The 130,718-nt window shown below is 36.6% G+C and overlaps 1 protein-coding gene, 1 non-coding gene and 1 pseudogene across 2 annotated transcripts; 2 read left to right on the forward strand and 1 right to left on the reverse strand.

The window, feature by feature from the left end:
- Positions 1-42,241: 42,241 nt before the first annotated feature.
- Positions 42,242-45,752, forward strand: LOC114088204 (asparagine--tRNA ligase, cytoplasmic-like; annotated as a pseudogene).
- Positions 45,753-63,471: 17,719 nt separating this feature from the next.
- Trnaa-cgc (transfer RNA alanine (anticodon CGC)) lies at positions 63,472-63,545 on the forward strand. Its single transcript has one exon. It is a non-coding gene; the product is annotated as a tRNA-Ala (tRNA).
- A 2,181-nt stretch (positions 63,546-65,726) lies between these two features.
- Sec23a (SEC23 homolog A, COPII coat complex component) lies at positions 65,727-120,400 on the reverse strand. The gene is made up of 20 exons (XM_027929812.3): positions 120,240-120,400; positions 114,831-115,072; positions 113,654-113,711; positions 113,204-113,290; positions 111,357-111,593; positions 109,382-109,461; positions 108,001-108,145; positions 106,195-106,353; positions 104,284-104,399; positions 99,505-99,628; positions 97,577-97,657; positions 96,523-96,612; positions 94,737-94,843; positions 91,251-91,404; positions 83,347-83,424; positions 79,994-80,155; positions 77,617-77,703; positions 76,064-76,219; positions 74,200-74,265; positions 65,727-67,103 (listed from the first exon to the last, which is right to left on the reverse strand). Exons 2-20 carry the CDS (start codon positions 115,049-115,051, stop codon positions 67,014-67,016), a joined length of 2,298 nt encoding a protein of 765 aa, XP_027785613.2. The 5' UTR covers positions 115,052-115,072; positions 120,240-120,400; the 3' UTR covers positions 65,727-67,013.
- Between the last annotated feature and the right edge of the window lie 10,318 nt (positions 120,401-130,718).

Here is a 130,718-nt window from a genome sequence, read left to right on the forward strand (position 1 = left end):
ATAATTCTTAGTTCCCTTTGAAGGACCCATCATGGAATAAAGAAAGGAAAATCTATGTTAGTATTTCCCCTATTAGAATTCTTCTAGAACCATTTAACTAAGTGTGCTGTTTTAGAAAATAATAGTAAAAATTTTATAATGATGCCTAAGCATTACCCCTAACTCTGGCTGTTGATATATAAATTATATAACTAATGATGCATATTTTCAGTCTTTTAACAAGTCTTCTACATAAATATTAAAAAGATCAGGTACATGGTAGAAACTCTTATTAACATCCACATAAGATATTTCAGTTCCTATAAAATAATTGCATATCCTCAGAGAAACATCGTGTTTCTAATGCTACAGGTAATATTACTTCAGTGACACTAGCAAAATGAACTGTACTTTTTTTTATTACAGCAAGATATATGCCATTATCTGTTAGATTTAACATACATATCCCACTGAGGCACTTTTATATTTACTACTCCAGGGTAGACCACGCAGTAATAATGTATGTATGAAAGGAAAATTGTTTTGCCTTTCTTGTACATTATTCTTTCTTTCCTATTCTTGATGCTTAAGAGCCTTTTTTTCCCCAGTAACATTTTTTAATCACAGAGATGTGTATGACATTTGACCAAAGTTAGAGATAAAATTTTACTTTGTTAGCCAATTAGGAATAGAAATACAATACAAGCACTATAAACTATAAACACCGAAAGCAGAATCAAAGGATATTTACTGCAATATCAAGAGAGCTGCAAAAAACCACTTTTGGGTAAAGAATTTAAAAGCATGTGATATACTTATAAATTTGTTTATGTCTTTGTCTTTCTACTACTGGGAATTGAATCCAGGGGTGCTCTACCACTGAGCTATATCCTCAGCTCTTTTTATTTTTTATTTTGAGACAGGATCTCAATAAGTTACTGAGACTGACCTCAAACTTGTGATGCTTCTTTCTCAGACTCCCGAGTTGCTAGGATTACAGGTGTGTGCCACTGGAGTCAACTGCAAAGTATAAATTTGGACTCATAATTAAAATTTTTGATCTCATATAGAACTCCATCAATTATTTTCCTCAAATCAGAAAAACAAATCTTGAACTCCAGATGAAAATAAAAGCAACTTGAATAAAGAAAAATGGAACTAAAGTTTCTTAAAATTGAATCTGTGGTTTTGTTCTTACTGTACTGGAGCAGCTTTTATGAGACAGGATTTCTCCAAGAACAACAAATTGACATCTCAGGAATTGTTTCCCTTGGATTATAACTGACCTTAATAATTCTCTTGCTGACAATTTTTAGGACTAATTTAATTGTTCTTCTGTTTATAGGATAATTATACATACCTTCTATGACAGCAAACTAACTAATTTCATTCTTTCCTTTTCTTCCTAAGCATTAAAAATATCAAGAGTATACATGATCTTTTTAAATTCAATAGGCTTACAAATTAGGCTTTCCATACCAATCTTAATAACTGTCTTCTAAATAGAGTGAAAATTGAAAAATCTAGAAAGCTCCAAAATAACACCATAATTCTGCCTTCAAAAGTTAATCACTGGAACATTTTTGTGTGTTCATTTCTATTTAAGGCATTTCAAACAGTCATTCATGCAATTAATCAACAAATATATATTGATTGCCTGCATGCACTAGTCATTCTAGGGACTGGCACTACCATGAACAGAATGAAAATGCCTGCCCCCACAGAACTAGCATCTAGATAATAAATAATTGGATATATAATATTGGTGAATAAATACTCTGAAGTAAAGGTATTTAAGCTAAGTAGTATCATTTATAACAATGAGGGATACTGGGAAAGGAAACATTGAAGGGAGTCAAGAGTCTGGTTTTAGACACTTTCATTTTACAAGGACCCTTAGTAATCTGGATAATGATGGTACCATAGTGTTTCTAGTGATAGTGATTCACCATTTGACCTTTTATGTGTATTTTCCCTTTTCTAATTGCAATCACAAAAACGTATAGAAATCCACCAAAACTTAATTGATTACCATATTCATTTACTGATTACCATGTTCATTTGCATTTTTATAATTGTAAATAACAGTAGAAATTCTCTTGCATACACATTTATTAAAAATTCCTGGGGCGGGGGGTTGTGGTTTAGTGGTAGAGCGCTTGCTTAGCATGTGTAAGGCCCTGGGTTCGATCCTAAGCACCATATAAAAATAAATAAATAAAGATACTGTGTGCAACTACAACTAAAAGATAAATAAATATTTTTTTAAAAAGGGGCTGGGAATATAGCTCAGTTGGTAGAGTTCTTGCCTTGCATGGACAAGGCCCTGAGTTCAATCCTCAGCACACACACAAAAAAAGAAATTCCTGATTATTTTTTATAGTAATTCCTAAATATGGAAATACTTGATCAAGCATGTATGCATTTTAATGTTTTTGATCAATATGGACAAGTTTTTCCCCCAGAAAGACTATGCCAATTTTTACAACTGCTGACTTGCCACTCAATATTTTCTTATCCTTTCTTTAAAAAAATAAAAATAAGCATTGCTAGATGTGGTGGAAATTCCAGTGATGCAGGAGGCTGAGCCAAGAGGATCACGAGTTGGAGGCAAGCCTCAGCAATTTAGCAAGACCCTCAGCAACTTAAACACTAAAATTAAAAAGCTTAAAATTAGAATTAAAAATGTCTCAAATTTTAAAAATTTTTAAGAGGATGGGAATGTTGGTAATGGTAATAAACTGTTCCTATGTTCAAACCATGATACCTGATATAAAATAAAGCATTTCTTTGCTATTGTTAAATGTAATGCAAAGAGAGATTACTACTTGGCAAATGCTATGCTATATGTTTATGTAAAAGCTAGGAAATCTAAGGTTGTAAAGTGCTCAATAAATTGCCAAATGTCCTTCAGCTTTAAGTCAGAGCCAAGATTTGAATGCAAGTCATCCAGTTTCATAACCACTTTCAATTAAATCATGACATTATGTGGTTTAATTGATAACTGACTGGTGTTTGATAATTGTGTTATTAATATATTATCATATGTTTGCTTGTTACTTATAATTTTGAGACTGGCAGTTCATTCACATATTTATTTATTCTACACTCTATGATAGACTCTATGGACATGACTTTGAATGAAAACAGACATAGGCTTTCATCTCTTGAAGACACACTCCAGAACAGGAAGGGTAGCAAACTCAGGTTAGTGGAGGAGCTGCAGGAAAGGTCAAAGATTTGTTTTTTAATATCCACTGTTTTAGTCAGCTTTTTTGATGCTGTGACTAAAAGATCTGACCATAACAACTGTAGAGAAGGAGAAGTTTATTTGAGGGCTCACGGTTTCAGAGGTCTTAGTCCATAGAAGGTTGGCTTCATTCCTCAGGGCTCAAGGTGAGGCTGAGCATCATGGCAGAAAAGTGTGGCAGAGGGAAGCAGCTCATAAGATGATCAGAAAGCAGAGAGAGAGACTCTGCTCACCAGATACAAATACATACTCCCAAATAGCCACACCCCCAATGAACCGCTTCCTCCAGCCACCCCCCCACCTGCCTTCAGCTACCCCACCACCTGCCTCCAGCTACCACTCAGTTAATCCCATCAGGGATCAATTCACTGATTAGGTGAATTCACTAATTAGGTGAATCCACTAATTCACTGATTACAATCATTTCAAACCTTCTTGCATTGTCTCACACGTGAGCTTTTGGGGGACATCACATCTAAACTATAACATCAATTCCCAGTATTGGTAATTGTGGAAGGTCAAGGCCAGTACTGAAGCTTGGAAGGGACCACGGCTGGGCTTTACAATAAGTTAAGGAGCCCTGACCCCTGTGGCTCAACTAAATACCCCACTCCTATGACCCAGAAGTCAAGTGTGAGTTATGGGCAACCACAGGACAATGCACTGCTGTGAGGCAGAGATTAGGGATAAAATACAAATATAGGGTTTCCTGGTTAAAAGATCAAAATATAAGCATCAGAAGTCTCCTAGTTCCTCTGCCTCACAGAACGCCTACCCATGATAACCATATGAACCAATGGATCCACGGTGTACCTTCCTACGGGATGAAGAAGACACAGAATAGGTCAACCGTCTTACCAAGAGAACCTCTGACTTCAGCTGAGAGCCTCATTTCCACATACCCCTAACCTACAGGAATCTTGGGTTTCTGCCACCTATAAAAGCAGCATTTTACAGAGAAGAAAACAGAATCTCCAAATCAATAAGTTTATGAGCAAAGTGTCCTTTCATCAATCCCATTATCAAAGTCTGAATATAATGTAATTAATAAAGATTTATTGAAAAAAAAGAAATTGATAAATCTTAATCAGTCCTACCATGAATGGAACACAGAAAAGGTCAGTTGAACAAAAGCATCCACACCAGAATAGACCTGAGGGTGTGATCTCAAACTCACAGAGGAATTGCTCATATGGGCTGACAGGTATAAGAAACTAGAACTTTACCAAGACACAGTGTAGCCTACTATTTATAGTTAGTTAGCTATTGATCCCTGAACAATTCAACCAAGACTATGCCCCCAAGCACACACCTGTAATCTCAGGAGCAACTCAGGAGGCTGAAGCAGGAAGATTGAAAGTTCAAGACAGCCTCAGCAACTTAGTGAGGCCCAGAGCAACTCAGTGAGACCAAGTTTCAAAACAAAAAAAAATAAAAAGGGCCGAGGATTTTGCTCAGTGGCAAAGCACCCCTGGATTCAATTCCCAGTACCAAAAGAAAAAGAAAAGAATGAGGAAACAGATGTTTGTCCAAGGTCACACCACCAGTAAGTGCGGGCCTGGAACTCTGAATTCTGGCTCTTTTTCAAACACAAACCCTATTCTTTTTCATTTTCTCAGACTTTTGTACTTTGCCACAATTTTGAAGTATGTGTGTGTGTGTATGTAAATTCTTCAGTTTGATCAGCTTATCAGGAGACTTGCTTCTTAAACAAGAGGAAACATATTTGGTCATGGAGGCTATAAAAACTCTCCCCATGGCTTTGAGAGCCTTGTTTACTGCACATTGATCGCCATGACAATGCTACCATAAATAATCCCAGATTGATTGCTATGGATAATCACAGAAGACATCCATATGCATGAGTCACCTGTCAGCTCTCCAAACCCATCATTTCCAATACCTGTCAACATGTCATCAAGGACTCTCTGAGTTGTGACATGAACAAAACTTACTTTCCCAGTAAGTTGAAAATCATGCAGTGCTATACTGATTTGTGAAGAAAACAAACTAATGCCCACTCTTAAAGGAGAAGAATGTGTGTGGATTTGCCAGGTCATCTCGTGCTGTCCTTTCTCCCACCCAACCACACAAGGATACAGTCTCAACGTCAGGAATTCAAATCCATGGAGCTGAGCAATACTCACTTGCTCAGGCTACGTGAATCACAAGAGGCAAGGTGTAGAATTCTCTGCTGGAATCTTCTAAGACATACTTTCCAATAGCAACTTACCTGAGGTGTACATATCAAACACAGCAAGTTTTCAGAAAAGGCTCTGATCACCTGGGCAAGATTAGTTGTGGAGGGTCACGATGAGCAGGACGACATTCAGACTAAGGAGATTGCTGATAATATGAGGCCAGACAGCAATCAGAAGTTACGGCAGAATGGCCAGTCTCCAGGTTGGCAAGGTAAGCCATGTGTAATTACTCAAACCTAGAAATAGCAGAGGATCAAAGTCCAACAATCAAGAGCCAGCAATCAATTAACCTCAGTGAGAGGGAGGCAGGAAAGCAGTCGTCCCTGTGAACAATCCACAAGTAGGAGGAAGCAAGTCATAAAGGTCCTAGGAAGTAGAAGACCCAAAGCCTGGAGAGACAAATGAGTCAGTTCAATGCATCAATAGTCGGGGCACTTCGATGTAAATTTGACTCTGATACAAGCTTTGTCTCATCCAAGGAGCCTGTTAGATACTGCCTGCTAAGTCTTAGTGCACAGCTGCAAAGATAAAAGTGGATCCACCTGTCTCAGAGAAAGCTTCTGGTGGTTCTGAAAAACACAAGCCACAAATAAAAGCTCAAATAAGAGTAAGCTTGCATTTTTAATTGATCTTGTAAATAAATATGAATAAATGAGTGTGTCATTTAAATATCAGACTAATAATGCACAAATCTGTATTCCAAATCCATTTAATAATATCTACAGAATCTATGACCAATATGAGTAACAATAATAATAACACTACTCTGTGCCAGGCCCTTTTATGGATAACAAGAAAACACCAACAATAGCAACAGCTAATTTTTTTTTGCTATTAAACTCTTTTGTTGTTCTAATTAGTTATACATGACAGTAGAATGAATTGCGATTCATTGTACACAGATGGAGCACAACTTTTCATTTTTCTGGTTGTACATGATGTAGAGTCACATCATTTGCACATTCATACATGTGCCTAGGGTAATGATGTCGGTCTCATTCCACCATCTTTCCTTCTCCCCTGCCCACTACCCTACCCACACTCCCCTTTGCCCTATCCAAACTTCCTCCATTCTTCCCATGCCCCCCACCCCAGATTATGGATCAGCATCCACTTATCAGAAAAAAACATTTGACCTTTGGTTTTGGGGGGATTGGCTTACTTCATGTAGCATGATATTCTGCAACTCCACCCATTTACTTGCAGATGCCATAATTTTCTTCTCTTTTAATGGCAACAGCTAATTTTATTGAACACTTGATGGCCCCTTGTCTCTGTCTCTAGGTGCTTTATATGTGATTTATTTCACTGCTCTAACGGTGCTTAGTGAGAGTCTGTTATTACAGTAGCCCCTCCTTAGCTCCAGATTCCTTTTCAAATACATATATTTGAAAAACTCAGGAAACAAACAACTTTTAAGTGTTAGATTGTGTGCTTTTCTGAGTAGCATGAAACTTCACACTATCCCACGCCATCCTGCCTGGGATATGAATCATCCCATTGTCCAGCAGATCCACAGACCCACCCATTAGTCACTCAGCAGCCATCTGGGTTATCAGATCAACTCTGGTACTGCAGTGCTTGCGTTCAAGGAAGAAGGCTCACTAGTAGCCTAACATTACCTTGCAGCACCTAAGTTATCACGTTACTTCATCTCACCATGCAGGCACTCTATCATCTCACAACCCTACAAGAAGGGCAAGTATGATATTTCAAGAGAGAGAAACATCCACACAACTTATTAGTTATAATTGTTCTATTTTATTAATGCTGTTAATCTCTTACTATGTCTAACCCTTAAACTTTATCATAGATATATACATAAAAGAAAAAGCATAGTATACATAGGGTTCAGTACTATCCAAAGTTTCAGACATGCCCTACAGGTCTTGGAACATGTCCTTCCTAGATAAGGGGAACCTTTGTATCTCCATTTTATAGTCGAGACACTAAGACATTACATAATTTTTCTCAAGGCCACACAACTAGTGAGTCTGGAATTGAATTCGTATTTTCCACCTCGGCAACCATGCATAGAAGGAAGACCTAATATGATACCATATCTTATGATGAATTGAAAGAAAGAGAAAAATGCTTACTCCAGAGTCTAAAATTTCCCTTCTTTTTTGTCTCCATCTCGCCAAAGTGTGAATATCTTAATTTTCCTCCATTATCATCTTCTGATGTCTGAAAATGCTAAAAGTGAAAAAGTGGCAAGGAATTAACATTTACAAAGCTTAGTATGAAGCTTTATGCTCAATACTTTATATATGTGATCCCTTTGAGCAGCCCCTCAGGACACCTTTGGAATGTTCAGTTCTCCCATTCAGGTCCCTCCAGGACCAAGGCAGATGATCTGAGTGTCCCCTTATTCACAACTATAGTTGAACAAATTCAGCAGGTAAACACCAAATCATGCCCAATGATCATAGACAGAAAGATGTATTTCAGAGATTGGAATAGGTCAAAAAGGAAAAGTAAAAACAAGGAAGGAACTTGTGTGAGTTTCATTGAACACTACAGAAAATGAGCTCTGTGGTAAGTACCTATGCACTTATGTGTGCATGATAGCTTTCCTGAATAAAAGGTCTAGGATTACACAGACAAGTTCTTTGAACTTCTGAAGGCTGGGCTGAGTTCTCCTTCCCATAATTCTTGTGTTTGCACAATTCCTGCGTGATGAGTACCAAACTCACTCAACTCTAACTTTCCAACCAATGACAAATAATGGGGGCAGCAATTCCTTGTCCATAGTCAGACACTGAAAAATTATAAAACACAGAAAATATATTGAAAATAAAATGAGGAATGAATATCATTCTGGGGGCGAAAGCAAAGAATAGTTAAGTGGCTTTTTCCATTCAATCTGCCTACTCTAACCCTTCTCATGAGGGCGTCTCACACATTAAGGAAGGACAAGAAAGCAACCAATTAAGCATCTGTCACCACTTTCCCTTTAGTGTTTAATTTGAAACAACTTTCCATTTCCTTCCAAATGAGAGTTGATTATTCAAGGGAGCTGGCTGCATCGTACATGACTTTACTTGGCCCAGACGAGTATTAATCAGCATTGCATCAACAGTGAAGCTTGATGTTTCAACAAGATGGAAAAGGAACATTTTCACAATGGTTCTGAAAAGCTGCCTGTGTGAGCATTGCTCACTGAGGGTAACAAGATTAATGAACATAGCCAGCCGGATGGTTCTTTGAACATTACCCTCTAAGTGATTTCCAAATTCTGTTAACCAAGGAGCCAGAAATCACATCATGAAACATATCATATCTGATGTCCAACGAGCAATAGACCTTGTCTACCAAGCAATAGACCTTGTCTATCAGTGAATGTGGGAAATGCTTCATGTTTTATTTGAATATTAATTTTTAGATCATCCTTATAAGGGAGTGACTATCCCAATTGACTTTGTGATACAAATCTGTCTAAATCATTAGCTCTGACTTTTTTGAAGAAGCGCAAGTATTTTTCCGTTTTCATTTGCAGGAGTCTGTGGCCAGTATTTATAACCAAAGAGGTATTAGGCCAAGAAGCCACTTCCTTCATGTTCATCCACAGTTACTCAAAAGATGCACTTCGGTCTATTATCTCTCACTACATGCCTCACATACCCTTGTCTCCAGCCTCTTTAAGATGCTCATCTCTCCCTAAATACAAATCTGGACCTTTGCTCAGTGGATAAGTCTGCTGCGGCTTCCATAATGAAAGCGGCTTAAACAACAAAAATTTATTTTCTCATGGTTCTGCAAGCAAGAAGTCCAAGATCAAGGTGCTAGAAAATTGAGTTACTGGTAAGAGCTCTCTTCCTGGACAGCAGAATAAAATAGACATTATTATTGCTGTATGTATATACGTGACTGCATGACCAAAGTGATTCTGCAACCTGTACACTCAGAAAAATGAGAAATTATACCCCATCTGATTCAAATGTATGATATGTCAAGATCATTGTACTGTCATGTGTATCTAATTAAAAAAAATAAAATAGTGTTAATCCATTAAAAAGAGAGAGAGAGAGAGAGAGCTCTCTTCCTGGCTGCCACATGGCCACCTTCTCACTGTCTTCACATGACCTTTTCTCTGTGCATGCATGGGAACAGAGTAAGTTTCATGTCTTCTTTCTCTTCTTCTAATCCAATAAAGACATCAGTCTATTAGCGCTCACCCTTATGAGCTCACTTAACCTTAATTATCTCTTTAAAGCCCTATCTTCAAACACAGTCAAATTGGAAGTTAGGTCTTCAACGTATGAATTTGGCAGTAGCACAATTCAGTCCAAAACACATATGCACTATCATCAGTCCCAAAAGTGCTTCTCTCCTTTCTCCACTGAAACATGATCCACTCAGGATTCCAGATTCCATCCAAGTGTTTTCTTCTTCTCAAGAAAGACTTCTTCCCCAAGGCTGGGGATATAGCTCAGTTGCTAGACTGCTTGCGTAGCATGCACAAAGCCCTGGGTTCAATCCCCAGCACCACCAAAAGAAAAAAAAAAAAAGTCTTCCCCAATCCCAGTCAGAGATAGTCTATCCCAATTGTGGCACATTCTCCCCCATATAATTTCTTACTAACTACTTTCATGTTTCACTCCACTAACATACAGTGAGCTCCTTAGAAACAAGGACTCTGTCAGATTCACCTTGCATGGCTCTCAACACCTAGACAGTGGGTGTCACAGTCACTTGTTCATTCTGCAAGCTCTCCCTAACTGTACAGTTAGTTCACTCTCTCTTCCCTCACTTCTGCTCCTGTATTCTTGGCAAAGGAACACTGAGATCTTTTAAGTGTGAAGTTGTACCTGTATTCTAATAATCCCAAAGCCTGCCTGCTGCCCACACCTCCCTGCTGAGCTTCAGTCCTGAATGCCCAGATTGCTGAGAGCCACAGCCGAGTCGGAATGGCCCCTGGCATTTTGCCAACGGTATTGGTTGACAGGTGAGGCATTACTATCCGCCTCGGCTGCTACTTTGAAGTTCTCGCGCTACTTTGGAGTTCTCGTGGGGATTCCCGGGGATTCCCGGAGAGTTCCCATTGGTTGGGGAAGTGCAGGAGGAGGGATTTCCAGAGGATATTTCCGGCTGCTGGTTCCTGGACTAGCCGAGTGGTGTTCGGGAGGAGTTCCTGGGAGCGTGTGTGGAGCGTGCTGGTGGAATTCAGAAATAAAGTTTGTTCCTGCTTCAGTGGCTCGTGATTTGTGCCCAGCCAGACTGCGGCACCAATCCCAGCTTGATGTCTCTATTGGATGCCCCTCAGGCAGCCTTAACACAACCATACATCTAAATATAATTCACCCGGTATACTGGTCTCTAAATTCTAAATGTCAACCAATCTCAACATTTCCCTTTCTGCCACTTCTTTTACTAAGCCAGGATGCCACTTGCCAAGATGATGATAACATTGATGGCGGGTGTAAGGGTGAAGTTGAGGATGGTATGATGATGATGACGATAATGACAATAGCAGCAACTTAATTTTTTTCTCAATTGTGTGCTAAACTCATTCCCATCACTTCCTTACATCCTCTTTTCAATCTCACCATACCAAATCCAGTTGCCCCCAATCACGTGTGATGCTTCCTGCTGTTTCTTTCCATACAGTGCTCTCTCAGCCAACAGTATCATCCTGCAACTTCTGCACCCTGTTAATTCTTATTCATCCTTCAAAACTTAGGTTAAGCCACCACCCCCTGTAGGAAGACTTCCAGAATTACCTTTATGCCCCAGTAACACAACAAACAACCTCTCCCATTACATGTGTTAGGATCAAGTTTAGAAAGCTAAACTAAGGGTTTTCCTCACTGACTTTCTTGATTATTCTCTTTCACTGTCGGGTCAGTGGTCTTCCTTACCCCAGGGAAAGGAGCATACACACACACACACACACACAAACACACACACACACACACACCCCTCATCGCCATCACCATCACCATTCCTATGAACTAAGGACTTAATTTGACTTTATAAACAGAAATTGGATATCAGATTGCCTTCCCCAGTCACACATTTGATGATCAGAGTACATGAGAACTTAGGCCCAATTTTTAAAATATAGAACTACACATTCAGTCACATCAGGTGACTTAAATAGAATAAATAGAGATCATTCTATATCTTTTTCTAGGTAAAAACGAAGAAATAAATGGATCACACCTAAGCATTATATTCTACAGCCCGACATTCTTGAGACTATTATAGCTGCATTTAATCTCAAAATAAGTTTAAAAACAAACATTATCTAATAGAGTTGCAAGGTGCTCAGGCCTAGATTATATCCTTCAGACAAAACCAATTATGTATAAACTACTGTATGACGGGGAGATCTGCAGCTGCCACAGATGACTCTCGTGGCTCCTTAAATAGTGTCATCAATATTGCTAAACACTCAACGGGAGACAGATCACCAATATGCAGGGTCTGAAATGTAATCAATACTATAACATGGAAACTCGGTTTATTACATTTCAAAGTGGCTGGGCTTAAATGGATAACAGCAGAATACAAAAACAGCTCTTTATGTACTTTCATAAGAGGACACAAAAGAAACCCCAAACAAATGGGATAAAACATAACCTCACAAGTAGGCACAAATTTTGATTAAGCAGCCTCTCTCAGCTCAAGGACTGCTCTAGACCTAAGAGCTGAGATTGGCTGAAAAATGTCAGCACAGGCAGATCAGCCTACGCTGGTGAGGAAGGTGGGAGGTGGAAGTACTGTTTGATTAAGATCTCAAGCTGACCGCTCATCAATGCATACAACTGGCTTGATAAAAAATGTCCCTAAAAGAAAGCCATTCAATTTTTCAATGTTTTTGAGTTAGAATCTTTAGTTTTAGTTCTAATCATGAAAACAACTATTTATCAACTAATTTTGAAGACAAATATTTACCAACTGACTAATAGCTGCATTTTTAAGATTTAGTTCTACCACTACTTTCAAAAATGTTCAATTGCATTTACCCTACATTATCTTTTACAAACTGATTTTCTAAGGCAGAGGAAGACTAAGAGGCTGTATTGCAAAGAGCAACAGACCGCAATAGTGATGACTCAGGCAAGCCAGAAAATAACCCTTCTGGGAACAGAGTGTGGAAATGTTCTCACAGTCTGAGTTTTATGTGCAAAAAGTTATCAGAAGCCACACTCTCCTTCCCACTCAAAGGGTAAAGAGATCCATATACATATATAACAGAAATAAGTATAAAAGGACAAAACTAATTTCCTTATGCAAGTTAGAATAAGTCTCATTACATTGTGAATGTAATAGGTATACCTTGAATTACAAACCTTAATACCAAGTTACCTTTATTTGCATCATGAGTTATAGATTGCCAACAACTTTCATGTATATCATCTCAAATGATCCTTACAACATCACCCAGAGATATTATTTTCTCTAATTTCAGCTGAAGAAACTGAAGTTCAAAGAAACTAAGTGGCTTGTTCAAGGTCATTAAACTGCTACCGTCTGAGCCAGAGCTTTGCCACTAAATCTTCTAAATCCAGCATTTTTTTCCAACATTCCACAGTTTTATCCATATATGTAGATCTACCCAGCTACATCCCTCACCCATGAGCCTGCTTCTTCAATAAATATTTACTGAGCATCTACTGTGTACTTGACACTTTGATATATGTTAGATGGTCAAAGATGAATCAGATCACCTCACTGAGCTCCAGAAGCACACAATCTAATGGGAAGACAGTAACATTGTCAGCATTATCAAACAGGCTAACATTACTTTCCTGCCTTTACCACGTGCCAGATACTGTTCTAAGCACTCAAAGTATTAATTTAATCTCATAAAAACTCTGTTGGGTAGTATTAATATCACCACAGTAGGGACTATGAAACAAAAGCTAAATGAAACTTTAGCAAAGATTGAAAAGTAATGCTAAGGCAGCATTAAAGAAATTTCAACAGAGTCAGGTGGGAAGAAAGGTGAGAAGGAAGACAGACAAAATGTATAGCAAAGAAGCAAAATGTATAGCATGAAGAAAGTTAGCAAGGCTGAGGAACTACACTGTCTCCCCAAACCTGTCGTGCACTCTGGCCTCCCTACCCTTTCCCTTAGCTGCAATCCCCTCATTATCCAACCTACTACATCAATCAAGGCTTAGGAATTAATTAGATGTGACTGGAAAGAAGAAAGAAGTCAGAGGTGACTCCAAATACTTGAGTGGAGCAGAAAGGACGAAGCTACCACAAACTGAAATGGAAGATGGTGGGAGTTGCCATGTGAAGAGGCAGAGAAGCCACAAAGGGCTGTGCCCAGCCCAAGCTGTGCACTTGGCACAGGCAGCATTTGCCTGAAGGAAGAGCATTTTAAAAAACACTATGGCAACTCTTTAAAAAAAAATCAAGGGTTTGGTTTTAGGCATGTTAAGGGATTTAATAGACAGCCAAGTAATTTGTCAAGCAGTTGAATAAACAAATCTGGACATCCCTGAACAGATCCAGAAAGAAAATACAAGTGGGGAGTTGCCAGCTTCATTTTATTATTTAAAACCATGAGACAGGATGAATTCATCCACAGAGGGGGAACAAATAAAGGGGAGATTGAAAAACTGAGGTCTGGAGTATCCCATGTTAAGGGATCAGACTTGAGGAGGAGAAACCAGCAAAGGTAACCAAGAAAAAACAACCAGCAAATTAGGAGGAAATCCAGAAGGAAAATGTGGTCCAATGCTGGCCATAGATCATTAATGACTTAATTAATGACTCCTGGATTTACCAACCCAGCAAATGACTGATGATTTCAACAAGAGCAGTTCTGATGAAATAAATAAGGAGGAAAAATTAACTGGGTTGGATTTAAGAGTGAATAGGAGGTGAGGAATATGACACACAGAGAAAAGACAGCTCTGAACGTTTTTGTTGTAAAGGAAAGCAGAAAAATGGGGCACTTGACAGTAGTGGTTTTAACTACCACTTGCTACGTTTTAAGTTGAGAGAAATAACGGCATGCATTATGCTAGTGAAAAAGGTTCATCAGTGATGGGAAATGATGACAAGGAAGAAAGGAGAGAGGATTAGTGCAGTGGTGTCCCTGAGTCAATATTAAAGGATGGAATCTAGGACATAAGTGTGATGATTCACCTCTGCTAAGAGCACACACAGTCCGTCCTTCGTAATAGAAGCACAGGCAGAACAGAGGGGCATCGAGATGCAGGTGGGCAGGCAGAAGTAGTGACAGGAATCATGGCCTGTCTATTCCAACCTATCATATCAGAGCTATGGAAAGGTAAGCAGCACCTGAGAGTCAGGACTGCAAATTATAAGAATTATTGGTTTAAAAAATTAACATCTGATGCAAAAAATAAAAAGGAGTTGTCAAAGATTTGGAACAACAGAAGCACTCATACACAATGGGTGGTCATGAAAATGGGTAGGACCACTTGGAAAATAATGACATTATTAAATAAAGGCAAAGATGTGCATATACTAAGACCCAGTAATGTCATTCCTAAGTTTTATTCTATAGAATTCTGTGTGTATGTGATCATTGTCCTTCATAGGAATGATTTTGACACCATCGCTCTTATAGGAGGTGGTAAAAAAGATTTTAAAGGTACAATACAATGGTTACCATTAGAGTCACTGTGACCAAAAACCTGACAAGAACAATTTCAAGGCAGAAATGTTCATTTGAGAACTCATGGTTTCAGAAATCTCAGTCCATAGATAACCAGCTCCATTCCTCAGGCTCTAGGGGAGGCCGGACATCATGGCAGAAGGGCATGGCAGAGGAAGGCAACTCAGGACATCACACCAGAAAGCAGAAAGAGAATCCTCTCACCACGAACAAAATATATACCCCAAAGGCCTAATCCCAATGACTCACCTCCTCCAGCCACACTCTACCTGTCTATAGTTACCACTCAGTTAAACCCTATCAGGGGATTAATGCACTGATTACAAGGTGCTCGTAATCCAATCATTTCACCTCTAAACCTTCTTGCATGGTCTCTCACATGAGCTTTTGGAGGACCTCTCATACAAAACAATAGGTAGAGGAAGGGGACTATAATCATGAATGACCTTTCTGGAATATTCTGAGGTATTGTCTTGTCCCATTTCTTAAGTTGGATGGTTTTTCTAAACTTTACATGTAGCTTTTATGCATTTTTGCTTAAATATTTTTATATCTTCAATTTCAACATTAAGAAAATGTTTTTTAATTCCTTGGTCTTTCGGCTTAAATTTAACACAGTCACTTTTGATTTAGAACTGTATAATTGGATAAATATTCCATTAATTCAAGATTTTTTTCTCTCTCCTCCACCATCCTTCCCCTCTGAAGATGATATAATTTCCCAGGGGGGGTTACATGAAATCCTGCAGCTGGGGAAGAGTATCTGATCCACATGTAATAATCTGTGCACAGCTCACTAGCATCTATAAAGGTGTAGCTCACCCCGCCTGGTCACTAGTGTATGATATGCACATGTTCAGGTGATGCCCCAGCACCGTGCCAACCTTGAAGGCAGTGCACTCTGAATCCCCCTCATTCTCAGTCCTTGGCCCTACAGGCTCAGGAAATTTCAGCCACTTTTTGTATTGCCCTGCTGAGCATGAGGACCTAGAGAAGCTGCCCCAGCCTTATTAATATTTTGCTTTCCATCCTCCAGCACCAGGTCTTGGAAAACAAAAACAAATCTCAATGCTCTAGGATTTTTTGAAATCTGGCAGGTTTCTCTGGTTTCATTCCCTTCAAATGCATTCCCTACAAATATCCACATCCTGCATCTTCTCTATTTTCAGGTTCATCTTACAAATTTTGTTCTCTGATTCCATCAGATTCTAATATTTAACAAGTCTTTGAGATCTGGAAAATTCTAAAGTTCCTGGTATTTGCCAATAGCTTTAATTCTGTGGAGGTTTGCTTCACATATTTTGAAGTTCTGTTACCAGGCACATACTTATTTATGGTTGTCATGTCTTCTTGTGTATTGATCTTTTTAACACCATGGAATCTTCATAATAACCTTTGTCTCAAGGTTTTAACTGATATTGATACTCTTTACTCAACCTTCTAATGCTTATCATTTACATGGTATATTTTTTTCCAACACATTTGTTTTCAATTTATTTTGATATTGGCCATCAGGTTGCTGCAACTCTGTCCATTTTTTCCAATCTTTTTCTCTCTTACAGCCTGGATAATTTCTACTGATGTATCATAAAGTTCCCTAACTCCTACTCTGTTCTCTTCAATCTACTCTTTCGGTAGATTTTTATCTGAAGTATTATATTTATCAGTTCTAAAATTTCCATTTTGTTCTTTGTATAGTTTTCATTTAAATAGTCATATTTTCTTTCCTATCCTTGGATATAGTTGTAATTGTTGCTTTGAAATCCTTATCTGCTAAAGGCAAAATCTGGTTATCTTTGGGTCAGGCTTTTCTATGAAGTATAGGTCATATTTTCTTCTACCTTTATGTATAGCAATTTTGGATTCCATCCTAGATATTGTAAATGAAATGTTATAAAGACTACGAATTCTGTTTCTCCAATTTTATTTATTTTTTTTAAATAACTTTATTTTATTTGTTTATTCTTTTTTTTTTTTTTTTAATGTGGTGCTGAGGATCGAATCCAGGGCCTCACATGTGCTAGGCAAGTGGTCTGCCACTGAGCCACAATCCCTGCCACTGAGCCACAATCCCAGCCCCCTCCAATTTTATTTTTTTGGCTTGTTTGGTTTGGGCAACAAATGTTGAACTCAAATGCCAGTCTCTGAAATCTCAGTTCAATTCTTTTAGCATTAGCTGGGCAGATTGGAGTTTTCCTGTACATGTATAGGTCATGATCTTGCCAGAAATTTGGGCAGTTGACATACAGAATCTGGGGCTCTCTCTGTTTGTGGCTCTGTTTTCCAGGATTATCCTATTACTTTCAGCTGCTGTGGTTGATTGCCCCACACTCTGTCCTTGGTAAGTCTGTGGATTTTTTTATCCCTGTTTTAGCTTCGCAGTATATCTTCTGAGACTTCCCTTCAGGCTAAAATCTGTAAGATATTAGAAAGCCACAAGCACTACTTTTTTCCTACAAATGTCCATACAACACACTTACATAGTGCCTGTTTTGGTGAGCTCGCTAATGCCTTCAGCAGGTTAGGCTTTCTATTTTATGCTGTTCTAATTCAGTTCTAGTTATTTGATGGAGAGTTACTCTGATAGAGCATGTTATTCCATTACCAGAAGCAGAAATCAGCACTTGCCTTTAAAATCCAAGAATTTTCTATCTCTTGTCTCTAGTTTGTTGCTGTTGTTGTTGTTAATTCAATTAGAAACAAAATGTCCTTCTTTCTATCTTTCTTTGAATCCTTTCTTCCATGGGGCTGTAAGATTCAACCTCACTGTCTAATTTTAATGTTGAAAAGCTAAAAGGAAATAAAAAAGGGAAAAATGCATCAGTAAATATTTCAGAATATTCTCTGTAAATTTAGATGTATTGTGGAAGAGGTAAGAGGTAAAATATTAAAACAAGCATTTGAACAAACTACTAACATTGCTGGTCAAGAAGGCCCTGAAGAAGGAGCCACTAGAAGAGAAAACTCAAGGGAGTTTTTTTAAAAAACACCAAAACCTAGTTGACAGATCTAGGTGAAATCCTCCAAGAGTTGCAAATGGGGTAGAAAGGGAGACACCTTAGAAGTGAAGGAAGTTCCTCAAGGACTGCTTAGAGCCCAAAAAAATGGAGAATCCCTAAATTCTAGTGACATTGCTTCATGGCATTTTAACCAAAAAGATACTTACTAGACCACCTACATCCCAGGCTTTATTTTAGGTAAAAGAGAACTTGATCCCATAATCTTCATAATTTAGACACAGTACCCTGTCCCTTAAACACAGTATTGATGCTGCCATATTCTTGATTTTTTTTCTTTTCCCACAATTCTTTATCGATTCATTATAGCTGTACATAGTGATGGGATTTGTTGTTATGTATTCATACAGGCATAAAATGTAACAATATAATTTGGGCCTTATCATTCCCCTAGTAATTCTCCTCTCCCTCTTCACCTCTCACCCCTGGTCCCTTTCCTCTACTGATCCCCTTTGCTTTTCATAAGATTCCCCACCCTCCACCTTTCTCCTCTTGAGTTTCCACATACGAGAGAAAACATATGCCCCTTGACCTTCTGAGTATGGCCTATTTCACTTAACATAATGGTCTCAAGTTCCATCCATTTTCCTGAAAATTACATAATTTCATTTTTCTTGAGGGCTGAATAAAACTTCAATGTGTATATGTACCATGTGATGGACATCTAGGTTAGATTGGCCATTATGAATGAATGGAATTGTTTTCCTGATTTCTTTCTCAGCAGACTGATTGTTGGTTTAGGAGAAAGATTATAGGAAAGCTATTTTTTGTTATGTTGATTTTGTAATCTGCAACTTTATCAGATTTGTTTATTAGCTCTAGTAGTCATTTGGTGGAGTTTTCTGGATCTTGTAGGTATAGCATCATACCATCTGCAAACAGTGATAATTTGACTTCTTCCTTTCCTATTTTTATCCCTTTGATTTTCTTGCCTATTTGCTCTGGCTAAAATTTCTTACGCTATATTAAAAGGGCTGGTGAGAGTGGACATCCTTGTCTTGCCCCAGATTTTAAAGGAAATGCTTTCATTTATTTTTTTCCCATTTATTAGGAAGTTGGCTTTGGATTTTAGTTTTTCAGTTGGTTTTTGTTTGTTTGATACTGGGGATGAAACCCAGGGACAATTTACCACTAAGTTACATCCCAGCCCTTTCTATTTTTTATTTTGAGATAGGCTCTCACAAAGTCACTTAGGGCCTTGCTTACTTGCTGAGGCTGGCTTTGAACTTGTGATCCTCCTGCCTCAGCCCTCTGAGCCACTGGGATTACAGGCACACACCACTGCATCAGGCTTAGGTTTTTATTATACAGTCTTATTATGTTGAGGTAGATTCTTTCTATCCCTAGTTTCTTCAGTGTTTTTATCATTAACGGGAGCTGAATTTTGTCAAAGGCATCTGCATCTACTGAGATGACTAAAGTGATTTTTGTATTTAATTCTATTTATGTGGTGAATTACATTTATTGATTTGCACATGTTAAACCATCCTTGCATCTCCAGGGGGAGGAAGAAAACTTGGTGGTGATGTTTAATCTTCTGAATATGTTGTAGAACACAATTTGCTAAAGTTTTAAGAATCTTTGCATCTAAGTTCATCAGAAATATGAGTCTGAAGTTTTCTTTCCTTAATTTCTCCTTATCTGGTTTTGGTATGAGTGTGATACTGGCTTCATAGAATGAATTTGGAACTGTTTCATCCCTTTCTATTTCATGGAATAATTTGATGAGTATTGGTATTATTTCCTCTTCAGCTGAGAATCTATTTGGTCCTAGGCTGTTCTTTTACTTACTGCTTCTATCTCATTACATATTATTGATCGATTTAGGTTTTCTTTGTCTTTTTGATTCAATTTTGGCAGATTGTTTGTGTTGAAAGATGTATCTATTTCTTCTAGGTTTTCCAACTTATTGGAGTATAAGTTTTCAAATAGTCTCTAATGATCCACTGGATTTCTGTGATATCTATGGTTATTTCTCCTTTTTCATCTCTAATTTTATAAATTTGGATCTTCTCTCTTTTTTTCTTTGGTTAATTTAGCTAAAGGATTATCAATCTTGTTTATCTCTTCAAAGAACCAACTTTTTGTTTCATTGATCCTTTGTATCCTTTTATTCTCAGTTTCATTGATTAAGGCTCTAATCTTAATTATTTCCTTCCTTCAGCTGGTTTTGGAATTGCCTTGTTCTTATTTTTCAAGAGCCTTGAGATATATCCTTAGGTTATTTATTTGAGATCTTTCTGATTTTCTTATGTAGGCACTCATAGTTATAACCTTTCCTCTTAAAACTGCCATAATAGTGTATCAGGGGTCCTAGTATGTTGTATCATTATTCTCATTTTAGCCTAAGAATTTTTAAAATTTCTTCCCTGACTTATTCTATCACCCATTCATCATTTAAAAGCATATTGTTTAATCTACATGTGTTACATAGTTTTTGTAGGGTTTTGTCATATTGATTTCTAATTTAATTTCATTATGATTTAATAAGATACAAGAAATTATATCAATTTTTGTATTTGCTAAGAGTTGCTCTGTGGCTTAGCGTATGGTGTATTTTGGAGAAGTTTCAATGAGCCCCTGAGAAGAAAGTGTATTCAGCTCTTGATGGATGAAATATTCTGTATATGTTTGTTAAGTTCATTTGATTTAAAATATTTTTCAGATCCAAAGAGACTTTACTGAATTTATGTCTGGATGACCTATCTAAAGGTGAGAGATGGGGGCAGGGGCAGGGAGCCTATGTACTGAGAAAAGAGAGAGAGCAAGGGCTGGCTAGGTTGCTCACTAAGCTGCCAGTTGGAGTGATCTAAGACTGAAGCTGGTTAAAACAACTCTCGGCCTCCCTTCTCACTAGCCTAAGGTAGGGTGGGGTGGGCAATACTGTCATTTGGAGTGTTGTCTGCACAAACCAGATGGCTGCACTCCTAGGGTAGGGCTACTGTTGACTTCTGTGAGGGTAATTCTGGAAGCTGGGGCTTAGGTCTAATCAGTCCTCAAAGACTTTGTTGGGTGGTATCAGTTTGGGAGAGATTAGAACCACACAGCCCTAGGGCCTAGCAGATGCTAATCTCTGCCAGGAGTCTGGATCTCATGAGTCTCCCCAAGAATTCTACTCCTGGGGCAGGGGAGCCAATCCTCCACCCACTCTGCTGCCTACAGTCACAGCCTTCCTAGGGGATTCACATCCACCTGTTCAGATTCCCAACTTGCTTCAATTGATTACATGAGCTGACAAACTAAAGGGAAAGTGAGTCTGGCTCCCTTTCAATTTTCTGACTTGAATTCCCTGGGGCCCACTCTTTTCTATGCCTGTTTCACTCCCATTCTGCTAAGTACACCCTAGGTTGCACACTAGGTGCTTGCCAGGGCAGTATGACAAATGCTATGGTCTCCCAGCTCCCACAGCAATAGCTGCACTGTGGCCTCCTCAAGATGGCTCCCACCTCAGTTCTCGGCAGCCAGTTGGGAATACTGTGCACTTTTCAAACAACAGTTCATGCTGCAGCCTAAGTCCAGGCTGCTTTTCTCAGCTCAGGTTTTTCATACTAAATCTGTCTCTTGGGTTTCTGTGTTCTCCCTCCCTCTGTGCTTAACCAGGGCTACCACCGCTGTTGCTGCCACAACCAGCTTGGCTCCAATATTCTTTCTTCTTTGTATAATGTACCCAAATTTCTGAGTCTCTGAAACCTCTGACAGGCCAATACTAAATTATAGCAAAATTCCTTTTTCACCTACCCATTGAGAAGCAGTACTCTCACTGCTTTAAACCAAAGCCACCAAGCAACTAGGAATGCTGCCGTCCTCTACTCCACCATCTTGAATCTCTTGTATTCTTTTAAACAACAGCCTGAGGCCCCTTCACATTTCTTTTTTAACTAATCAACGTCATTTATTTGGTTTACTTGAGTCATTCTTAAACATGATGGAGAATTCTAATACATAACTTTTTGTTCTTTCTCTGTATATCTTGGAGCTTTAATCACAGCAGAATAAACTGAAGCTTTTTATGATTGTATAGAATACATGAGGTTCCAGCTCTCTTCTAATTATGAAAAAGTCACAGGGCCTCTCATGGATTGCTTGGCGTGGTGTCCAGGTGTTGATGGCTCACAGGATTTCACAAAGATTAATTCAGATTAATTCATAAATTTATTGAAGGAGATATGTAGTAGGTGTTCCCATCTGTGTGACTGCTATTGACAATAATAAAATGATATGAGCTTCAAACCTCTGTGTCCCATGCTGCTTTCAGATTTAATAATTAGTCAGAATCTGCATTCTTCCCTGAGGTGTCTTTGTATCGTGTCAAATAAGAATGACAAGCTAATATCAAAGGATTTAAGAAATTTTATTTTAAATTCTGCTTCTGTGTCTATGGGTTTATTACTTTCAATATGTGAATTATAACAAAAGTTAACATATACATCAAGGTAAGAATAATTGTCTTTTTATTCAAGAGATAGCTTATGCTTCTAATAATAGCAGTAGCCAAATGAAGAGAGAATAAACCATTCACAATCCAAGAATGGCTAGATTTTTTAATTTGTTTTTTTATTTTTTAATGATACACCGTATGTCAGGTACAGTGGCACATGGCTTGAGAAGCTGAAGCACGAGGATTGCAAGTTCCAGGCCAGCTTCAGCAATTTAGGGAGACCCTCAGCAACTTAGCAAGACCCCATCTCAAAATTAAAAAATAAGGACTGGGGATGTAGCTTAGTAGTAAATGGCCCCTGGGTTCAATCCCTAGCATATATACACATACACAGGTACATAAATAATTGAATAAATATATAAATTCTATTTTTAAAATGATTTTAAAATTGTGCACCAGGGACTTGGAGTCTAACTTAGTGAGAGAGTTGCATGACATATACAAGGCCCTGGCTTGATCTCTAGCACCACAAAAAAAAATAATAATAAAAATAAAATAAAGTAATGTACCATATCACTCTGCCCTCCTGCCAATCAGTATGAGTCCACTTAGACTACTCAAAAAATAATTAACAAATAGTCTCAAGATGCCCAGTATAATCAAAGGGCCACCTAACTTGAATGGAAAATAAACTTAAGTCTAGATGCCCTTCAGTAGATGAATGGATAAAGAAAATGTGGATATATACACAATGGAATATTATTCAGCATTAAAAGAGAATAAAATCAGCATTTATAGGTAAATGGATGGAGCTGGAGAATATAATGCTAAATGAAATTAGCCAATCCCAAAAAACCAAATGCCGAATGATTTCTCTGATTAAAGAATGCTGATTCATAATATGCTGGGGGGGGGGGGGAATTGAATGAACTCTAGATAGGGCAAAGGGGAAAAGGGGAGGGAGGGGAAAAGGGAAGGGAGGGAACATAGGGGTAGGAAAGATGGTGGAATGGGGTGGTCATCATTACCCTAAGTACATGTATGAAGACACGAATGGTGTGACTCTACTTTGTGTATAACCAGAGATGTGAAAAATTGTGCTCTATATGTGTACTATGAATTGTAATGCAATCTGTTGTCATATATAACAAATTAAAATTTAAAAAATTTTTAAAGACTTGTTTTCATTTCCTTCCCTTAAAAATGTTGATATTCCTTTAAAATCACAAATATTCACTATGTTATTTTTGAAGCTGCAATTATATAACCAAATATAATACAACATTTAGCATGTGGAAATAACAAAAACACCTGACATCTTTGGAGTAACTACTGTGCAACCAAGGAGCAGAAGTCATATCACATCTAACCCAGTGAGGATTTTAGGGCTTTTTTTAGTATCCTAATGATTATCTATCTTTTTTGTTTAGGTTTTTAAGTTTAATATTAGAGTTCTCACTAAGAATATTTTCTCCAGTCCTCAGATTACAGTTATGGTGACAAAGCCTGATGATCTCCCCAGTATATAATCAGAATTCACATATGCTATGAATAAAACACTGGGTCCTGATCATTCTTAAACAAAACATAAGTGATTTTGTCAATCTAAACTAAAAAGCAATCAGAGAAAGATTCTCCAAGGAATAATGATATTTATTGGGTATTAAGGCTGCCGTGGGGATCGCAGAGCACTGCAACGGGACAACCCATGCCTGTGGATGTATTAAAGAGTTGGAGGCAAGGGAAAGTTTGTCAAGACAAAAATGAGGAGGATTACATCAGATATGATGAAACAAGAGTCCTTGGCCACAATGATTAATAACAAGAATGGTGTCAGTCCCAGGTTGAACAGGCAATTGCTGGGCAGATGTCCCTGGCGAAGTACTCACTGTACACCATTGAGGTGGCCTCTGTGCCAACTTGTGGAGCCAGCAGTCTTTTGCAATAGTTACTATCAGGCAGTCATTCCTTCATGACCTCCTGCCTTTGTTATTTGGATTGATACAAGAGAATCCACTTTGATCTGACAACTTTCACATTTCACAATTTACTATATATATATATATATATATATATATATATATATATATATATATAAGTAAATATACTACAGAATAAATTACATTTGATTAAGCAGATTTAAAAAATCAATAACAACACCCACTAGGCTATGAGATTGCATCCAGACACTACCATCCAGATACTGTGCAGCAAACTTTACCAATATCAGTGGTCAGCACCAATGAGCAGGAGCAGGAAGGAGGTAAGAGACACATGTTTTTAACACTTCCTGACTTTTTGCTAATTTTTTTTTCCTTCCATGTCCCTGGCAGTTACTGGATGCTACCCCTCTTACCCTGAACAACACAAATAACCAGTGCTAACCCCCTTTGCCCTCCAAACAACTTTATCCTTTCTGAATATAGTTGATACATAACATTAATTGGACACACACCAACTTAATTTTGTTGCTGTTAGTGTCTTGAGGCTAAATTAGAAACTTTCTCTCCCACTAATTATTGAATGTACTCATTCAAAAAATAGTTACATGTCTGGTAGATGTCAGTCAGCAGGAAAAGCAAGGAAAAAACTAGACAAAGAAGGAGACAAGCATTCCAGATCCAGGAAGCCACATATGTGTTTTTCCTTATGCCAGCCCAGAGCATCTTTGGTGGCTCAATTTGCCCTCACACACTGAGCAACACCAACTCATCCAAGGGCTTGGGTATTTTATTTCTGTTGATCCTGATACAGTAAAGAGAGACTTTGAATCAAGAAAAAATAGATTCTTGCTTGTAACTACTTTTTATTTCAGTGGTATCTTATAATTTGGCCCAAATTATTAGAAATATTTGAAAATTAACCCATTAAGCTAATTTTTTAAAAAAAATGACAACCACAATTTGTGGTAGTGACTAGGGAAGCAAATCAGTGTCATAATCTATATTTTCTCAGGGAGGATACATTTTGTAAGCACCTATCAGTGGGGTTAATAGCATAAGTGACAAGTAAATGAAACGTTAAGTGACAAGCTTAACAGTAGTATCAATATGATCTTTAAGATAAATTATATTTTATTTCATTCTGAAATTTTCTTTCAAGACTAATACCCTCTGACTAAAATGCCTAAATAAATAAATTGTTTTCACTAAGACACATGTAATTCTTGGCTTTTTGGCTCTTTGGTAATAAAACAAAAATCTGATTTTCATATATCATAATTTCTTTGAGTCTTTGCTGAACAAATCCATCTTGAAATAAAATGAAAAGAGTAACTGAGAGCTACACTTGATTTGATTGGAAAAAAATACATTTACTTGTAGTTTTGCACTGTAATTAGATTTTTTTAAACACACAGTATGTCCCTGAGGATTTTACTGCAAAAATAATCCCTGAGAGTCTACCTCAACATACTAATACACATATAAACATGTGCATATTTGTTATCAGCATATACATGTTATGGCTTGCATTTTAAGCAAACTAAATTAATTAGTCCCCTTTTTCAAATGAAGCATTGGTTTTGTTCCACACGATGGCATTATAAGTGTAATATTCAATATTAAATTTGAAAAATAACCAAATGCAGTGGTACACACCTGTAATCCCAGCAAAGAGGGAGGCTGAAGCAGGAGAATGACAAGTTTGAAGCCAGTCTCAGCAACTTAGTGAGAACCTGACTCAAAATAAGGTTTTAAAAAAGAGTGGGGATATAGCTTAGTGGTAGAGCATCCCTAGGTTCAACCTCCAGTATCAACTAAGTAAATAAATAATAAAGCTGAAATAAAAATTAAATGCAAAACCACCTCAAACTCACTCTCTTAATGATAAATAAAAATCCAATCACTGAATGAAGATACTATCAAGAAAGATAATTAGTATCCTTTTGGAAAATAAAGAACACTACCTTATTTCAGACAAAAATATGTATACTGTTTAGCTGTTCCCACCATATTTTTCTAAAAACGTCTGAAAAGGAGACAGGAAGAAATGAACTTCCTGGGGACATAGGCAGGATCTGCTGGGCTCCAGAGATTCATTAGGGAACAAAGCCGATATGCTCCCTCTCCTCACAGAATTAGCGGAAAAGAGACAAGAATTAAGAAAATACCATCTTAGGAAAAGTGATGAAGCAACCAAGTGCCAGGGGAAGAAATAATGAATATCTCTGCTTTAGATCAGGACCCACTCACCACCAGTTCCCAGAGATGATGATGCCCAGAGCCACTTTGTTGTTTTTTTTAAAATGTTGTTATTAAATATGGAGGGCAATAAAAATAAGTGACATTATAAAAGTTTAAGGAAACTTACCCAGGTCTTACAAATACTGTCCCTGGGCCATAGCTCCTGACTCCTTTCTTTACTCAAGTCATAATGAAGTTATAGTTAGTGCTTACTTCATATTGAGAAAACTTTTGTGAATAATAACCCACTTCAGGGATGGCTTGGATACATATTTAACCCTGGTAATGGTACCACCCAGAATGTCTGACCCTAGCCAGCATGGAAAATATAAATGGACATAGGCAGCATGGTTGCAGTACTCAATCTGGTATTTTAAACTCCAGTGCCAGGCTCCGTAAAATCGATTCACCTGAGACAGATATTGATCATGAAGACAGTTAAAGCAAAGAGATCAGCTCTGACCAGTTCTTCTCATTTTCCAGCAGCTCCTCAAGGTCAAGGTACATGTCTGCTTCATTCTATAAATCTTCATTAACCCTAGGACAAGGTTGTGCACAAAGGGAGCCCTTCCAGGTGTCCTCGAGGGAAGAGATGGTATTAAAGGATACTGTGAGTTATTGTCACTGAAAGTAAACACAGCATCTCCAAACAACGAATAAATAAATATAACTAAGAAAAAGGTGCACGTGAGAAAAAGTGGCAGAAATGAAAATGGAATTGTAGGTTGAGGCTAATCTGAGAAAGTTCTGAAAAACCAGGTCAAAGAGCTGGAACTTTCTGTAGAAAAGGAAGCCACTAAAGGGATTTTGAATGCACTTCTCTTCCTTAAACTGAAAGAAACTATGGGAAGGTTGGTCAGGAAGGGCAATGAGATTCGGGGAACTATCTGGAAAGGGTTGAAGTCCACAGTAGAGTGGTAATGGATCCCTAAATAATTAATGATACAAAGGAATAGGGGGAAGGAGAGGGAACTAAGATAAACTCAAAGATCCCCCTGCCTGGACTACAAGAGTAGCAATGCCAGTGACAGAATGGAATCCCATGGAAACTCAGGAGGAGTCAGTCTGGAGAGCAGTCAGTGAGTTTGGTTTTAAACATATTGAGTTTGAGGTGAGACTGAAAATACTCAATTAGTTTTTTTTTAATTATTGTCTTATTACTAATCTGTCTTCTTTTTAAAGAGAGAGAGGAGATTGAATTAGCTTGATTAAATTCAGAATGACCCAAGGTACAATTGTTGGTTTTATGTTGTTGTTTTTAATGACAGCAATAAAAAGCTTACTAAAATAATTAGGAAAATAACCATTACCAGATATCAATGTGTTAATTAGAAAATAATTGGAAACTCAAAGTCTGTGTTATCTGCATATAGATATTATCTGCACACAGATATACAGTGCTCTGGGCACTGTGCTTGGAGCAGAGTATAAAGGAGCAATAATCAGAGGTCCTGGAATGCTGTTAAGAAGGCAACATGGGAAATATTGAAACCTAGGAGATTTCTCTTAAGATGACATTTGCAAAAAGATTACATTTACAAAAAGAGCACTGTTTCTATTTAGATGAAAATTTTATTGAAGCAACTTGGTGGAAGGGCAAAGAGAGGTAACAGGAGATATAAGCTCCCCCCCCTCCCCAAATCATCCCTTGGCCAATCATGCAAAACAAAAGAGGCCTCATGTCACATAACCTTCTGCCCTAGTGGAGCTTAGGTCTAGTCTAGAACAGATTGCATTGTTTTAAGAGAAAGAAAGGGATCAGGCATGCACACACCTGTAAGCCCAGTGACTCTGGAGACTGAGGCAGGAGGATCACAAGTTTGAGGCCAGCCTCAGCAATTTAGGGAGAACCTGGTCTCAAAATAAAAAATAAAAAGGCTGGGGGCATAGCTCAGTCATAAAGCACCCCTGGGTCATCCCCAGAACAAAAAGATAGAAAAAAAGAGGGGGGGGCAGGGAGAAGAAGGAAAAAGACAAGGCAAAGAAAGAAAAGAAATTATGTAAGAGAAAACTTAGGGGGAGGGACATAATTTAGATTATTAAAAAAAAAAAAAAAAGACCTGACTAAGTGACATTTGAGCTAAATCCTAAAGAAGGAGTTAGAAGAAGGTGGGGGAGAGGGGTTTGCAGACTGAGGGGAAAGCATAGGGGAGAGCCCTGAGGAAGAAAAAGACCTTGTCTCCACTGAGTGCCAGGAACATGAGGTCAGGAGGTCAGTTAAGAATAAGCAAAGGGGACAAGGCCAAAAAATTAGGTTGAAGTGGTAGGTGTCCTCCAGACAAGGAAACGAGCTCAGAGAGGTTAAGAAACACAGTCAGGCTTACCCCACTGGAAACTGAAGGTCAGTCCTTCAACCCAGATCAGTTTGACTTAATCTATACTCCTAACCCCCTATCCTTCCTCATCTTCCTGATCTTCCTGATCTTAAGGTGTTTGTTAACATACTATGTTACTCAACTCTTTTGTTGATGTGACCAAAACACCCAAAAAGAACAATTTAAAAGAGGGAAAATTTATTTGGGGCTCACGGTTTCAGAGGTTTCAGTCCATAGTCGGCTGACTCCATTGTTGCTCGGGGCCTAAGGTGACAACAACATTTCATGGCGGAAGGGCCCAGCACAGGAAAGCTATTCATCTCATGGTGAGTTCAGGAAACAGAGAAGGAAGTATAAAGACGTCACAGGGAAGATGCACCCTTCCAGGCCATGCCCCTAGTGACCCACCTCCTCCAGCCACACCCTACCTGACTATAGTTACCACCCAGTCAGTTCCTTCAAACTAGGATGGACTGATTAGGTTACAGCTCTCATAATGTTCCCATTTTACCTCCGAATATTCTTGTACTAACAGGAGTTTGGGGGGATACCTCATATCCAAACCATACACATGCAAATTCCCAGGCCATACTCCAAAACTTCAGAACCAGAATCCCATACAGAGGAGGATCAGAATCCAAAAACAACAACAAAAATAAAACAGAACAAAGAATGTTGTATTTTGCATACAAAAATATTTGTATGCAGATAACACAGGCTTTGAGTTTTCAATTGTTTCCTAATTAACTCATTGATATCTAGTAATGGCTATTTCCATAATTATTTTAGTGAGCTTTTGAATTGCTGTCAACATAAAATTGTCATATTCTACAAGAAATATGACATTCCGATCTGGTAATTCAAGAAGAGTTTAATAAAGGGACGTGATTAGGCCCTGATACAGGAAAGAAGCCCATCCATGAAATCATGTCTGTTTACCGATGTAAGAAGTACAAAACATGCACAAACTGAACCCAAGTTGGTGCCTGTGAGTTTAGCGCCCTCATTCTGTGAATTAATTTGGCTTTCACATATGGGTTGCTTTTCTACATTATGTGATTACTACATTATGAAATTCTAATTGTTTTTGCTCTCCTGCATGAACTGCCTGGAAGATGAGATGCAAATTAACACATAATGTAATTACTTCTGCTCTCAACCTATTCAGATGTATTTTTCTTCCCCAAAAGACTCAGGTAAGTGGCCCTTATTTTAATTTACAACATCCTCCTAGTCCCACCTTTTACAGCCCACAGCCTCTACCCTGGTGAAATGCCTAACATTAGCATAAAAGAGAAAGTTTTTGTTTTTAGCAAGTATATCAGAATATCTCCATCCAAATAAAGCTTATCTTTCTAAATAATCACCTTAGAAGGCCAAATTTTTATAATATATATGGCTGTATTTTGGCGGGGAGGGGGATAACTGGGGATTAAACTCAGGGACACTCAATCACTAAGCCACATCCCCATCCCTATTTTGTATTTTATTTAGAGACAGGGTCTCACTGAGTTGCTTGGCACCTCGCTGTTGCTGAGGCTGGCTTTGAAACCAACATCCTCCTGCCTCAGCCTCTCAAGCTGCTGGGATTACAGGCGTGCACCACCACGCCCAGCATGACTATATTTTTATACCATTAAATTCTCATTAAAATTTGAAGAGAAACCCTGAAAGGCAAGAGAGGTGTCATCAGTGAAGGATGACATACATTGAATTGGGAGGCAGGTGTAGAGCCTCAATGGCCGTGCAGAGCGTGCAGGTGTCTAGAAACTATTGTTCTTGCCAGCTGCCTGCCCTGATGCATCCACAACAAGAAAAAGAGAGAGAGGTGGAAGGGGAAAAGAAGGCAGGAAGGCAGGGAGGGAGGGAGGAAAAGATAGTATCAACCAGAAATGTCTTTTGATGAAGTACCAGGAAATGTGGTGTCAATGAAACATTAAGCATGTAAGAATGTTGCAGAGTGTAAATTGTTTTTACCTGTAGATACTTGAAGCAGCTGAAGTGTTCAACCACAGTGGATTGGTTGAATAATTGATGGACTATCCACATGATGAAATGGTTTGCTGTGATTCAAAGTTATGGTATATAGACCCATTTTCATTGATATGGAAAACTGTTAGGTGAGAAAAGCAAGTTTCAGAACTATATGTACAATGAGATCTCACTTTTTAATTCTGTACACAAATAGATGTGAGTGTGTGTGTGTGTGTGTGTGTGTGTGTGTGTGTGGTGTGTACAGAGAGATGGGGAGAGTAATACAAGGAGAAAGAGACAGGGAAGGAAAGATTCTTATTAAACATCAAAAATGAATATTTTTGAGAGAGAAAATTATGGGAGATTTCTTTCTTTTTGCTTAGTTCTATTTTCTAACTTTTCTAAAAAGAGTGACTTACTAGTGCAAAAAGGTGAAGAAGGCTGTCAAAAAACTGAGTAGCTGTGACTGAAGATTATCACTCAAGTAGTTACACAACATTTACTATTCCATGTCATTTTTTAAAGCAGGCAATATCTTGCCACAGATATGGTGATAAGATTTGTATCCAATTCTCTGGAGTCCATCTCTAGTGCTCCTTTGAAATCATCAGACTTTGCGTCTCCAACATGTATTATTAATGGGAAAATATGAGCAGAAAATGTACAGAGTTTGCAACCAATTGTTTACAAAAGAAAGGAAAATAAAAGATGACATATCTGATTGGCTTAGCAGTGCATAAAAATGATCTGGAAGAATAAATTTTAAAAAGTATAACAGTAATTATGGGCAAGAAATGGGAACTGAGCAAAAGGGAACAGAGATATAGCATTTTATATTTCTTGATATTTGAAATTTGTGAATGTATTGCATACTACAAAAAAAAAAGTGTTTGTTGTTTTTTGTTTTTGTTTCTGATTCTGTTTTGTTTCTGAGATGGGATCTTGCTATGTTGCCCACTTTGCCCTGAATCTCTTAAGCTCAAGTGATCCTTCCACCTCAGTTTCCCAAGAAGCTAGGACTACAGATATGATCCACCATATCATCAACAGAGTTTTTAATCTTTTAGACATCTCATTATCTTTTTTAAATCATGTTTTCCTGGGATTATACATAACTGTGAGATTGATTTCATTGGTTTAGTCTTGAGTTAATACTAATAATATTCCAATGTCCACATGCATGATCTTTATGTGTTAATTTATTTTTACATTTCTTCTAGGTCTCTTCAAATGTTAATGGTAAGACAGGTTGGGTAGAAGAGGACCATCTCGGCCCCTAAGCAGCTGAATGGGTGAATATTTTCATCCCATTCTTCTTAAGGAGAGGTTACCCAAGAAGGTCAAACAGAAAATTAACCACCATGGAGGGTTTGTTAACAGGCATGTAGAAGGCACATGTTCTCATTCATTATTCTATTTTGCATACAATATTAACTTTCTCGAATCCTACTACTGCCTCTATTGTTTCCCTATTAACACGGTGTACTCAGTGGGAACATCTACCCAACACTAATGAGCTATTCACAGGAGAAACAAGAACAGGGTACCAGGAGCCAAGATAAAACAATTAGAGGGAAAGGGAGATGGTTGGCTCCTGACCTAAATCGAATTGCTTTTAAAAGGCAGAAACAGATTTTTAATTATGTAATCCCTTTGTTTCTCATTTCCTTTAAAATGTAAAGGTCAAATCCCTTTGTGAATGCTAAGAGCCAAATCTGATATTTATTGCCTGTGATGATCAGCTAGACTAAAACCAGAAGAGGTGACCTGTTCAACCCAGATGAAGCAAATCATTCTTTTTTTTTTTTTCCTTTTTGTTACCATACAAAGTGCTATTTGGAATAATTAATTAATAATTACCATCCTTCTGCTTTTGCAACTCATTTTTCTTTTTTAACAACTATTCTCAGAGAAATTTAGTCTGCCCTTATAAAGAAAGTGTTTGAAAGCATCAAGATTTGGGATATGCAGGAGTCTAGTTAACTTATACTTTTTCAAGACTTCACTTGGCACTGAGATTACTTTAAGCCACTTTTTCTCATGTACTGTTCTTTGCATTTCAATAAAATAAGAGAGATTTTTCTTCTCACACTTTCCCTCTGCCCTTCATTCCATCCCACACCCCGACCCCACCCCAGCCCATACCTCCAACCTTCCAAGTGTCCTAAATCCATGTCTCCAGTTTTCCCACTGTATTGAGATATAGAAAATCCCGGTGGTCCATTTTCAAAACTCAGTATTTAGTTTTAAATGTAAAATGACTTGGGATATAAAAAAGGCAGCTAGAGGGAGAGCAGAATGGAAAGTCACCAGCAGTTAACACTACAGTGTAAAAACCCACAGCCCCCTGATAAACAGGAGGTGACAAGGAAGGGGCCTGACCTGATCATCAGAGATTAAACTGTGTATTAGCCAAAAGGCACTCAGTCCAAGGGAAGAACAAAGGGAGGTAGGGATGAGTAAATGTATATCTTTTTAAATAACCCAACAGGACACAGTAAAACCTGGGTGATATTCTGGAAAACTGTGCACCCCGTGGTATTTGGCCAATGAGGAACTGGGACAGGGGTCTTGGGCTCTAGAAGATAAAATATCAGTTGTACATGAACTTGGGGTCCCTGAACACCAGGCACCCAAGCTTGCAAACAATCATTAAAGTAAAGCCTCGTTTTTTGCTGTTCCTTGAGTGCATTCTTTGGGCTTGAACACGTGAGTGTGTTTTTCACGGTATCAGACTTGCTGTTCTCTTGCTGATTTCCTGTGTATTTCTGTTCATACCATCTACCTTAGCACTTAAGCCAGCATTGTCTCATCTTTTATTGGCAAGAAATCTAAATAAAGGGACTGCATCAGTTCACATGACAGTACATAGAAGGAAAGAAGGCACAGCTGTGCCTAGATTTAAGTCACTGTCATCAAATTCCCTCCCTCCCTCTCCATCTCTGGGTTCTGCTCTCCTGCTGCACAGTTTCTTTCTCAGGCAAGCTCTCCTGGTAAGGTGACTTATATAATCCTAAGGTTAGGGGACAGACAAATGAGGACAGTGGAAACATGAGGTTAAGGGGAAAATTCTATAACATGGGCCCACTGTGCTGACCCCAACATGCTTCCTTTCCTAAGATGCAATTTACCTGCAGCCCTGCCTAGCCTAAGTGGACAGGATTTGTCACATTAATTACTTAGCAAAATACCTGTTAACTGCAGGAGAAATGCAGGCCCCAAATAATGTTGGTAAGAGGAAAGCAAGTTACCCTGAAGGGGGAGACTTTTATGACCACATCCTGAAACTCTAGGAGAGAAGGATAATTCCTCCTAACCATAAAATTTGTGAGAATGTATGGTTAAGAATCCAATTAGAGCTAGGCACAGTGGTGCACACTCATAATCCCAGCAGCTCAGGAGGCAGAGACAGGAGAATCGTGAGTTCAAAGCCAGCTTCAGCAAAAAGCAAGGGGCTAAGCAATTCAGTGAAACCCTATCTCTAAATAAAATACAAAATAGGACTGGGAATATGGTTGAATACTCCTGAGTTCAATCCCCAGTATGAAAAAAGAGGGAATAAAAATCCAATTAGAGGGTTGGGGCTGGGGCTGGGGCTATGGCTCAGTGGTAAATCGCTTGCCTAACATGTATGAGACACTGAGTTTCTCAGCACCATGTATAAATATATAAACAAAATAAAGGTCCATCGACAACTAAAAAATATTCAAAAAAAAAAAAAAAAAGAATCCAATTAGAACCGGTCAGCATGGGCCAAGGTGACCTAGAGACGCCATGGCAGTGGGGACTTAAAAGTCTGATGTCCTCTTGCTGTCAGTCAAAAGTCAAGAAGTGGGTTGGGGTTATGGCTCAGTGGTAGAGTGCTCGCCTAGCATGCATGAGGCACTGGGTTCCATCTTCAGCACCACATAAATATAAAATAAAGACATAGTGTCCACCTAAAACTAAAAGATAAGTATTTTTTTTTTAATTCAGGAAGTGACTTAAAAAGAGCATACTACAGGGACACAGCCACATCATGTTTGTAACAGCACAATTCACAGTAGCTATATGGTAGAACCAACCTAGATGCCCTTCAGTAGATGAATGGATAAAGAAAATGAGGTATATATACACAATAGAATATTATTCAGCATTAAAAGAGAATAAAATCATGGCATTTGCAGGTAAATGGATGAAGCTGGAGAATATAATGCTAAGTGAAATTAGCCTATCCCCAAAAACCAAATGCCAAAAGATTTCTCTGATTTAAGGATGCTTATCCATAATATGCTGGGAGGGGGGAATGGGAGGATTAAATGAACTCTAGATAGTGGCAAAAAGGGAAAAAGGAAGGGAGAGGGCATAGGGGTAGGAAAGACGGTAGAATGCAATGGTCATCATTACCCTAAGTACATGTAAGAAAACAAGAAGGATGTGACTCTACTTTGTATATAACTGGAGATATGAAAAAATGTGCTCTATATGTGTAATATGAATTGTAATGCATTCTGTTGTCATATATAACAAATCAAATTTTTTTTAAAAAAGTCAAGAAGTGGACCTGACAGGGACTCTCTGGAAACTTCCCTGGGATCTCCAATAAAACGATAGTTCAAGAGAGGCATATTGTCCATCTCCTCTCTGGGAGGACTTACTTTTTCCCTTAAAAGTGTCCCTTTTGCTTTTCCTATCCCTTCAATAAACTCATGCCTGTTACTCGGAGTGACATGTCTGAAATCTTTCTGACTTGACCGCAAGAATCAGGGTTTGAAGGGGGATTTTCACACTGCCTCAGTTTCTTGAAAGACCCTAGCTCTGAAACACTAGCATTTGGAGACCTCAGGAAAAGAAGACCTTCTTTCCCCAAGTCCTAGCAGAAGTCCCAGGTCTGATGGTAAGAAGGTCAGCCCTCAGTTATGGTGAGCCCTGCTCACCTCTGGAGATCAGCTCCACCCAAAATCCATGTGCTGAAAGGGGGATCAGAATGGACCCTGCCCCCCCGCAAAAAAAGAGGAATTCTAGTACCAAAAGGAACAATGCTGGACAGACACACACACACAACCACCCCCCAAAACAAAAATTCCCCCAACTCAGCACTTGTCCTGCCCCAAGATATGTGTGTATATCTTGCTTCACCTGCCTAGACAACAAGGTTCTAAATTTCAGTCCCACAATGAATCACATCACTAGTGAATGCATGTATTTAGTAAATAAAAAAATTCCTCTTGCCAAAAAAAATAGGAAGCACAGTGAAAACCTCAGTATCTATGAGGCTGAACACCGCCACAAACACAGCAAAGGAAGTCCCATCTTAGAGGACGATAGACAGTAATAGATGGTGACAGGCCTCAGCTGCTCTCAATTCCCTATCTGGAAATCCCAAAATGCCAGCCTTGTCTTATACTGTGAGGGAAGTTTCAGATGTTCTGTTTTCCTTTTTGAAGAGTCTATAGCAGAAATCAGTGAATGTTTTCCAGGCCTGATAATACATATTTTAGGCCTTGTCGGCCATGTGGTCTCTGTTGCTGCATTCAACTCTGCTGTCACAATGTGAAAATAGCTCTAGACAATACATAAGTCAATGAGCATGGCTGAGTCTCAATAAAACTTTATGTATGGACACTGAAACTTGAATTTCACATATTTTTCAAGTGTCATAAAATATTGCCTTGTTTGGATTTTTTTTTCAATGATTTCAAATCGAGACATTCTACATACAAACCATATGCAGTGGACTAGAATTGGTTCATGAGCCATAGTTTGCCAACCCGTCTCCTATAGAGGTTTCAGTATTTTCTAACACTTTATGACTTTATTGTAATAATATGGAAACAAAGACTAAATTAGGCCAGGTGTGGTGGCGCACACCTGTTATCCCAGCCTTCTCTAGAGGCTAAGGCATGAGGATCGAAAGTTTGAGGCCAGCCTAGGCAACTTAGCAAGACCCTGCCTCAAAATAAAAATGGGGGGCTGGGGATGTGGCTCAAGCAGTAGCGCGCTCGCCTGGCATGCGTGCGGCCGGGGTTCGATCCTCAGCACCACATATAAACAAAGATGTTGTGTCTGCCGAGAACTAAAAAAAAATAAATAAATGTTAAAGATTCTCTCTCTCTCTCTCTCTCTCTCTCTCAAAAAGAAAGAAAGTGAACAATTCAGTGGCATTTAGTACCATATCAATGTTCTCAACCTAAAATAAATAAATAAATAAAATAAAAATGGGTGGAAATGTAGCTCAGTGGTAGAGTAACTCTGGACCCAAGCCCCAGTACTGCAAAAAATAAAACACACACATAAAAACATCAGGTAAGTTTAATGCTTTCAGTTGTAGGTGAACTTTCTCTTTTTAGATTGAAGTAATAATATGTGTGATACAGTGCATTGAAGTCTTTAAAATCTTTCTGTTCTTAGTCTAAGGGCCTATGAAAACCATTTATCCATGTTCACTAGAGTTTTCTAGAACTGACACCATAGAGGCTTGATAGTATGAAAGAAACCTTCAGATTTAAAAGTCATATTAGGTCACCAGTAAAACATATGCATAGCTTAATTACATTACATTTATCCTACTAATGTACTAATATAATTAGTACAACTACATTACCACTTATTCAGCCCCAAATTGATCAAAATATCTGGTTAATGGGAGGAGGACTCTTCTAAATTCATGTATAAATTCAATCAATATTTACTGAATTCTCCAGATATTGGATAACAACAGCAATGAATGTTTTACTTTATTCCACAAAGTAATTGAGGTAGCTAAACAACATTTACGTGGTGTTCTAAAATTGTCAGATTGTTGAGAATTACTGTATTGTTTATGTATCATTTAATTATTTAATTCTCCTAACTCAGTGAATCAATCGTGTAAACCTACTTTATAGACAGAGAGCCAGAGAAGTTCAGGGATTTGAAGACTCAGAACTTGAACCTAGGTATTTTGGCTCTAAGAGCTTTTCCTTTCCAGGATACTTGCTCATTAATAAAGATTTTTGCATGTAAAGTCAAGTCCTTTGTGAATTTCAAGTATGCCTGAAATTTTACCATCCGAACATGAAGACAGATATAGAACGGTAAGCTCTCTGTGACTTTCCAGAAGAGGAATTAAAATGGAAATCCTATCTCATGAGGCAAGCAATTTCAGGAACAGAAGATGCTCCCATTTCCTGTGCCTTTAGAAAACCATGACAATTGAAACACAACCTGGTTCCTCCAGAAGATACAAGTACATTCCCCCTAAAGGTAACCAGCCCAAAAATAACAGCCTCAGCCTTGCCCCGGGTGTGCCAAGCTTTTTCCTCTCTGCACTCACTGCACATGCCCCTATTTTTTTTCCTCCTGAATTAACCTCTGCCTAACACATCAGATGCCATCAAGGGAATGGTGGTAACCTAGAAAGACCCTAAAATGAAGTGGCTGTTCAAAGGCACATCAATCATCCCAGGTGTGGGGCATAAAATACTACAGAGCTTTAAGACCCTGGAGGCACACAACTGACCACTTCCCTCCTAGGGAGACTCTGATCATTCTCTCAAGAATCAGCCTCATCCAGAATGCATCATGACCTTGCCTGAGCATTCTAGCCCCAAACAGAACTCTTAGCTGAGATTTGGCACTTTGATGAGGCCTGATAGCCTCCACTACTACTTACCAGTACCTGTATGTTCACAGTGTGTCCTACTAGAATGCAACCTTTAGACATCAGTTTTACTCCCTTGTATGCCCGCCCCTTTGTCAGTATCTACCACAGCAGGAATTGTTGCGACAGTCTATTACATCAGTGACCAATGACCCCAAATTCCCAATATTCACACTGTGCTTGCCTCTGGTTTCATTGAGGGTTCACCACATAACTAGTTTAAACATGGAATGCAGCAGAAAGGACACTGTGACCTGGAACTTCTGCTTTTGAGCCCATGGGAATTTGGAGGTACTGAGAGAGAAGCCTTACCGTCCCAACCCCCAGCTGACCCACAAGCTGACAAGCCAGAGGAGTGGCCATCAGTGAAATTAGCAGAACTATCCATTTGGGCCCATATTGCAGAGCCACAAGAAAATAAAGTTTTACTGCTTTAAACCCATTAAGTTTTGGGTTTGATAGGCAACAACAAATAACTCAAACAGATTCTCAGAAAATTTCAATTTCTCAACAACAACCCAATGACATTATTAATATTTTCCTACATTCTTTGTTAAGAGAACTGAAGCTCTAGAAAGTAAACTTGGTCAAGGTCCATCCGTTTTAAGGTATAAAAACTTGACTTTAAATACAAGTCTTTGTGCATTACTTGCAATGCCCATATTGCTGTCCCCTCCCCATTATATAGCCTTCATAGACATTGTAGCCCGAGGTACAACCATTATCCCCAGCCCTTGGAATCAGAAGACCAGACCTGAGATCAGATTCAGTGATGCCTCTTGCCCAGGTGCATCTATCCTGGTAGTGTCCCAGAAGCCTAGAAAGAGAAGAGAGAGTACCCCAGTCCTCTTTAAAATGCACACCCATATCCCAGCACACCCATGTATATGCTGGCTCAGTAAATCTGGGCATGACAGCAAATAAGTATGCACTTTGACAAGATCCCCAATTAATTCTGATACACAGTCAGATTTGAAAACCACTATGCCAGTCCATTTAAAAATACAACTATTCCAGAAAAACATAATGTCTTTACTGTTCAGAGAACCTATCATGCTGATGGTATGTGAAAGATGGTACATTTTTAATTATGTGGATTGTCTATCTTGACATCTTCAGTTCACTACATGTCATCAATGATATTCTTTAATGCTGACTTTTATAAAACTAGTTTAATATCTCAAAAGGTGAGATAAAATCTCAGTGCCATTACTCCATAAAATGACAAAATGGATTTAGTCTTTGAAGAGACTAATGCATCTTTACTATGATGTTTCCAGCTGAAACAGTTTTTATATGCCCTATAATAACATTTTGGTCAATGTTGCTCCATATACAAAATTATATGAACCACATAGCCTAGGTGCATAGTAGGCTAGACCATGTATGTGTGTGTAAGTAAACTCTAGGATATTCACACAACTACAGAATGAACACATTTCTCAGAATGTATTCCTCTCTCAACCCATCATTAAGCCCAGCAACATGCAACTGTAATTCAGTAAATTTAGAAATATATATACCCTGCCTTCACATTTCTCTACTTTGCTAATTAAATGTAATATGTTATGACTGTCAGAGCAAGGTGTAATCTGGTGAACACCTTCCCATAAAACTGCTTCCAGGGCTGGGGATGTGGCTCAAGCAGTAGCGCGCTCACCTGGCATGCGTGTGGCCCAGGTTCAATCCTCAGCACCACATACAAACAAAGATGTTGTGTCCGCCAAAAACTAAAAAATAAATATTAAAAAATTCTCTCTCTCTCTCTCTCTCTCTCTCTCTCTCTCTTTAAAAAAAAAAACTGCTTCCATGTTTTCACTAAGGGATCCATTAAAATACACAACAAAGCTGGTCATTATGGGCACTCCTGTAATCCCAGTGGCTCCAGAGGCTGACGCAGGAGGATCATGAGTTTATAAACCAACCTCAGCAAAAGCATGGTGCTAAGCAACTCAGTGAGACTCTGTCTCTAAATAAAATACAAAATAGGACTGAGGATGTGGCTCAGTGGTTGAGTGCCCCTGAGTTCAATCCTCAGTACCAAAAAAAAAAAAACAAAATACACAGCAAAGCTGACCACACCATTGGTCCCCTGACTCAGAGCAGAACAGTGAAGCAACTAGGGAATAAGGCAGCTGTGCTTCTGTGGGTTTTTCTCAACGACTCTGTCCTTCCCCAGCCCACTCCTCCAAATCTCTTCATCTGGGCAGAGATGACAAATTCAAGAAAATAGTGGGGCAATAAGTATGCACACAGAGGCAGAAGGAGACGCAAGGAGGGACAGAAGAAAATTTTCACAGTTGCCCTTCTCAGTAAGTACAGTATAAAAAGACCTAGGCTGTAACAAAGAGAAGCAGGACCTGAAAGTGAGAGAGTAAAATGATGAGTGATTTTAAGGGAATTAAAAACACGATAGCACACAGCGCAGTTTTGGTGACTGTTTGGCAAACTGATTGTATGGATGCTTTATTACCCAAGAAACTCTTTCGTGGATATGAAATTTACCCTAAGAAATGTCACAGGGCATCAGGATTCAAAGTTCAGGACATTTATAGCAGTGTTGTTTGTAGTAGCCAAAAAACATACAACGCCCAACCACCCAGCTGTAGAGGGGATGATACAGTGCTACCCACTAATGATGGAAGACTGCACAGAAATGAAGGCAAGAAGCCTACAACATAGATGAAGCTCACAAATAGAGTGACTTGTGGAAGGAGCTAGATCATGGTAAAAAACCAAGGAGCCATGGTCTGGTCCTTGGTCGATTCCTTGTATATAAAGTTTAAAGACTAACCTACAAGGTTTAGGAATGCCTACTTAGGTTACCCAATATTAAAAAAGAAAAGGTATGGCAGTGATTACCAACAAAGCCAGAAGAATGCTACCTTGAGGAGGAGACTGGGGTTTGTGTTTGGCTTCATGTGGGAGCCTCTGGAATGCATTCTGTTTTTTAACCTGAAACGTGATACACGGATTGTTCTCTTGCAATTTCTCAGGATACACATTTAGGATTATACTTTCCTTCCTGTGCATTATATGTTATTATTTTTTAAAGTTTTATAAGCTTATTAGCAGAAATACAATCTAGGTTGAAGAAAAGGGCAGGTTTGACAAAAGAAAAATTTAGGAGATATTTATATTTTCTTACATAATATAAAGGAAAAGACTAAGGACAAAAACAATGAGAGATAAGAAGATGACCAGGAAGGAAAAATAATGGACAGATTGAAATTTAGACAACTGATATTCCCAGAAAAAAGTCCAAAATGAAACAGAAGTCTATCTTAGGTAGTAGGCCAAGTACTTTGTATAAATTGACCCACTGAATTTTCACAGTTACCCTGTGAGGTTAAATACCATTGTTAGTTTCCTTAAAATAGTAGGAAAGGTCTAACTTCCCCAAGGCCTTGTGACTAACTAATAAGAAGGTAAGTGATAGAGAGAAGCCAAGAGTCACTGTTAGCAAGCTACTAAATTCAGCCCTCTTAGACACTACACCACACTGCCCCTAATTTTTCCTGCTTTGGATTAAAATATAATATGCTGTAACACTCAAAGGAGAATATAAAAAACATTTTTAAAGATTTCAAGAAAAACTTACATTTTGCTTCCAGAATTGTACATGCCCCTGCTAGAGACAGGTGTCACCCAAAAGCTCATGTGTGAGACAACACAAGAAAGTTCAGAGGTGAGCTTTTCTCACATATTGGGATGACTGGGCGGCGGCGGTGTTGGGACCATGTCCTTGGAGGTGACCAGGGCGACTGCAGGGATGGTGCTAGCAGAGCTGTATGTCTCAGATCGAGAGGGAAATGGTGCCACGGGAGATGGAACCAAAGAGAAACTATTTAAAACAGGCCTAAAAGATTTGATGACAGTAGGAAAAGATCCATTTCCTACCATTTATGAAGATTCACAAAAAGAAAATGAGAGGTAGAACATTATGTCTGAATCACAGATGAAGAACATTAGGAAAATGTGGCATAGGGAGCAAATGAAGAGTGAATCCCGAGAGAAGAAAGAGGCAGAAGATAATTTGCGAAGAGAAAAGAACCTCGAAGAAGCAAAGAAGATTACCATTAAAAATGTTCCAAGTCTGCCAGAGCCACAATGTGTGAAGATTCATGTATTAGAAGGATATAGAGGCCAGAGAGTAAAGGTTTTTGGCTGGGTCCATGTTAGAGTCTGTAAACAAGTCTGGATGGCGCCTGGCAAAATGCCAGAGGGAGTGGTTTGTGAAGTAATGCCAGCGAGCCATTAAGTGTGGAGATTCCTTATTGGTTGACTGCTGTATCTAGTTTATGTTAATTAAGATAAGCTGTGTGGAATGTATAAATACCGCTCCTGTCCTACAATAAACGGCTCCTACTCCTGCTGTATCAACGTACACGAGTTGTTCGTCACCCCCCGGTTATTTTGCTGCAGCCGGACTGCGGCAGATGGTGGCCCGTTATGGGGAGCCCCGGGACACTCGGGGGTAAGTGACGAAAAAAAAAGCTGCCCGTCCATAGATAGGACGGGAGCAAATTTGCTCATCCCTAGGCAGATAGGGTGAGAGGAAAAATGGCCATTTCGAGAAAATGGAGAAGATTGATAGAGTATGTTTGTGTCTTGTTTTGTCTAAGTGTACTGTATTGTCTTTGTGACGAAAATATGGAAGGGGTGTTAAGTAAATTACTAAGGGAAAGAGGCACCCCAGTGGAACCAAGAGCAATTAGGGCATGTGTTGATAAGAGCCCAGGAACTCTAGTCAGAAAGAAGAAAAAAGTTCAGAGGAAGGATTATCAGGAAAAAAGTTGCAACAAAAGGCTATTACTGAATACTTTCGTTACCGGAGGGTGCGTGAATCGGAGTGGTGGCTGCCACGTGCGCAAAACGCTCATGGTGCAGCAAGGTTTTTCCAAGCGGCGGGCAGTGGGCTCTTCCCCGCCCCCCGCCCGGGGAGCGGGACGCCACTGCAAGAGCCCAAATCCAAACCTGACCTGGAGGCACAGTCTTGCAGGCTCTTTGAGTCCAGGACACTCCCCAGGGCCATCTGGGGCTGCCCAGGATGCTACAGCCGGCAGAAGACGCTACTGGCGTCCCTGATGTTTGGTCATTTTCAGTGCCAATAACTAAGCTACAATGGTTCTCCCACACCTGGAAGCTGATGAGTAATGAGCACTATTAATGCTTATTTCAAATGCAGAAAAACCTTGAGATAAACTACTAAATTGTTCAGAAGGTTGTTTTCTTAGTAGAATGCTACAGGATTTTCTTTAGCCATCCGGAGTTCCTGCCTTTCGTCCCAGTACCGGTGAGGACAAAGGTAGAAGAATTTCCAGTGTTGCTGAAAACCGGACGAGACTTCGGCTGAGAAACGGACGAGACTTCGGATCAAGCTAGTTGCCTGCAGAACTTACCTGGACTGTGATTTAAGCTAGCTGCCTGCAGAACTTACCTGGACTGTGATTTACCTGGACTGTGAGTTAATCTATTGAGACACTGCTTTACCTGGACTGAGACAACAAACTGTAATCTACAACAAATTGTAACTGGATATCTTTGCAAACAATGTCATTGCTGGTATAATTTTTCCAAGGGCTTCTTGCATGGAGCCATCAATTGGCTTGGTATTGTGGCATTTTGCATCCTCCCCTTCTGCTTGTAGCAGATTATTTATGGTGTTTATGTAAAAACCACTATGGTCGTTATTTAAATTAACCAAAAGGGGGAAATGTTAGAGTCCGTAAACAAGTCTGGATGGCGCCTGGCAAAATGCCAGAGGGAGTGGTTTGTGAAGTAATGCCAGCGAGCCATTAAGTGTGGAGATTCCTTATTGGTTGACTGCTGTATCTAGTTTATGTTAATTAAGGTAAGCTGTGTGGAATGTATAAATACCGCTCCTGTCCTACAATAAACGGCTCCCACTCCTGCTGTATCAATGTACACAAGTTGTTCGTCACCCCCCGGTTATTTTGCTGCAGCCAGACTGTGGCAGGTCCATAGGCTGCATAGGCAAGGAAAGAATTTAATGTTCCTGGGGTTGCGGGATGGTACGGGTTATCTTCAGTATGTCTTGTCGGATGAGTTGTGTCAGTGTTACCATGGAGTAGTTTTGTCTACTGAGAGTAGTGTTGCTGTATATGGAATGCTAAATCTTACTCCAGAGGGCAAGCAGGCTCCAGGGGGCCACGAGCTGAGTTGTGACTTCTGGGAACTTATGGGGTTGGCCCCTGCTGGAGGAGCAGATAACTTAATAAAGAATCTGATGTTGATGTCCAGCTGAACAATAGGCACATGATGATCCGAGGAGAAAATATGTCCACAATCCTAAAACCACGTTCCATGATCACCAGGTGCTCCAGAGATCACTTCTTTGATATGGGGTACTGTGAAGTTACTCCTCCAACGTTGGTGCAGACACAGGTAGAAGGTGGTGCCACGCTCTTCAAGCTTGACTATTTCGGGGAAGAGGCATTTTTGACTCAGTCCTCTCAGTTGTACCTGGAGACCTGCCTTCCATCCTTGGGAGATGTTTTTTTGTATTGCACAGTCATACAGAGCAGAACAATCCAGAACATGAAGGCACCTGGCTGAGTACACTCACGTGGAAGCTGAGTGCCCTTTCCTGGCCTTTTGAGGATCTCCTGAACAGACTGGAGGACTTGGTTTGTGACATGGTAGATAGAGTCTTAAAATCACCGGCAGCAAGTATAGTGTATGACCTCAACCCGAATTTTAAACCCCCTAAACGGCCTTTCAAACGGATGAACTATTCCAATGCTATTGTGTGGCTAAAAGAACACAATGTAAAGAAAGAAAATGGGACTTTCTATGAATTTGGAGAAGATATCCCAGAAGCTCCTGAGAGACTGATGACAGACACCATTAATGAACCAATCTTTCTGTGTCGATTTCCTGTGGAGATCAAGTCCTTCTACATGCAGCAATATCCTGAGGATTCCCGCCTTAGTGAATCTGTTGACGTGTTGATGCCCAATGTTGGTGAGATTGTGGGAGGCTCAATGCGTATCTGGGATAGTGAAGAAATGCTGGCAGGTTATAAAAGGGAAGGGATTGACCCCACTCCTTATTACTGGTACACAGATCAGAGAAAATATGGTACATGTCCTCATGGAGGATTCAGCTTGGGCTTAGAACGATTCCTGACTTGGATTCTGAATAGATATCACATCCGAGATATATGCTTGTACCCTCGATTTGTCCAGCGCTGTAAGCCATAACTGATTCCTTCCTAAATCATGAAGAAAAGATGGTCATGAAAGGAACAGACTGCCTCATTAAAAAGGAACAAAATGGGGGGCTGGGGATGTGGCTCAAGCGGTAGCGCACTTGCCTGGCATGCGTGCGGCCCGGGTTGGATCCTCAGCACCACATACAAAGATGCTGTGTCCGCCGAAAACTAAAAAATAAATATTAAAAAAATTCTCTCTCTCTCTCTCTCTCTCAAAAAAAAAAAAAAAGGAACAAAATGCCAAATTGTCCCATGTTTATTCCATTGGAGTATAGCTTTCTGTTTTTTATTCCCAGATACCATAAAACCATAAAAAGCAGTCCACATTATTTGAACATCAGGGGACATTGATATCATTTTAAGAAAAACTATCCACTACAAAGTCTGGGGAAAATATGTGGCATGTAACTCTGTAGTTATGGATACATTTCAGCATTTTATCCAGTTATAGCAATTGTGTTAAATATGCCATACATAATTAAACAGTTTTTAATTATTGTGTAAGGTATCCTAAAAAATATTTTTAAAGCTTAATCTTTCTGTACTTTTAAATGTAACTGGAATTCTTTAATTTGTATCATTTTATTGTATCAGTGATTTAAAACACATCTGTGGGGGCAGTTTGCAGTGTGGGCATAAAGATTTGCTAGTGTTGGAGTACCTCAGCAGTAGATTCTGGAATCTAATGAGTACATTGTTTGACATCAGTTAATCTTTTCTGAATCCACATAGCTGCTTTTAATTTTGAGGCATATGATTTGATATGGAAGAATTTGTAAAAGTGGAATTGCCTTAAAATTTAAAGTGAGCATAATTGTTGGGGAGCGGCATGGTATTTAAATGATTGACAACATCCTTCATAGCATTAGTTTAAGATAAAGGGGAAGACCGAGCTTCCTTCTTTCCCGGCGATTTTTAAAATTAAAAATATGTATACCCTTTTCCCCACATCCTCGCCAGCACTTGTTGTTGTTTGACTTCATAATGGCTGCCAATCTTACTGGAGTGAGATGGTATCTTAGGGTGGTTTTGATTTGCATTTCTCTGACTGCTAGAGATGGTGAGCATTTTTTCATGTACTTGTTGATTGATTGTATGTCCTCCTCTGAGAAGTGTCTGTTCAGGTCCTTGGCCCATTTGTTGATTGGGTTATTTGTTATCTTATTGTCTAATTTTTTGAGCTCTTTGTATACTCTGGATATTAGGGCTCTATCTGAAGTGTGAGGAGTAAAGATTTGTTCCCAGGATGTAGGCTCCCTATTTACCTCTCTTATTGTTTCTTTTGCTGAGAAAAAACTTTTTAGTTTGAGTAAGTCCCATTTGTTGATTCTAGTTATTAACTTTTGTGCTATGGGTGTCCTATTGAGGAATTTGGAGCCCGACCCCACAGTATGTAGATCGTAGCCCATTGCTGGTGGGACTGCAAATTGGTGCAGCCAATGTGGAAAGCAGTATGGAGATTTCTTGGAAAGCTGGGAATGGAACCACCATTTGACCCAGCTATTCCCCTTTTAGGCCTATTCCCTAAAGACCTAAAAAGAGCATGCTACAGGGACACTGCTACATCGATGTTCATAGCAGCACAATTCACAATAGCAAGACTGTGGAACCAACCTAGATGCCCTTCAATAGACGAATGGATAAAAAAAAATGTGGCATTTATACACAATGGAGTAATACTCTGCATTAAAAAATGACAAAATCATAGAATTTGCAGGGAAATGGATGGCATTAGAGCAGATTATGCTAAGTGAAGCTAGCCAATCCCTAAAAAACAAATGCCAAATGTCTTCTTTGATATAAGGAGAGTAACTAAGAACAGAGTAGGGACGAAGAGCATGAGAAGAAGATTAACATTAAACTGGGATGAGAGGTGGGAGGGAAAGGGAGAGAGAAGGGAAATTGCATGGAAATGGAAGGAGACCCTCAGGGTTATACAAAATTTCATACAAGAGGAAGTGAGGGGAAAGGGGAAAATAATACAAGGGGGAGAAATGAATGACAGTAGAGGGGGTAGAGAGAGAAGAGGGGAGGGAAGGGGAGGGGGGATAGTAGAGGATAGGAAAGGCAGCAGAATACAACAGACACTAGTATGGCAATATGTAAATCAGTGGATGTGTAATTGATGTGATTCTGCAATTTGTATACGGGGTAAAAATGGGAGTTCATAACCCACTTGAATCAAAGTGTGAAATATGATATATCAAGAACTATGTAATGTTTTGAACAACCAACAATAAAAAATTTTAAAAAAAGAATGGGAAAAAAATAAAATTAAAAATATGTTCCAAAAGAATTTGGCAGTTTGAATCTTAACAAAACTGACTGGCTGGTTGAGTCATCCCTCCCATGTCCTTAGAGCTGGTCTGTGCTACCTTACATACTTCATAGCAGGATTATTGAATGGCTTCAGAGCAGATTTAGTTAATTTCTCCCTCAAATGCATGCCATGTATTCTCAGTAGGCTTTATTTTCTTAGTGATCAATAAATGAACACTCATTTAAAAAAAAAAGAAAGAAAGTTCAGAGGTGAAATAATTGGGTTATGAGAGCCTTAACCTAATCAGTGCATCGATCACCTGTTAACTGGGTCATAACTGTGGGAAGGTAGGGAGTGGCTGGGAAAGCTGGGTTGATAGGTGTGTGCCATTGGGGTTTATATTTTGTCTATGGTGAAGGGAATTTTTTCTCTCTCTGCTTCCTGGTACCATGTCCTGAGACATTTTCCTCCACCACACTCTTCTGCCATGATGTTCAAACTCATCTCTAAGCCAGCTGTCAATGGACTGAGACCTCTGAAACCATGAGCCACCAAATACACTTTTCCTCCTCTAAAATTTTTCTTGTCAGATCTTTTGGTCCCAGAGATGGAAAGCTGACTAAAACACCTGCCTTAGTCCATTTGGACTGTGAGGGTAAAAATGCCATAGACTGGGTACCTGACAAATAACAGAAAAGTTTCTCCAATTCACAGGAGAACTGGAGCTCAAGATAAAGAAATAAACTCAGATATTTCAGAAAATATACCCACTTAATTTTTTTCCAAAAAAAATTGGAGTCATATTTCAATTGAACAAGAGAAAAAACCTGAGATGAAAATAAAGAAGTAATGACATAGAAGTATTGTCCCAGAGCTCCAAAAATGACTGGAATAAAGATAGATTTAAATATTATAGGAACAGTTAGAAAAGAAAGTTGAATCAATATCAAAACATTCTTTCTTTAAAAATATTTTTAGTTGTAGATAGACACAATACCTTTATTTTTATTTATTTATATTTATGTGATGCTGAGGATTGAACCCAGTACCTCACACATGTTAGGCAAGCGCTCTACCACTGAGTCACAATCCCAGCCCAGTATCAAAACATCCTTGATGGAGATAATTTTTAAAATTTTTTACAATAATCTATATTTTAAAACCAAGATTATGGGTTGGGGTTGTGGCTCAGTGGTACAGCACTTGCCTAGCATGTGTGAGGCACTGGATTCCGTCCTCAGCACCACATAAAAATATAAATAAATAAAATAAAGTTATTGTATTCATCTACAGCTAAAAAATATTTTTTTAAAAAAAAACAAGATTACATTTACAAGGGCTGGAGTTGTGGCTCAGTGGTAGAGTGCTCACCTAGCACATGTGAGGCACTGGGTTCTATTCTCAGCACCACATAAAAATGAAATAAAGATATTGTGTGTCCACTTACAACTAAAAAATAAATATTAAAAAATTACATTAACAAAAATTGGGTGGGGAGGAACAATAAGCAATAAGAAAATGAAAGGTTAGTCAATCTGCTCAAACATGATGAAGATATGGTTTTTCATCTTGACAGAGAAATACAAGTTAAGGAATGCTTTTGGGAAACTTTGAAAACTAAGTACTACTAGAAAAATTTAAGTGTGTGTGTATGTGTTTATCTCCAAAGGAAGATGAAAGCAAAGAAAATGAGATCCATATTTCAAAACAATGGAAATGCAAAGAAATATGAAAACACCACATGAAACAAAATGACAAGTAAATCCACACATATTAAAGTCCAAGAACTGCAGATTGAGTGCAAAGCTGGTGTTTTTGAGATCCATGGAATATAAAATGACATGAATGAGAAAAAAGTAAGAGGAAAATACAGGAAGAAAACAAACAATGAAAATACAATCAGATTAAGAGAAATTAAAGGCCAGAAGCATCATGTATTAGCAAAAAGGACCATTTCTATTACATTAATGAGTGGCATTCTCCTTAGTACCACAATAGCAGTCATATCTCTGTATGCTGATGATAATTATAATGAAATACAGGCAGGCATTTTTTTTAAATACCAGGGTACATTTTCAGTAATGCAACAGTAGTGGAATCTTTGACATAGTCTCTTTCAACAAATCAAGTAGGCAAAAAGTAAACAAGGGGAATGTTTTAAGAAATATATAACAGCCAGGCATAGTGGTGCATGCCTATAATTCCAACATTTTGGGAGACTAAGGCAGGTCAGACTCAGCATCTCAGTGAGACCCCATCTCAAAATGAAAAATAGAAGAAGGGTAAGGATGTAACTCAGTGAAAGTAAGCCCAGGTTCAATCCCAGTATGGAAAAGAAAGAGAGAGAAAATGATCAAACTAATAGTAATCTAGCTTTTTTTTTTTTTTTTTTTTTTTGGCAGGGGCGGGGTATAGGGGATTGAACTCAGGAGCATTTGGCCACTGAGCCACATCCCCAACCCTATTTTCAATTTTAGAGAAAGGGTCTAGCTTTTTTTTTTTTTTTTGTAGATGGACACAATGTCTTTATTTTATTTACTTATTTTTATGTGGTGCTGAGGATTGAACCTAGAGCCTCATGCATGTGAGCCAAGTGTTTTACTACTGAGTTACAACCCCAGCCCCGAGAGTCTAGCTTTTGCTGAGGCTGGCTTTGAACTCAAGATTCTCCTGCCTCAGCCTTAAATTATTATAAATATCTAATGGTAATCTAATTATGTATCCCATGAACCAAAAAACAATTCCTAAATTCTTCTAATAAAAGGGGGGAAAATCAAAACTACTATTAGGATCAATTTAGAAATAATCAATGAAAAAAAGAAATAACCAAGTTTGAACCCTAATTGTAAAAGAACATGAAATCAATAAGACACTCAGAGAAAAACATTCACAAATACTTTAAATATTAAACAAGAAAGTATCAAAATAAATGAACTAAGCATTTGTAAAAAATGCAATAAAGCAAGTTAAGGGTAAGCACAAGGAAGAAATTAATAAAAGAATAAGAAAACAAACAAAAAAATACTAGAATTGATAAATAACTCCAGCAGATGATTCTCTGAAAGAATTGATAAAACAGGCAAATTTCTGCTGAATCTAATCAGGAAGCAAAAGAAGTATTCATAGAGAAACAGGAATTCAGATATGAAAACATTTTTTAAAATATTTGAAAAATCTGGGCCAAACAATGAAATACAATTTCACACAAATTAGTCTAACAAAAATCACTAAAATCTAGCCAATAGCAAGTGCTACACATATGTAATTGGATGCGCTAGGCTAGACTATAGAAAACTGCTTTGGTTTTGAGGACAGGCAAGTAGAGAAACTTACGTCATTAAACAATGCTCTATCAAGGCAGCAAACAGGTAGTACCGAGGATGTCCACCTGAGATGCAGGTGTGTACATGACTGTCCATTGCTTGGTTTGCATTTCATGGCAGCACACCAGGTGAGAGGAGCATACAATGAAAGGCTCCCTGATTTTTATCCCCCAAATACATTAAAATTCAGAAACAACTTTTGCTGCTCAAGAAGCCCAGTTGCTCATGCCTAATGTTCAGATTCTGGGACTTGACATTCTTATTGTACCAACCCTGGAGCAATGTCCCTTGCTGCAGTGCAGGCTCTAGGAGCTCTCTATTTATGTCTACCCAGGGGAGTTTTGTACAAAGACTTGGCCATAATCTTTCACAGGTTAACACCCACAACTCTCCTCACTTTTTTTAAAATTAATCCTCTCACTTCATTCAATAAATTTTTGACAGCATTTTATGTGCCACACAATGTAATAAACCTGGGAATATAAAAACTCTGGGCAAAAATAATAGCCTTCAAACGTATTAAGTCCCAAGTTTTCAATTCCATGAATATTTTAACAAAATTGATACAGATGCATTAAATGGATTGGGAATCATAATCCAGAGCTTATATGTCCTTTATTAACATTAAGAATGAAAATACAGATTGTCCTACAAATAGGAAACTGGGAAAACACACTACCTTTTACATATATAAGCCATCCAATAAGTCAGACATTGAGCAAATATGATATCCTGACACTGGGACAAAATGGGTCTCAGTGGAAAGACATGGGAAAGGAAGATATAGTGAAAAAGAGATTTCTAATATTGACTATGCAAAAGCAGGTAGGAAAGCATTACCAATCAGCACAGGGGTCTTTTGCTCAACTGGAAACAAAAATCACCAAGAGGCTTTCCATGGTCAGCTGCATGTCTGGAAGGCATAGCAGCTTCTGTTGGTGCAAAACCTCTTAGCAGCCCCAGGTTTTAGGTGATGGCCTTCCTCTGTCATCTGCAGAGATGAGAAGCACATCTTAAACTGTGTAGACCACAGTTTAAAAGTAATAGATGGAACCCCAAAATTAGTAAAGATGGATGAGAGCAGGATCTGGGTAGTCACCATAAATGAGAAAGCAGAGATAGTGTAATGCCCTGTCAAATCCACCTCATACCTTTTTCTGAAGTTAAATTCAACTGTGAGCGCACGTTGACAATCGAAGGTGTTGGCTGTGGACTTAGAAGAAAGTCATGTGAAACCCATCATCTCAAAATATTGAGCTTAAGGACCTCTGTGATGAAATTTTTATAAATGGTGCATCTCAACCTCAGTTTCTATAGCTGAAAAAAGGTTCTTTCGCAGTCACATTGTGGCAGCCACCATGAACCTGAACCCCAAGGAACTCTCTCTCATGTGTCTTCTGAGTGACGATCTGTAAACTGCTTTGCCAGAAGCCTTGAAGTAGACACAGATTTCCTTTCTCTTCTGTGGAAACTGGGAGGTTCTCTTCCAGTGCTTCCAGATGGGATCCACACAGCCCTGCTTCTGCTAATGCCTATGAGTTAATCTCCCCCAAATAGAATCATTTAAGAATTCTTTGGGTTTCATCTTCAAAAAATAGGCAAGGAATTTGAATCTGAGATCATCCAAAAAAAATTTTTGGCAGCTAGTAAATATGGGGTATAACTAAGAACATTTGAACTTCAGCTTAGGTGGTCTGGGTATAATGTCATGTATAGATGGGACTGTAGTGATTGTAAATTGAAATTGTTATTAATGTATATGTACATAGTTGTAGAAAGTTAAGGAGAAACAGATGCTTGGCCTCAAAAAGCACTTACCAGTGGATTTCCTTGAAGTCAGTATTTTGAGTTTAAAATTTGAAGCACAATTAGAGGTTCTTTTTGTTTTAAAGAAAGAAAGAAAATAAATCACCATGAGGCAAGCACTACCAACCCAACAAGGCTTTATTGGGGCTTATGCTTCAGCAAAAGGGAGACAGCACGCAGGAGGGGGTTCTGGACTGGCTCTCTGAGGAGGCATTCGTGAAGCTTTCACAGCCTGGCCACCACCTTGCATAGGCACACTGGTGGTTGTTGCACATGATCTGGGATTTCCTCACACATTCCATCGTCTTTTGCTCCTGGCACCATTTGCACTTGACCTGGTGTTCTGTACATGTGCATTGGGTTATCTAGGCTCGGCCTCCCACCCTAGCGAGGTTATATAGGGGCATTCTGTACTAACAGAAGTCGGGTGTTGGAAGAGAACCTTTGCTGAGGATCAGGGTCTCCCCAATCTATCTTAGAAGCAAGCCCTGGGAAAACAGAGTAGTCATCACTGGGAAGGTATCCCTAAGAGTAAGTAAGAGAAGAAAAGAGAAAGTAAGAGAGTTTTCTAAGAAAAGTTTTCTAAGTAAAGTGAGATGACCCCAAGAAGACCAGCCTCTCTCTTCCACCTTCCCAACCAATCTCCAGATCCTTTCTCTTCCACTTATCTCCCCTAAACATCATCCCTCTTGCCTAAATAACCCAGTGTATTAATTGGGAGAAGCAAAAATTAACCAATTGGAATGAGCTCCTAGACTCCTGCTAGTTAATTGTTTTAGATTTTTCTTCCAAGTACTAACATTCTTCCTGCAATGTACACCTAATACAGTCCAGAGCCTGTGAACTTTCAGTGACAGTGATGATGCTGATGGGAACCAGGCACTGTGAATGGACTGTGCCTCCACTAAAAAGGAAGGGATTTGGAGCCTGAGGAGAAGAAGAGGCGGAAGAAGCAGGTAATGGTAAGAGACTTGGGACATGAGTATGAGACCTAAAGTCTCAATCCTACATCAAGAGGCGACGAGGGGGAGAGAAGTCATAGAGATTCTGGGTAAATATGAAATTCCCAATCAAAAGGAGTGTGGATCCTTCTTCCTGTCTGAAGCTCTATTGCACCCACAGGTAGCTATAGCAAAGGAGACAGCAGAAACCTGTGAGGGCCAAATGCCAGTGGGGAACCACATGCAAGAGTTTTGGTGGCCCTCCAGAAAAACCTCCATGGTTTCTGGAGCAAACACCTGGGCTTACAGCTAGAGTCTACTGCTCAACAGCTCTGTGATCTTGAGTTACTTACGCACTCTGTATCTTAACTTCGTCATTGATGAAATGGGAGTAATAATGGTGCCTCTCTCAGAGGTTATCCTGAGCACATAGAACAGCACCCAGGACAGACTGAGTACTCAATTCATGTTATCAGTTACTATTAAAGACATTGTGAGTTTACACTTCACAATGCATTTGTATACAATCTGCATAGTGTTATCTGTGGGCCTAACTACCTTCCAAGTGTGCAAACTTTCATAAGGTGTTCTAGCCTTTGTTTCTTTCTCTGTAAAAGGCACCTAATAATCTGGAGTACCCAAAAGGCAATTAAGAATCAGAGCAAGGACTCCCATAACAGCGGTGGCAGTCAACTTTTTTTTTTTTTTTTTTTTTTTTGTATCAAGGATTAAACTCAGGGGCACTTAAACACTGAGCCGCATCCCCAGACCTTTTTTTTCAGAGACAGAGTTTCACTAAGTTGCTTAGGGCCTCACTAAATTGCTGAAGCTGGCTTTGAACTGGTGATCCTCTTGCCTCAGCCTCCAGAGTTGCTGGGATTTACAGCCATGTGCTACCTTGCCTAGCAGCAAGGGGGCATTTTTTAAGTGCCAGACAGTGCCATACGCATATTACAGGCACTCAGTCATTCAGTCCTCACACACCTCCTTGAGATAGGTGCCATGAAGCTGAGGAAACAGAACCCAAAGAGGTTAGAAAACATGCCCAGAAGTAACTCATCAGGGGGTGACCAACCTGGGCCTTGAACCCATGCGCTTCATTTTACACTCCTTTGCTCTTTGTGCTTGTGTTTAAAATCAGTATCGATGGATTTTTTCTTCCTTGAAAGATATGGACTAACTGCATGACCAATGTGATTCTGCAACCTGTACACTCAGAATAATGAGAAATTATATCCCATCTGATTCAAATGTATGATATGTCAAGGTCATTGTACTGCCATGTGTAACTAATTAAAACAAATTAAAAAATAAAAAAAAAGAAAGATATGGACTATATTTACTTTTCCATCCTTGCTGAACGAAAATAGATTTAAAAAAAAAAAAAATCTCTGAATCCAACTACAGGATTACCCCTACTGAGTAAGCAAATACGCAGAACTTGATGGTTAGAAAAATCTGAGACAACCAGTATTTCTAAATTTTACCAAAACAGTTCATCTGCACAGATGATCAATGATAAGTAATTCACTCAAGCATGGAAAGTGAGTAAGAGTGAGAATTTTTAACTCTTTAGAATCTTCCACAAAATATAATTTTTGGAAATAAATTCCCCTGGGTTTGGCAGTTGCATTTTTGCTGAATAAAGAGTATCGCCACATCTTAAATCTATACTTAGGTTGTAAAGACAATATTAAATATTTTATAAGAAATTATGAGTCAAAAATATGTTTACATCTGGAGATAAGATGATGTAACCCTCAAATCCCACCCAGCCTTTCTTGTACAATGGAGCCCACAATTGCTACTTTTAAAAGAATTGACTCACACAGCAAATTTTAAAATTCATGAATTTTTATTTTTTTCAGGAAACTCAGACTTTGAAAGCTTTAAATGCATGATGTGGAATTAAGAGTATTTTCCCATTTTGTACCCTTTCAGCAAACTATTTCTTACTTTCGGGATCCAATTATTTCACACAGAAACAGGGATTAGCTTTCAAAAATCAAAGACTATCAAAGCATGGGTGTTGATAGGAAAAAAATAACATATAGAATTAGAAAAGAGGAGAATTTCAAGTGAAGAAGAAAGAGATTAAGGAGTCCGGGTTCCTGTTATGTAGTAGCTACTGTCACCCAGTGGTGAAAATGTGTCAGTGCCTTCAAATTGTGTTCAACTTGATTGAAGTTTGATTTACCCTCAGCATGCATTGATATGTTACTCTTAAGTGGTTTCATCTTTGTGTTCAGTGGGTTATTCTTCATTTTCTTTAGTAATTCTATCTTGTGTTCAACGAAGGCTTAATAATATTTTTTAAAAGGAGTGAATTAAAGCATTCACTATATTCAAGAGCTATTTCAAAGAAGTAGTCATTGAAAATATAGGAAAATGTAATGACGTATCTCCCAACAGAAGAAAAGAAACATAGAATAATTTGTGTTTTGTCAAGTTTTATTTCATAACCCTTCTAAATTTAATAGTAAAGAAGACTTGACTAGGAATAAAATTGCAGCATTAATTTGATTAAATCAAAGGATGGGGGGGGGGCAATGCACTCTAATGCATGAGTCACCTAAGAAAAAAAATCTTGCATTGATTATTTGAAATAAAATTATGATTTTTCTTTCCAGAGAGTTTTTTTGGGGAGGATAAATGATTAAATACCTTATGCCTCTGTCCTTGCAAATATCTGACTGGTAAGTTAGTTCTATTTCTAACTTTCTAGAATCATCAGCAACTGATATTTTTAGCACAAGGCACTGCTCTACAAGTCATTTTTATCTCTAGTCTATCAGCACTATCTAACCTACACAGTATTGCATATAAAATGATTAAATGATAATATCCCTGAGCTATTTTTTAGCTAGAACTGCCAAAGAAACACTGAACTGATGTTACACAGAGTTGTGCAATGGAGGATCTGTTCTTGGCTCAGACTCCAAGCAAGAAGGGACTTAAATACCCTTCCTGTAGCTACAGCCCACAAGAATCCCACACTGCAAAGCAGCTCAGTGGGCAAAAGAAATGAACACACCACATTCCACAGAAAGCTGCAGCATCATGTCACCCCATCATGTCACGTTCTTCATTAAAAAGAGCAGATGGCCTGACCAATATTTTAGAGGGAGGCATTGCCTTTCATTAAAATTAGTTGATAAAGATTCAGCCCTTGTATGTTGTACACATGATCAAAATAGCACACTGTATTCCACAAATATGCACAATAATGTCGATTTTTTTAGAAGATTCAACTCTTAAAGGTTATTTTGAGCAGTTTATAAGCAAATTCTGTGATTAGGAATAAAAGTTCTGAAGAACCAGATATCCCAGGCAAGAGCTGAGTGGGTGAGTCCCAAGAGAAAATCCCTAAGTCCTTGGTGAAGAACATATGGGAAAAAGGAACCCTGAGAAACACTGAGTCTCCATAAGAACCAGAGAATGACAATGGAATTCTTTGTGTATCATTTGTACTCTTCTGGTGGATAAACATACAACAAATGGCTTAAACTAAGATGTGGAGATAACAGATAGCAGATTCCAAGTGAGCTATGAGATAAACACCATGTGCAAATGTGGATGAGGTATTTCCCACCTAGCGCAAGACAAGGCCATTGTTAAAGTGGGGTTCTGTCTATGACAGAGAGGCCTTTAAGTGACCCCTAAATCATCAAGGGATTGTTAGAATTGACAAGCTACACATATTATGCTAGTTTAAAAGGGAATTTGTAGAGAGAAATGTAATAGCTTTCATACAGGCTCAGTGAGTGCGAATCTGGCAAGCACAAGGCCCAGCACGCATGCGCGCACACACACACAGAATCACTTTCATAATTATAGCCACAGTTCTTGCTCATTCAGTGGACTAGTCACAAAGGTGTAGTGAATCATGTGTAACTCCCCGTACTCGATAAGGTCTTCTGTTGTTTTTAGAAAGCTGTAAATTAGAAATCCTGCTGGATATTTTTAGAAAGACACCTAGACCTGGTGAATCTTACCTACTTTGAGTAAACAGGTAAAAGAAACTCTATCCCAGTGTGCTGCCTATTTCATTTCTGACTTGCTCTCTGAATACTGGATCTATATTCTTCACAATATAGACAAGTCAAAGGGTAACTGTAACCTTTGTTTTGCATGTAAATTGAACTTTTAGAATGGGGAGTTATGTTTGGGATTAAGAGTGAAATGATCCCAGAAATAGCCATGTTTCGGCATTCAAGGCAACCCATTCCAGCAGCAGAAGCCGTGGACCTGCACCCTAATGTTCCACCATCAGTTCACCTCTTCAGCTCCTGTTTCTTCATTTTGTCTTTTTTCTTCTCATTAAAGAATGACCGCCAGGCGCAGTGGTTCATGCCTGTAACCCCAGGGGCTCTGGAGGCTGAGGCAGAAGGATCACAGTTCAAAACCAGCCTAAGTAAAAGTGAGGCACTAAGCAACTCAGTAAGACCCTGTCTCTAAATACAAAATAGGGTTGTTGAAGTGGCTCAATGGTTGAGTGCCCCTGAGTTCAATCCCCAGTACTCCCCATTTAAAAAAAAAAAAGAGATTGGCTGGTGCTTTCTGAATGTTCCTATCTCTCAATTATATAATTAGTCAATTACCATTATCCTTATTACAGAAACTTGTTTTTGTTTTGTTTTGATTTTTGTACAACCCAGTTTTGGCAGCGGGGGGGGGGGGTGGTTAGGAGGGTAGGTTTGTTTTGTTTTGGTTTGTTTTGGTTTTGAGACAGGGTCTCACTGAATTGCCCAGGCTGGCCTTAAACTTGGTGATCCTTACCCTCCCGAGTAGCTGGGATTATAGGCACATGCTACTGTACCTGGCTCAGAAATTTTCCATGTCAAGTTGTTTCATGGACAGCAGCCAGTCTGTGGATTAGACTGCCCCTGGGAAACTTGACTCCACTCCTTTGCTTTAGGAAGAGACTGAGTGAGGTTGGCTGTTCAGCTCAGCAGAGCAACAAGTGGGAGAACATAAGCATCATGACTGAACTGTTTAGTATCCTATGTTTGAAATGTTGGGCTTTTTACTCTGAACAGATAATTTTAGGTTTTATTCATTAACAGACTTTATCTATTACAGGAAAAGAGTGGTATATAACATAGCATAGCTACACCATATATTGTAATTATATCCTTAATAAATAAAAGTAGGTTCTGCACATATTTAAACATCTCTATTTGACAATCAGTTTCAATAGTCTATTTAATCCTCACGTCAATGCACATAACTGTTATTTTGTCTTGCAGAAAGGTGGACATTTTTCAATCCAGTTAGTTCTCTTCAGCAGATACAGGCAGATTCTTAAGCATTACAGACAGCTAATGATATAAACTTAGATCTGAAAGGTGCAGATGGAGAAGCAGATGTAGCTGTTGCCATATAGGCTGAGTAAGCACAGCAGGCGTGCTGAAATGTTCCTGCCAGAGAGCCCACAATAATAAAATATTAGCTCTCTGAAACCATGCTGGACTTTAGACTCCAAATGGAAACTAATCATTAAAGTCATTTACTGTGAGCCATGTCAGGAGGGTATACAGCACTCAATAAATTAATATAATTGAAAAGACCCACTGTGAATATATAAGAAAATGAGAAGAGCCACCGTACAGCAAACATAAAACAGAAGTGTATGGTCCAAAGTTTGCTCAGAAACTGTCAAATTTATTTCTCTAACTACAGGTGGAGCCATGTCTATCTATTCTGTAATGATCATCGAATCAACTAATAAACATACCTAATTAGAAACAATTCATAATATGCCTTGGCAAACTTTTTCACAGCCCCCCAAATGGGAGGTAGTTCTTAAAGAAACTAAAGATAGTTTTGGGGCCATTTCACAGTTTATTACTCAGGGTCTTTTTTTTCTCAATATCTATTAAAATACAGAACCTAATTCTGGGCATTATCAAATCCCAGAATTCAACAAAAACATTCTCTTCCGTTACAGGATATTGTATTACCATTAATATTTCAGCAACTTGATAGCCTTTTTTATAGAAATACTTCCTTGCTGAAAAAGATATATCTGATAAATTAGTAGGCTTAATGTTCTCATTAAAAATAGAATTTTAGAATTAAACATTGCAAGAGCCCACATATGATGGCATAATCCATGCTCAATGGAGAAAGGCTGTGTCTAACCCTGTGATCCATATTTATCTCGTTAGTACTTAGTAAATAATTAAAGAGTGATTTCTGCTAGTCCCATAACTTCATCTATCAATTCCATGCTTATTGTTCCCAAACCTGAGACTCCCAACTCCAAAATGCATATTTTCCACTCACTGCTGGACTTCCTCCTATGAAAGTCCCCAAACATAGCAATATTGTTCTTAGCTGACATTATCATTTAAGTCGTGGTCCACAGCACCGACACTGGTATCACCTGAGTTTGTTAGAAATGCAAAAATATCAGGCCTTGTGACCCAAATAATTTAATCACTATCCCTCACTGTTCCTATTCTTGTTCAGGTTTGAAAATCACTGCCCTTGGATTCCCTCATCTCTGTTGAATTTTACTTCTTCACAAATGTTTTCAAACCTACAGAATACTTAACCTCACAAGGATTTCATGAAGATTAATTTTTAAACCTCTGCAGATTAAGTTATTTTTAAATTGCCTTGAAGAAAGGGCACTAAGCCACTAAATAGAGCAAAATGTGATCCTTCCTTATTGGAGGTTCTTTAATCAGCAGACTTATCACTTCAAAGTGACATCTTTACTCATAAGTAATCTTTATTCATCAGTAATCTCCAGATTTGTTATTCTTAGAAAAATTTCTAATCCCTTAGAAAATTATTGATTTTATGGATTTCTCTATTTTGCCAAAACAAACAGTGCCATCCCCAGAATAGGTTAAATGTATACACAGGATCTTTGTGTGGATGGATGCTTCTGCCTGTTAAGGCAGCTGAGCAGTATCTTCTCATAGATCAGAAATAGCATCTCCTCCAGCAGAGCAGGCCACATTCCCCACAGGAAACAGATTATTAACACCAGGCCCTACAGTATAATTTTCCCTGCCTAAATTCCCTAGTTAGGAAAAATACAGTTCTGTGGACAGTGGGTATAAGATGTCCCAGTTGGAGGCATTTTTCTAACCAGCAAACACCTGCCCAACAGGCTGCCCTGATTTCTTTTAATGACAATATCAGAGTACCAGACATCTTTGTAGGCTAATAGTTATGGTCCCTCAGTATGTTTTCTGTAAAACAAATTTAAATATTTCTCCATAAAACCCTGGTCAGAGCTTGCTTTGATGTCATATGAATCCTTCCCAATTCAGTATGTTTTCTTGAAAAGCGAAAGATACTCTAGCATTCAGCAACCTACAGCTGTCTTGTTTAACAGTTAAAGCCATCTACAGCAATTAGATAACCATCAATGACATAGTTGGGGGATTCATGAACTGGGTTAAGAAGATAGGACTTTATGACCTCAATGGATCCTTTAAGCTTCAAAATTCCTTAATTTCTCAACTCTGTAACTACTTTTATTTCACATGTATGACTGTAATACTATCAAGTCTTCCCTGAAGTTCATTAAAGGTGAAGTTTTAGATGAGTTAGACATTAAACAACTAAATAATTATGATTCTTAACTAGCTTAGACAAAAAAAAAGTATTCATTTAATGCTTCTATTTACTTTTTTTAAAAAAAATTTTTTAGTTGTTGATGGACCCTTTATTTATTTATATGTGGTGCTGAGAATTGAACCCAGTGCCTCCTCACAACATGCCAGGCAAGTGCGCTACCGCTGAGCCACGGCCCCAGCCTGTTCTGTTATTTTTTAAGGCACTTATTTTACCATTAACAGAAGAACCAATATCTATTTCCTTCTTAGCTTTAAAAATTCATTTACAAAAACTTTCAAACTTTGGACTTTGGGGTTTTACAAAATATTTCCCTTGAATGATTTTGTTTTCCATCTCCTTAAAATTCTAATTTTATCATTATTTCTTTTCCTTTTATTTCTTTCTTTTAAAAAGAGAGAGGGAGAGAGAATTTTTTAATATTTTTCAGTGGATACAACATCATTTTTTATTTTTATGTGGTGCTAAAGATCAAAGCCAGCGCCCCGCGCATGTCAGGCAAGCGTGTTACCGCTTGAGCCACATCCCCAGCCCTCTCTTTATTTCTTTAGGTTCATTTGTAGTCCTGTTATTTTCTAAGGTTGAATAAAAATGTCTTTTCTACCCTTTCCTCCAGCTGCATTTAAAATAACATGTCTATACAATAATCCTTTTTCTCATACTACAAGTTTTCACATATAATACGTTCATTGTTCAATTATAAATATAAATTTCATTGATTTATGATCTTAATGGTACATGGACATTTATACATACTCATTTTTTTTTCTCATTTCTAGCATTTTTGAAGCCAGTTATTTTTCAGGGATCAGTTTTTTTAGGACTAGGACGATTGATAAGTATATTTTAGTTTTGTATTCTTTTTGTTTTTAATTTTTTATACATTTATTTTTATGTGGTGCAGAGGATCAAACCCAGCACCTCACACATGCTAGGTGAGCGCTCTACCACTGAGCCACAACTCCAGCCTGTTTTTAATTTTTAATTTTTACTTTATATATATTTTTTCTCTTACCTGTTTCCCTTATTCTTCTTCTTTTCTTCCACTAACAGCCAATCTATATTGGCACCAAAACAGTCATGAAGACCAAAATAGAAGACACAGAGGTAAACCCACATAAATACAGTTATCTCATACTAGACAAAGGCACCATACCATAAACATACATTGGAGAAAAGATAGCCTCTTTAACAAATGGTGCTGGGAAAACTGGAAATCCACATATAACAAAATGAAATTAGACCCTTATCTCTCACCCTGCACAAAACTTAACTCAAAGTAGATCAAGGACCTAGGCATTAGACCAGAGACCCTGCACATAATAGAAGAAAAAGTCGGCCCATGACATCAGCTCAGGAACCGACTTCCTCAACAAGACTCCTAAAGCACAACAACTAAAATCAAGAATCAATATATGGGATAATATCAAACTACAAAGCTTCTTCATAGCAAAGGAAACAATCAAGAATGTAAGCAGAGAGCCTACAGAATGGGAGAAAATCTTTGTCACCTACACTTCAAATAGAGCATTAATTTCCAGGATATATAAAGAACTCAGAAAACTTAATATCAAAAAAAAAAAAAAACAGCCCAATCAATAAATGGGCAAAGAAACTGAACAGACATTTCATAGAAGAAATACAATCGGTCAACAAATATAAGAAAAAACGTTCAACATCTCAACATCACAGGCAATTAGAGAAATGCAAATTAAAACTACACTGAGATTTCATCTGACTCCAGTCAGAATGGCAAATATCAACAATACAAGTAACAGGGTTGGGGATATAGCTCAGTTGGTAAGAGTGCTTGCCTCGCATGCACAAGACCCTGGGTTCAATCCCCAGCACCACCAAAAAAAAAAAAAAAAAAGAGAGAGAGAGAATATAAGTAACAATAAATGTTGGCAAGGATGTTGGGGAAAAGGCACACTCATACATTGCTGGTGGGACTGCAAATTGTGCAATCACTTCAGAAAGCAGTATGGAGATTTCTCAGAAAACTTGGAATAAAACCACCATTTGGCCCAGTTATCCCACTCCTTAGCATATACCCAAAGGACTTAAAATCAGAGTCCTCTAGTGATACGTTCATATCAATGTTCATAGCAACCCAATTCATAATAGCTAAGCTATGGAACCAAACTGGTACCCTTCACCAAATTAATGGATAAAGAAAACAAGGTACATATACACAATGGAATATTACTCAGCCATAAAGAATGAAAGTATGGCATTTGTTGGAAAATGGATGGAACTGGAAACTATCATGTTAAATGAAATAAGCCCAATCCCAAGAAATCCAAAGGCCGAATGTTCTCTCTGATATGCAGATACTGACTCACAAATGGGCAGGGGGAAGTGAGGAGTGGAGGCTCATTGGTTTGGATGGAGGGGAGTGGGGAGAAGAGAAAGAAAATTGGAAATGAGAAAGACAGTAAAATCAGACATAACTTTCCTATGTTCATATATGAAACTATAAAGTTACCAGTGTAACTATAAAGTTACCAGTGTAACTACACACGTACATCCACAAAAATGGTTATACTCCATGTATGTATGTCAAAGTACATTCTACTGTCATGTATAACTAAAAGGAACACATAAATTTTTTTAAAAATTTTTTTAAATAAAAATATAAACAAATGTGTGCTTTGGTCTGAATGTTGGGAACCCCCTCAAAACTCCTATTTGAGACTTAATCTCCAATGTGGTTAAGAGGTAGGGTTTTATAAGTTGATTAGTGCATAAGGGCTGTACCCTTCTCAATGGATTAGTGGCCTTATAAAAAGAGGCCTGAGAGAGCTGGATAGCCCCTTGCCTCATTAGGACACAGCAAAAAGGTGTATCATCTAGCGTCTAAACTCCCCAAACTCTAATAAATACATTTCTGTTGTTTATTATATATAGTCTACTGTACTTTGTTAAAACAGACCAAACAAAAACAAAGGATTAAACATTTTTTCAACCATCCATTTGAATATCTAGTAATTTACTAATAGCTTAAATATACACAAAAATGATTTCTTTTAAATAGCAAGCTAAATGGGTATGATGATATATCTGTTCATCATTTATCCTTAAATACAGAGGCACTTTAGCATTTAACCTGTACTTGATTTAGACATTAAGAACCACTTAGGGCTAAAATACCATCTTTTCACTAAGACAAAATACAAGAGCATTCTTAACGAACAGAAGTTGAAGGTACAAGCAAAAAAGCAGCTGTTTTTATTACAACATCTTTCCTCAGTCTAAAAAAACACTGAAGCATACTTGTCTTACATAAAGAATGAATAACTATTTTTGGCATGATGAAAATGCTCTAAAATTGATTGTGTTAATGGTTATAGAATTCCATGAAACTATTTAAAATTACTGAATTGTATAATTCAAATGAGTTAATTGTATGATATGTGAAATATATCAACAAAGTTATTTTTGAAATGAGTAATATTTTACTCTACTAGCAGAAGATTTTAAATGCTCTCATTTTGTTTTGTGTGTGTATAGAGAAATATTATTGAGTCCTTAAAAAATAATGAAGTCCTATCATTTATAGCAACATGGATGAAACTGGAGGACATTTTAAGCAAAATAAAGCAGGCAAGATGGACAAATACCACACATTCTTACTCACATGTGGAAACCTAAAGAGTAGTCACTAGTAGTTAGGAAGTTAGGAAGAGGGGATGGAGGGAGATTGGATAATAGTCATCAAAATGCAGTTAAATAGGAAGAACACATTCCAGTGTTCCACAGCACAGTTGAGTGCCTGTAGTTTACAACCATTTACTATATATTTTATTAAGAACTAAAAGAGAGTTCAAAGTGTCCCAACACAAATCATAAATTTTAAGGGGATGAAAATGCTAATTACCTTAATTTGATTATTACATATTATATTCATGTATCAAATTATCACACTGTACCCCATAAATACACACAATTACTAAGTGTAAGTCAAAATATCTTTTAAGTGTTCTAATGTTACAACAGGCTTCTTAGGCTTTACTAGATTTCAAGATAACCAGAAACACAGAGAAAAGTATATTTTATTGGCATTTTGGTCTAGCACAGTTCAATTCAAATAAAATGGAACTTACTTAAGCAAACTGAATATAACAATTATAAGTTTTCTGTTTTACCATCATATGATTGTGTTCATGCAAGTAACAATCATCAGAACTGTCTTTCTAAGCATATATCAGCGCACCACCTTTCATTTGCAGTACTTGATATGTAAATTTCATTGTCAAAACATATCTGCTTTAGCAATGTAAACATCTGCTATAAGTAAACTTTAAAAGGTAAAAGCGAACGTTACTGATGAATAAATCAAAACAGAACTAAGTATCATCACGTGACATAATTAAACATTATATAATACTGTTTCAATAAGAGCCACAACTTAATAAAGTTCACACAAAGGAAGCAGAAATAAGAAATGTAAACTCCCAAAATAGTGTTAAAATACTGAAGGATATAATGTAAAATTTACCACAGAAAAAGAAGGGAAAACAACAAAATGAGTAGTGAAAACCAAATTTGGTTTAGTAGTTACAATAGTCATTTTACTGCAAAGGCTTTCTTTATGTACTCTAACCAAATGCTTTATTTTCTGTATCCTTTTTAAAAAGAAATTATTGTGGTTAGTCACATAAGTTAGGTACTTTGTAGGAATTTCACATTTATTGTCATTTGTGGGAATGTTACCCCCACCAAAATTTTTCATCTCTAAATAATTTTTCCAAATAATCAAAAACATTAAATTATCTTCATGAAAATTGCCATTATAAAGTCAGATAATTTCTAAATAAATCTGCCTTTCCAGAAAAACTACAGGAAAAAGTGTATGCGTAAGTGCTGAAAATCACTAAAAAAAAAATTCAACAAATAAGAAAAAATGTTCACATTTATCATAACTATTGATTTGTTCCTTTCTGGCTAAAATTAAATAAGTTTTTAAAAGGTCAGTGAGGATATTCAGTGCCACTTTGGATTTGTCTGCAATATACAAATAAGTTATATCTGTTGTACAAGGCAGACTCTATTTTTACTCTTAAACATAATTAAGTTATAAAGACTTTGAAATTCTAAAACCAGTTATAATACTGTGGCAAGCAAAACAAATTTGTTCTCAATGCTCTCATTATATTCCAGCTTTATCTACAAACGTGAACATTTTTATGTTTTCTCAAACCATACTGATACAAAAAAAAAGTTTAGAGAGATCTGTTGGTTTCCACAGACAAACTGAAAAAGGGAAAAAAATGAAACTGAAATATTTCATCTTCTTAAGTGTCTTTAACATGTTTCATATGTCAAGCAGCACTTGACACAGCAAGTTTCTTCAAGTGATCCATAAACACTTGTAAACTAACATCATCTGTGAGGATGGGTGCTCCAGACTCCTAGAGGAAAAGAGAAGTATTCGCTATAATTAAAACACAGGGTGATACCTTGGACTGTATAAGAAAATGTTTAAAATAGACAAGGGAATCATTTTAAGCAGAAGAATGCCTATGCTCCTGGTTTCTGAGAGGGAAATTCTTATCTAAGTCCTCAAAATTTCCTAATTGTCTTTGTGATGGGCTATTCCCATCACATCTGAGTTTATGCTAGAAAATGAGAGGTCTCAGGATGGAGACTGGTTATCAAGAGGACTGAGAGGTGATTAGAGGATTAGGGCTTTAAAACAGCCTGACCTCCAGAACCCCTCTCCCTGGCATTTTAACAGAAACACTAGTTAGAAGGAAACAAATTCACGGCATCATTTTTAAAATAAACTATGCTTACTAAGTTTTCAAGTCATTGAATTGATTTCTGTAAGTTTCAAGAAATTAACCAGAATTACCAAAATTCTTTTATTTATTTATTTGTTTCTTTCTTTATTTATTTTTGGTATTTGTTTATTTTTATGTGGTGCTGAGGATCGAACTCAGTGCCTCACACGTGCAAGGCAAGCGCTCTGCCACTGAGCCACAACCCCAGCCCCCAAAATTCTTAATATCTATTTTAACAAAAACTGTACTGACAAAATGACCTTGAAAACCTAATCCATTAACAATGAAATTTTACTGTAAGAGAAAGTATTTGTGGATTTTATATCTGAATTTTTAGAAATATTCTTCTCATACTCAAATTCCATTTATTAATAAATGGAAAGAGTCTAACACAAAGTAATTTCAGAGGAGATCAGCAAGATAGTGGCAAATGTTAGATATGAATTTATAGCTCCTGTGGGTCTAGCCTGGCAAAGCCGCAGACATGTTATTACCTCTTCTGAATAAGTCATGTTAATTTATAAGAACTTGAAAAACTTGGCAATGAAGGGAGGGATTAAAGTGCTGAGCTTATGGGCAAAGAACTTGGAGCCAGGATGCCTGAGCTCAAATTCTGGTTCTGCCACTTAGTATTCATGTGACTTTGAGGAAGTGATTTGACCTGTCTTAGTTTCCACATTTATCAAATAAGAATAACAGGGTCTATCTCGAGCAGCTCTTGAAAAGATTCAATGAGTGAAGTAGTATAAAGCAAACAGAAAAATCTGTGCCATACAATATACAAAAGTGTTTTAGCTATTTTCACCATTACTTCATTTGAAAAAGCTGTTACTTCGTATCCACAAAAACATTTTTCCTTCTACATTCAGAGTTATCAGAAGCCCCTAAAATGTGACCCAAACTAATAATCACCTGGTGGCTCTTGCTTGTTCTCTTCCTATGATTTTTTTTTAAATGTTTTTCACCTCAATTCACCCAATTCTAGATCTATTTCTTCCATTCAAGATAAAAGATACAGATTGCCTAATTTATACACTGCAGAGATCCTATTTGAAATTATAAAAACTAAGGCTAAATTCAAATTATATCAAAAATCAGTAGTTAGCTCATTTTTCAAATGGGTCTTTTTTCCTCTTTAAAATTACAAAAAGATCCAAGCTTTACAACATTTAGCATATGAAGCATTATACCAATAGAGGTCCCGAATGCCACAGAAAGCAGTATTGCAGTGGTGCCCTCTTCAGGACATTCACATATAATACTTATCACTAGGTTCTCGATTTCTGACAAAAAGAAAACTATGATATTTCAATTTCCTCTTCTGAAAAGTTTTTCATAATTCAAACGGGGTAAAGGAGATGAAAACCTAAAGCACTGTGACTAAAACATACTACTGCTCAACTTATGATTATTAAAATACTAACAATTTCTCTTATAAAAATTATAGGTCAAGGAAGACGTGAAGGCTCTTGTTTATGCTTCTAAATGCCCTACTTTCAGATAGCATTAATTAAACTTCAAAGTTGAAATTAGGCTTTCTTTCCTATGTTAAATATCTTTAGGGAAAGACTTTTTCCCAATGATTAACACTGAAAACTAATAGCTAATATTTACAGAGTACAGCAAGCAAGAGCTATTATTAAAACTCTGTAGACAAGAAATTGCAGACAAAGAAAACTTGGGCAACTGGCAAAATCTACATTCTCATTACGATTTCAGAATGATGCTTTTCCATGTTTAATTGGACAAGTTCTTTCCTTTATTAAGAGTTTACCAAAACAGCGCATGCATGTAATCCCAGCAACTCTGGATTTCACTTAGGGATCATGAATTCAAAGCCAGCCTCAGCAACTTCACGAGGCCCTAAGCAACTTGGCAAGACCCTGGCTCAAGAGAAAAAATAAAAAGGGCTGGGGATGTAGCTCAGTGGTTAAGAACCCCTAGGTTCAATCTCTAGTACAAAAAAAAAAAGTCTACCAAAAGTATATCTCCATGTTGTAATTTAACTCAGAAAAAAATAGAAATGAGAAGTCATCATTTTCATGAATTATTTAGTTCCATGGACTAAACCATACTTTTGTATGAAAAATCCAGCTATATAGAGTATATTTTATTTGGTCTGCAAAGTGTAGACTCCCACTTTTTTTTTTTAACTGAATTATGTGAATGATAATAAGGATGGGAGAAAGCAGCTACCTCCTTTAAAGAAAAAATGTGTATTCTTTCCACAAACCTTAGTTTGCCATAGACCACCCCACTCCTAAGTATTGCTTCTTAACACTGAGCATCAGGGTTTTGTTTTTTTTTTTTTTTTTTTACATCCAGCCACTTTGTTACTCACCTGGCTCTTGTGGACATTAGATGTGCGAACCCTCACAAATACTGTTTTAAAGTTTCCTTAACCTCTCTTTCTCCATACTGATCAACTGTTATTTCCTTGGACTTTATTTATTGGTGCTACTTTTCCGTCCTCTTGGAATTTTCTTCTTTGGACTATATCTGAATTCCCCTTATGAAACTCAGAACTAAAACCAAAACTCAGTTGCCAAAGTTAAGTATAATGGAAAAGCTGATTCGTGGCATACTGTGTACTCCAAATTTCTATACCATATTATTACATCTGGCTTTTTGTTCCCCCAGCAAAGAAGCAGAGTGAAGTGATACTGAGGTTATATACGTATATGCATTATTTGGGCATAAATTTTTTTTTTCATATGTGATCCGACCCTTTCCATACTTCCAAGATTATGGTCCTTCGCCTGTTATACAAATCTCCCCCAAATTTCAAGACCTTTAGACCTTAAATTTAACTTATTCATCTATACTACAAAATCTCATTAACTGCTAACCATCTCCTCAGATCTCCCACACTCCCATCTCTACTCTTCTGTACAAATCTATCATATTCAATATGTACTATGTTTAAGGTACCAGAGGAAGTTAAAAATGAAAATAACAGAATTGTTGCCCTTGAGTAATTTATACTCTACCATGTTTTGAAATAAGTGCAATAGGAAACAAATGGGAAAAAGGGATGATGGGGCAAGGATATTACACAAATCCAGTTATACAATCATATAAAAGGTTTCATGGAGTGAACTATGAACTGAGCTTGGAGGAATGAATGTGATGTGTCTAAATGGTGATGAGGACAAAAATCACAAAGAGATAAGAACATGTTCATTGTATTCAAAGTAGAGTCAAAATTCAGGCATAGTGCTGGCACGCCTATAATACAACTCAGAACTAAGGCAGGAGGATTACAAATTCAAGCCAGCCTTGGCAAGTTAGTAAGACCCTGTTCTCTAAATAAAAAATTAAAAGTGCTGGGGATGTAGCTTGTAAAACACCACTGAGTATAATCCCCAGTACTGCCAAAAAAAAAAAAAAAAGTAGAAGTCTGGCTAACAGACCTCAGTGGTGGTGGCTAACAGTGGAAAAAGATAATGTGGGTAATACCAGAAAGGCTCTCAGTGACAATACAAAGGGTTCTTATGTAATTTAATATGGAATTATTGAGAATTTTAGAGCTAATGTTCAGAACTACTACATTAAGGAGACTAACTGGCCACTGACAAAATGGAGGAAAAAAGCTGAAGCACTAAAACCAGTTAGTAGGGAATTCCAACAGTCCATGTGAAAAGTAACCACTACCTGACTTTGGATAATGATATGGAGATTGAAAATGGATAGAAGAAATAGGGCAAAGCCAGGCCAGGTGGCACACACTTATAATCCTAGTGATTAGGGGCAGAAAGGATAAATGACTAAAGTTTGAAGCCTTGGGAATTCAGGGAATAGTGAGGCCTTCTGTTAAAAACAGGAAATCAGGAAGAACAAGATAGTTTAAAAAGAAAGGTAAAGTTGGGACATTCTGCTTGTGAAATATCTACAGGAAATTCAAGTAGGCAGTTCAAAAAATTAAAGTCTACAGCTCAGTGTGAAGCTAAACAAAAGATGGAAATTGGCAAGTAAGCCTTCACGTAAAAGCTGAGAGTAGAAAATGAGACAAATGATTGCTTCCACTGTAAGAGTGCAAGCAATCACCAAAAGAAACAGTGAACGTAGACAAATCAAGGAAAAATTTTTGAGACAACTCTATACTCAAAGGGCCCTAACCCAATTATGGCATCATTTGTCTTCTACCCAGATGGGACCCTATTGTTACTCAATTAACATTGCTCTAAAAATTCTACCTCCTTTTCTCTTCTTCATCCTCAAACACCCAAAATCTTTCATCTTTAATACACTGCCTAAACTACAAAGTATGGTTAAAGAACATGATGGGAGCTTGTTAGAAATTATTAGTAAATAAAATGGGCCCTCGCCACTGCTGTAAAAGACCTTTTTTATCCTGTTGTCTTCTATTCTTCACAATTGTTTTTAATCTTTCCTTTTTTCTAGTCCTTAACCCCATCTGTCTCACTTTAGCAAATAATCTGAAAAGAAACAGGAAGTTATGTGAATTTTCTCTCCACTTCAAAAATCTATCTTCACCCTTCCTCTCACCTTTTTCTTTGGCAAAAATAAATGTCCTGCCTCCTTACCAATGCTTAACCAGCCTATAGTGCTTGTGATTATATCTTAAATCTGTCTTTTTTTTTTTCATCCCCAGATTGTCACCTTCATCTACAAATAAATTCTGTGTTCTTACACTAATAACAATAATCCTTCCATTTACCCTCAGGCTAAATATATGAAAGGATCATTTATACTTATAATTTCTACCTTTTTACCACCCACTCTAATCTGTTTTGTAATCTATTTTCCTTATGATTTCTTTTCTATCCAAACACTATATTAAAACTGTCTACTGAAGGCTACAAATGACTTCCTTATCAAACCCTTGTATTTTCCTTCAATTGCCTGTAGCATTTCAGTGCCCATTACATTACCCTCTTCTTCTTCCTTAAAGTTCTTCCCTTTATGACAAAGGATTCTTTTCAATCTCCTTCTACCTCTGATTATTTATAAATACTCCTATCACATATACTTGCTCCAGGTTTTGTCTCATTGTGCTTTGTCTCATTTTCTACTCTCAGATAAGCATTTACTATAATGACTTTAAGTATCACCTGTCCAGAATCAGCCTTCATATCCTTGCCTAGCCACAAATCAAAATTTCCAACAACTTACCCAATATGGTCATCTGGATGACATCTCAAACTCAGTGTCTAGAATCAAACATTTTCTCTCCATCCAACTCCCACTTACTAGTACACGTTTTCCTAGATACCTAGGCTCAAAACCCCTTGTTTTCCCTTAATTTCTTATATTTTAAAAATTCAAACCTACAGAAAAGTTGAGAAGGATGTATATAGTATACCTAATTTCACTGATTAGCATTTTGCCACATTTGCTTTGTTTCTATATATTTTAGACATTTTTCCTTTTCTTTTTACTTCTTTTTGTTGACTCATTTCTGCAAGTTGAAGACATCATGACGTTTGACTCCTTAATAAGTCAGCATGTATCTCCCAAGATCATCAACAAACTCCTATATACCACAACACTATTATCATACTCAAAAAAATTAATAATATTGTCTAATTATCTGATATAGTCTATATTCCAATATCAAAAATCCTCCCAATTATATTCCTTATAATTGTTATCGCCCTAGCTCAAGATCCAATCAGAATTTAGATTTTTGTGTATAGCTACTTTCCTACAATTTCCAATCGAGTTCCATTGAGTCCATCTTTGAAATGTCATCTTTATGCCCCATCACTTGAATTATTTCAATAAATACAGTTTCAACTGACAGACTGCTCCCATTTTTTAAGTTTCAACCACAATAGGACTCAAATTTGCCCCTTTGTCCAAAAACTTCAACAACTTTCTACTGCTTACCAAACAAGGTCTTCAACCTGGCATTCAAGATCCTCTACAATTTGGTCACACAATACATTTCCAATTTTGTGTTCTACTATTCATCTCTACACATACTCTATTATTTTAGTCCATACTATCTTTAAATAGAATTCCCTTCCTCATAGTTTCCACATATTGAAATTATAATTATTCTCTAAATTAAACATCCCTTTTCCCTGAACTGTTTTCTGATCACCCACCCTTTCCTGCTGCCACCACATGACTTCTTCTCCTCTTCCTCTTCTACCCATTGTATTACTTTATATTTTTCTAAAGGCACATTTACCATATTCTGCCTGTACTTTAATGAGGCATGTGTCTTATCTCTAATACCTGACTACAAAAACTCTTTTAAGGCAGACAGAGATAGCAATCACATACCCTGAAGTACCAATACAGAGTCCTGCCCTTATTGGACACTGAATAAATACTGACATATTATGTCAAGAGATAGACTTCTACAAAGTTAAAATATGTCAAGAATAGTTCCTAGGCTTCCTGACTCTCCTACTCAAGTATAATCCCTGGCCTCTCCTGGCTTAGGGTGGCTTTTTGTGGTTCATGGCTTCACATTAAGCTTCAATTATTACTTCCTAGCTTTCGTACTTTATTGCTTTTTGGCTTGTTGGTGTGATATTGAATTGAAATATGAAAGGATTCTGTCTATTAGATAGGATCATTTATTTATTTTTTTATTGTGTCATCAAATACTAATTCTAGTTTTTTATTACTTTTTCAACAGAAATCATCACTAAATACACAGAGGAAAAAAATGAAGCTTTCATCAAACTAAAATAACAAACTATGACTACATAAAGAAATAATTTCCAAGACTGCCATTTATACTTACCTGCCCCCAGGCATACATATTATTATGAGTCTGTGAAGGGTTGACTTTTGAAAGCAGGAAACGAGCCTTAAAAACAAAGAATAATATTATCCATCAGAAATAGCTTAAGTAAATATAAGCTGAATAAATACATTATGCCATCTAAAGCCAATTTTATTTAATATGTTGGTAAAATTAACTTTATTAAAATGTAACATTTAAAAAGATTAACTAAATTTTAAAATGTGTAGGCTACTATGTTATATATAAATAATAAATATATCCACTTCTCTAAATCATACATTTATAATCTCTATAACAAATTGTTGTGTCTAAAACTCAGCATATAAAAATTGTGTGTACAACATTTATGATAAGGTTAGTATAAAATCACCAAATGCTTGCTCTGTAACAGTTTCGGAAATTCAAAATCCCAAATAATAATACAAATTAAAAACAAGAAAATCTTGTATTCTTTAAAAAATGATTTTCAAACTTTTTTAAATCACAGGTGATTCTATGAGACAACTTACCCAACGTTTTACCCATCTTCCCACTATGGTTTACATCATGAAAAAAATCAGAACAGAAGAGGAAAGTAGTAATATGCATAGTGAGATATCAATGAGACTAGAACATGGGCAGTCATATCTTTTAAATTTCAAAAATCTCTTTCTATTCTTTAAGTATTCACATATTACAGTCAAGAGCATTGGCCCTTAAACTGGCCCAGAACTCCAGAATTCAAACCCCAGATCCTCCATTTACCATTTCCTTGACCACAAGTAACCAAAGTCTCCTATAAAAATGGATATTACAACAGAATTCTTATGAAGATCTTATAAGGAGTGTAAATTGCTTTGCAAATTCTCAATACCTGATAATTCCTACTATAAATTCAGTAAAACACTAACAATAATTGTTATCATCTCTGATAATAATTGTTACTGATATCTGCTACCTTTTTTGTAATACTTGCTACATGCTGGGGTTACAGCGATAAACAAAGCATAATCCCTGCCTTTAAGGAGTAATGAAACAAACTTATAATAACTTAAAATTAATTTATCATAACTCTTCTTTTCTTTAGTAATGGGGATTGAATTCAGAGTGCTTTACCATTGGGATACATTCTCAGTCCTTTTTATTTTATTTTGAAATAGGATTTAAGTTGCCACAGTTGGCCTTGAACTTGTCTCATGGAATCACCTGCCTCAACCTCCCTGAAGCTGGAATTATCAGCACCATGCACCACCATGCCCAGCAATTTATTATAACTCAAAACAGAATCACAAGAAAGAAATAAGAACTGTTTTATAAATGTAGGTATGCTAAGGCATCTAATCTAGCCTTCTGAAGGGATCAAATGAGACAGGCATATGCATATATATTTTATTTAATCCTCACAGTTCAAAAAACCACAGTTTCTTTTAATACCACAAAACTTTCCTTTAAATTGACAATTTATTTTCTAGAAACTGGAATGACAGAATGAGAAAAATGAAAAAGTAAGTTAACACAAACTTCATATTCATAGACTTTATCAGTAAAATTACAGTTTTTAGAAAGGTACACTAAATTATTTCCCCAGCTGTTCATATATTGTTCACATATGTCAGCTCAACTAAAGCTGACATAACCACTGCAATGCCATCCTAACTTTGTTATGAGAGCTGAACTGGAAACAGAAGATGGAGAAAACTGGTAGCTTTAGGCAACTGGTCAATCATCTTAATGCTTTGCTCTCAAAGTTACTGCAAAAGCATTCCTGTCTTCTCCCCTTTCTGTCTTGTAAAGCAATCTATTCAAACTGAAGTCATAAAACAAGTAAGTATACCTCATTGCAAACCTATCAACAACCACACAAAAAAATTACACTACTTACCTGGCTGCCCCCATGTTCAGTGTCAATATATCTTGGCATTGGAAATCTGGAGTGAAGGATCTCCTGTGCATCATCTACTGGGGCTTGCAGAAGGTGACGGAAATTTTCGTATTCTGGCATGTCTTGGTATCCTGACTTCCGCCACTGTGCTATAGTCTAGTTTTAAAACAATTGAAGGAATTACTTTAAATTTCTTGCCCATCTAAAAATCTTATGATTTTTTTTCAAAGGAAATAATATTCAGAAAGTGACAGAAAAGTATTCCATTTATCTCAATTTTTTAAAGTTAAAAATACTAATTTCAGTAGATAAAATATTCTTAGGTAAACAAAAAATTAGGAGATTTCTTCTCCTTTAAAAGAAAAACAAAATAAAAGTTTATGAGATGTGAGTGGAATCAATTAAAAATAATCAAATAATAATAATGAATAAAATTTTTAAAGTTCTAGAGTATTACTTAAAAGGATATTTTTAGTAACATCTTTACTATTCCAATGCAAATCTAAAATAATTTACAATTAAAGAAAATTTAAAGATAAATCTGTATAAGTTACTAAAATACTAGACTATAAGCTTGAGCGCAGGTCTGTGAAAAATCGATCTCTTCTAAACATCCAGAGTATGCTACTTTTTTATACAGTGGATGTACTTAAATATTGGCTGGATAAATTCAGTAAGAATAGAGTTCTGCTAAATACCTGAGTTAAAGCTTAATGGTTTCTCAAATATTCTACTCTTTTCAATCATTTACCATTCCAATTAAGTTATAAATTTTAATTCATTTATGCCTTAAATGAACTTTTCAAGATCATGTGAGACACTTTTTAAAATAACTTATAATGATCACATGAAATAATGAAAAAAAAAAAATTTGTCTCCTGACAAAGGCTGGCTTTTATCCTCTCTTCAAGGTACAACCCAAAAATCTCATATATCTATGCACATGTCAATGTTTTTACATTCACAGCACTTGATTTGTATAAAATCTATTTGTACAAACATGTATAGACAAATGAGAACAACAAAAAAACAGAGGAGGGTCAATTGTGATTGAAACCTAAAAACCTAAATTAAGAAGAATCACATTATATACACACAGGTTGAGCATTCCTTATTTGAGATCCTTGGAACCAGAAGTGTTATGGACTTCAGATTTTTTTTCAGATTTTTAAATACATTTAAATGCATACACATAATGAAATATCTTGGGGATGGAAGCCCAATCTAAACAAAAATTCATTATGTATTATATAGTTATTACAGATACAATCTGAAGGTAGTTTTTCCATAATATTTTTAATAACTTTGAGCATGACACAAAGTTTCATAGTGGAATTTTCTACTTGACTCATGTCAGTGTGCAAAGTATCAGATTTTGGAGTATTTCAGATTTGGAGTTTTGGATTAGGCATGCTCAACCTGTATTTTATAAACAGGGAAATCAAAGTTTATTATCAGAGATGAACACTAGCTATATTAATACAGGAGTTAAAAACCTTCCTTGAGTAAAAAAGACTTTACATGCATAGCCTTAAATGGCTACAGGATCTTACCTCACCATGATAAATCAAAATCTGGAAGAATGTGTCCATGAGAAGAATACGATCTGCAAGAATGCTGCTGCTATCAAGAAGAACCGGCTAACATGGAGAAAACAATCAGAGTTACAAAAAAATTAACTACTTAAAGATACAAAATGGATCTTTCCAGGATTTTCTTTTTAATTGTGGAACTGGTGGTTTAATCCAGGAGCATTCTACCACTGATCTACACCTCCAGCCCTGCTTAAAATTTTTTATTTTGAGGAAGGGTCTCACTAAGTTGCCCAAGTTGGCCTCGAACTTGCTATTCTCCTGCCTCAGCATCCCAAGTTGCTGGTATTACAGGCATGTAGCACTATACTCAGCTCCAGAATAGTTTTTGATTCTGAAATTTTTATTACTTAAAATCTCTTAGTATTAAAAAAAAATTCTTGCAGTGTATTTTAATTTAATTTTCTAAGATATCTTTACAAACTGAGGTAACAAAAAATAGAGTCAAGAAGAAATCAAGGATAACTCTTAAGCTTAATAGTGGCAGCAATAAATGAAATGAGAAAGGCTTGGGATAGAGCAAATTTCCATATATGAATAAAAAGGAGTGGACCAAACTGATGATATAAATTTGGGTATCATATGCCCAAAGATGGTAATTAAAACCATGGGATTAGAATGCATCACCTAGAGAGGGGAGAAGATAAGGAACACAAAAGATTGAGCCTATAAGCATGCCAATATTTACAAGTCTTAAAGGGACCTTCATGAGTAGGGGAATACCAGGTGAGAACAGTAGGAGTCAGAAAAGACTAAAGCATAAGGTTTTTGAGAAGAGAGTCCTTATTAGCAAATACTGTGAATAGCTTGTTGAAACAAGTTGTGGAATAATGGTGGTCTTGATAAGAGCCATTTTAATATAATGTTAGGGACAAAAACAGATGTTCAACCCGTATATTATAAAGTGGGAAATGTATGACATGTGATGAATGTCAAGTGAGAAAGTGTAGACAATAAATAACTTTTTTGAATTTAATTGTGAGCAGAGAAATTGATGATAATTAAAGAAAATGTAAGGAAAGGATGAGGATTTTGATAGTTTTCTTTTTCAACCTGACTGCTGTTAAAGTTTCTAGGTTAATGAGAATGATACAGATGGACACAAAAGTGGTGATGCAGGAGAGAAAGAAATAATTTCAAAAGCAAAGCCTTAGGAAAATGAGGCTAATGGGATTAATGTATTAAATGAAATGGTTGGAATTTGATAGGAGCAGGGACTAGGGATGGTGGGATTCAATTTTCTTCTAGACACTATTCTACATTTTTCCCAGTGTCTACAGTTTATATACATTACTCTGAAATAAGAAGTTACTTATAAAACTTATTTTTTTGATTCAAAGAGTTACAAAATTAAAATACATAGCCAAACCAACGTATTTTAAAAATGTATTTTCCTAGTAGAAACTATTTGACAAATTATTTAAAAATTACACTAACAAAATAAAACATTTCCTACTATTTTATAAGACATGAGGTATCATGAAGGATCACTAACAAATAGAAATCACAAATATTCTCTATATACTGATCCTTCTTCAAGTATTACTTTCAAATACAGTCATTACAAATTTTTATAAGTGGTAAAACAGACAATTCAGAATATAGAACAGAAAAACTGTTCACTGATAACAGGTTAAAGTAAATGGAACAGTTTGATAAGGAAGTTAAGCCATCATTCTTCTAAGTATGTCTTAAATATAGCAACTGTATCTTATGTTCTCAAAGGACCAAAGGAAAATGAGACTATGTTTAGACAGAATACTGTAACTATCTGACACTAATTTTGAAATCAGCTGAGTACTACAGAATCACAATCACATCTGAACATTGTTAAAGATATGAAGTATAATCATAGGCCAGGAATGGTTACACACACCTAAATCCCAGCAGCTCGGGAGGCTGAGGAAGGAGGATCACAAGTTCAAAGCTAGCCTCAGCAACTTAGCATGGCCCTAAGCAACTTAGCAAGACCCTTTCTCAAAATAAAACACAATACAGGTTGGAGATGTGGCTCAGTAGTTAAACACCCATGGGTTCAATTCCTGGTACCAAAAAAAAGAATAATCATAGGTGTTACAGGATTTGATCAACCAAATGGTCAGACAAAATCATCTAAAAGTCTCTTCTACAATATTTTTATATTATTTTTAATGATCTCTCACTATACTTACCAAGATATCTAGTATAAAAAAAGCTCTCATAAATATTTTTAAGTGAATAAGTGATTCAATTCTTGTATATAATAATTATATATATACTTTTAAATTAACTGTTCTATTTTAATGCCAAACATCACAGTAGTAAGACCAATGAACATTTGTGTGTGTGTTCCTCCTACCTCTGGTGGTCCACTAAAAGAATATGCATACAGAATAGGCTGAATCATGATTAGAGACTGGGTCAGATCTTGACGCATAAAATGATGACGATAATACGAACTTTCATCGGGACTATTGTTAAAAACTTGCAAGAAAGGAGATCGTCTTAAATGAAACATAAACTGTAAAATAAAATATGAGATATTGTTACTGATTTTAATATCAGGACAGCAGTTTACAATCAAGAAAAGCATTTGTTTACAACTATAAACAATATAATAAACAATTTATGTTGAGAACATTCTAAACAATATTCCTCAGAAATTCATGCTATTTATCAGCTGCTTGAAAATATAATTCTATGAAAAGAAAAAAAATTAAATGAGAGGTAACTCCAAAATATAAAAGTAGGAAAAAAACTTCTTGTTCAAATCTATTCTTCTGAAGCTGATGCCAGGTAGTGTTTTATCAGCTTCTCTGTTGTTATTTTTTTGTTTTTTTAATATATATATACATATTTTTAGCTGTCAATGGATGTTATTTTATTTATTTATATGCAGTGCTAAGAATCGAATACAGTGCCTCACACATGCTAGGCAAGTGTTCTACCATTGAGCCACAACCCTAGTCCCAGCATTCTCTGTTTTTATCCCTCATCCCTCTGACCACAACTCTGGGTTTTTTCATTACTACATCAAAAGGCTCTCAAAAAAAACAAAAGTAGATTAAAATACTTTTTATTTTTGACATGCATCTAAAAATTTGGGCTAGGAAGAGTCTGCATTAGTTTCAAAAAGAGAAAAAAACTTTATCTATACCCATAGTGTTATCTAATATTTAGGTCTTCCCCATGCCTAGGAAACATCCTCCAAACTTTGTTTTACAGCTTCTTTCTTCTTTTACTTCCTCCTCCTCAAATAAAACAGATTTTTTTAAAAAAGGAGAGAGGCAGGCCTAAATAAAGAACAGCTATCTCTACTAGATCTTTCCTAAAATCAGCAGGATCAGCCCCAAAGTACTCCCACTTGTCTTTCATCATGTCTCTTAAATTCTTTCAGTCCTGAGGTCCTAAGTGCCTGCATGTTCCTCCTGCTTGGAACTTACTTCACAGTTCTCTCCCAACACATAGCACTCAGTGAAATTCTCCTTCCTTTTCCTTTCTTTCTTTTTTTATTGGTTGTTCAAAACATTACAAAGCTCATGATATATCATCTTTTTCAGTGATCCATAATACAATAGAGAGGTTCTCTCACCCCTTATCATTTGAATCATTCCTATTTACTTACAAGAATGTCTAATTACTAAATTCTTAGGTAAATATTTTGGGGATAAAGACTTCCCTTGAATTTAATGTATGCCACTTTTATCTATCTATCTTTTTTATTTATTTATTTATTTATTCTTGGTACCGGGGTTTGAACCCAGGGGCACTTAACTGAGCTACATCCTACTTCCTTTGAATTTTTACTTTGAGACAAGATCTCACTAAATCCCTCTGCCTGAGTCTACTAAGTCACTGGATTCCCAGAGTGTGCCTATGCATGTGCCTCTGGCACCTTTATATAAGATCCTCAGGTTTTGAAAAACCTAAGGAAAAAATATTTCTGAGTTTTCTGCTTCCTACTTCCAGCAGAAGGGAAAAAAGGAGATTGGTGGGATCTAAAATTCCAAAGAGAAGTCTTAGAGTAAGGACAAAAGAGGAAGAAAGGAAACTGAAAAACTCAGTCTAACATATAGTATGCTAATACCCACATTCATTTTGCTTTTTTTTTTCAATCACAAAGATAAGGCCTCAGAAAGGACTTTGCATGCCTTAAGACAAATAGATCCTGTTTTTTTCCTTAATTCTCTAAAACCTCATTAGTTTAGAAAAGTCTCCCTTTATTTAAAAAAAAAAAAAATGGGGTTTCTGGATCACAAATCAACAAAGGATCTAGCTTTTTTTTTTCTTTTTAATTAGTTTTATTTTGACTAGAACATTATTAACACAATTAGGCATAGCAATGGATTGTTGCTCTGTTATTTTTATGTGGTGCTGAGGATTGAATCCAGTACCTCACATATGTGAGGCAAGCACTCTACCACTGAGCCACAACCCCAGCCCCAGGATCTAGCTTTTACACAAAGTTTTTAAGGGCAAAAACTTGAATTTCTGTATCTCAATATCTATCATCCCTCTAAGTTGAGCTGAAATGTCACCCTCTATAAAAATGTATCAAACCATTCATTTGAAAGAGTTTCTTTAGGTTTTCTTTAAATTCTATATGCCTTTCATAGCATTTCTCACTTTTTCTTCTGTGTTGTTTGGGTGTACATCCCCAATTTTACCCTTCAGACTGAGACTCCTTCAAGTGGGATCCAGGTCATCATCATTATAGTACTCAGTTGAATAAATGTTCTCTCTGTTATTTATTATATAAACAACTATAATATCTATAGAGTTTATAGATAAGGGGACAGATTCCACTATGCCCAGTGGAAAAGGTTCATAAGGTAAATCAAGTTAGTTTCTTTACCTGGTATAGCCCACAAAACTGTTCTGAGGTGATGATAACATGCTGTAAGTCTAAGTAATTGGTAAAATTACCTCACAAAAAGTTCTTGGGGGGGGTGGGGGTGGGGATATAGCTCAGTTGGTAGAGTGTTTGCCTTGCACGCACAAGGCCCTGGGTTCAACCCCAAGCAACACAAAAAGAAAAAAAAAAAAGTCTTTGTGGTATCACTGCAATTAGAACCTGTTATATCAGATGGAAAGCTAATCACTTACACCCAACTGAAGTAACAGTAGGGTTTCATTATAAATCTGTATTCCACAAATAAATGACTATTTGTAAGAGCAAAATATAAAAACACTATAGACTTTTCATTCGATACTCACAGCATAGTATTAATTACTTAGCTATCCCAAAAGTTACCTAATCAAAAGAATAACTCAATAAAAATAGGTCCTATGGGGCTGGGGTTGTAGCTCAGTGGCAGATCACTTGCCTAGTATGTGTGAGGCACTGGGTTCCATTCTCAGCACCATGTATCAATAAAGGTCCATTGACAACTAAAAAAATATTTCAAAAAAAATAGATCTTATGAGATGAGTAATAAAAGATAAATAATAGCTGGGCATGGTGACACACGCCTTTAATCCTAGCAGCTCAGAAGGCTGAAGTAGGAAAATTGCAAGTTCAAAGCCAGCCTAAGCAACTTCAGAAGGCCCTAAGCAACTTAGTGAGACCCTGTTTCAAAATAAAAAAAAGCTAGGGATATGGCTTAGAGATTAAGCACCCATGGGTTCAATCCCTGGTATTTAAAAAAAAAAAAAAAAAAAAGTAAGACAAAATGCTACTGGCAACGCAAGAGAAGAATTTTATCTACTTACCTGTGGATAAAGAGAGAAAGTTTCTGAAAATCTGAAGGAACTTGGATCATCTTTGTGATACTCTCCAAATTTCTGACACTAAATAAAATAAAATAAAATGTGTTAGTAATGAATTTCTGCTATCAGAGCCAAAACTTGTTGCCTCTATATATTCTATTTATAAGAAGTTACTACATTTTAGGAGGTAGACACTTGATATAGGATAAAACTGGAATATTACATATACATTTAGCAAGAGATTGATTACAACAAAAAGAAAACATTCGAATTTCAGAAACAATAATAGTATAGTAACAACTCACCCTAGAATATTTGGATTTGTTTAACTAAGTATCTTTGTTAATAAATAAAGAACTCCTAGACACTGGCCAAAAAAATTCCCTAACACTTTACCAAGAAAGATATTAGCCAACTAAAGGAAAGATGCCTATCAAAATGCCAGAGTAGCTATAAAAGTACATTGCTGGTACAAAATTTCATATATCAGAAATACCATAAAGAAAGAAGAGGTGAGGAAAAGAAAATCAGAAAGACCAACAGGAAATCTGATAAAGAAAGGCAGAAATTAGAAGATGTAAAGAGGGACATACATTGGCAACAGAGAAGTAGGCTATGATAACATGACAAAAGGCATCTAGGGAATTAAGTAAGATTATCTACAAGAAAAACTGCCTAGCACAATGACTGGCACTTACTAAAGCACTCAATAAATCATAACTTTTCTTATTCTTGAGTAAAAAGTCTCTGCCCTGAAAAGGTTTTTTTTTTTTTTTTTTTTTTGGGGGGGGTGGTGTTATAATATATTCATACATGCACACAATAAAACAGTATAATTTGATCAATTTCATTCCCCAGTACCTCCCCTTTCCCATCCCTCCCTCCCTCCCTCCTCCTGATCCCCTTCTTCTATTCTACTGGTCTCCCTTCTACTTTTTTTTAAATTTGTTCTAATTATTTATACATGAGAATAGAATGTATTTTGACACATTGTTCACAAATGGAGCATAACTTCTCATTCCTCTGGCTGTACCTGGTGCAGAATCACACCAATTATACATGTATATAGGGTAATAATGTCTGTCTTATTCTACCATCCTTCTAATCCCCATTGCCCCACCCTTCCCCTCTGCACAATCCAAAGTTCCTTCATTCTTCCCTACCACCCCACCCCACCCTTCGCCCCATTCATGGATCAACATTCTCTTATCAGAGAAAACATTTGGCCTTTGGTTTTTTGGAACTGGCTTATTTCACTTATGATGTTCTCTAGTTCCATCCATTCACATGCAAATCCCATAACTGAAAAGTTTTTAAGACTTATGTAACTGTTCTATCTTCTGGAAATGTTTACCATAGTAGTTGCATATGAGTTAAGGACAAAAACAACAGGCAAAATGTAATAAACAAAAAGTAACAAAAGGTTCACTGCTAGAAGTTGTGCAGGACTCTTGCTACCTGGAATGTTCAGCTCTATCATTTATTTGTGCCCTACAAAGAAAGTAAAAGGTATATATGGCTTAATCTAATTTTAGCTTCCAGGAAAAACCATTTCAGAATCAGAGTTATCCAAGGATAGAAAAGTCATAGATGGAGGCTCAGTTACAGAGCACTTGCCTATCATGTTTTTGTTCTGCTTTGTTTGGCATTAGGAATTAAACCCAAGGCCCCTTTACCACTGAGGAAACCAGTCCTTTTTTTATTTTGAGAGGGTTTCTCTAAGTTGCTGAGGGTCTTGCTAAATTGCTGAGGCTGATCTCAAACATGTGTTCTTCCTGCCTTAGCATCCAGAGTCACTGGGATTCCAGACATGCAACACCACACCCAGCTACTTGCCTATCATATGAGAGGCCCTGGGTTCAATCCCAAGCAGGCAAGCAGGAAGGAAATAAGTCATTATAATAGAGTTAATCCTTGGAAAAAAAAAAAAAAAAAACCCAGATCTGAGAATAAGAGCATTGCTATCTTAATTTTCCCTCATAATGCTTCACTGGCAAATTAATAAACTCGTCGTTGTCCAATGATAGCCACTAGCTACATGTGACAATTTAAATTAATTAAAATCAAATAAAAATTAGAAAGTCAGTTCCTCAATTGCACTAGCCAAATTTCAAGTGTTGATTAGCTACATGTGGGTGCCAGTTCTGTAATAGTGCATTTCTAACATTGCATAAACTTCTGGATAGTGATGACAGAATATCATATATACTTGAGAAGATCTAGAATACCAAATATATTGAATAGATTTTGTGAAAAAGTCAGTATGTCAGGCATTATTCAGAACTATCAGCCACATTATATTAACTATACACCTGTCAAAATGTGTCCCAAATTCTGTTAAAATAATGTATTAGGCAAACCTGATGTTATAATAATGAAGGAAACAAAGGATTATTGAGCTGGGCAGAGTGGGAACATGCCTGTAATCCCAGCTACTCAGGAGGCTGAGGAAGGAGGATTACAAATTTAAGGCCAGCCTCAGCAATTTAGCAAGACCCTGTCTCAAAATAAAAAAAAGAAGGGCTAGGACAATAGCTTAGTGATAGAACACCTCTGAGTTCAATCCCCAGTACCAAAAAAAAAAAAAAAAAAAAATCCCAGAGTTGGAAGTATCTGATACTTATGCCAAAAATTTCTGCTTTAATTGTGAGCATTTCTTTCATGTCATTAAATACTCTTATTACTACTTCAATTTTAATGCCTGACTAGCATTTCAATACTGACATACACCATAACTATCTTAACCAATCAATCCCTCATTATTGGCATCTTCATTTATCCTATTGTAATTTTAGAATAAATTCTGAGAGATTTCTAAGTAAAATATAGTTTTTAAGTTTTTGATGTAGTCAACAACTTCCTTGACACACGTGGTTATAAAGATGTTTATAAAGGCTACACAGATTCATATACCAAAACTATAAACTATGAAGTTTTCCATTTCCCTGACTACAGGGCAACTCTAGCAATTATCCCATTTTTCTCAGTCTTACAAGAATTGGTAAGAACCTAGCAATGCCAACATGTAAAAGAATAGTAAATAAAATGTTAGGACAAACTGCAATCTGGGAAATCAAAAAATTCCATTTTAGAGAGTTGGGAGAGTAGCTCAGTGGTATAACACATACTTAGTGTTCAAAAGGCCTTGGGTTCAATATTCAGCACTCCAAAACACAGGTTTCATTATAAAACAGTATTAGCCAAAGAACTGATGACATTTCACATAATGCTAAAGAAGTTTGTGTAATAAGGTAAAAAATAACAATATCCCTATTCAGAATGACAAGTTCACAGGTTTCACCAATGTCATGGCAGGTTTTTAAATGATAGTAAAATTCCAGAAAATTTTGCTACTGCAAAGATAATCTTCTCTATTGCCCAAAACAAATAAAGGTCAAAATATATTTAATGATTTATCTTCCTATCTGGAATGAAAGGTCCATCTCTGAGGAACTGTGTTGGCATTTGTACTGATAGTGTCCCATCAATGGCTGACTCTGTGAGAAGTTAAATCTCTGTTTTTTAGACAACCTAAACAGACCAATATCAATTGAGGAAATAGAAGAAACCATCAAAAGACTACCAACTAAGAAAAGCCCAGGACCGGATGGGTATACAGCAGAGTTTTACAAAACCTTTAAAGAGGAACTAATACCAATACTTTTCAAGCTACTTCGGGAAATAGAAAAAGAGGGAGAACTTCCAAATTCATTCTACGAGGCCAACATCACCCTGATACCTAAACCAGACAAAGACACTTCAAAGAAAACTACACACCAATATCTCTAATGAACCTAGATGCAAAAATCCTCAATAAAATTCTGGCGAATCGGATACAAAAACATATCAAAAAAATTGTGCACCATGATCAAGTAGGATTCATCCCTGGGATGCAAGGCTGGTTCAATATACGGAAATCAATAAATGTTATTCACCACGTCAATAGACTTAAAAATAAGAACCATATGATCATCTCGATAGATGCGGAAAAAGCATTCGACAAAGTACAGCATCCCTTTATGTTCAAAACTCTAGAAAAACTAGGGATAATAGGAACATACCTCAATATTGTAAAAGCAATCTATGCTAAGCCTCAGGCTAGCATCATTCTGAATGGAGAAAAATCGAAGGCATTCCCTCTAAAATCTGGAACAAGACAGGGATGCCCTCTCTCACCACTTCTGTTCAACATAGTTCTCGAAACACTGGCCAGAGCAATTAGACAGACGAAAGAAATTAAAGGCATCAAAATAGGAAAAGAAGAACTTAAATTATCACTATTTGCAGATGATATGATTCTATACCTAGCAGACCCAAAAGGCTCTACAAAGAAACTATTAGAGCTAATAAATGAATTCAGCAAAGTGGCAGGATATAAAATCAACACGCATAAATCAAAGGCATTCCTGTATATCAGCGACAAATCCTCTGAAATGGAAATGAGGACAACCACTCCATTCACAATATCTTCAAAAAAAATAAAATACTTGGGAATCAACCTAACAAAAGAGGTGAAAGACTTATACAATGAAAACTACAGAACCCTAAAGAGAGAAATAGAAGAAGATCTTAGAAGATGGAAAAATATACCCTGTTCATGGATAGGCAGAACTAACATCATCAAAATGGCGATATTACCAAAAGTTCTCTATAGGTTTAATGCAATGCCAATCAAAATCCCAACGGCATTTCTTGTAGGAATAGAGAAAGCAATCATGAAATTCATATGGAAAAATAAAAGACCCAGAATAGCAAAAACAATGCTAAGCAGGAAATGTGAATCAGGCGGTATAGCGATACCAGACTTCAAACTATATTACAGAGCAATAGTAACAAAAACAGCATGGTACCGGTACCAAAACAGGCGGGTGGACCAATGGTACAGAATAGAGGACACAGAAACCAATCCACAAAACTACAACTATCTTATATTTGATAAAGGGTCTAAAAGCATGCAATGGAGGAAGGATAGCATCTTCAACAAATGGTGCTGGGAAAACTGGAAATCCATATGCAACAAAATGAAACTGAATCCCTTTCTCTCGCCATGCACAAAAGTTAATTCAAAATGGATCAAGGAGCTTGATATCAAATCAGAGACACGCCGTCTGATAGAAGAAAAAGTTGGCTACGAACTACATACGGTGGGGTCGGGCTCCAAATTCCTCAATAGGACACCCATAGCACAAAAGTTAATAACTAGAATCAACAAATGGGACTTACTCAAACTAAAAAGTTTTTTCTCAGCAAAAGATACAATAAGAGAGGTAAATAGAGAGCCTACATCCTGGGAACAAATCTTTACTCCTCACACTTCAGATAGAGCCCTAATATCCAGAGTATACAAAGAACTCAAAAAATTAGACAATAAGAGAACAAACAACCCAATCAACAAATGGGCCAAGGACCTGAACAGACACTTCTCAGAGGAGGACATACAATCAATCAACAAGTACATGAAAAAATGCTCACCATCTCTAGCAGTCAGAGAAATGCAAATCAAAACCACCCTAAGATACCATCTCACTCCAGTTAGATTGGCAGCCATTATGAAGTCAAACAACAACAAGTGCTGGCGAGGATGTGGGGAAAAGGGTACACTTGTACATTGCTGGTGGGACTGCAAATTGGTGCGGCCAATTTGGAAAGCAGTATGGAGATTTCTTGGAAAGCTGGGAATGGAGCCACCATTTGACCCAGCTATTCCCCTTCTCGGTCTATTCCCTAAAGACCTAAAAAGAGCATGCTACAGGGACACTGCTACATCGATGTTCATAGCAGCACAATTCACAATAGCTAGACTGTGGAACCAACCTAGATGCCCTTCAATGGATGAATGGATAAAAAAAAATGTGGCATTTATACACAATGGAGTATTACTCTGCATTAAAAAATGACAAAATCATAGAATTTACAGGGAAATGGATGGCATTAGAGCAGATTATGCTAAGTGAAGCTAGCCAATCCCTAAAAAACAAATGCCAAATGTCTTCTTTGATATAAGGAGAGTAACTAAGAACAGAGTAGGGTCGAAGAGCATGAGAAGAAGATTAACATTAAACAGGGATGAGAGGTGGGAGGGAAAGGGAGAGAGAAGGGAAAAAGCATGGAAACGGAAGGAGACCCTCAGAGTTATACAAAAGTACATACAAGAGGAAGTGAGGGGAAGGGGAAAAATAATACAAGGGGGACAAACGAATGTCAGTAGAGGGCACAGAGAGAGAAGAGGGGAGGGGAGGGGAGGGGAGGGGTGATAGTAGAGGATAGGAAAGGCAGCAGAATACAACAGACACTAGTATGGCAATATGTAAATCAATGGATGTGTAACTGATGTGATTCTGCAATCTGTATATGGGGTAAAAATGGGAGCTCATAACCCACTTGAATCAAATTGTGAAATATGATATATCAAGAACTATGTAATGTTTTGAACAGCCAACAATAAAAAATTTAAAAAAAAAAAATACACTAATACTGTCATAACACTGTTTTCTACAGAGAGATGCTTCACAGAATTTTTTTCTCCTTGGTCTTTAATTCAACCTTAGTTGTAAAAATCACATAATTAAAATTACTTTGTGTTCTTTTCTCTCTACACTAATATATTGACTAAAACCAAAAGTTGAGTGAGAATTTCAGTCTGAGGGATTAATCTGATATTTTGCATAAAATAATTTATTAAATTCACATGTTTTATAAATAAAGATGAAAGTGGAAAAAAAATAGCTAATGCTAGATGTGGTAGCATACATCCACAATTCTAGCTATTCAGGAGGCTGAAGCAGGAGAACAAGGCCAGCCTGGGCAACCCAGCCAAACTCTGTATCAAAAATAAAAAATAAAAAAGAGCTGGGATGTAGCTCAGTGGTAGAGCACAAGCCTAGTTCACTCAAGACTATTTTTAAAACATGAAATAAAGCACAACCTATTTGATAGTTTAAAAGCAAATTAGTTGTCTCTTGTACTCAATAGCTTAACAGAGCTCTCTCCATAGGGTATTCAAGCTGAAGAGTGAATGCAGAAGTACTTTCAAGGAAATGACAGGCCAGAGGAGTAAAAGTAGAACATTAATAAAGTCTTCTAGGGGGCTGGGATTGTGGCTCAGCAGTAGAGCACTCCCCTAGCACGGGTGGGATCCGGGTTCGATCCTCAGCAACACATAAAAATAAAGGCATTGTGTTGTGTCCATTTACACTTAAAAAATAAATATATATATTTATATATATTAATAAACATATTAAATATAATGTATATAATATATAAATATATTTTATATTTATTTTATATATATATATATATATATATATATATATATATATATATATATATATAAAGTTAAAATTAATTAATTAATTAAATAAAGCCTTCTAGGTCACAATGTGAGAAATGGGTTCCTGGTATGTTTACAAAATCAAGTAAATCAACACCAATCATTTTTCTAGCATATATTTGTAATCTATGTAATTTGTAATTGATACTTGTCTATATTTCTATATTTAATATGTATAATTTATATATACCTCACTTACTTTTAAAATATGTATTTACAATATGAAGTTCCATTCAATATTAAACAGAAATAAAACTAACAATGAATATACAAAAAAAGTAGTAAGAGCAGTTACTTACCTAACTAAATTTCAAACTAATTTCATACCAACTAAAATCAATAGAAAAATATAGGTTACATACTTGCCATTCTTTCATGTTAAGGAAAAAAAGGAATTCACTTTTACTGGAAGTTACTACTGAATTTTACTATCATTACTATGGTATTGTCTCAGTAATTTAAATAGGAATCCCTCATATAGTACTTCAGGGTCACTGTTAAGTACTTTTAAGGAGATACAGCAAACATATTACAAATGAAAACATATGTTTATTAGAGAAGCACAATGTTTATTTACCAGTCGAATGAGCTGTCTGTCCAGCCATCTGAGCACATCTGGTCCTTCCTCTGTTTCTGCTCTATATATTGCTAGCCGGGCCATAAGAATGGCAGCTGCCTCCTGGTCAAAAGATGCAGCGATGTTTTGGATTTGAGTTTGAGCATCTGCCCAGCTAAAGAAATAAGAAAGTACAGAAATGTTGCTGAATTATATTCACATCATCATAGTTGGCCACCACACAGATTTAAATTTGAAAAAATGAAGAAAACTACTTCAATATTTCAAATTCCAACACTACATAGACAAATTAGCTTTGGGGAGGGGGGGTAGAAGCTTTTTTTGGTTGTTTGAATTGTTTTGTTTCAGTGATACCAGGGATTGAATGCAGGACTTCATACAAGCTAGGCAAGCACACAATCACTGAACTACATCCCCAGACCTACCACATTTTTTAAAAAGAAATCACTAATACTTGTTTCACTGCAGCATTGTTTTCACAAAAATATAACCAAACCTAAAAAAATTCTCTAAAGTAAACCGTAAATGCATATATCCACAATCCTGAAAACAGTAAGATTTTTACAAGTAAACATAATAGTATACACATGTGTGTATATATATATATATATACATATACACATAGATACACGAATCTCTTTATCAGATGTTAGGACTTTATTTCTTCAATTTTATAAAAGCAGAAAAGGGGCTTAGGAAATAGCTCAGTGGTAAAACATTTTCACAGCATGTGTCAGGCCCTGGTTTACTCCCTAGTACCACCAAAGGGGGAATTAAGCAGAAAAATGGAAATATAAAAATAAAGATTTTCTCTAAGCCTAAACTGGAAAACAATAGAATTTTTTCTCATTAGCCTTTGATCATTAGTGCTAAAAAAATCACATAATTAAAATTACTTCATATTCTTTTCTCTCCACTTTAGTATACTGACTAAAATCAAAAGTTACATGAGAATTTCAACCTGAGGGATTAATTTGATATTATGCATAAAATAGCAGTAATTTATTAAATTCACATGTTCTATAAATCCAATTCAGTAAAACTATTGCTGGGCTATCTTTGTTTATATTTGTTTATTCGATATTTCAAAGGTGCAGTTTTTTGTTTTTTTTTTTTTTTTAAGAGAGAATTTTTTAATATTTATTTTTCAGTTTTCGGTGGACACAACATCTTTATTTTATTTTTATGTGGTGCTGAGGATTGAACCCAGCGCCCCATGCATGCCAGGCGAGCACGTTACTGCTTGAGCCACATCCCCAGCCCAAAGGTGCAGTTTTATATTACTTCAGATGATCCTAGTTCCAAAGTATCTCACTTTGAGCAAGACTGGCAATATTTATGAACTTTCTGAAAATAAATGTTGAACCAATTTTACAGATAAGACCAATCCCAAGGGAATTTGGGTAGTAAAATCTTTAAAGTTCTTCTCCCTTCTTCTTCTATTGTTAGTTTTCTGAGAATAAATAAAAAAGGGCACTGAAAATTTTGAAAATTATTTTTAATGAAATTTATGTACAGTGACTACATGAATAGTTTAGCTTAAATACTAATTATTTATTTTCAAATAATCAAAGAATTAAAAACAAAATCGTTTAAATCAAGACTTTCCCAACTGATAACCATAAAAGTGACATTTTTTCTTGTAAAAATATAATGGTTCAACAACAGAAATATATTAGAGCAAGTAAACACAATGAAAACATGCTAATTATAACATGTTAATTATAAGAAAAATTTCACCCAGAAAACCCAAGATTTCTGACACTGTAAAAATCTCCTGTTTTGTCAATATCCCTTCACAATGATTCTTACTAGTCTCAAGCCAAATTTCCAGATCCAAGTTATTTTCTAGGAAAAAATAGGATAACTATGATTATTTTCTCAGGCCTCTAAAGTCATGTTTCTAGTAAATGAAGAAAAGACTCCACCCCTGAAACCTTATCCCTGCCTTTGATGTACCACCTTAAATAAACCACAGGAGCCTTTTTCTAATTGTCTAACTCCAGGTCCTGTGTGGACTGAACCTACAGGGCTCCACCTTTTCCAACTTTTTCTTTTGTTCTTGATTAAATATTCTAGACCAATTTCTTAGGTAGCTTACACCCTCCTTAAGCTAGGAAGGAGAACCCCCTTGAGCTTAAGTTGGCACTGGCCACCTCCCCATATGTTATGCCTAACTATTCCCCTCTGAAGATTCTGCCTACATCAATACAATCAGACAAAACCATGTTACACAAAACACTATCCTATAATCTTAACTACTAGAGACTTTACCTTGTGTGGTCTTAACGGGTGCTAGTCAAAGTGTGGTATATGAACCAGGTCTCATTTCCCATGAGATAAGAATACAAACTAAAAATTTCAGAAAATTTTGAGCAACTCAACAAAATAATTTTATGTCTAATGAATCTACTAATAAAAAATAGGAACTGTGTTTTGAGTGGCTTTTTAAAATCTAATTTTCCTAGTAATTCAATTTTTTATATTTAATAAAAGCATTCATTCCCAAAGAATTCGAAGAAAAAAAAACACAATTGGCCTTTTAGCATAGATTATTTAAAGATGGACCCATATGATGGTGAGCCTCCACCATCATATAAAGACCAAGTATGTTCAAGTCTCTTGCATTCACACTCTCCTCTAACAGTACCACAAAACAGAAGCTGAACAAAGATCTGAAAAATGAATTAAATAACTAATAACACTTGAAAAGAAACATAGTTAAGAATTTTATCATCCACTGAAAAATAATGCTACTAATCAGTACATTACATATAAGGTATATACATACTTATATATGTATATATATATGTATGTACTGATTTATATATGTATATAGCTACACAGAAAGATATAGATTTTATATAAAGATATAGATATTACTGCCTATTAAAGAAAAATGTTTGATTCTTCCCTCTCCTCTTTCATTGTTATGAGGTAAATAAAAATATTTTGAAGAATGAGTCTCAGGACTTTTTAAAAATTGCTCTTACAGTTCTTATCAATCATTGTGGCTCAGTGGTTGTCTGCCCCTACAATAAACAAAGTGGGTTTGAAAAAAATAAAATGCTGTTAATTGTAAATGTTCGCTTTCTACTTGTGTCTCCCAAAATGGGAATCCAATTTGGAATTATGACCTATAATAGTTTTTTTTTTTTTTTTAGAGAGAGAGAGAATTTTTTTAATATTTATTTTTTTAGTTCTTGGTGGACACAACATCTTTTTATTTTTTTATTTTTATGTGGTGCTGAGGATCGAACCCAGCGCCCCGCGCGTGCCAGGCGAGCGCGCTACCGCTTGAGCCACATCCCCAGCCCAATAGTTTGGATATGTAAATTAAGTCTCTAACAAATAAAATTTATAGGCTAGGAATACAGCTCAGTGGTAGAGCACTTGCTTAGCATGCCCGAGACCCTAGGCTTGATCCTAGCACCACAAAAAACAAACAAACAAACAACAAAAAATATATATATATATATAACTTACTTCCTAGCAATGGTGGTCACTCTGATGCGCCTCTGCCCACTTGAATGCTGATACTGGGTAACAAACTGGATTGCACCACGTCCTCCTTGAGGAATTGGAGCATTATGCTGTGTAAAAACAAATGAGTAAAAACTAAACAAAATTTACTATGTTATTATCATAGACTACATATTCTCTAGTAATAATAAAATTCATTCAAAAATTAAAAAGTCTCCCATCAAGCAAAAGCCAGGACAAGACAGCTTCACTGCTCAATTCTAACAAACATGTAAAGAAGAACTACTGGTATTAACCAATTCTTCTCAAAATATTCCAAAAAACTGAAGAGGAAAGAACTCTTCCAACTGAGACCAGCATTGCCCTGATAACAAAACCAAACAAGGTTGCAACAAAAATAGATAACTACAGGTCAACGTCCATAATGAACATTGATGCAAAAAATCTAAACAAAATAACAGCAAACCAAATTCAAGAACAAATTAAAGCCAAGCATGGTGGCATACACTTACAATCCCAGCAGCTAAGGAGGCTAAGGCAGGAAGATCACAAGTTCAAAGCCAACCTTAGCAACTTAGCAAGGCCCTAAACAACTCAGCAAAACTCTGTCTCTAAATAAAGTATTAAAAAAGGGCTGGGAATGTGGCTCAGTGGTTGACTGCCCTTACGTTCAAACCCCAGTACCAAAAAGAAAAAAAGCAAATTAAAAAGATTATTCACCATGATCAAGTAAAATTCTTCTCAAGAATACAAAAAACAAATAAATAAATGTAATCATCTTGATAGATGAAGAAAATACAATTTGACAAAACTGAAAATCCCTTTATAGGGCTGGGGACATAGTTCAGTTGGTAGAGTGCTTGCCTCACATGCACAGGCACTGGGTTCAATCCCCAGCACCACAAGTAAATAAATAAAATAAAGGTATTGTATCTACGTACAACTAAAAAAAATTTTTTAATCCCTTTTTAAAAACACTAAACAAGTTAGGTATGGAAGGAACATACTTCAACATAAAAGGGGAAAGGTAAAAGCTTTCTAAGATCTATAATGAGATCTTGGTTTGCTGTTATTTTGTTTAGAAAATTTTTCACATTTTTATTCAACACAATATTAGAAGTACTACCTAGAGCAATTAGGCAAGAGAAGGAAATCAAGGGCATTCAAATTGGAAATGAGGAATCAAAGTGTCACTGTTAACAAACAACACGATCTTTCCCAAAGTGCAGAAAATCCTAACTATTCCACCAAAAAACGGAAATAATAAACAAATTCATCAAAGTTGCAGGATACAAAATTAACATACAAAATTCAGTAGCACTGCTATACACCAATGGCAGATTATAGAAATCAAGGGCTAGAGATGTAGCTCATGGTAGAGTACTTTCCTACCATGCACAAGGCCATGGTTTCAATCCCCAGCAGCATAAAAAAAATAAAAAGAAGTAGAAAGCAATTCCATTTACAATAACAGCTACAAAGAAAATAAAATACTTATGAATACATTTTATCAAAGAGGGAAAAGATTTTTACAATGAAAATTATAAAATGTTGATGAGAGAAATTAAACAAGCTAAAACAAATGGAAAGACAACTGTGTTCATGGACTAGAAGAACTAATATCATTAATATGTCCATGCTACCCAAGGCTATCTACAGATCCATTTCAATTCCTTAAAATACCAATGATATCCTTCACAGAACTAGAAAAAAAATCCTAAAATTCATATGAAATATTCATGACCTAAATTAAATATACTTTTAAATATTCAAATACAGAAAGTCATACCTGATTAACAACCTCAAAATATATAGCTAAGGTTGTAGTGGGACTGAGTCCACATATCTTCCATTGACAAGTGCCACCCGTTCCTATCTCCTGTAAAAACAAAATATAGTATGCTTGAAAGCCAGAGAACATAATTTATTAATATAAATTAAGGACAAAAAAATCTCCAGTAAGAAAAAATATTTCAATTTTCAAACCAATTCACTTCATGTTAAAAGCTTAAGAGTTGCTGGGCCTGTAATCCTAGTGTCTCAGGAGGCTAAAATAGGAGGTTCACAAATTCAAGGCCAGCAACTTGAATTTAGCAAGATCCTATATCAAAATTAAAAAAAAAAAAAAAAGCTTAAGAGTTTTTTAAGACCATATCATGAGTGGGTGCACACACACCTGTAATCCCACTGTAATCCCAATAGCTTGGGAAGCTAAGGCAGGAGGATTACAAATTCAAAGCCAGGCTCAGCAAAAGAGAGGCACTAAGCAATTCAAGGAGACCCTGCCTCTAAATAAAATACAAAAAAGAGCTGGGGATATGGCTCAGTGGTTAATTGCCCCTGAGTTCAATTCCCAGTACCAAAAAAAAAAAAAAAGTTTTTAACTTAAGAATGGATGGGAAAGTGTATGTGAAAAGAGCATAGAACACAAATAGAAGCATATCAGAAGAAAATAAAACAGGCCATATAATAATTTAAAAAGGAATGCCACACCAAATCTTTCTTGGTGCTGCCCAAGAATCAACTGTATTTCTTTTTAAGAATAAAAGTGACTGGCCTCAAGCAGGGGTTATGGCTCGGTGGTAGAGCACTTGCCTAGCATGCATGAGGCACTGGGTTCACTCCCCGGCACCACATAAAAATAAACAAATAAAATAAAGGTGATGTGTCCATCTACAACTAAAAAAAAAAATTCAAAGTGTTGGTTGTAGCTCAGTAATAGAGCGCTAGCCTAGCATGTGTAAAGTACGGGTTTCAATTCTCAGCACAGCATATAAATAAAATACAATAAAGGCCCATCGACAACTAAAAAAAAAATTTATAAAAGAATAAAAGTGACTTACATTTTCAGATACACAGGGTCCTTTGGAACTGAGAGACACACAGGGTCCAATTGCTCCTGAAATCTTTATTTCCCTTGAAGTCTGCAAAACAAGAATACAGTCTGGTTTCCTCAAAGATAAGCTTATATGTTCATTTCAAAGTATTTAAGAATGTTAAGATATTCTTCCATATTTAAAACTAAAAACCCAACAAAAATACACTAAAATTGAAAATAATTCATCACTGAGCACTTTAATGCTGATAACTCCCATATTTAAAATACAGCTCAAACTTAATTTTACTTCTCTTTTCTATCAACCTATAGGAGGTCTCCCTTTGGAAATATCACCCTGAATTGAAACTTACACCATGCCCAAAATTAATACGCATTAATCCAAAACCATAGTTTTCCTCCCACATAAAAATCTTGTCCAGCCAGGCACAAGGGCACATGCCTATAATCTCAGCAGCTCGGGAGGCTGAGACAGGAGGATCGCAAGTTCAAAGCCAGCCTCAGCAACTTAGTGAGGCACTAAGCAACTCAATGAGACCCTGTTTCTAAATAAAATACAAAATAGCCCAGGGCTGGGATGTAGTTCAATGGTTGACTGCTCCTGAGTTCAATTCCCAGTACTAAAAAAAAAAAAAAAATTTGTCCAGATGGTCTCTCTCTGGTCTTTACTGTCACAAAAATTTAACCTATCACATTATCTTCTATCTAAAAAAAGTAGAAAGCCTATTTATTTTCTTGCTTGAGCTTCTTTTCATGACTTATCCTAAACAGACAAGTTACCTAAGAATAACTGTCTTTTACCTAAGACAGTTATTCACTATACTACAATGACTTTTGCAGACAAAAGCATCTCCAAACTACAACCAACCCACATAATTAAAACTATTTCTCCTATATTCCAATACAAATCATACACTCTCACTGGACATTTTTCTCAAATACTTCATATTGATTCTCACCTCTCTGCCTCTCTCCTCATTGGGCTCCTGAGTAAAATGCATTCTCCTCCCATCTTTCAAAAATTATGACACTCGCCTAGGATACATTGTGCCCTACATGAATTCATTTTTCTTCCCTAAACACTATATCTGCTATTCAATTCTATCACATGAGTTAGTCTTGTCTTTCTATCCTATGACAAGACTACACCTTAGATATCTCTTGACATCTCACTTTTTTTTTTCAGAGTCAAAGAACAAACTTGCCTTGTGCATACTAGACAAGGGCTCTGCCACTGAGCTAAATCCCCAAACCATCTCTCGACGTCTCTATAATTCCTAAGCATTATGCTGGATATACAGCAAGAACTAAATTCAATAACAAGATTAATATTTAATTAATATTCAAAATCATGCTTATAATATACATGTAACTAACAAACCCTTTAGGTTTTTTAAATGCAAATTTGAAATGAATAATAGAATTTTATAACAACTAACCACAAAATTATTCTATGTCAAATCTTAAATGACACAAAATAGTTTATCTTAAGTTAGATAATTTCTCCATTAAAAATACTGGCACTAAAATAAATAAATTTAGCACTAAAAAGATAAAGCATACTTTAAAAATTAAAACCAATATAAAGAAACAATAGAAAGGTAAAAGAAATTTACTCACATAATTCTACTTATAATAATTGTTTAAAAACGCTCAATCTCTTCAAGTGAACAAAATCTCTAATTCGAGATTTCAATAGAAGAGCTGGGGATGTAGTTAAGGGCAGAGCATTTGATTAGCATGTATAAGGCCCTGGGTTCTAACCCCAGCACCACAAAAACAAATGAAAACAAAAAGATTTCAATATAAAATAACCACTATTTCACTATTTTCAAAGCATACATTGAATTTTATTAATGATATTTTAAAATTATGATCAAGCCTACAATTTCTCTCTTGATAAAAATATCATATGTGGGAAGTTTTGGTTCTTACCTTTATTTCTAATGTACCACCAAAGCCCATTTTAAATTGTCCATGCATATCTTTGGTAAAGACTCTTTGAAAAGTTTGTTTGAATAAAGATGTGTTGAAAGAATCACCCATTACCATGTATCCACTGCATGGGAAAAATGAAACAATGTATGAGACACATTAAAATGGGTTCATGTGTTACCAGAAAATGAATTAACTCTCAAGACTACCAATAAATTTTAAAGATATCTCCCAAAATGTGCTGTATTATTACTGTTAGTGTTTAAGACTGAAATATAAATGAAAATATCCTCACTCTACAAATAATCTTAATTCTGAGTGTATCTGCATGCCCCCCACACTTGCAATCTGTCCTCAGCAATTTTTTTAAAATTTTGCCTTAAATAGAAACACATTCACACATTAAAAATTCAAAAGGCACAACATGCTATTAAGTGGGGCTGGGGATGTAGCTCAGTTGGTAGAGTGCTTGGTGCATGTCTCACATGCCCAAAGCCCTGGGTTCAATCTCCAGCAACACACACACACACACACACACACACACACACACACACAAATGCTATACAGTAACAAATGTGTTTCTCCTACCCCTGCCTCTCAGTTCTGCATATTGGTAAAGATATCTGACATTTTATAGCATACATTTTCATTCTTTTGTTTGTTTGTTTATTTGTTTGGCAGTACTGGGAATAGAACCCAGCAGCGCTCAACCACTGAGTTATATGCCCAGCCCTTTCTTTGTTTAAGACAGGGTCTAGCTAAATTGCTCAGGCTGGTCTTGAACTTGTGATCCTCCTGCCTCAGTCTACCAAACTACTAGGATTACAGACATGTACCACCATGCCCAGGGCATTCTTATTCTTAAAAATAGAGGGAAGTATTTATGGAACATTTTCACTTTATACCCTTAGGCATTGTTTAAATTTCTCACTTTGGCAGCACATAGAGTACAGAGTATAAGTTGGAAAATTATACTTAAGAGCCCCACACAGAAGATAAGTTCCATGACAACAGATATTTTATGTTTCGTTCATTGCTGTATTCTAGTCCCTTGAACAGTTTGCCAGGGTAGAGGTCAGTGGAGCACTTGCTTAGCATACACAAAGGCCCAGGTTCAATCCCTAGCACTGCAATGAAAACAAATAAAACTGTTTGCTACAAAGTTGGTGCTCATTAATATTTATTAGATGAACTAATAACTAAATAAACCTGAGAAATAAATTGACATACCTGAGTTTCTTAAAACTTAATGAAATTATCTCAAAAGTAATAACTTCTAATGGAAGAAGAGGAAACATGTCCCAATTTATCCTATGAAGCTAACCCAAAAGACATCATAAGAAATCTATACCTTAATATGCCCTATGAAAATAGATGCAAGAATCCTCAAGAAAATACCAAAAATTGAATCTGACTATAAAAAGGGTTATGTGACCATGACCATATGAGGTTCAACCCAGGAATGTAAGGTAGACTTAACAAACAAAAATCAGGGGATGAGGTAATAGCTCAGTAGTAAAGTGCTTGCCTACTATGCACGGGCCTTGGATTTGATGATGGTAGTAGTAGAGGAGGAGGGGGAGGGGCAGGGGAAATTTAATCCTTGCATACTATGATTTTCATCTAGTATGAAAATCTATTTTCATCATAGTATGAAAAATTAAATGATTTCCCTCTACGATTAAAAACAACACAAGATGTCCACTATCACTTTTTTTATTCAACATTGTATTGTACATTCTATCCAGAGTGATTAGATAGGCATCTAGATAGAAAGGAAGAAGTGACATGGTCTTATATACAGGAATTCCTAAGAAATCCACAAAAAAAAAATTAAAACTAATACAAGTGTTCAGCAAGGTTGTCATATACAAAATCAATATAAAAACTTGATTGTGGGGGACTGGTTCAATTCTCAGCACCACATATAAATAAATTAAAATAAAGGTTCACTGACAACTAAAAAATTTTTTTTTAAAAAAACTGATTATGGGCTGGGATTATGGCTCAGTGGTAGAGTGCTTGCCTAGCAGGTGTGAGGCACTGGATTCAATCCTCAGAACCACCATAAATAAAGGTACTGTGTCTATCTACAACTAAAAAATTTATTTAACAAGAAAAAACTGATTGTGTTCCTAACACTAACAATAAACAACATGAGAACAGAATTAAGGAAATGATTCCATTTATAATAGCATTAAAAATAAAATATTTAGGAATATAAATTTAACAAAAATAAAAAACTGGTTCACCGAAACCTATAGAACACTTCAAAGAAATTTTAAAAGACCTTAATAAACAGAAAGACATTCTATGTTCACAGGTAAAACAATATTTAAGATAACAGTACTCTCAAAGAACTTGAAGGGACACAAATAGGAAAAGAAGTTATATTATCTGTTTGCTGATGACAAAATCCTATATCTAACAAGACCCAAAAAACTCTACCAGAAGACTTCTAGAGCTGATAAATGAATTCAGCAAAGAAGCAAGATCAATATTCATAAATCAATAGCTTTCCTATACTCCAACAGAGATTCTATTGAAAAAGAAATCAGGAAAATCATCCCATTCACAATAACTCAAAAAAAAAGAAAAAAAAAAAAACTTGGGAATTAATCTAACCAAGGAAGTAAAAGATCTCTGCAATTAAAATTATAGAACACTGAAGAAAAAAAATTGAAGAACACTTTAGAAGATGAAAAGATCTCTCATGTTCTTGGATAGGCAGAATTAGTACTTTCAAAATGGCCATACTACCAAAAGCAATATACAGATTCAATGCAGCCCCATCAAAATACCAATGACATTCTTCACAGAACTAGGAAAAGAAAAACAATAGTCCTTAAATTCATTTGGATAAATTAAAGACCCAGAATATCCTAAGCAATCCTGAGCAAGAAGAGTGATACAAAAGGCATCACAATACCAGATCTCAAATCATACTACAGAGCTATAGGAAGGTATTGGCATTCACACAAACATGAAGACCAGTGGAATAGACACAGAGGCAAACCCACATACTTACAGCCATCTAGTACTTGACAAAGGTGCCAAAAATACATGTTGGTGAAAAGACAGTCTTTTTAAGAAATGGTGCTGGGAAAACTGGATATGTATATGTAGAAGAATGAAACTAGATCCCTCTCTCTCACCCTGAACAATATCAAATTAAAGTGGATCAAAGGCTTAGGAATTAACTAGAAATCCTGCAACTGCTAGAAGAAAACTTAGGGTCAGCACTCCATAATACAGGTGCAGGCACCAAAACTTCCTTAACAAGACTCTAAAGCTCAAGAAATAAAACCAAGAATCAATAGGTAGAATGGCACCAAATTAAAAAGCTTCTGCACAGCAAAGTAAACAATTAAGAGTGTGAAGACAAAGCCTGCAGAATAGAAGAAATTCTTTGCCAGCTATTCCTCTGACAAGGGGTTAAGATCCAGAATGTGTCAAGAACTCAAAAAGCTAACAAAATCAACTTCACTCCTACATATGTATCTAAGAGAAACTTTTAAGCACAGTATTTACCCAAAAACTTGCACACAATGTTTAAATTAGCAATGATCCATAATAATCAAAAAATGGCAATGAAATGTTCATGATAGATTGATAAAATATGGTATATCCATACAATGGAATATTGTTAAATGAAGTTGAACCTCCTTCTTCCCTTTTTATTATACAATAACAAAGAAATAAAGCTGGGTGTGGTGGTACATGCTAATAGGGAGGCGGAAGAAGCAGCATCTCAAATTTGAAGACAGTCTAGGCAATTTAGCAAGACCTTGTTTCAAAACCAAAATAAAATTTAGAAAAAGGATTAAAGATGTAGCTCTGTAGTAGAGTATTTTCCAAGCATGTGTGAGGTCCTTGGTTCAATCCCCAGTACTGCCAAAAAAATACTGTTACATCATAAATATGAAACTTGAAACATTATGCTAAGTGAAGACCACATATTATATTATTCCATTTATATAAATTATACAGAATAGGCAATTCATGGCTGCATTATCCAAAGTACATGTATGAAGACTCAAATTGTGTGTCAACATACTTTATATATAAACAGAGATGTGAAAAATTGTGGTATACTTGTGTAATAAGAATTGTAATGCAAAAAAAAAAAAAAATAACCAAAGTACATGTATAAAGGCATGAATTGGCGTGAACACACTCTATATACAAAGATGAAAAATTGTACTCTATATGTGTAGTAAGAATTGTAATGCATTCCGCTGTCATGTATTTAAAAATATAAAATCAATAAAACTAAAAAAAAATTATGTTAGAAGGTTTTATATTTACAGAGAAGTTGCAAAGAGAGTTCTGCATATCTTGTACCCAATTTCCTCTGTTGTTAACAATCCACATTATTGTGGCACTCTGTGACAGTGAGGAACCAACATAGATTCATAGCTTCAGGCTCACCTTGTGTTTTCCCTGTCCAAACCCTAGAATCAGCCAATTCTACTAGAACCCTTGATTACTTTTAGTAGATACCAAGATCTGGGTACTGGGTGTCCTCACTGCTACTGGACCATGATTGCTCATAGGCCCTTTTAATAGATAGAACTATTGTATATAACAACATTATATTTTAGACAAAAATGTAAAGTGTGTTTACACAAGAAACATTGAAACTGTTAATAAGATATTGCCCTGAAGTGATAAGACAATGATTCTTTTATTTTCCTAAATAGTCATTATTTGGTTTGTATTTGTAAACTGTCATCATGAATTTAGAATTGCAAAAATTATACAAATTTAAATACATACCCAGTAAGGTTGGGACAGCATTTCATCTCCAGGAGACCTGTCTGATCTAATGCACACGCGTAGATGTCAATAACATGACCAGTTGTAGCAGCTCGATTAGCCAATGCTTCAAAATGCTATAAAAGATTTAAGATTAAAAGAATTCATAAATTCATTAAAAGATTTATTCTTACTTTTCTAGAATATCTCACAAAAATGATACAATAACTTCTAGAAGTCTGACATTTTCACATTATTTTATTTAAAAGCCACTATTTCTAAATAAATCCCTAAATGAAGCAAAATTTAAAGAAAGGTATACCAAACATCTTGCTATTCATCTGTCAAAAGACTAGAACAAGGGCTGGGGACATAGCTCAGTTGGTAGATGTGTTTGCCTTGCATACATAAGGAACTGGGTTCAATCTCTGACACCACAAAAAAAAAAGAAAAAGTAAGAGTAGAATAAGACAGATTCTTTAATTCTTTTTCCTGGTTAAGTTCACACGCAAGTAACGAAAACAGACAATTCCAAAAGCAAAAAGATACAGAAAACATATTTTGTAGCTCTAACCAAGAAAACTTGGAAGCTCAAAAGGGAAATTAGGCTGGGTACAGTTGTCATACAGTTGTAATCCCGGCTACTCAAGAGGCCAAGGCAGGAAGATCATAGGTTTGACAGCAGCCTGGACAACTTCACAAGACCCTGTTTCAAAAAATAAAGTAAAAAGGCCTGGGGATGTAGCTCAGTGGTAAAGTGCCCCTGGGTTCAATCCCCAGTACAGAAACATTAAAAAAAAAAGGAAATTAGTTGTCAGGAAAAAAAAAATCTATTAACAATGACAAAAATAATGTCATTAGTTACTTTTATAAATTTGGCCAAGGGCTGGGGTTGTGGCTCAGTGGTAGAGCATTTGCCTAGCACATGTGAGGCACTGGGTTCAATCCTAGCACCATATAAAAAATAAATAAATAAAGGTATTGTGTCCATCTACAACTAGAAATTTAAAAAAAAAAAAATTTGGTGGGCGTGGTGGCACACGCCTGTAATCCCAGCAGCTCAAGAAGCCAAGGCAGGAGGATAAGGAATTCAAAGCCAGCTTCAGCAAAAGTGAGGCACTAAGCAACTCAGTGAGACTCTGTCTCTAAATAAAAATACAAAATAGGACTGGGGATATGACTCAGTGGTTGAGTGCCCCTGTGTTCCATCCCTGTACACCCCCCAAAAAATTAACAGTGACTATCCAAAAAATATGAGATAATACAACACAACTAAGCTAAAACTGAACTCTAGAGAATTAAAAAGAAAAAAAAAAGGGACATTAACAGGCAATATAAGAGTCCAGACCCTGTTTCAAAAAAATAAAGTAAAAGACCTGGGGATTTGCACAAAATCAAAAAACAAAATGAAGTCAGATGAACAGAAAATAACTCACAAGAAAATATGAAACATTCAAACTATAAACATTTCAGTCAGTTGTGGTGGCACATGCCTATAATCCCAGACTTAGAAGTCTGAGGCAGGAGGAGTCCAAGTTTGAGGTCAGCCTCAGAAACTTTTCAAGGCCCAAACAACTGAGCAAGACCCTGTCGCAAAATTTTTAAAATCATTTTTTTATTTTGAGACAGGGTCTCACTAATTTGCCCAAGCTAGCCAAAAACTTGTGATCCTCCTGTCTCAACCTCCAGATTTACTAGGATTACAGGTGTACACCACCATGCCTGGCTACAATTAAATTTTAAATATTTGAAACCAGAAAAACTGTTACAACTTTCAAGGCAAAAAAAAAAAATGACTATTTCCTCAATTCTGAATAGCAGTTATAATATCAGACTTCATGAAACCAGATTTCTACAGAAATCATCAAAACAATACATCAAAACAACTTAGTACCTTCTAGTAAGGTAATAAGACTTAAAAACAAAAATTACCTTGGTTCCCTTTTTAACATATTTGGCATTGTCTTTTTCAATGTCATGCCATGATCTTATAGGTGTCTTCAATTCGTCTCCAACCACCATTCCAGGTCCCTGAGTAGCAGGACCACCAATGAACATCATGATACGAGCACCAGTGTTGGGGAAAGTACACTATTGGAAAAAAGAAACTCATCAAAAGAGTTTAAATGAAAATGAGAAAGATATAGATATACAAATTCTGATGTTATTTAAAGAAAAGTGGGAAGAATGTATTTTCTAAGAAATAAAATAATTTAATGTTTAAAATGAAATTAAAAACCAGATGTTTGAATTTCTTTTGAAATTCTCTTCTAAATAGTAGTGCATTACTAATTTTAAAATAACCTATAACCCTAATGCCTATTAACAAAGACATTTCACCTGCTTAACTAGTCCCAGAGAAGCAGAAAGAAACACAGAAGACATCTCTTTTCTGTCCAGCCCAGTGCAGGAGATCAAACCCAGGGCCTCGTACATGGTAGGCAAGTGCTCTACCATAGAATTACAGCCCCAGCCCCACAGAAAACAAAAATAAAGGGCTGAGGATGTAGCTAAAACTACTTTTTAGTTTTCATTTTTATGCATTCTTAGATATTATTTGAATGAAATCATGTTTGTTACTTCCATAACTTTCTCAAACTAGTTTAATAAACAAAAGTAATTTTCATTTTGGTAATCTAAAATAAAAACAGTCATGTAAAAATGAAAAAAGGAAGAACAAGAACAAATGAAATACACATAAACATTTTTATAAAACTAAAGCACAAATAACATTCAAACTTCAAAATTCCTATAAATTAAAAAAAAAAAAAGGCAGTAAATTCCACTGATCATTACATCCTTTCACTGTAGTATTCACAACGAGCAAACGTAATTTGGAGAAATGGGTACAAACGGGAAGAAAAAAGAAGGAAGCCAACAACAGACCTAGAACAGCCAGATTCAAATAAAAACTTAATAAGGAACATTAAAGAAGAACTAGAAGATAACCAAGAGAATGAAAATGAAATAAAGAAGTAAAGAGATAAGCCGGGCATGGTGACACATGCCTATAATCCCAGTGGCTCAGAAAGTTGACATAGGAGGATCACAAATTCAACTTAGCCAAGCCCTAAGCAACTTAGCAAAACCCTGTCTCAAAATGTAATAAAATAGGTAAACCTAAGTAAAGTGTTTTCCCCAAGTTCTGGGAGCCCCTCTAGCAAATTAATCAAACCTGAAAATGGAGTTGTGAAAACCCCCAATTTACAGCTGGTCAGTCAGAATTACAAGTGACAACTTACTACTTGCAATTGGTATCTGAAATGGGGGAGCAGTCTTGTGAAATCAAGCCCTTAATCCATAAGATGTGATGCTACCTTTAGGTAGACAGTGTCAGAATTAAATTGAATTATGGGCTAGGGTTGTGGCTCAGTGGTAGAGCACTCGCCTTGCACATGCGAGGCCCTGGGTTCAATCCTCAGCACCACATAGATATAAATAAATAAAATAAAGGTATTGTGTGCAACTACAACTAAAAAATAAATATTAAAAAAAAAGAATTAAATTGAATTAAAGAACATCTAGCTGGTGTCCACTGCAGGACTGCTTGATTGATATGTAGGTTAAAACACACACACGCTCCTAAGGTAACAGAAGTATTATTTGTTGATTATTGAGTGACAGAATAAGGAAAAGCACTTTGGTTTGTTTTTGCTTTTTTCCCTATACCCTTGTAATTCCATACTCTCACAGACACACACACATTTACATTCCAAAAAAAAAATTCATCATCACTACCTCAAGTAGTCCTACAGCTATGGAAAGTGCCACTCCCGAGGAACGCAAAGGTCTCTTTCCCTGTGGCACAGGCCAAGGGTCTCGCTGAAGTTCTCCCAGGAGATCTGTGAGATTCATGTCTATTTTCTGAACTGGCTGTAAAAATCTGCCAAAAAAAAATTTTTTTAAGTCATTTGTGTTATTGAGAGTTTAAGAAACTTTCCTAAAAATAGAGAAACCATTACTTTGAAGATACAGTAAACCAACAGTTTTAAAATTTTACCAGGCATCAGAAATTTTTTTTTTACAACAGATTGCTGGGCCCCAGTTCTAAAGTTCATTTCAGTAGGAAGCAGAGGTGAGCCAAAAATTTACATTTCAAACAAGATCCCAGATGCTACTTATGTTAAAGGTCCAGTATAATATAACTGCTATAAACAAAACACTCTACTTCATCAAGATTTCATTTTTCATCTAGTAAGTTTTAAGTTATTGAAATAATTATGAGAAGCAACATCAACTCAATTTTAGTAATATCACTTTATCACTTCCAGGGCTGAGAGCAGTGGCTCACACCTGTAATCCCAGCTGCTTGGGAGGCTGAGACAGAAGGATCCCTAGTTCAAAGCCAGCTAAGCAACTCAATGAGACCCTGTCTCTAAATAAAATACAAAATATGGCTGGGGATGTGGCTCAATGGTCAAGCACCCCTGAGTTCAATCCCTGGTATCCCCCGCTAAAAAAAAAAGTAATATCACATCCAATTATAAAAATTATAAAGTTCAAGAGAAAAAGCTACCTCTAAAGTTGAAAAAAACAAAATAAAAAGTTTTTGAGGTCCTATTTTTGTTGGATTGCCCTCAAACCACAAAAATTATATTTATATGAACTTAAAAATAGAAAATCAACACTATATCAAAACTAAACTCTTTACATTGTAGTGATAAAAAAAATTTCAGTGATATGATTCTGCCTCAATTCTTTAAAAAGTATAATCATGTCAGGCATGGTGGTGCACACCTGTGATCCCAGTAACTCGGGATGAAGGAGGATGACGAATTTGAGGCCAGCCTTAGCAACTTAGAAACACCGTAAGCAACTTAATAAAACTCTATATCAAAATAAAATAAAATAAAAATATAAGTAGTCTAATTAAACCCATTAAATTCCTAAAAATATTTAACAAATATAGTATCGTTGAATGCCTATGTTCAAGTTAAGGATATGAGCTGGGCCGGAAGTATAGCTCAGTGGTAGGTAGAGTGCTTGTCTAGCATGAAAGCATGAGGCCTTAGATTCAACCATTAGTACCACAATGAAAAAAAAAAAAGGCTCAAGGGTATAAGATGCTTAAAATAGCTGCATAAGTTGCAAAATTCTGATTGTCATATTTGATTATTACCTATTGGAAGGAGGTGGCTGCTGTACCTGAGGACCACGTGTTGCTTGGGTGACTGGTACTTTAGAGAGTCCCAGCATCTCCTGTAAAAAGATTATTTGAGTAACATGCACTTAATTCTACAAAAACTTGTCAACTATTTATAATGTGCAAGGTGCTATGCTAGAAAGTAGGTTCAAAAAAATAAAGGGCACAAGCAAGTTCTCTTTCTTGCTTGTGGGCAAGAGTCCAATTCAAGAAAGTTTCAGAAAAACATTAACAGTCCAGTGAAATAATCATCATGAGGAAGCAAAGGACAAGATTTTATGGGAGCAAAGAGAAAGGATATTAACTCAAATACATTATTTCTAATTTAATAGTCAAAATAAATAACATATTCATCCCTTTCAGTAACTATATATTAAATACCTACTATGTACCAGGAATAAAATGGTGAAAAAATGAATAGTCCCTGCATTCTTGGAAATTTAACTCCAAAAAGAGAAAGGAATTAATTCAGTCATCAGGTTTTCAGAATTTCTGATTGCCTGTTATACATTTTTACTACTTCATTGGCACCAAGAATTTTGGATAAAGGAACTCACCCTGTATCTCCATTCTACAGATGAAAAGCACAGAGAGGTTAAAACTTGACCACTTTATCTCCTGTCTCATGGAAACAGATGATCCCCCCCTTCCAAGACATTCTGCTTTCTAAAGAATTCCTGCCATGTCTTCTGAAACCTCACTCTGCTCATCTAATTCTTGCTTGCATTCACTCTCTTCAATGTCTTTCCCTTCTGTGTATACAGTGTCTCTCCTCCTAAAGTAATCATCTTAAACTTGGTTCTTGCTCAAATTCCCGGATTGTCTCCTTCCTTATTTTCAACAACAAACCTCTTAAAACAATAAACTTAGCCTATTGGTGGCACATGCCAGGAATCCCTGAAATGCAGAAAGCTTGAGGCAGGAGGATAACAAGTTCAAGACCAGTCTTAGCAACTTAATGAAACCCAGCCTCAAAATTAAAAAGAAAAAAAAAAAAAAAGGCTGGGATGTGGTACAGCAACAGAATGCCACAGGGTATTCCACCCCTCCTCCCAAAAACAGACTTTTCTTTACTTCCTCAAATCCTATTTATTTATTACTCATTATCCTCCCCATCCAAACCTGCAAGCTCCTCTAGAATGTTTTCAATTAACTTTAGTACCACTATACCAATCTGCCAAGCTTCAGATTAAGAGTCATCCTCAAAAATCTTTTCTTCCTTTCTTTTTCATTTGGGTTAACCTGGATGCCTCCAAAGTTTGACTTCATGTGTGTTGGCTTTATGCCAGGTTTATCTATTATCTTCTAGAGGAAATGTTTTCAAATGGAATTGTACTAGAATCACTTAGAAATTTTTTTCAAAATACATACATGAACAACCCAGTCATCTCCCAATACAAATAAACATTCACTTACTTTTTTATGGGCTATCAAAATCTCTAAGTGAAATGTCTAGAAGCAAAAGCTAGTATTGCTTAAAAAAAAAAGGTGGAGGAGGAGGAAGAGGGAGGGGAAAAAAAGGTAATATTGTGTGATTGCTCTCTCCTAGCCTTCAGCATATCTCTTCTATAAGCCCTTCAAATCTCTAGTAAAATATCTTTGGTTTCACTTTAAATTTTAAAGATACATTTAGGGGCTGGGGATGTGTTTCAAAGGCACAATATTTGCTTAGTATGTGCAAGGGTCTCAGTTTGATCCCTAACACACATGGGATTAAAAAAAAAAAAAAAAAGAATGCAGTTAAAAGTAAAAGATCTTTAATCTGCCTAACAGCAATTTAAGGAACATGAAAGAAAAGTGATGACAACACTAAATTTAAAACTTTTGTTGTAACACATTTATATTAATCATTCATAATTTTTCTTTATTTTTTCAGAAACATATCCAAAAGGCATATATATTACTTACATGAAATAACATTCACAAGTTGAAAACTACCATTCTTACCTACCTGCAGTTGTTTGGCAGATAGATCTTTTGTTCCCCTAAAGACATAACTTTTTGAAATGCCTTCACATCCAAGTTCATGAACCTGCACCATCCTCCCAAAAGTAATAAGTCCAACCAAAGCTGTAGGTGGTAAGAGACTTAATGACATCTGCATGGATTCTTTCAAGGCTTGTAAATCTTCATCTTCCATGCAAGTATCAACCACATAGAGGAATATCAAAGGCATCTGTGGACCACGCTTTTAAAAAAATTTTTGCAGTAGTAAGAAAAATAAGGTTTTTTAAAGGCATTAACACTTCAGCACAAATTTTAAGACATTCGATCAGGGACTAATTAAATAATGCATACAATGGAATCCTAATACATGCATACGATAGAGTTCTATTATAGCCATTACAGAAATGAAACAGGTTATATATGTGTCATGAAGAGCCATCCAAGACACAGCATCAAGGGAAAAATTAAGTTTAAAAACATTCTACATAGTTACTTGGAGGGCACTTTCAATTTCCATTTTATTTCATTACAGGAGGGTTCATTTCTCTTGTTTTTTGCTTTCTATACTACTTTTTAATTGATGCATTATAACTATACATAATAATGGATTCATTATGTCATATTCATACATGCACATAATTTGATCAACTTCATTTCCTAGTACTTTTCCTTACCCTCCCCTCCTCTCTTCCCCAATCCACTTGCTCTACTTTACTGATCTTCCTTCTATCATTATTACTATTATTATTTTAATCAGTACATTATAATTAATCACAAAAGTGGGATTCAGCTGGGCATGGTGGCACATACCCATAATCTCAGCAACTTGGGAGACTAAGATCCTTCTGATCAAAAGTTCAAGGACATATTTAGCAATTTATGGAGGCCCTAAACAACTTAGTGAGACCCTGTCTCAAAACAACAAATAAAAAGGGCTGTGATATAGCTCAGTCGAACCCATCCCTGGGTTCAATTCCTAGTACCAAAAATGACAATAAAAAAGAAAGTCAAGATTGAATGTTTTCTCTCATAGGTGGAAGTTAAAGGGGGAAAAAAAGAGCTAAGAAAGGAATCTCATGAAAACAGAAGGGAGACCAACAGAGTAGAGAAAAGGGATTGAGGAGAAGGAGGGGAGGAAATGGAGAAGTACTGGGAATGAAATCTACCAAATTACACTATGTCCATCACACCCAACTCAACCTTGACTTTCTAAGTCTGGCTTATTTCGCTTATAATAAGTATTTATTACTTTTAAAATAATAAAATAACAAATATAGAGTTTAAAAACAAAGTGAAGTGATTTTTATAAAACAACTATCCAGACTTGAAGTGAATTTTCAGAGACCCAGAAATGAGCCAAGCTAAACAAATTACTGACTGGCTCAAATGAACCATAATTCCATTTTCTTTACAATATTCATATTATCATTTCCACACTTAAACTTATAAATAACTATGTAAAATTGTCCAGAAAGGAAAGAAAAATGATTTTCCAAAGCAAAAATATTTTTATTAATTAGACATGGGGATAAATTAGCAGACTTCAGAGTTATATTGGCCAACTATTTGTAAACTGATGTTCCAATTACAAAACAAGATTGATACTTTATTTTTTATTGTTTTACTCAGCATAGCAAATCACCCCACCCTACCCAGTATCTGACCACCCAACAAATAACTACAATAAAGAAATTACCTTGCTCAAATTGACTCTGACAGCTCTTACCATTGAAATGCCCCATCAACTTAATGTGTGATGATCCCTTTTAAGTTATCTCAAATTAACAATTATCCTAATATAAAACACTGGATATTTAAAATTTTCTTAAATATCTGTTCTTATGTTCTTACCAGAACTACATATTCAATGCTAGAAAACTGAGGTAAAAGTTCAGCAGGCTGATTCAGTTCAGATATCCCAGCATAAGTAGGTGGAAACTATAAAAAGAAATACATAAAAATTTTTAACAAATTATTTGCAAGAAAAATCAATAAAATTTTAAACTCAAAAAATAATTACTTTTTAATCATTTAATTAGTAAAAAAGACATTTCATTACATGAAAGATAACTATTTTATCTTCTTTTTTTTAAAAAAAGATTTTTTTAGATGCTGATGGACCTTTATTTTATTCATTTATTTATATGCGGTGCTGAGGATTGAACTCAGTGCCTCACACATGCTAGGCAAGTGTTCTACCACTGAGCCACAACCCCAGCCCATATTTTATCTTTCTTAAATATTCATTTTTCTATGTGACTAGTATTATAGCATTAACATCTATAACGGGGATTTTCTTACCTGATTCCTTTGATAACAAAAGTTGCAAGCCCAGAGTTTTGCTCGATAATCCACTTGACTGTTTTAAGAAAAGATATATCAGTTCATATTTCAGTTTAATTTTATAAAGATCCTAATTTCAATAAAATTAATTTATCTCTATAACATGAATGCATTCAAATCAATAGTCAAAATGATCTTTAAAAGCTATGTATTTTGGGGGCTGAGGTTGTAGCTCAGTGGTAGAGCACTTTCCTAGAATGTGTGAGGCACTGGGTTCGATCCTCAGCACCACATAAAAATAAATAAACAAAATAAAAGTATTGTGTTCTTCTACAACTAAAAAAATTTTTAAAAATAAAGCTATGTGGGCATGGTGGCGCATGCCTGTAATCCCAGCAGCTTGGAAGGCTGAGGTAGCAGGATTGCAAGTTCAAAGCCAGCCTCAGCAAAAGCAAGGCACTAAGCAACTCAGTGAGACCCTGTCCCAAAATTAAAAATAAAAAAGGTCTGGGGATATAACTCAGAGGTAAAAACACCCTGGAGTCAATCCCCAGTACACACACACAAAAAAAATGTGATTTGGACTCATATGAGATGGGAAGATTCTTAAAAAAATAAATTAATTAAAAAACATAATAAGCAGGGCATGGTGGCACATGCCTGTAACCCCAGCAGCTTGGGAGGCTAAGGCAGGAAGATCGAAAGTTCAGAGCCAGCCTCAGCAAAAAGTGAGGTGGTAAGCAACTCAGTGAGACCCCTGTCTCTAAACAAAATACAAAAATGGGCTAGGGATGTGGCTCAGTGACCAAGTTCCCCTGAGTTTAATCCTAGGTACCCACCTTCCACCCCTAAAAAAGCTATGTATCGTAACATTTTTTTAAAATACCATACTATTCAATTATGACTTTTTCAATGACAAAAGATGCCTTGATATACAGCCAGCATCAGTATCCAGAAAACACTGATAGGCTTTAACAGTTTTTATGGTGATACTTTTATATCTGATATCTTTATATGATTACTCACTACAACTAGAATGATCGTAAAACTTAACAGTTCTTTGGATTTCTTGAACTACTGGAGTCTGAAAAAATTACTATGAACAAAACAAAGACATTTTTACAAAAGTGAACATAAAGAAACTACGTGTTTGAATTGTACTACTACATTAGTTCTGTTAATATATTTTAATTACCATAAAGGATTCAAAACTGCACGGCAAGTAGTCCTACTACACAAAACAGGTTCATATTGAATGGGTGGTAAATCAGGCCTTTCCTTCAGTGGTGTAAAGAGGGCTGCAACTGGAACAACCATTCTTGTAGCTTCCAGTCGACTTGATGGCCAAACATTCCAACTAAATCGAACTCCATCTCGTTCTTCATTTTGTTGGATGAATTCCAAATAGGTTGTCATTGTAAAGCTTGATTGTTATTGCTGTAACAAAATTAAAAATTTTTATCCTTTTATGAAGATTCAAAATAAGTGTGTTTTTCCCACATTCAGCAATATTAACACATTACAAATCATGACCAAATAAAAGTATATATCTCAGTAAAGAATTAACAAGCAACAACAACTACTTATAACAAAATAAGGCTCTACAGACCCTAATGCCCAGTAAGAGATATTTTGTTCTCTTTTTATTCATCCTTTTAAAAACTATGGACAAAAAAAAACACACTGTCTTTACTACTTATTTAAAAGCATATAGAAAAGGAACAAGTTGGAGGGGTGCTAAATCTAAATCCTATGGTTTCTGTATCAGTTTTGTAAGTTATATATTATCACAACAAAAAGACATCAAAATTATAAAATTCTAAAACTCCCATCATTTTTTATCCATAAAATGACAGCTTCCTACTAAACTTTATAAAAGCAAATGTGTTAATAGCACATTAAAAAAAAGATTTTCTAAAACTCGATACTTCTGAATTAGACAGGTAATTTTTATTGTGCAAATCCAGGATATCATGGCACAATAAGCAAAACACTTGTTAAATGGTGTTTCCTACAATTGACAGATCATATAACCTCTTGCTGAAACTTGAGAAAATTTTTAACATTCTAACTTATGGAAGCATTTTACACTCTAATTTAAGATATATTTTTTCAATATAATAATTTAAGTTTATTTCTGGGAGGAAGAGGATGCCACTAGGGAGGATCCAGCATCAGAAGATATCTCCATTTCATTATTCTCTAATTGCCTACCTACTATGCCAGTTTTCTTACCTACACATTAGTTCTATTCTATTTCACGTTAACAAGCTGCACAACAGTTATTCATGCAAAGAAGTTGATAAACTTAAAAAGAGTGCAGAAGGATAAAGAGTCTGAAGTGCTGAGTGGCAGAGATGAAGACAAGTTAAAACAACTGAAGAATTATGATCCTAGGGTATCAGAAGAACCAATATGGATGTTAAAGTTGCCAAGAAAGATGGTGGGACAAGAAATTTATTCTAAAATGAGAGGGAAGGAGACATATAATTTAAATATAAATCTATTAGATATAACAAGATTAATTTTAGAAAATTTTTCAAATAAACTTTGATAATACAAATTACAGAAAGTGAAGCTTAACAACCTAAGTGTTTCAAGCAGCTAAGAACTTTCTTTTTCTCTTAAAAAGAAATAAAATAAGCCAAGCACAGTGGCACATGCCTGTAATCCTAGTGACTTGAAAGGCTGAGGGTGAGAGGACTGTAAATTCAAGGACAAACTGGGAAACTTATCAGACTCTGTCTTAAAGTAAAAAGGCTGGGGATGGGGCCAGGGGATGGGGCCAGGTGCTGCAGCACACACTTGAATTCCAATAGTTTGGGAGGCTGAGGTAGGAGGATCACAAGTTCAAGGCCAGCCTTAGCAAGGCCCTAAGCAACTCAGTAAGACCCTGTCTCTAAATAAAATATTTTTAAAAGGACTGGGGATGTGGTTCAGTGGGTAAAGTGCCCCTGGGTTCAATCCCTGGTACCAATAAAAAAAAAAAAAAACGACTGGGGATATATCTCAGTGGTACAATCCCCAGTCCCACATACATACACACAAATAATAATAAAAATTAAAGAAAAACTGTACTTCCTCCTATCATGCCCAAAAGTTGGGAGACAACTAGAGAATATTATGCTAATCAAAAGAGAGATGGATTTTCAAACATGTATAAAGAGTAAAGAGTAATCCTAAAATAAGATTAAACTATCTTGAAGGTAAATACAGGAAACAGTTTTGAGAGGATGGTTTTGAGTTTTCACGGAAATGTGGCTATTGAAAGACAATGATAAAACAAAGATCTGGGATACTGAGATGGGAATTAGAAGATGCTTCTAACAATAAGCACATAAGAGAAAAACAACCCCCTCCAGGAGAAATCCAGTTTTAATAACATCTTCCATGTTACAAATGTATTCACGTACATTTGTTAATTTGCATTCTAGGACTATACAATCCTTGCATTATTTTTATAAAACATGGAAGCAAATGATGTTATCTGTTTATTACTTAATTATGCCTATAATTTAAAACAAATCTCCAAAAAGCATTAAAATAACTAAAACACCCCAGACACCAATCATGGTCGTTTCTCTGAAACACAAAACATGAAAAAATGGTTTTTGTTTTTCCAGTACTCTGAATTGAAACCAGGGCTTAACATATTCTAGGTAAGCACTCTTCCACTGAGCTAAATCCCCAACCCCCCAAAACTGCTTTGAGTGACTACTCTCTCAGTTCTCTCAAGGATAGTACATAACTAGTACTTCAGACATTTTCTTTTTTTGATACTGGGGATTGAACTCAGGGGCACTCATCCACTGAGCCACATTTCCAGCCCTATTTTGTATTTTATTTAGAGACAGGGTCTCACTGAGTTGCTTAGCGACTCACCATTGCTGAGGTGGCTTTGAACTCTGATCCTCCTGTCTCAGCCTCCTGACCCACTGGGATTACAGGTGTGTGCCACTGCGCCCAGCCAGACATTTTCTTAAAAATGTAAAAATGATCTGGGGACAGTGGCATATGCTTATTTGCAATCCCTCCAATTAGGAAGGTTGAGGCAGGAAGATCACATGTTCAAGACCAACATGGACAACATAACAATATCCTGGATCAAAATAAAAATTTTAAAAAGGGCTGGGGATGTAGCTCATTGGTAGAGCACTTGCATTCACAAAGTCCTCTGTTCAGTCCCTAGTACTAAAAAAAAAAGAAGAAAAAGACAAAATGAGCTTGAGGCTTTATTTCATGGAAAACAACATGACAATATTTGGGGTTTTTTTTGTTTTTTTGGTTTTTTTAATTTTTTTTTTTTTAGTTGTAGGTGGATACAATATCTTTATTTTTATTTATTTATTTTTATGTGGTGCTGAGGATTGAACCCAGGACCTCATGAGTGCAAGGCAAGCACTCTACCACTGAGCTACAATCTCAGCCCAACAATATTTGTTGCCAATGATAAAACTTGAGCTTGCAAACAAATATTAAAATTTTTTAAATGTATATCCATATCAGAAGTTTGAGAGCTTCCTAAGACATGAAAAAAAAATCTGATAAGACCAGCAATCATATTAAAGTAACTTTCTTTGGCATTGTATAATAAAACATTTCAACATTTAGAAGATATATATTACTTCCAATGGTCAGTCCTCCTAAATGGTCAATTCATGATATTACAATATTGTACATGGTAGATGACTCATTCAAAGTGAAAGTTAAACCAATGGGTTTTAAGAATTAAAAAAAAAAAAATCACTTCTAAGGTTTCAGATTCTGTACTGGAATTAACCTTTAATTTCTTAACTAAAACTATTGAGTTTTCATGTAGTCTCAAAGAAGAATACACATAATTATCTGAAAACATTATTAAGGTATCTCTTCTTCTAACTACCTATATGAAGCTAGATTTCCTTCATACAACTCAACCAAAACATCTCAACAGACTGCAGAAGTATATATGAAAACCTAGCTGCCTTTTATTAAGTCAGTTGTTTTTCTTTGGATTCTCAATAAAGTTTAAGAGTACAAAGGGGTTCTCAGCACCACTGTCTTAGGACTACTATGTAACATCACTGAGAAAGATCTAAGAGTTTTAGCAGGAAGACATTCACATACAGGCTATAAGCAGGTTTAAGTTTCTGTAACAGGTAAGAGGCTGGATTATAACTTCACAGCATTACTTTTTTTATTAAAACATATTAAATAACATCTGAGTGATATCTGAGCACAAACCCTCTTCTTTCTCACATTTTTTTCTCTTAATCTCGCATCTAAGATTCTTTGTTTGCTAAATTACATCCATTATATTTCTTAGATTCTCACTTCACAGCAAAGTTTGAAGTTCCACCTGTTTTTTCTTAATTGGTCAAATTATATAGTCATCCACCACACCTCCCTCAAAAGGAGGAACTGCTCAATCTTAAAAATCACTAATTTGAGGGACTGGAGTTGTGGCTCAGTGGTAGAGCACTTGCCTGGCCTGTGTGAGGCCTTGGGTTCCATCCTCAGCACCACATATAAACACATAAATAAAATAAAAGACCCATTTACAACTAAAAAAAAAAAAAATTTTAAATCACTAATTTGAGTACAAAAGTCCTTTTACAAACTAGCTTTCCACAAAATGGCATTATTTGTCAAGCACTCTATCCCATAAATATTAACATATTTACATAAAAACATAAAACCAAATAAAATCATTCACACACTATATTATAATGAATTGATTAAAAATGGATGAACTTCTGAAATGATGTTAATTATACTCCTGGAGAAAAACAGAAGGCTTAAACATTTGGGTTTACATCTATATAAAACTTCATCTATGTAAAACTTCTTTAACCAAATTAGCTAATTACCCATGGCTTTGGGGGACCGGGTGGGTAGGTGTTAAGGAAGTTCATGAAAGAACATGAACTGAACATCTCGCAGCAGTGATTATTTGTAGATTTACCAAGACTTCTTAACAGTGACTTTTCCTTTCCCACCCGAACGGAAAGACAAAACTGGCAGCTTGGAAGCCCAACGGTATAGGACGGTCCGGTCCGGTCTGAAAACTGAACTCTATTAGTAATCAAGGCCCAAGGCATTAGCTTTACCTGGCACTTTTCTCCTAAACCTATTTAACAACAAGGCCGATTTACAGGTGATAAAGTCACCTCGGTTCAAAGTCTAGGGCACATCAGATCAGCAAGCAATGAACCGAAGGGCCCCAGAGCCCGCAAGCGTGGCGCTGGGGTAGGGAAGGCGGGTCGCCCAGGAAGTGGGGGTGGGTGCTGGGCCAGATACTCGAACTGCCACTCTAAACGCGACTCCCCGCTTCCCACCTAATCCAGGGAAGCTGGGTGAGCGGGCCGGGTCGCCAGGCCCCAGGAGAATGAAGCAGACGGCGGTGGGTGAGGATGACAGGTTCAGGGATCAGCGCTTCCCCTCTCGCACTCGGCCGCAGCCTCCGGCGCGCCTCGCCGGACGCGGGGCACCCAGGAAACAGAGCCGGGACCATCCCGAGACCCCCGCCCGCAGGCCAGCCGCCACCCCCTGGCTCCGGCTTCCCGCTAAGCTCCCGCGGATCCCCGGGGACCTGAGGGGAGGGGGCCTTGAAGTCGGTCCTTACCACACTACCCCTCCTACGAGATCCGCGCTTGTCGCAGCCTTGTCCTGGCAAAGTCAGTCCCCTCCACCCGGCAGGACCAACCGTGGCACTACAATCAGGGCCGGCGCCGCCCCGCCCCCGACCTCCTGGAGGACCTCGGCCCCGCCAACATGGCTGGTGCCGCCTCTGCCACGTCAAGGGGGCGGCGGAGTAGTCAGGGAAGGGGCGGGGTGGAGGGGCGGGGCTAAAAGGCGTCAGTGAGCCAGTACCGAGCAGAAGGGTCCCGGCGACACGGACCTGGGAGCTAAAGGTTAAAATGATGTGCGGCTGGGAACCCGACGAGAAGGGATGAATGGGAGAGGGGACCGGAAAGGAGCCTTAGGGGCGGGTCGACCAGAACAACCCTGGCAAGGGAGCAAGGGAGTAGGGCGGGCAAGTAGAGCGCCCTTTCCCTCTCGGGGAGCCGCGGCATGCCCACTCCCTGCAGGTCGCAGGAAGGGTGGATAACTGTACTAGGCACTCCAGACACCTCGGCGACAGAAATGAAGACGTCCTTTAGAGCATCCTCTCCTCTAGGACCTGATTGATTCTGAAAACCAGAAACCACACATCTGGAAAAAAAAAAAAAAGTGAAAAGTTCCTTCTTTACTTGATGCAACAAATATTTACTGAACATCTATGTGCAGCGCACCAGTTGAGATGCTGATAATATGATGTAAGCAAAATAAGCCTAAATCCCTGATCTGGCAGAATTTACACACTATGTATCTCTCTTTTCCTCCTAGTTCTGCCACCTATCTCCACCTACCCCATAGCCTCAAACACACACACACACACACACACACACACACACACACACAATACAATCTTTGGCTGATTATTCTTGATAAGTTTGCTACTTTTTTTTTTTTCAAAAAAAAATGCTGAAAAAAATGAGACAGAAAAGGTTGGGAAAACATTCAATTTGGTGGTCTCAGGCACACCTCATCTTTCCATGAGGGCCTGCTCATGAAATTAGTTCCAGATATGATTACAATAAAATTCTACAAAGCTCAGACCTCTCAGCATTTTATTGACTAGAAAAATAGAAATCAAAGTTCTTTAATTCTTATAATCATGAGAAATAACATCAAACAGAGCTGGATGGGCTGGGGATGTGGCTCAAGTGGTAGTGCACTCACCTGCCATGCGTGCAGCCCGGGTTCGATCCTCAGCACCACATACAAACAAAGATGTTGTGTCCGCCGAAAACTGAAAAATAAATATTAAAAAATTCTCTCTCTCTCTCTCTCTCTCTCTCTCTCTCTCTCTCTCTCTCTCTCTCTTTAAAAAAAAAAAACAGATCTTTAAAAAAAAAAAACAGAGTTGGGAATATAACTCAGTAGTAGAATGCTTGCCTAGCAAGTGTGAAGACATGAATTTAATCCCAGTAATAGAGTGAGGGGATAGAACCAAATATAATGTATATGTTAAGAGTGTTTTAGAAAATGGGAAAGGATACATTTGCTTAACAAATTTTAATACAAGCCTAAAAAGGAATGAAATCAAAAGCCAAAATTCAGTTTAAGCCTGCAAATAAAGTGGATTCAGAGTACCAATTTAAGAATGATTCTTGACTGAATACAACATGTAAATAACAATGGGCAATGTCATAAGGTTGAAATAAGGGTGTTCACCCAAAAAAATAAGATCCAAGAATGAATAGGGTAAATAGATATGCATCTGGGTCTACTCAGCCTATTATATCAAAAATCATTAACAGGACACTTCATAAACTACAAAAATTTACTTCTCATAGTCTGGAGGTTGAGAAATCCAAGATCAAAATACAAGATAATGAGGTGTGTGGTGAGGGCCTTCTAGCTATGTCTTCACATGATGGAAGGGGCAAGCTAACTCTCTGAGGTCTCTTTTATTTTTTTTCTGTTACTTTTTTTAATTGATTTTTTAAAAAAATAAATGACAACAGAATGCATTACAATTCTTATTACACATATACAGCACAGTTTTTCATATCTCTGGTTGTATATAAAGTATGTTCACACCAATTCATTTCTTCATACATGTACTTTGGATAATGATGTCCATCACATTCTACTATAATTGCTAACCCCCTGCCCCCTCCTTTCCCCTCCCACCCCTCTGCCCTATCTAGAATTTGTCTATTCCTCCTATGCTCCCCCTCCCTACCCCACTATGAATCAGCCATCTTATATCAGAGAAAACATTTGGCATTTGTTTTTTGGGGGGATTGGCTAACTTCACTTAGCATTATCTTCTCCAATACCATCCATTTACCTGCAAATGCCATGATTTTATTCTCTTTCATTGCTGAGTAATATTCCGTTGTGTGTATATATATATATATATATATATCTCACATTTTTTTATCCATTCAATGTTTATAGCAGCACAATTCACAATTGCTAGAACTAGCTATTGTGAATTGTGCTGCTATAAACATTGATGTGGCTGTGTCCCTGTAGTATGCTGTTTTTAAGTCCTTTGAGTAGAAACCAAGAAGCAGGATAGCTGGGTCAAGTGGTGGTTCCATTCCCAATTTTCCAAGAAATCTCCATACTGCTTTCCATATTGGTTGCACCAATTTGCAGTCCCACCAACAATGTATGAGTGTGCCTTTTTCTCCACATCCTCACCAACACTTATTGTTGTTTGTCTTCATAAAAGCTGCCATTCTTATTGGAGTAAGATGAAAACTTAGAGTGGTTTTGATTTGCATTTTTCTAATTGCTAGTGATGATGAACATTTTTAAATTTTTTTTAATATCTTTATTTTATTTTTATGTGGTGCTGAGGATCGAACCCAGGACCTTGCACATGCTAGGCAAGCACTCTACCGGTGAGCCACAACCACAGCCCCACATTTTTTCATATATTTGTTGATTGATTGTATATCATCTTCTGAGAAGCGTCTGTTCAAGACCCTTCTTTTAAAAAGTTTTTTTTATAAAGCAAATGCCCTTAAGATCATTACATTCTCAAACTAGCATTTTTCAAAATTAGAGATTAAAAAAAAAGAAAGAAAAAGGGAGAGATTCCATGGTCAAATAAAGTCAGGAAACACCAAGTTAAATTATATAAAATAAGTCTCTTGACTTGTCACAGATTTTAATGTTAATACCCATGAGTCTTCAAATAAGGGATTTAAGTATACTCTCAAAAGATATTTGACCTTCTAACTTTTTGCAGGGATTATCTTGGGACAAGTATTCTAAATACCCTATGAAAGACTTTGTCTTCCACCATTAATTACCCTAAATATTACTACTATGTAACAGCTGGTAGTTTCCTTTCTACTTCAGAACACACAGATTTTTTTCTAAACTGAAAATTCCAGTACTGCTCAGTCAAGTGAAGTATGATAATGTGAATTCTTGGAATTTTGTGTTAACCACCAGATGGAGCTTTCACCTCTCCTTTTTGGTTTATTGTTTTCTAATACACATGAAGCACTTGAAGTATTTGTCTAACTTGGATTCTTTTCCATTTGTTTACATGGGGACAGAACAAGGCACTGGCCAATTATTTCTCAAGTATTCACTAGAAAAAAGTGATGCTCATAATCTTCTAATTTTGAAATTTCAGCTTCAAAAGTATGTCAAATATATATTACTATATCCTAACTTCCACCCTGACCCCTGATAATCGTGCCTGAATCTGGCAAGCAGCTAAAGAGTATGCCTACCTCCTCCAGTACTCAAAACCCCTTTACCAATCCCGCAGCATGTGCTGCCATCCCTACAGCTGAACCTAATGGACATACCAATCTCAAGATGCCAGGCTCACTAAAATCCAACACATGACTACTTGCCTCCTTGATGGCATGAGAAAAAAATTCTCATACCCAGGTTAATTATGACAAGATTAGGGAACTCACCCAAGGACCTGATGAAAACCCTGTCCTCTTTTTGGCTCGATTTACTGAAATTATTACCAAATATACCACCCTCTATCTTGATACTCCTGCTGGTGCTCTCTTTCTCCATATCCAATTAATCGGCAGATCTGCACTTGATATCTGTAAAAAAAAAAAAAACTTAGTTAGAAAAGAGTCCCAAGACTCCTCAGCAGCAACTTCTAGATGCTGCTTTCAAGGTCTTTAACAATAGGGAAGATGAGTCCAAAAAGGAGAAAGAAAACCATCTTAAAGCTAAATATCAGCTCTTGGTCTCAGTCATCCATAGTCTAAAAGAGCCCCTGCTGCTTGTGGCCACACCAGATCCTGTTTCTGATATGGGCAGACTGCATACTGGGCAAAAGCCTGTCCTAATTTGAGCTCCCCCCCTCCTCCCGCAATATACCCTATACCAACTATGGGCAATGGGGACACTGGAAAATGGACTGTCCCCAGGGAATGACACTCCTCCGCTCGTGCAGCCTACTTCCCAAGTCTCATGAACTGAGTTACTGGAATGAGGGGACCTGGGCTCCACTGCTCCCAGATTACAGGGATGGTGAACAACCAAGCAGTTTCTTTTGTGGTCAACACTGGGGTATTTCCCTTCTGACTCAATGACATGGACTCACTTTCAAAGCAAAAACCACTATTAAAGGGGATCTCTGGAACTAAAGCTACCCCCCACTTTTGCACATTTGTATCCCTCTCATTATCTCATTCTTTTATAGTCATGCCAAGTTGCCCTGTTCCCCTATTGGGCTGAGATCTCCTCCACAAATCAAAAGTCTCCATCACCATTCCTCCTTTAAGGTCCACTACCATCTTTATAATACATTCTAACCTAGACCTAGTGTCTGCACCCCTTGTGTCTCCTGATTATTCCTTGTTCACTGGGATTAACCCCACCATCTGGTTTACCTCTCAACCCATCCGTTGCTAAACACCATTCCCCTGTTCATATCCAACTGAAAGACCCCACATGCTTTATTTTCCAAATTTACCTGCAGCCCTGTCTGGCCTCTGAGGACAGGATATGTCACATTCCTTCGCTTTGCCCACCTGTTCACTGCTGGAGAAAATGCAGGCCCAAAATATTGTTGATCAGAGGAACCAAATTTCCCTGAAGGAGGAATCTTTTGTGACCAGATAATCCTCATCTGGCTGGGGGGGGGGGGGGGGGAAGAAAAAAAAAAAACTGTCTCATTTAATTAGAGTAAAACTACCCACCATCTGTACTAATTCAGAAATTCAAATCACTTATTTTCTCTAGTGGATACATCACCCAGAGCACTAACAGGCTTGCCTCCAACTTCAGATTGAGGAGCAAAAAAGTGAACTATGAAATCATAGTTCATAACATGTAAGAAATTTTAAGGGATAATTGGCTGGCAAACGTCCTCCCTTAAATTAAAATAATTATCAAAAGGTTGATTTGTATACATGTGTGAAGACACAAATAGTATGACTCTACTTTGGGTACAGCCAGAGAAATAAAAAATCGTGCTCCATTTGTGTACTATGAAATGAAATGCATTCTGCTGTCATACATATCAAATTAGAACAAATAAATAAATTTTTAAAAAGGAAAAGGAAAAAAAAGGTTAATTTGTATCCTCCACGCTGAGTGAGGTTCCAGCCAGAGGTAATGGAAGGAAAAATAGAAATTGCTGATCCCTAGAGGCTCTGGGATTGGGGAGCTGCCCCCTAGCCAAAGAAAAAGTTTCCTCAGCATAGGCACCCATATTTCTGATCTCTTTTTATTTATTAAAAGGGGAACTTCACTGAGCGCAGTGGTTCATGCCCGTAATTCCAGTGGCTCTGGAGGATGGGGCAGGAGGATAGAGTTTGAAGCCAGCCTGAGCAATGGCAAGGCACTAAGAAACTCAGTGAGTCTCTATCTCTAAGTAAAACACAAGATAGGGCTGGAGCTGTGACTCAGTGATTGAGTGCCCCTGAGTTCAATCCCTGGTAGCCACCCCCTCAAAAAAAGGGGAGCCTCATCCTCAAAAGTAATGGGAAATGATGTTTCATAATTTTCTGCATCCAAACCTGGCCTGATTACCAACTGCTGAAAAAATGGTTAAAATGCCCTAGGCATGATGTTTCTGCTCAAAACAGCAATTTACCTCAGCTCCAGCCAGATCTCACCAAGGCTTGCCATGAAATGTAAATGACAGGAGCTTGCAAGCTCAGCAGGGGACCAATCTGAGATGGAAGGAAAAAAAAAAAGAAAAAGAAAAAGTGCTTTCTAAATCCCAACAGCCCCCTTGGGAGATCTAAAACAACTGGTTACAGCACAGGGAGAAAAAAATAATTTCAGGGCTCTCTCTCTCCCTTTCTTTCTCCTTCTTTCAATACCTGAACTCACACTAGCCTGAGTCAAAAAGTAAACTGTATGATGCTTTATTAAAATAATTAATGGCTATGTCACTTTTTCCTAGGACTCTTTTTTTTTAATTCTGTATTTTTCAGCTCATGGTTTTATGGTGAAATTCACATTTTGGTCCTGTGTGCCTAGACTAATATGTTTTTATGATCAGTCCTATTTTTATCCAACTATACAGGCTTTTTTTTTTTTTTTTTACTCTGTTTTGTTCAAAGGCCAATTTACAAAGATTAGTTAACTCTCATCCGTAGCATTGCAATGGAGACCTATCTACAAAAAGCCTTTTTTTGTTTGTTTTGTGTATGTGTGTACCTGTATATTGTTATGTCTACATGTGTTTGTGTCCATGGTAAAATTGGCATTATAGATAAATGAGTGACATAAATTAAAATTTTAAAAATGGATCCAAATGCCTTTAATTCACATGATTTTAAAAGTTCAATTTAAATTGACTAAACAAATGAGAGTAAAGACATTTTTAAATGACTAATTCATACTTTTTCGAGGTGGTCAAACAACTAATAAAATGTTGATATCTAAATCCATTGTTTCTAAGATTTTTCTTTAACAAGGAAGAGATGGTTAATGCTATTCAATACACTTGTTTGATATCTTGGTTTATAAAGTTAAACTAAATTAGGTTTTAATATCTGTGGGTTTAATCTTTGTAAATGTGTTAAGGAGACATCTGGTTAATTTATAAAGTTAAAGTGCTAACTGCTAAATATACAATCAAATACTATTGACTTATTGAATTCAGGGTAATACACTTAAACATTATGCATGTTTTCATGAATTTGTAAATGGAAAAAGGTTTAAGATTGCTATGTCTATGCCTTAACTAAAACAAGGTTACTAAGAGTCAATATTCTATCAGGTATAATTTATATACAAAGAGTGTAAGAGGTTTCATTTGGGTTTTGATTAAAGTAACATAACAACATAAAAGTATTTCATCTTATTAAAGTAAAATATTTTGCCTAAATTCAAAAACTTCATAAGAACTGTGAATTAAGAAAAGTGGTCAATAACTAGGAAAGAGAAAAAGAAGGTCCTAGGTATGGAAATATATTTTAGTAGAAGGAATAAGAAATGTTTCTGGATAAGAATGTCATTCGTGTGGTAAAGTGGAATGTCTAAGTAAGCTGCAGAAAGTTTGTGAAGGGTAAATTTCAAAAAGCTTGTGACTAAAGGAGTTATATGTAAGTAGCATAATTAATCACAGCTATTCAAGGCTTTTTCCTAAGGTCAAATATTAAAGCAAATGGTTTTAAAGGAATTGGGATTTATATAAACAACAACTGTTATTTTAGAGTATAATACTACATTACAGAATCTAGATTTTCTTAAAAAAACTAAACTTGGTTAATATAAAAACATCAATGTAATTGTGGTACTATTACTGTCTTCTTTGCATTCTAAGTGTGTTCATATCTTCTAGGTATACAAATATTTTAAAGTAGGTGGTTTAAGCATTTTATGGGACTGAGGTTGTGGCTTGGTGGTAGAGTGCTTGCCTAGCACATGTGAGGCACTGGGTTCGATCCTTAACACCACATAAAAATAAATAAAATATTTTCTTTAAAAAAACAGCATTGTGTCAAGCTAGTGTTCTCCAAAATATAAGTTGTCAGTAATGGTAATTTTAGACTTTTAAAATTACAAATTTAATTGGGGAGATTTATTTATATCATTTAATGTTCCATAACTTGACCTGAATTTTATGCTACTTTTACTTTGGGGTAGAAATGTAAATGTATTTCTAAAAGATAATGAGAGCCTGATCTGTTAAAAGGTTAATATGTGAAACATAAAAACATTTTGCCACTTTCTCACAGAAAGAAGTTCAAAGCTTTCTTAGCTTTTGTTTGATTCATGTTTCAGATGTAATGTCATATTATTAGCTAACATTCATATAGATTCAGGAAGCAATATATGTAAACTTTATAAAATGACATTTAAGAAAGAGGCAAAGATCAGCTTCAGAAATATAATATTTTACCTAAGATTCATCAAGAACCCCACCTTGCCTGAGTTAAGATGCCTTTCACCTTACTCATGTTAAGATAATTTCAAAGTAGGCTAGGCTTAAGCCATCTAAAGTCACGTTCAAAGGATAAATTTTTGTTACATTTAAAATTATAAAAAGTTATATTTCTTGATTCAAAGCTATTACACAAACCCAAAATGTTTTCAACTCTTGTAAATTTCATTTTGTGTTTTCTTTGTCCACTTTAAATGTCCTCTGTTACGGTCTTACAGAAGTACAACTTTTAATATAACAACCTAAATTAATTTAAATAATGGGCCATCATCTATAGACAGACAGGATGTAAGGCTAACTTCCATTACTAATATAGACCCCAATTAAATAAAAGGGATAAGTGACTGTAAAGATAAAGACACTAAAGTTAAGACCCAGTACTCTTACTTTAAGACTGGTGAGACTGGCTTGCTGGATGTTTAAGTCAAAGGCTTAAAAATTAAAGTTAAAATAAAAGGGTCAAGAAAACCAATATTTGGTTCTTGCCCTCTGAGTCAGTTTGAACTCAGGGAACACAGGAACTTCTCTAAGAGATATGCAACTCTGGGTCACATGACCTCCGGATCAGGGAGATCACTGGGACCCTGGAAAAAGAAAGCCAATCACTGCACATGTTGCAAAAGAAGAAAGTCATTGGAGAAGAAATACAACACTGATGCTTCCAAAGGAAGCCACATGGTCAGTGAGACCTATCTTGGCAAATGGCACTAATGGACCTAAGAGGCTGCTCACAAGTTCCGCCAAGAAGGACCCCTGAGGGAACTTAGCTGACTCTTAATAACAGATAGGAACATAGTCAATTTGACCAGCTTGGTCTTGAACACTTGGCAAAAATAGTTATAACCAAAGTACAACCATACCTGGGCATATAAAAGAAAAAGTCAATAGTTCTTTTAATAGAATTTAAGATATATATATTTTTTTCAGTCCTACATCCCTGATGCCCCCCAAATTTTAAGGCATTTTTTTTTCTTTTGTGAGACTCATATTCACCCCTGCCTACCAAAATTGGACTGGTCTCTGTACCTTGGCTTCCCTTACTCTTCAAATTGACATTTTACCTTAGGACCAAAAATTTATCTATCCCAATAATGATGCACACCAGACACAAGGGATCCTTTCACTTTATTCCCTTAGTCACAGGGCTAGAGCTATCCACTGGGATCGGCATGGGAGCAGTGGGATTAGGAACCTCTACTCACTATAAAAATTGTCAGCACAGGTTATTGAAAATCTCCAACAGGTCACCAATTAGGTGCTGGCTTTACAAAATACATCTGTCAGATATCCCTGACATCCGTCATCCTGCAGAATCATCTGGGCTAGATCTCCTTACTGCCATATTAGATGGCCTGTGCCCCCTTCTTCAGAGAAGAATGTTGCTTCTATATTAATCAATCAGGACTAGTAAGGGATAAAGTTAAATAACTATAGGACTGATTGGAACCATGGAGGTGAGAACTAGCTGATTCCTAAAATGGTGGACTTCTTGGCTTCTCTCTCTTTTAACCCCTCTAATACTCATTTTTCCTGTAATAACCTTTTTTTCTTCCATATTCTTAATTTTGTACAAAAACAGTTTCTTTAAGGTGACCTGCTCAGCTCAAATTGCCTCCTGGAAGCACGTCAAAGCCATTTTCCTCCTATGTTCACAATCTGACTTTCTGAAACCACATAAAGGGGACTTTGCCTATGATGACCTCAAGGATCCTTCATATACACCCCTCTTCAGCCTCAGCAACTGGGGTCTCCATGTTCTCTTCCAGGACTCTGAAAGGAAGGGTCCCCCATACTTCCTCCTTCTAAGCAGGAAATAACCAGATGTGCTATCCACATCCCAATTCATTATCCCCTTTCAGAGTCTGAAATGAAGGATATGGAAAATAACATCCCCATGGAAAGGAAAGTGACAGCCCCCAGGTAGAAAAGGAGGACAGTGTGATCCAGGAGACTAGGAGGGGAAGGCAAACAATGGGCTCTGGGCTCTGGACTTTTATCCCAGTAGCACTGAATTTCAAGCTTTTACAACTGCTTTCCTGAGTTAGATTTTTTTTTGGGGGGGAGGGGGGGTTACCAGGCATTGAACTCAGTGGCACTCAACTACTAAACCACACCCCCAGCCCTATTTTGTATTTTATTTAGAAACAGGGT

Source organism: Marmota flaviventris, chromosome 2, assembly GCF_047511675.1.
Source record: "Marmota flaviventris isolate mMarFla1 chromosome 2, mMarFla1.hap1, whole genome shotgun sequence".
Taxonomy (NCBI): Eukaryota; Metazoa; Chordata; class Mammalia; order Rodentia; family Sciuridae; genus Marmota; species Marmota flaviventris.

Coding starts and splice junctions, on each gene's coding strand:
- Sec23a (XM_027929812.3), bottom strand. CDS start 115,051: ATGACAACCTATTTGGAATTCATCCAACAAAATGAAGAACGAGATGGA. Junction 109,462..111,356: donor TATCTGCCAAACAACTGCAG/GTAGGTAAGAAT, acceptor ATCTTTTTACAG/GAGATGCTGGGACTCTCTAA. Junction 106,354..108,000: donor TAGCTGTAGGACTACTTGAG/GTAGTGATGATG, acceptor TTTTTCCAATAG/TGTACTTTCCCCAACACTGG.